Below are 141576 nucleotides of genomic sequence, written 5' to 3'. Positions count from 1 at the left end.
CAAATTCCAGGAACATCCCACAAAACTCCCTAAATCTTCTCAAAACCCAACTGACTTCCAGAAACATCCCACAAAATCTCCACAAATAACCACAAAATACATGAAAAATCCCTCAAAACCCTTCAATCTCCTCTATATCCCACTAAATTCCACAAAAATCACACAAAACCTCCACAAGTTTCCAAAAAATCTAAGAAAAATTCCTCCAAATTTTTCCAGTCTCCTCAGAAACCACACAAAGTCTTTGAAAAGACCCACAAAATTCCTGAAAAATCCCAGAGAATCTCCAGCAATTTCCACAGAATCTAAGAAAAATCCCTCAAAATTCCCTAAATCTTCACAAAACCCTACCAAGTTCCAGAAACATCCCACAAAATCTCCACAAATGTCCACAAAATCTAAGAAAAATTCCTCAAAATTCATCAAGTCACCTCTAAATCCAACAAAATCCTTAAAAGGCCTTCCAAAAATCCAGAAAAATCCCTCAAAATTCCCTGAATCTTCTGAAAACTCTACCACATTCCAGAAATGCCCCATAAAATCCCACAAATTCCCACCAAATTCAAGAAAAACACCACAAAATTCGCTCAATCTTTTCCAAATACCACAAAATTCTTGAAAAGCCCCACAAAAGTCCAGAAACATACCACAAAACTCCCTAAATCTTCTGAAAACCCAACTGAATTTCAGAAACATCCCACAAAATCTCCACAAATTCCCACAAAATTCAAGAAAAATCCCTCAAAATCCCTAAATCTCCTCAATATCCCACAAAATTCCACAAAAATCACACAAAACCTCCACAAATTTCAACAATATCTAAGAAAAATTCCTCAAAATTCTTCAGGTTTCCTCAGCATCCCACAGAATCCCAGAAAAATTCACAAAATTCCTGAAAAATCCCACAAAATTCCCCAAATCTTCTCAAAACCTTACTAAATTGCAGAAACATCCCACAAAATCCCCACAAATTTCCATAAAATTCATAGAAAATCCCTCAAAATTCCCTCAAAATTCCCCAAATCATCTCAAAATCCTACGAAATTCCACAAACCTCCAGCAAAATCTCCACAAATTCCCACAAAATTGAAGAAAAATCCCACCAAAATCTCTGAATCTCCTCAATATCCCACATAATACCACAAAAATCCCACCAAATTCCAGAAAAATCCACACAAATTTCTCCAAAATTCAAGAAAAATCCTTCTAAATTCCCTCAATCTTCTCAAAACCCAACTGAATTCCAGAAACATCCCACAAAATCTCCACCAATTTCCACAAAATTCAAGAGAAATCCCTCAAAAATCCCTCAATCTCCTCAAAACCCTACTAAATTCCAGAAACACCCTAAGAAATCTCCACAAAATCTAAGACAAATCCTTCAGAATTCTTCAGTTCTCCTCAAAATTATACAAAACAGAAGATATACCGCAACATTCAAAAAAAATTCCACAAAATTCCATAAAAATCAAAGTAAATTCTTGACATTTTCACAACATCCCAACAAATGGCAGAAAAGCCCCCCAAATTTCCAAAAAAATCCCACAAAATCTCCACAAATAACCACAAAATACATGAAAAATCCCTCAAAACCCTTCAATCTCCTCAATATCCCACAAAATTACAGGAAAATCCCACAAAATCCCCACAAGTGTTCCCACAAAATTTAAGAAAAACATCACAAAATTCTTCAAGCCTCCTCAGAATCCCACACAATTCACAGGAAAAACACACAAAGTTCCTGAAAAATCCCACAAAATTCACAAAATCTTCTCAAAACCCTACCAAATTCCAGAAACATCCCACAAGATCTCCACAAATTCCCACAAAATACATGAAAAATCCCTCAAAATGCCAAAGTCTCCTCAATATCCCACAAAATTCCACAAAAATCACACAAAACCTCCACAAGTTTCCACAAAATCTAAGAAAAATTCCTCAAAATTCTTCAACTCTCCTCAAAACCACACAATGTCTTTGAAAAGGCCCACAAAATTCCAGAAAAATCCCTCAAAATTCCCTAAATCTTCACAAAACCCTACCAAGTTCCAGAAACATCCCACAAAATCTCCACAAATGTCCACAAAATCTTAGAAAAATATTGCAAAATTCATCAAGTCACCTCTAAATCCAACAAAATCCTTGAAAAGCCTTCCAAAAATCCAGAAAAGTCTCTCAAAATTCCTGGAATCTTCTGAAAACTCTACCAAATTCCAGAAATGCCCCATAATATCTCCACAAATTACCACAAAATTTAAAAAAAAATCACAAAATTGGCTAAATCTTTTCCGAGTACCACAAAATTGTTGAAAAGCCCCACAAAATTCCAGAAACATCCCTCAAAATTCACAAAATCTTCTGAAAACCCAAATGAATTCCAGAAACATCTCACAAAATCCCCACAAATTTCCATAAAATTCAAGAAAAATCCCTCAAAATTCCCTAAATCACCTTAAAACCTTACCAAATTCCAGGAATATGCCACAAAATTTCCTAAATCTTCCCAGAACTCAACTGAATTCCAGAAACATCCCACAAAATCTTCAGAAATTCCCACATAATATTTGAAAAAATCCCTCAAAATTCTTAAATCTCCTCAATATCCCACAGAATTCCACAAAAATCACACAAAACCTCCACAAGTTTCAACAAAATCTAAGTAAAATGCCTCAAAGATCTTAAACTCTACTCAGAATCCCACACAATTCACAGGAAAAAATACACAAAATTCCTGAAAAATCCCACAAAATTCACAAAATCTTCTCAAAACCCTACCAAATTGCAGAAACATCCCACAAAATCTCCACAAATTCCCACAAAATACATGAAAAATCCCTCAAAATGCCAAAATCTCCTCAATATCCCACAAAATTCCAGGAATATCCCACAAAGTCCCCACTAATTTCCATAAAATTCAAGGAAAATCCCTTAAAATTCCCTAAATCACCTTAAAACCTTACCAAATTCCAGGAACATGCCGCAAAATTCCCTCAATCTTCTCAAAACCCAACTGAATTCCAGAAACATCCCACAAAATCTCCACAAATAACCACAAAATACATGAAAAATCCCTCAAAACCCTTCAATCTCCTCAATATCCCACAAAATTCCAGAAACATCCCTCAGAATCTCCACACATTTCCACAAATCTAAGAAAAATTCCTCAAAGTTCTTCGTCTCCTCAGAATCCCACAAAATTCCTGAAAAACCCCACAAAATTCCAGAGAAGTCCCACAAAATTCACCAAATCTTCTCAAAACCCAACTGAATTTCAGAAACATCCCACAAAATCTCCACAAATTCCCACAAAATACATGAAAAATCCCTCAAAATTCTTCAAGCTGCATCACAATCTCACAAATTTCAAGGAAAATCCCACAAAATCCCCACAAATGTTCCCACAAAATCGAAGAAAAATATCACAAAATTCTTCAAGCCTCCTCAAAACCACACGAAGTCCTTGAAAAGGCCTACAAAATTCTAGAAAAATCCCTCAAAATTCCCTAAATCTCCACAAAACCCTACCAAGTTCCAGAAACTTCCCACAAAATCTCCACAAATGTCCACAAAATCTAAGAAAAATCCCGCAAAATTCATCAAGTCTCCTGTAAATCCCAAAAAATCCTTGAAAAGCCTTCCAAAATTCCAGAAAAATCCCTCAAAATTCCCTGAATCTTCTGAAAACTCTGCCAAATTCCAGAAACGCCCCATAAAATCTCCACAAATTCGCACAAAATTCAAGAAAAACACCACAAAATTCGCTAAATCTTTTCCAAATACCACGAAATTCTTGAAAAGCCCCACAAGAATCCAGAAACATCTCACAAAATCTCCTCAATATCCAGCAAAATTCCAGAAACATCCCACAAAACTCCCTAAATCTTCTGAAAACCCAACTGACTTCCAGAAACATCCCACAAAATCTCCACAAATAACCACAAAATTCAAGAAACATCCCTCAAAATCCCTAAATCTCCTCAATATCCCACAAAATTCCACAAAAATCCCACAAAACCTCCACAAATTTCCACAAAATCTAAGAAAAATTCCTCAAAATTCTTCTGGTTTCTTCAGAATCCCACAGAATCCCAGAGAAATTCTCAAAATTCCTGAAAAATCCCACAAAATTCCTTAAATCTTCTCAAAACCCTACCAAATTGCAGAAACGTCCCACAAAATCCCCACTAATTTCCATAAAATTCAAGGAAAATCCCTCAAAATTCCCTCAAAATTCCCTAAATCTTCTGAAAACCCTACGGAATTCTACAATCATCCTGCAAAATCTCCACAGATGTCCACAAAATTCCAGAAAAATCCCACAAAAATCTCTGAATCTCATCAATATCCCACAAAATTCCCACCAAATTCCAGAAAAATCCCACAAAATCCCCACAAATTTCTCCAAAATTCAAGAAAAATCCCTCTAAATTCCCTCAATCTTCTCAAAACCCAACTGAATTCCAGAAACATCCCACAAAATCTCCACCAATTTCCACAAAATCTAAGAAAAATTCATGATAATTCGTCAATTCTCTGCAGAATCCCACAAAATCCCAGAAAAGTCCCTCAAAGTTCCAGAAACATCCCACAAAATCCCCACAAATTACCACAAAATTCAAGAGAAATCCCTCAAAAATCCCTCAATCTCCTCAAAACCCTACTAAATTCCAGGAACACCCTAAGAAATCTCCACAAAATCTAAGACAAATCCCTCGGAATTCTTCAGTTCTCCTCAAAATTATACAAAATAGAAGATATTCCACAATATTCAAAAAAAATTCCACAAAATTCCATAAAAATCCCAGTAAATTCTTGACATTTTCACAACATTTCAAAAAACTGCAGTAAAGCCCCCCAAATTTACAAAAAAATCCCACAAAATCTCCACAAATATCCACAAAATACATGAAAAATCCCTCAAAACCCTTCAATCTCCTCAATATCCCACAAAATTCCAGGAAAATCCCACAAAATCCCCACAAATGTTCCCACAAAATTTAAGAAAAATATCACAAAATTCTTCAAGGCTCCTCAGAATCCCACACAATTCACAGGAAAAACACACAAAATTCCTGAAAAATCCCACAAAATTCGCAAAATCTTCTCAAAACCCTACCAAATTGCAGAAACATCCCACAAAATCTCCACAAATTCCCACAAAATACATGAAAAATCCCTCAAAATGCCAAAATCTCCTCAATATCCCACAAAATTCCAGGAATATCCCACAAAGTCCCCACTAATTTCCATAAAATTCAAGGAAAAATCCCTCAAAATTCCCTAAATCACCTTAAAACCATACCAAATTCCAGGAACATGCCACAAAATTCCCTAAATCTTCTCAAAACCCAATTGAATTCCAGAAACATCCGACAAAATCTCAACAAATAACCACAAAATTCATGAAAAATCCCTCAAAATGCCAAAATCTCTTCAATATCCCACAAAATTCTACAAAAATCACACAAAACCTCCACAAGTTCCAACAAAATCTAAGAAAAATTCCTCAAAATTCTTCAACTCCCCTCAAAACCACACAAAGTCTTTGAAAAGGCCCACAAAATTCCTGAAAAATCCCTCAAAATTCCCTAAATCTTCACAAAACCCTACCAAGTTCCAGAAGCATCCCACAAAATCCCCACAAATTTCCATAAAATTCAAGGAAAATCCCTCAAAATTCCCTCAAAATTCCCTAAATCTTCTGAAAACTCTACCAAATTCCACAAACATCCTGCAAAATCTCCACAAATGTCCACAAAATTCCAGAAAAATCCCACAGAATCTCCACACATTTCCACAAATCTAAGAAAAATTCCTCAAAATTCTTCAAGTCTCCTCAGAATCCCACAAAATTCCTGAAAAACCCCACAAAATTCCAGAGAAGTCCCACAAAATTCACCAAATCTTCTCAAAACCCAACTGAATTTCAGAAACATCCCACAAAATCTCCACAAATTCCCACAAAATACATGAAAAATCCCTCAAAATTCTTCAAGCTGCATCACAATCTCCCAAATTTCAAGGAAAATCCCACAAAATGCCCATAAATCTTCCCACAAAATCTAAGAAAAATATCACAAAATTCTTCAAGCCTCCTCAAAACCACACAAAGTTATTGAAAAGGCCTACAAAATTCTAGAAAAATCCCTCAAAATTCCCTAAATCTTCACAAAACCTTTCCAAGATCCAGAAACATCCCACAAAATCTCCACAAATGTCCACAAAATCTAAGAAAAATCCTGCAAAATTAATCAAGTCTCCTCTAAATCCCACAAAATGCTCGAAAAGCCTTCCAAAATTCCAGAAAAATCCCTCAAAATTCCCTGAATCTTATGAAAACTCTACCAAATTCCAGAAATGCCCCATAAATCTCCACAAATTCCCACAAAATTCAAGAAACATCCCTCAAAATCCCTAAATCTCAATATCCCACAAAATTCCACAAAAATCACACAAAATATCCACAAATTTCCACAAAATCTAAGAAAAATTCCTCAAAATTCTTTAGGTTTCCTCAAAACCACACAAAGCCTTTGAAAAGGCCCACAAAATTCCAGAAAAATCCCACAGAATCTCCACAAATTCCCACAAAATTCAAGAAAAATCCCTTAAAATGCCAAAATCTACTCAATATCCCACAAAATTCCACAAAATTCACACAAAACCTCCACAAGTTTCCACAAAATAAAAAAAAAATTCCTCAAAATTCTTCAAGCCTCCTCAGAATCCCACACAATTCAAAGAAAAAATACACAAAATTCCTGAAAACTCCCACAAAATTCCCTAAATCTCCTCAATACCCTACCAAATTCCAGGAATATCCCACAAAATCCCCACTTATTTCCATAAAATTCAAGAAAAATCCCTCAAAATTCCCTAAATCACCTTAAAACCATACCAAATTCCAGGAACATGCCACAAAATTCCCTAAATCTTCTCAAAACCCAACTGAATTCCAGAAACATCCCACAAAATCTCCACAAATAACCACAAAATACATGAAAAATCCCTCAAAACCCTTCAGTCTCCTCAATATCCCAAAAAATTCCACAAAAATCACACAAAACCTCCACAAGTCTCCGCAAAATCCAAGAAAAATTCCACAAAATTCTTCAAGTCTCCTCAGAAACCACACAAAGTACTTGAAAAGGCCCACAATATTCCAGAAAATTCCCACAGAATCTCCACAAATTCCCACAAAATCTAAAAAAAATTCCTCAAAATTCTTCAGGTCTCCTCAGAATCCCACAGAGTTCCAGAAAAATCCCAGAAAATTCCTGAAAAATCATACAAAATTCACAAAATCTCCTCAATACCCTACCAAGTTCCAGAAACATCCCACAAAATCCCCACAGATTTCCATAAAGTTCAAGGAAAATCCCTCAAAATTCCCTAAATCACCTTAAAACCATACTAAATTCCAGGAACATGCCACAAAATTCCCTAAATCTTCTGAAAACCCAACTGAATTCCAGAAAAATCCCACAAAATCTCCACAAATAACCACAAAATTAATGAAAAATCCCTCAAAATGCCGAATCTCCTCAATATACCACAAAATTCCACAGAAATCACACAAAATCTCCACAAATGTTCACAAAATCTATGAAAAATTTCTCAAAATTCTTCAGGTTTTTTCAGAATCCCACAGAATTCCAGAAAAATTCACAAAACTCCTGAAAAATCCCACAAATTCCCAAAATCTTTGCAAAACCCTACCAAATTCCAGAAACATCCCACAAAATCTCCGCAAATTGCCACAAAATACATGAAAAAATCCCTCAAAATCCGTACATCTCTTCAATATTCTATAAAATTCCACAGAAATAACACAAAATCTCCACAAATGTTCACACAGTCTGAGAAAAATTCCTCAAAATTCTTCAAGTCTCCTCAGAATCCCACACAATTCACAGGAAAAATATACAGAATTCCTGAAAAATCCCACAAAATTCTTGAAAATTTCTCAGGATGCCACGAAATTGCAGTAAAGCCCCACAAAATTCCTCAAAACTCCCACAAAATCCTTCACAAGACACACATAATATCAGAAAAATCACACAAATTTCCCCAAATCTTCAGAAAACTCTGCCAAATTCCAGAAACACTCCACAAAATCTCCAGAAATTTCCACAAAATCTAAGAGAAACTCATGAAAATTCTTCAAGTCTTCTCAAAATCCCACAAAATCCTTGAAAAGAGTTACAGACTTCCCTAGGTCTTCTGAAAATTCTACCAAATTTCACAACAATCCCATAGAATTCCAGAAAAATCCAGAAAATTAAATTAAAATCTCTCTAAATTCACTAAATCTTCTCAAAACCCAACTGAATTCCAGAAACATCCCACAAAATCTCCACAAATTCCCACAGAATACATGAAAAATCTCTCAAAATCCCTAAATCTCCTCAATATCCCACAAAATTCCACAAAAATCCCAGAAAACCTCCACAAATTTCCACAAAATCTAAGAAAAATTCCTCAAAATTCTTCTAGTCTCCTCTGAAACCCTTAGGATTCTTGAAAAACACCCACAAATTCCAGAGAAATCCCATAGAATTCCCTAAATTTTTACAAAAGCCCACCAAATTCAAGAAACATCCCACAAAATCCCCACAAATCTCAAAATCTAAGAAAAATCTTTCAAAATTCTTCCATCTCCTCAAAATACCACAGAATACCAGAAAAATACTCAAAATTCCAGAAAAATACCACAAAATTCTTTAAATAATCTCAAATCCTTACCAAATTCCAGAAACATCCCACAAAATCCCCACAAATTTCCAAAAATTACAGAAAAATCCCTCAAAATTCCAGAAAAATCCCACAAATTCCACAAAAATCCCACAAAATTATTTAAATCTTCTCTATATCATACAAAATTCCAGAAATATTTTACAGATTCCACAAAAATCCCACAGAAGTCCACAAAAATCCCACAAAATTATTTCAATCTGCTCAAGATCCTATAAACTTCAACAAAAATCCCTCAAAATTCCCCACATCTCCTGAAAATGCCACAAAGTTTTTCTCCTGGCCAACAAATGGCCGATGCTGAGAACTGCCAGCAGTTGGGACCATTGAAAAGTGACATCAATCTGGGAACAGCACTTGAAGACCTAAGGCCGGCAATTCCTTGCTCTCTTTGCTTTCCGCCTTTTCAAGAGGTACCAGGGCTCCCCTTCAGCCTCCTTCCCCCCAGGCCAGCCAAGGCCACGGGAGGGGAGCGGGGCTGGCCGCAGCTCTGCGCTTCCCGGGGAGGATGGAGACTGGCAAGTGACAGGAGCCCCTTCTCAGAGGCTTGGCTGGGCCTTGCACAGCGGGGCTGCCGGGCCAGGCCGCTCCCTGCCTGGGCTGCACTTTGTGCCGCTGCTCAGTTTCACCACAGGCTGCCCACTAAAGATATGCAGGGAAAGAGATGAGCTTGCAGCTTTGTGCTCAGATAATGGCCACACTCCCCACAGCAGCCATGGAAAAAAATCTTCTAGCGCAGACAGCTCCAGCCGCTGCTCCGGCAGAGATCCCGGGACCATCCACAAGGCCTGGGCAAGAGTTGAACCTGCTCACTGCTCAGGTGAGTCTTGCAAATTCATCCTTTTTTCCAGAGATAGGGGAAGAGAGAGAGAGTGATCCACATGGAAAGAGACAGCATAAACTGTTGTGAGGTGCTTCAGGGAGGCAAAGAGTTAGTTTCAGATAAGCATTGTTACAGGAGAGGCATGGCTGTAAGCCAAGCTAGTGAATTTTGACCTCCTGCTTTGGGAGATGGGCGTGGGAGCCCTGGATGAAGTTGTCCCACCCCAAACCCCTTGTGAAGGGTGGCCCAGGGGTTCTGATTGGGTTTGAGTCCCTGGGGGGTTTCTCCCTTGTTGTGTTTCTAGTGGTCCCTGACCCTGAACTCCACCCTCAAGGGTGGAGACCCTTAAGAGTTCTGTCCCTCAAAAAACCCTGCCCTGCCTTTGTTGGGGGCTCTCTGTTCTGGATCTGAGTTGTTCCCATGCTGAAGAAATGGTTTCATGAACAGAGGCGCTTCTCGTTGTAGTACATGCCGGTTTCCAGAAAATATCATCCCTGGTCCTGATCCTGCAGTTGCGGACTACAACAAATGGTGGAGAATGCACGGCATCCAGCGAGGCAGCAGGAGAACAGCAGGAGCGGCTCCATGGACACTCCGTAAATCCCCGGCTGATGGCTCGAGAGCCGGAGAGACTCCCGCCTTAGAAAGGAGGAGTCGAGAGTACCTGGCAGGAGGGCCAAGTTGGGAGTGCCTCAGGGTCATGGGGGAAAAGGGCTTATGGAGGTGGGGGAGCCGAGAGACCAGACACTGGGGCAAACATCTAACATCACCCAATGAGACGTATTATGGAGGGTTTTGGTTTTTCTAATATAGATGGGAAGGACCTTTATGGACGAGATTAACATTATGGACGATTATGGACGATTATGGATGGTATGGCCCTTCCTGTGGACTGTTTTTTGGCTTCTGTGAAGTCCCTCATTTTTTTTGGTGTATACCTCCCTGTATCTTCCCCCCTCCTCTGTTCCTAAGGGCAGGACAAAGGGTGAAAAATGCCAAGATGGCTCGGGGTTGCTGCCGACTCCCCGTCACCCCGGTGTCTTTCTGCCATCCCATCCCCTGTTTTCCTGAAGGCAGGCAGGGGACAGGGAACATCCAGAGTGCTGCGGGTCTGCTGCCGTCTGCCCGCCGTTCCGTGTCCTCCTTCACCCCCTGTCTTTCCATATTCCCGTTGCCTGGCCGGGAAAGTCCATCCCGGACCCTGCCCTCTTCCCAAGATGGCACTGCCCACGCGGTCTGGGATTCCTTTTTTCCCACCTTGCTCCTTCTTTTCTGGCCCCCAACCTTCCCTTCCCCCAGTAACTCCTGCTTCGCTCCCAGCCCTTTCTTCAGCTGCTCCACCCCTGGGGGCTGTGCCTTTTCCATGGTGGGCAACACCCCCTCTGGGGAAATCAAAACTGGAACCAAGCTCTGAAAGCCAGCGTTTCACCAAGAACATCTCAAGTGGCAACGCCCACACCTACGAGACCAGAGCCGAAGCTGGAGATCTAAGAACTCTGCCCCTCGTGAGAGGAGATCTAAGAGCTGCGCCCTTCCTGAAAGAAACTCCAGAACTGGAAGAGACTGAACTAAAAAACCGTTACGTTTGTATTAAGTACCATCACTGTTTAATTTAAGTGATTGTTTTTAATTTTGTTTTTTCTGTTTGTTTGTTGGCTTAACGTGTTTTGTTATTGAGTTTTTAGTGTCCCACAGAGCAAAGCGGGCGCTCTGTGGAGGAGGTGAGATTTTATGCTGTAAGTTTTGGAAACATTTTTAAGCTCCAAATTAAAATTTGAAGGGGAAAAAAAAAAAAAGGAGCAGATGTTGTGAAGTACCACGGGGGAGGCAACGAATTCCATTGTCCCACTCCAAACCCTTTGTGAAGGACGGCCCAGGGGTTCAGATTGGCTTTGAATTCCTGGGGGGTTTCTCCCTTGCTGTGTTTCTAGTGGTCCCTGACCCTGAACTCCAGCCTCAAGGGTGGAGACCCTCAAGAGTTCTGTCCCTCAAAACCCCTGCCCTGCCTCTGTTTGGGGCTCTCTGTTCTGGATCTGAGTTTGTTCCCGTGCTGAAGAAATGGTTTCATGAACAAAGGCCCGTCTCACTGGTGTTCCATGCTGCTCCCCAGAACCCTGTGGCTTCCCTGGCCGAGATCCTGAGGTTGCGGACTGCAACAGGTGCCAAGGTTGGAGAAGTTGGTGCAAAAACTCGACTTTGTGCTGTCAATGTTCTGAGTGTTGAGCCAGCACCAAATCTGTGCAACTCTATGGGAAGGAAATAATAAGGCAAAATGACATCATTGAAATGTGGGTAAGGAGGAGCCCGCTGGGCCTGAGATTCTGGCTCTACCCTGGAGACAAGATACTTCTCTGTAAGAGAGAGACAATGTGTCGCTCCCTGGGGTCTTTGAGTTAGATATGTTAAACTGTTGTGTCCCACTGGTGTTCCCGCCTGCTGTCCCATCCCGATACAGGTATCTCGGGCTTCCCCCCGCCCCTCTCCTTCCCCATAAATACCCCGGCTTTTCCCCTGTTCGACGGATGCGCTGTTGCCGGCACCCTTCGCTGAAGCTCTGCCTGAATAAAAGGGTTTGCCTTGGTGGAACGCTGGACCAGCATTCCCGTCCCTGCTTCCTCTGTTGCCTGCCTGCCGCTGCTGCCGAGCCGAGCTAAGCTGAGCTGAAATCACTCAACTACTGCTGAGCCTGAGCTGAATCACTCGCCTGCTCGAAGCTGCTCACGCGCCTCGGCCCAGCCCTTATCAGGGCTGAATATCTAGAGAAGTCGCGGTGCTCCGGGCTTTCCGTCGCTGCAGCATTGAAACAAGGAAATGCTCTTGGCACTTGATGTGCACAAATGCACAGCAGGAGAGGAAGAGCAGAGCAGCTACAAGCTGCCAGTACTTGCAGAAGAATGAATGGAAGTAACTTCCTGTTTAGGCTGGAAATTCGGAGAAAATTTGGCCCCATCCAGAAGGGTGTTGAAGTGAAGCAGCTGTCTAGTGACAAGAGACAGATGGAGAAGTGAAACCCCAAAGGAAAGGCTTTGAATGTGGAGTTTTTTGGATGGTGGGGTCTTTAGAAACAGATCTTGCAAATCCCATGGGTGATGCAGGCGGCTTGCCAAGGGAGCATCCCTGTCCCCATGCCAGGGAGCTGCTGCTCTGGTCCCACAGGGTGCTTTGGGTTGTACCTGATGGCTCAGCAGAGCTTGGGGAAATGCCTCAATGTTTTTTGGATTTGAATGGCATTTGGGTCAAATCCAATTTCTCCTCTGCGGGATGAAGTCTTGAGCTCTGATGGGTTTCACTTGAAGATTTCTTTAATCTATGCCCCAGCCCAAAACCCCCCAGCAGATCCCTGCTCCTCCCACTCTGTGTCTGCCCCAGCTATGATCCTTGGAGCTTTTCCCTTCAACTGAAAGAACTGGAAATTGGCTGGGTTTTGTCACCTCTTGGCAACAAAATTGTCTCCTGTTGTGCAGCTCAGGGGGAAAGGAGCTTCTTCCTCCCTTCATTTTGCTGCAACCAAGTGTTTTGTTCCTCTTGGTGAAGAGCTGGGAAGAAAGACTTCTTTTTAAGCTGGGGGAGCCAAATTCAATTCCCTTCTCATTTGGAGCAAAATCACCAAGTTATTTATGTTGAAAGTAACTCCAAAATTTTTAAGAGATCTTTTGAGAAAATTTTTCTCTTGGTGACTGATTACAAGTGGGTGTAGGAAGAAACTCTTTGCCTTGAACCATTCAAAGCAGTAATTTCTTCCCAAAGAGGAGAAGCAATTACATTTTCTGGGTGGAAAAAATGAAATGAAATGAAATGAAATGAAATGAAATGAAATGAAATGAAATAAAATAAAATAAAATAAAATAAAATAAAATAAAATAAAATAAAATAAAATAAAATAAAATAAAATAAAATAAAATAAAATAAAATAGCAGTGGACCAAAGGAGCTTAAAGCCAATTTCCATGTGCTGCCAATGACTGAATTAAATGCACTGGGCTCCTATCAGCTGGGCCAGACCAAACGCTGTTTTTGGTTTCTTGGGGGTTTTGTCAGAAATCTTTGTAGCACCAATAGTTCATGGACTTCTCTCTGCTGCCTTCAGCCATTCCTGCTGCCCATCATATCTTGCTATTATAAGGCAGCTCTTTTCATGATGTTGTCTTTGAAGTCAGATCTCTGAGCCTTTTTCTACTTCTAGCCCCAGTTTTCAGTAGGACCAACATTTTCTTGTCTGGGAGTGTATTCAGTGGTGGCCACACAAGTGAAGGCAAGGAGGTGGCAGGTGATAATTGATGGAACTTCCTGGAATGGGAAAAAACTCAGCATTCAATTTCCATCTCCTTAGAAATCTCTATTTTTCTTTCTTTTCCTGCCTCTTGTGCTCTTTGTGGCTGCTCTGAGTTTAGTCCTTGGAAATGCAATTCTATGGCTCCAAATGATTTGGAGACAGAATAATCTTGTACATAAAACCAACTCAATTTAACTTTCCAATATAAAGGCAGTTTGACATCCAGGCCTGGGGGGAGCTGGCAGTAGTTAGTGCCTGGCCAATGACAGAACACAGAGTTCGTCTGATTGAGGTGAAATTTCATTCACTGGAGACAAAGTCAAATTGCCTCGTATTTGCTCAGTACTACAAATCCGTTTGAAGCTGGTTGCCAAGACTTGCTGCAAGTGCTGAGTGATGGGATAAAGCCCTGCAATGGCACCATGAAATGGGAGAGCTGGAGAGAAATCTCAAGAAATGGCATTTCCAAGCATTTTCAGGCGCTGATGTTGTGCTGCTGGCTTGGTGCTGTCCAAGGGGCTGATTGGAATGGTTTTAGAGGAACTAAGCTGGGCAGTGGAATGCACCTCAGGCAGAAAATGCATCTCTGGTCTCTGCAAGTGCCTTTATCTCCCTCCATGCTCCTCAGCACTGAAATCCTGCAAGGACTGAGGGAATCTGAGGCTTTGGGAATGGCCAATAGTGAGAGATATTGGGGAGATTTGACTCAGGAGATGGAAGCAGCAGCAGAAGGTGCTGTCATCTTCATCCTAGTGCTCTCCTTCGATGCTGATGCATCGTGAAGGAGGCAGGATTCCATCAAGTACCTTCTGTGTCTCCCGTGGCAAATTCTTTCATGTCTTAGAGTTTCAGGCATGTGTTGTGTGGCTGTGCTGCACCCCAGGGCCAGGCTCTGCCTCTCTTTGCTCTGGCTGCTGCTTCCAAGCTGTCCGCTGTGATTTTGATTTGCAAGCCACCTCTCTGACCAGCTTCCACTTTGCTTGAAAAATTCAGCACCATGTTGGTGGCTGAACAAGTCCCAGAGCTGGGGAGAAGGATTTGAGCATCAATTTGCATCACAGAGTTGTTAGAGTGGAGGAAATGTTGCATCCCTCCTGGACCTGGAGCTTCTAATCTTGTTGCAAACACTGAAAACCTCTTCAGCTTCTCTCATTCTACCTAAATTTGATTTCTGCTTTGATTTCACACCTCTTTCATGCAGGTTTTTCCTCTGTCCTTGGCTAGATTTGTCAGGCCTGAGAAATTTGGTCGAGCCTTGGGACAGCTCCCATCATCTCTCCCTGCTCCTAATGCTGCTTTGAATTCTCTTGGGAATCTGAGCATGAGGGAAACTGGGGGGACTTTAGTGAGAGGAAAAGTGAGGCACAGAGGCTGAAGTGCAAATGCAGAGTGTGGGTCACCAGAGTCTGCAGTGTTGTGGGGATTTGGGCCATGCAAACAGATGTTTCTTCTCTGGGAATGGCTGATTCCTTCGGTGTGTCTCCACCTGAAATTCCTGTGCACCAGGCCTGGTGCTGGAGCTGCAGCAGCACAAAGTTGCCAGGGAGCCGTGTGGGACCCAGTGGGAATCATTTCTTTGCTGCTTTTGATGAAAAGTTGTGACATGAATCTCAGTGTCAGGGAGGTGCCCCGTTAATGCTGCTGCAGTGCCCACACACTGTGTCTGGAGACAGCTCAGGAGAAAATGAAGAAAAGCCAGGATGAAATCCCATGTGCTACTGAACTCTATCAGAACCTGCTTGGAGTGAAGTGTGTGAAGTGACTGGGGAGAGCTGGATAGAAGGGACAGCTCTGAGAAGTGTGTGGTACATCACTGACATCCTTCCAGTGATCTTTGCACACAGACGAAAAAGTATCAGTTTGCATGGCCTGAATCTCTGGGTCTGGAAATCCTGCGTGTTTCACAAGCTGTGCTGAGCTCATCTGGCTCTGAAATATCATCTCTGCATGTTAGGCAGGAAAAGCATCAGAGTTGTGAAGAGATGAACAAAAATCAGTCGTAACCCAGAAGCAAACCTTGGCAATAGACATGTGTGGCAGGTGAGGAGACTGAAAGCTTTCATTCTTGTTGTGGGGGAATGAATTCAGCAATAAAAAATCCTGTCTCTTGGCATTAAAATACTTTAGTTTCAGCTCTGCCCCAGCCCATCAATGTCCCTGTGTGGTTGGGGGTAGGTTCCCCCCTGTAGCTCTCTGCAGGTTGGTGCTAATTCAAGATGTTCTGGCAGGTTCCAGTGTTTTGGTGCCTGAGCAGGGAGTGCAGAACAGGGATTCCAAGCGCTGACATTTTCTGTGCTAGAAAGTCCATGTGACAAATTTGTGCCAATTAAGGTCTCCCCTTGAAGTAGGAGGAACAACTGATGTTGTGCTTGTAGCAGAGTGTGGTGACAGAGGTGGTTTCCAAAGGAAATGTTGGTGCATGTAGGCCAGAGGCCCCTGTGCTGAGGCTCCCTCCAGGCTGGCTCCAGCCCCTCAGGGTGCCCAAAAAGCAGGCTGCCCGCAGCCCAGTGCAGCCTCCTTAGCCCTGGGGCTAGCCAGGGAAGAGCCATGGATGAGGCTGAGCCCTGCTCCCATGTGGGATGCCATGGGACAGGGCCCACTGGGATTTGCCCCTCCAGCTCCCAAGTGTGTCCAGAGAAACTGCAAGGAGAGGGTGAGCTCTGTCAGTGGGACCCCCTGTGCACAGGGAGCCACTGCTGGGGTGGCTGTGCCAGCTCCCTCAGGGACATCCAGCCCTGGGAACCTGGAGCGAGTGGAGAGCACAACTTTGCAAATGTGCCCGAAGAAAATGCAAAGAGAACTGGGGTGTGAAAAACAAAGAATGTTTATTTGTAGAAGAAAAGGAACAAGAATGAACTACACAACATATTTCCATTGTACGAATATTGGTAACAACAACATCAATGGAACAGGGCTTGTGTGGCCCAAAGCAAGGCCAGGCCAGGCCAGGGATGGCCACCAGAATCCAGTGCATGGGCTAGCGTGTCCCTGAGCAGGGAGTGCCCAGCCCAGCCCCAGCCTGGCAGCAGGGGACCCACTCTGCCCGTGGGGAGCACCTGCCTGTTCTGCTGCTGGCACTGGTCTTCATCCCAACACCATGTCCTCCTCCTCGTCTTCCATATCAATATCCATCTCCTGAACATGCTCTTCGATTTCCACTTCCATCTCTTCCTCTCCGGTCTCCTCTCCATCAACTTCCATGTCCTCTTCTGTATCAATTGGTGTATCTACTTCCATCTCCTCCTCCATCTCTTTCACATCCACATCCATCTTTTCCTCTTGAGTCTCCTCTCTGTCCACTTCCATTTTCTCTTCTGAGTTGATCTGGGCATCCACCTCCATCTCCACCTCTTGGTCTGGGACAGCCTGCAGAGGCAGCAAAATCTCCGAGTGGGGTCCCTTTCCCACACTGTCCCACACAGCTCCAGCCCACCCAGGCAGCTACAGGGTGTCCACCTCCGTGGAATAGTACCATACCTTCTTTGGAACAAATGCAGACATCCTCCAGGGATGGATAGAGAACTCCAGGCAATGTGGAGCTTTCAGGACTGCTGGGGGTATCACAGGGAGCAGATGATAAGCAAGGTGACAGGGGTAGGCTTGGAGCAGGGTGAAGAGCGTGCTGACACAAGGAGCCAAGGGTTGTGTTGTGGCCGTTGCTGGATGCTGGAAGTTCTAGCTGGAGCGTGCACTGTGACATCACTGCCAGGAGTCCAGGCCCAGGCTGAAGTGGACAACGGAGACCATAGAATGATGGAATCCCTGGGTGGCTGGGCTTGGAAGGGACCCTAAAGACCATCTTGTTCCAAGCTGAGCAATCTTCCCCCAGAACAGGTTGCTCAGAGCCCTGCTCCCAGCTGGCCTTGGATGTTGCCAAGGATGGAGCATCCCCAGCCTCTGTGCACAGCCTGGGCCAGTGCCCCAGCAGCCTGAGTGGAAAAGAGCAGCTTCATTAGATGCAACTTCAATCTCACTCCTGCAGTTGAAAGGCTTCTCCTCTCTGTGCCCATCTTTCCTAGAGCTGCAGGGAGGCCTTGCCAGCACCTTCTCTTTCCAGGCTGAGCATCCCCAGCCCCACATGGACAGCACTCAGATCCGTGGGGGTCAAGGCTAAAGGGTAGCAAAGAGCATCAGGAAGTGAGAGATGGAAGCTTTTGGAGATGGAAGGTTTGCCTCTAAATATAGAAAATAAATAAAAGTGGAGGGGAAAATGGTGGGACTCTGGCTCTGTTCTAACTGGCGAAGATTTTCTTTTTCTTCTTTTCTGTCGTGCTGCCCCAAGTTTGGTTGTTTGAAAGGAGGTTTGGCAAAATATCCATTGTCTTCTCCATTGGTGAAACACTGAGCAAAGTCTGGGCAAGCTGAAGATGCAGAGCAAAACCTGCAAATATCTCCTGGGGATCCTGATCCTGGGGAATGCAGCTAAAGCCAGCCAAAAGTCATTTCTGGAAAGTCAAGCCTGGTTTACGTTTTCTGGAGTTTGGCTGTGCCAACTTCACCAGTCATTTATAAAAAAGGAAAAAATCTCAAACCAAAACAGACAAAAACACAAACAAACAAACCCAAAGGAACCAATCAAACAAACGGATAAAAAACCCCAAATAAAACCAAAGGCAATGAGAAGTTAGGATTAGTTGTAAGGATATCACAGCAGGCGAATGGCTGCTTCCTACAGGATCACCATCCAAAGCCACCTAGAACAACTTCTCCCAAATATATCCAACAGAAGAAATCTAAACAGTGATCCATGGCAGCTTTGGGGCCAGCTCTGCATTACGGTGAAGGATGAGCATGCAGTGGTACAGATGCAGCATTGCCCACCCTCCAGGCTGCTGTTTGCTCTGCTGAAAGACTCTTGCAGGACTGTGGCCCCTCTCCATGCAATGGAAATCATTGCCACAGCTCTCAGTTGAGGCACTGGCATTTCCAGAGCCAGATTCAGGCACAATCCTGCTGCCTGCTGAGCATCTGGGAAAGATCCTGAGCATCTTCAGGCCTAGAAGCACAAACCAGCTCAGGCTCTTCCTGAACTGGCTTTCCAGGGGAGCTTTCCATAGCTCTGCAAGATTTCTTTGTCCCTCAACACGTCTGACTTTATGTCCAATTATGCATTTGGGTTTCTTCCTTCCTCCTGTGTGCCCCTGAGTAACCTTCCACGTGAATGGAGGAGATTGTGTACAGGACAATTGATTCCTGGATTGCCATTTGGCTTCACTGTCTCTCAATTGAACATGGTCCTTATCTAAGAAGGACTTCCAAGAAATGGGTAGGAGTTTTGGCTGTGAGAGGAGCAGAAAGCACATTTTCTACACCAAATTGCCAGCTGATGCAGTTTCCCTGCCAAAATAGTGATTGCCATTCATCTTCCTGGGAAGAATGTGAAGACCTATTCAGAGATGCCAGGTTCAGCTGGCCTTTGGCTTTGTGTACCTCATTTCACATGTCCAATTTCAAGGGCCACTAAAAGAGGCTCATGTTTGCCTTGCTAGCCAGAAGTGCTGTAGGTATTTCCAGGAGAAAAGGAAAAACATCGCTGTCCTGTGGTGTGCTAGAAATGCCACCACAATTGTGACTCTGTGAGCAAAGACAGCCAGTGCTTTTTGGGGCTGCAGCAGCTGAGAGTGTGGCAGAGCGGTTTTGATATTCTTATTAGAGTCCTGAAAACATTGTTGCCACAACAATATTTCTCTCCTTTCTTCTGTCCTAAGCTGTGGAACAAAGAAAAGGGAAAGGAGCAGTGGTTTGTTTAAATTGGCTTTTTTATTTTGAAGTCTTCAAATAGTGCCAGCTTGATGCGCGATACTTTAGAAATTGGATGAGTAGCACCTATTTCATCCCACCAGAGAGGTGGGATTGAAGACTTCCAACAAGAGAAGTACTGGATGTGTAAGAGCTCAGTTTTCCACCCCTCACCCCCTGGTATCTCGCTGGACTATTTGAAGCAGCCTCAGCCAGATACATTAAAATACTGCTCCAAACAACAACAGAATGCAAATGTTCCACCAAATGGGCAAAGATAAGAAAAGTGGGTGGGCGGCATCCCTTTCTGAAGAGCTCGTGTTGATTTTGCAAAGTCAGATGCAAACAAGTTTTGCCATATTTCTTTCCTAGATAAATGTAGCTATTGAATACAATTCGATCTCTGAGGCTGCTAAGTTTGGTATGATTTTACATCTGGGAGGAATAGACCAGATTGCAGAGAAGCTGTGATTGTCTGACCCTTGGAAGGGTTCAAGGCCAGGTTGGATGGGGCTTGGAGCAAGCTGGTCTAGGGGAAGGTGTCCTGAGGGTGCTGAGAGTTGGAACGAGAGGAGCTTTAAGGTCCCTTCCAAGCCAACACATCCTGGGAGTCCATGAAGAGAAACTTGGACTTTTCCTGAGATGCTGCCTTTGCAAGGGCAAGTCCCAAACACCCCAGGTAGTTTGAAATGCCCTGAGCAGAACCCAGCTGTGCTTTCTCATAGGTTGCCGCGGCGGTGGAGGTGGCAGGGGTGCCGCGACTCCCGGAAAAGCGGTCCGCGGTTGGGCTGCCCGGGGCACAGACACGTCCTCTGCCCGGCGAGTGATTTCAGCTCAGCTCAGCTCAGCGGCAGCGTGCAGGCGACACGGAGGGAGAGAGCAGAGCGCTGTGTGGCGTTCCGCAGAGAACTGGCCTTTATTACAGCCAGGCCCTCGGCCAAGGGAGCCAGTGACAGCAGCTCTGTGGAACAGGGGATAAACTGGGGTATTTATTGGGGAGGAGAGGGGCTGGGGGAAACTGGGATACAGGGTGGGGTGGCAGGGGAGAACAGCAATGGAGTGTAACAGTTTAACATAACTAACTCAAAGATTGCTGGGACTGATACTTTTCTCTCTCTTAGAGAAAGTGCCTTGCCTCCAAGGGAGGGCCAGGATCTCTGAATTAGCCGGTTTCCTGGCCCCCACAGCTCCCCCTTCTTTACTTCTTAAAAAGGCATCTCCCAGAGATTTGGCTAATAAGTTCTTAAAACATGAAAACATATGTAGGAAAATAATAATAATTAGGAAAACCTAAAAAATGTTTTTGAGGAGGGAGGCAACCCATCCTTTGAGTCCCCAGCTCCCAAAAAGGTCTTCAAACCACTGGGGCTCCTTTTCAGTCTGGAGTTCCTGGACCGCGTGTTGGGGTCTCTGGATGCGGGCGTGGATGCCTTCACTGGGGCAGGCAGGATGACAGAGGGTTGGTGGCGCTGCCCATGGACAAGCACACGTGGTCTTGTTTGAGAGTCTTTGCCAGGGTGATCCACACGTTCTCCTGGGGCTGTGCTACTGGCCAGGCATCCACAGCTGATGCTTTCAGGAGCATCCAGATGGTCAGGAACGTCAGGAACTCAAGGATGGTTTTGCTCTCCATTTTCTATAACAAAGTATAAAAGATTAGCTCTGACATTTTTTGGAGGGCACTATTTTCTTTTTCCCCTTCCTCTCCTGTCTCCCCCCTCTTTCTAAAATAAATAACTATAAGCAAGGTACGGGTATTGGGGATGAGGTGGTTGGTTGCTGGTGGGGTTATTTTGTGCATAGGGGACACATGAGCAGACACCAGCAGCAGCACTGAGGTGCATTTTGGTGTAAACTGGCAATTTGGGTTAGGTAATGAGGGTAAGAAGGGGAGTTTAATAATTAATATTTAAATTATACAACAAGAGAGTATAAAACATGTTCAGCTGAAAACCAAGATGGGTCAGATTTGGGTCTGTGAACCCCTGACACCCAGATCCCTTAATAAAGCACCTGCAAATAATCATTCCGTGATATCCTCATTATTATGAGTGTTCCTGAACACCAACAATTTCATCAGATTTTACTGGAATTTTGTGGGATTTTTCTGGAATTTTGTAGATTTTTGTGGGATTTTGTGGGATTTTGCGGGATTTGGAGGAGACTTGAAGAATTTTGTGGGATATTTCTGGAATTTGGTGGAAATTGGAGGAGATTTTGTGAGATGTTTCTGGAATTTGGTAGGGTTTTGAGAAGATTTATGGAATTCTGTGGATTTTTCTGGAATTTTGTGGGATTTTTCTGCAATTTCGTATGATGTTTCTATAATTTTGTAGGATTTTTTTGGAATGTTGTGGAATTTTCTGCACTTTTGTGAGATTTTGAAAAGACAAAGAATTTTGAGGGATTTTTGTTATATTTTGTGGAATTTTGTGGAGATTTTGTGGGATGTTTCTGGAATTTGGTTGGGTTTTGAGAAAATTTAGGGAATTTTGTGAGATTTTTCTGGAGTTTTGTGGGATCTTGAGAAAATTTAAAGAATTTTGTGAATGTTTCTGTAAGTTTGTGGGATATTTTTGAGGATGTTGTGGAGTTTTCTGGCACTTTGAAGAGACTTGAATTTTGAGGAATTTTTCCTAGATTTTGTGGAAAATTGTGGAAATTTTGTGGGATTTTTCTTGAATTTTGTGGGGCATTTGAATAATAGTGTGGGGTTTTTCTGGAATTTTGGGGGCTTTTCAAGAATTTTGAAGGATTTTCCTGGAATTTTGTGGAAATTGGAGGAGAATTTGTAAGATGTTTCCTGAAATTTAGTAAGGTTTTGAGAAGATTTCAAAAATCTTGTGGGATTTTTTAGATTTTTGTGGATTTTTCTATTATTTTGTAGAAATTTAAGGAAATTTGAGGAATGATGAGCGATTTTTGTGGGATTTTTCTGGAATTTTGCGTGATTTTGTGAGATTTATGGAATTTTGTAGAAATTTAGTGGAATTTCATAATTTCATAGACATTTCATAATTTCAAATTTTCTAATTTCATAGAAATTTGTGGAATTGTGTGAGATTCATCTGGAATTTTGTAGGAATTTGAGGAGATTTAAATAATTTTGTGGGCTTTTTATTGGAATTCGTGAAATTTTGTGGGATTTCTGTGAAAATTAAATAATTTTGTGAAATTTTTGTGGAATTTTCTTAGAATTTTGTGGATTTTTTTTATTTTTAATGGATTTTTTTTTAAATTTTGTTGGATTATTAGAAAATTTAAATAGTTTTATAAGATTTTTGTGGAATTTTGTTGGGTTTTTCAAGAGATTTAGGGTATTTTGTGGAATTTTTGTAAAATTTTGTGTAATTTTGAAGAAAATTCTGGGAATTTTGAGGGATTTATGTGAAATTTTGTCAGATTTTGAGGAAATTTAGGGAAATTTTGAGGAATTTTTGTGAGATTTTTTTTAAATTTTGTGCGATTTGTGGGGAATTTGTTGGAATTTTGAGGAGATTTTAAAATTTATTTAAAGAATTTTGTGAAATTTAGTAGAATTTTGAGGTGGTTTATGGAATTCTGTGGAATTTTGTGGGATGTATCTGAAAATTTGTGAGACTTTGAGGAGATTTAAGTAATTTTCTGGTATTTCTGTAAAATTTTGTGAGATTTTGATGAGATTTAAATAATTTTGTGGGATTTTTGAGAGATTTTTTGTGGAATTTTGTGGGAAGTCTGTGGGATTTTTGTGGAATTTTGTGTGATTTTGAGAAGATTTAGGGAATTTTGTGGGATTTTTCTGGAATTTTGTGGGATGTTTCTTGAATTTTGTGGGATTTTGAGGAGATTTAAATAGTTTTCTGAGCTTTTGTGAAGATTTTGTCGGATTTTTGTCGAATTCTCCGGGATGTTTCTGGAATTTTGTGGATTTTTACTGGAATTTTTAAGGAGATTTAAATAAATTTGTGGGATTTTGTGGTGATTTATGTTGCTATATTGTCGTGGTTTTAAAGTAGTAACTAAAAAAATTACTAGAAAACTTACTTATTTCTTGCTGTGAGATATGGATTAGAGCAAGAGCAAAACAGGCTGGAAACTTAAAAGAAATAAAGAAAGTTTGTTAACAAAACTACAAGAATAAGAACACCAGAATAAACCCCCAAAAAACCCCTTTATCCCCCACTACCCAACCATTTCCTTGTTCACATGACAACATAGAGACAAAAAACCTTGGAACTTTGGTGTATAAAACAGTCCCAATTCCTGCTAGAGTCTTTTCATCAGTCTTTGTAGAGAAACAAAAGCCTTCTTCTGTTAATCTATGGAGTTTTTCACAAGAAAACTATTTCTATTATAGCTTTCTATTTCTCTGATGCCAGCTGCACAGAAATCTGTCATCAGTTCACTCCTCCCATTTCACATCACTCTGAGGTGTGTATGGGTCAATGAGTCTAGGGATGTCATTTTTAAGGATGAGTTATTCAAAGGCAAAAGTTCTCTTCATCTGTCTCTGTGAGCTTTCCTGAAAACAGAAGTTTTCTTTTTGCCACTACAACGGCCCCAAATCTTCAACCATTACTTCTCCCCTCTCTGTTCCAGCACCTCACTGTAGCACAATTACTCCACCTTTTGCTCAAAATCCACACTTTGAACACTCTATTCCTCCCACAATATTCTGTCATGAATTAAAGGAGTTTTTTCAGAACACTATTGTCCATCTCCATAACTTTAACAGAAAAATATTTCAGCTTAATTAAATTAATTAATTAAATTAATTATTCTCTACCTCTTCTGAAGCTTAATTCTTTTCTTTACTGTCTCTAATAGTTTATAAAGTCTCTTTACATGTTGATTACTCTCTTTTTCTCTCTCTGGGTAAAAGGATTGATCTGCAAGTCTCATCTGGGTAATGAAAAGGTTAAAATCTTGCCCAGGCTTTGTAGATGGTTCTGTGATCTCTGCCGGAGCAGCGGCTGGAGTTGTCTGCGATGGAAGATTCTTCATGGCTGCTCTGGAGAGTGTGGTCACTGTCTCAGCCCGCCGCAGGTCAAGAGCTTTTTCTTTCTTTCCTCGGCAGTCTCTGGGGTGAATTCAGTCCCAGCAAAAACTGCAGCCGAGGCAGGGACCGGCCTGGCCCGGCCAGAGCCCGGGGCAAGCCCCGCAGGCCCCATCTCCCGGCCGGGAGCCGCGGCAGGCCCAGCCCAGCCCCTGCTCGGGCCGCATGGGCTGGGCAGGGGACGGGAAGCCAGCTAAAGCTCAGTTACCTTTCACAGCCAGGACACCAAGAGACAAAGAAATTCCCAGCCTTAGGGCTTAAGGTGCTGTTCACAGGTTGATCTCACTTTTCACTGGTTAAAACTGCTGTCAATTCTTAGAAATGGCCAGCTGTTGGCTAGGAGAAAAACTCCCATCAGCCTCCAGCAGTTTCAACTTCCTTAGGGGTTTCTCTTTGTTTTCTACAATGCCAATCTGTCACAACACCGTAGGACAGCCTGGGCTGGAGAGGGCACAGGGATGGGCAGCAGCTGAAAGGCCCTGCCAGAGGCAACTTGTGCAGCCCTTTGGCCATGGCTGCTGGCCCTGGGCCTGAGGCCAGCAGGGGACAAGTGACCCTGGCAGCCCTGGGGCCTCATTGCCTCCTTGTCCCTGCTCAGCAGCCTGGCAGGGGCCGCCCCATGGTGCTGCCCTTGGCATTGCACATCCCCACATGCCAGTGGCCCGGGAAGAGCCCTGAGCAATGAGGGAGGGACAGCATCTGCCTTGCCAGGGGCTGGGGCTCAGCCCTTGGCCCTTGGCATTCCTGAAACACATCCAGCTTTGCTCAGCACCACAGACACCTTTCCCTTGCTTGTCCCCAGCTGCCATCAGGGCCTCCAGTGTTCTGCTCTGCCTGCAACCTGGGGACACTTTCTCACTCGTGTCTCTCATTTCAACTACAAGAAACTTCAGTGTTTCCATCTGACTTGGAGCTCTTGAGAAGTTTCTGGAGCACACTCGGAGGGACTGAGTGTGATGCAAAGAGCCCCAAAGGCCCGAGAGGGTGATGAAAGTGCTGGTGCTGTGTCTGTGCTGCTGAGCTGGGCCGGGCTCCTGGCCCAGAGGCAGCTCCTGGCAAGGGCAGCGCTGCAGAGAGACAGCTCTGGCCAGGAGCAGCTCCTGAGCACAGCCCAGCAGGGCTGGGGCCCTGCCAGGGCAGCTCAGGGACACGAGCAGGCCCAGACAGAGCTCCCAGGGGCTCAGCACTGGCAGGGGCTGTGGGATGTCCCAGAGGGGGCTGTGTCACAGTGGCACCTCTGGGGCTGTGTCCTGGAGCCCCAGAGCAGCTGGGATGTCAGAAAGGGGCTGTGTGACAGCTCAGAGTGGGTTGTGTGAGGTCACAGATGGGGCTGGGACATCACAGAGTTTGTTGTGTGAGGTCACTGAGCAGCTACAGCATCATAGAGGGGATTCTGTGACATCACAGAGCAGGCTGTGACATCACAGAGAGGACTGTGACATTAGACATTAGATATATGACATCACAGAGCAGGCTGTGACATCATGGCATGGCTGTATGACATCACAGACCTGGCTGTGAGATCAAAGTGTGTTCTGTGACATCACAGGGTGTCTGTATGACATCACCAAGAGGGCTGAGTGACATCACTGATGGAGTTGTGACATCACAGAGCAGGCTGTGACATCTCAGAGGAGGGTGTCAGGCCATAGAGCACACTCTGCCATCATAGAGGGTGGCTCTGTGACATCAGAGAGTGGTTTGTGACATCAGAATGTGGCTGTGTAACATCATAGAGCAGGCTGTGACATCACAGTAGACTGTGACAATATCTGCTGTCTTTGTGACATCACAGTCTTCTGTGACATCACAGCACAGCTGTATGACATCACAGGATGACATACCAGAGTTGGCTGTGTGACATCACAAGGGCTGCCCAGAGTGGGCTGTGACATCCCAGGTGTCTGTGTGACATCACAGGAACAGTGTGACATCCCAGGTGTCTGTGTGACATCACTGGGGGCAGTGTGACATCCCAGGTGCCTGTGTGACATCACAGGAACAGTGTGACATCCCAGGTGTCTGTGTGACATCACAGGAACAGTGTGACATCCCAGGTGTCTGTGTGACATCACAGGTGTCTGTGTGACATCACAGGGGGCTGTGTGACATCCCAGGTGTCTGTGAGACATCACAGGTGTCTGTGTGACATCCCAGGTGTCTGTGTGACATCACGGGGGACAATGTGAGGTCACTGGGGAGGTCACTCCACCCCAGCCCCCCTCACAGTTCTCCCAGAGAAGTCCAACGCTGCTCCTGCACAGCGGGGTCCCCTGTCCCCCCGGGTTCCCCCACCCCCGGTGCCGCAGCCTCCCCCAGAGGATGTTCCATCAGATCCACCCCAGAGCCTGACACAGGGACGGGGCTGGGGCCGTGGGGGTGGGACAGGGGGACAGGGACCCCCCGGCAGCATCCCTGTGTCCCCCAGGGCCAGAGCCTGGGCCAGGGCTCCTTCACCCTCTCACCAACGAGGGCTTGAGAGCGCTTGAAAAATTTCCGGCAAGGGAGCAGCAAAAACCAGATTTAATATTAAGTGACAGCAGCACAAAGTTCCTTGGCAAGAGTCACTCTGGTCCTGACTGGACACTTCAGGCACAGCAAGGAAACAAAGCAACAACAAAAGCAAACAAAATTCAGGCAATCCAACCAGAAATGAACCCAGAACTGTCGCTCTGTGTGTGTGTGTGTGTGTGTGTGTGTGTCACAAGAGGACAGTGAGGGCAAGGATAAAAGGAATACGGCCTAAAAGCTTAACAGAGCTCAAACTTAACAGGACTTAACCTATACCTTAACTGATACCTTCAACTTCACAGTTTAACAAAAGATCAGCACTTTACAGTATTTATACTAACTTATAACCTATGACTTCATGATTTACCAGCGGAAAAACACTTAACGTTATTAAACATAACTTACAACTTCTATTAAATGTGACAACATAACAAGAGAACCATTCTTAGCAGCATTTAATTTAGTTTATACCTCGTGACTTACCCTCACTCACAGGCCTGACTGACTCAGATCTCCAGGGCACTCCAGCCCCTCTGAGAGCACCATTTCTGCCACATTTGCCAGGGCACAGCGCTGGTGTGTGCACACAGACACAAAGAGGCAGTGCAAGGCAGCTGTGAGAAATTCCCCTGCAGGGCAGGGAAATGCTCCCTGTGGATGCTTTGGCATCTCCCCAGCGGGCGAGGGGCTGAGCCTGGAGGAGTGCAGGGATCGGCCCAGGCTCCGTCATTGTTCAGGGATGCCCCGAGTGCAGCAAACGGGAGAGTTCCCGGCTCGAAGAGGCCCCGCTCAGAGGGAGGTGGCTGGGCCAGGAGAGCTGCAAGGGGCTCCTTTTGGAGCGCTGTTTGTAGGGCCCCAAGAGAGGGGCTTCAGGCACAGCAATGTTTCATCCTGGCCGCACTTGGCATCAACAGCTTTCTTTGCAAGGCTGAGAACAGGGATGTTGTGCCACGGAGGGAACAGAAACAGTTCCCAGGGCTGCTCCTGAAGCAAGCAGGAGCTGGTTGGCAGCAGCAGTGCCTGGGAGCAGACAGTGTTTCTGATGAGCTGCACAGGAGCTGAGCCCAGGGGCTGTTGGCCAAGGCCCAGGCCCAAGGAGCATTTCTCAGCTGGCAGGGCGGCCTGAGAAGGGGAGGGGGGAAAGCACCAGCACAGGGCCCATGGAACCAAGGGACCATTGTGACACTGTGGGGCACCATGGAATCATGGAGACCACTGTGACACTGCTGGGACTCATGGAATCATGGAGAGACCATTAATTCACTTCACAGCCTCAAGGAACCAAGGGGCCATTGTGACACTGTGAGGCCACATGGAACCAGTGAGTCCTGCACGCTCACCCAGGCTGAGATGGACACTGCTGGCTTCTCTGGCAGGCTCTCTGAGCCCAGCCCAGCTCCCTCCAAGCTGTCCCAGCTGCCCTGAGCTCTCGGCAGCAGCCAGGGCCTCTCCCCAGCACAGCCCAGCCGGCTCTGGCCCCACAGCTCTGCTCAGGGCAGGCTGCTCTGGGCACTGCCCCACGGCCTCAGCCCCTCTGCAGGGCACAGCAGCAGCTGCAGCTCAGAGAGGCCTCAGCCCCAGCCATGGGGAAGGTGCTTGGCCAAGGGAAAAGGAGGCTCCCTGGGTGCCCTGCTCTCCTCTCCCTGAGGTGCTGAGAGCTCTGCAGCCCCTCTTGCCATCCCATCTGCCCAGGCCAGCACCACAGCCCCGGCCTTGGGGCCCTCAAGAGCTGCTCCTGCTCCAAGCCCAGGGCCCATCCCAAAGCTGGAGCAGCCAGAAATCTGTGCCTATTTCTATTCATTCCTGTTCTGATGAGGAGGGATCCTCAGCCACTGGAGGTTGTTGATCATTTTTACTATTCCAGAGGCCACCTCTTTCTTGGGCTCATGGAATCAAGAGGCCCCTGTGACACTGCAGGGCCTTGTGGAACCATGCAGAGCATTGCAACAGAGCAGGACCTCGTGTCATGATGGGGCCTTTGGGACACTGCAGGGCTCCATGGAACCAAGGGGCCAGTGTTACACCTCAGGGACTCATGGAATGAAGGAAACATGTTTGACACCGTGGTGCCCTTGGGACCATGAGGCCCAGTGGTGACAGTGTGGAACCAAGGAGAGCATTGCTGCACTGTGAGACCTCATGGAACCAAGGATCCACTGGGACACTGCGGGGCCTTGGGGGACCAAGGTGCCATTGTGACACTGCAGGGCACAAGGATCCAAGGGATTTTGTGACACCAGAGGGTCCCATGGAACCAAAGGAACATTGTGACTCTGGGAGGCCTCATGGAGTCATGGAGACCATTGTGACACTCCAGGGCCCCATGGAACCGTGGTGACACCAAGTTGGCTGGGGGTGTTGATGTGCTGCAGGGTAGGAGGGCTCTGCACAGGGACCTGGACAGGCTGGATCCAGGGCCCAAACCCAACAAGGTGAGGTTTAACAAGACCAAGTGCCAGGTCCTGCACTTTGGCCACAACAACCCCCGCAGTGCTCCAGGCTGGGGACAGAGTGGCTGGACAGCAGCCAGGCAGAAAGGGACCTGGGGTACTGATGGACAGCAGGCTGGACATGAGCCAGCAGTGTGCCCAGGTGGCCAAGGAGGTCAATGGCCCCTGGCCTGGATCAGGAATGGTGTGGCCAGCAGGAGCAGAGCTTCAGTGCCACCCCTGACGTGTCCCCAGCTCTGCACACAGACATTGCTGCTGCAGCTCCAGAGAAGGGAACAAAAGGGAGATCTCTGGAGAAAACTTTGCTGGGAGACCCTTTAGTTCCTTTAAAGCCACCAAGAGCGCAGCCCCTCATTGACACAGTGTGTGGGCACAGGGAAGGTGGAATGAGAAAATGGCACAAACAATGATATTTCTTTTGGGACAAGATTAAAAAAGGAAAAGAAAGAAAACCTCCAGAATGAAATTAACAAGAAGTACCAAAGATGACTTTTATTACAAGTGATTTGCAGAAACTGGCCAGCAGTTTAATGTTTAGGAAACCCTCCAGTCATCAGTGTCCACACTGCAGCCTTGAGCTCCAGGTTCCTCAGGCTGTAGATGAGGGGGTTCAGGGCTGGAGCCACCACTGAGTACAGAACTGACACTGCCAGATCCAGGGATGGGGAGGAGATGGAGGGGGGCTTCAGGTGTGCAAATGTGCCAGTGCTGACAAACAGGGAGACCACGGCCAGGTGAGGGAGGCAGGTGGAAAAGGCTTTGTGCCGTCCCTGCTCAGAGGGGATCCTCAGCACAGCCCTGAAGATCTGCACATAGGAGAAAACAATGAACACAAAACAGCCAAGTCCTAAACAGACACTAACTGCAAGAAGCGCCAGTTCCCTGAGGTTTGAATTTGAGCAGGAGAGCTTGAGGATGTGTGGGATTTCACAGAAGAACTGGTCCAGGGCATTGCCCTGGCACAGGGGCAGAGAAAATGTATTGGCTGTGTGCAGCAGTGAATAGAGAAACGCACTGGCCCAGGCAGCTGCTGCCATGTGGGCACAAGCTCTGCTGCCCAGGAGGGTCTCGTAGTGCAGGGGTTTGCAGATGGACACGTAGCGATCATAGCACATGATGGTCAGGAGGAAATATTCTGCTGAGATGAAGAACACAAAACAAAAAACCTGTGCAGCACATCCTGTGTAGGAGATGTCTCTGGTGTCCCAGAGGGAATTGTGCATGGCTTTGGGCACAGTGGTGCAGATGCAGCCCAGGTCACTGAGGGCCAGGTTGAGCAGGAAGAAGAACATGGGGCTGTGCAGGTGGTGGCTGCAGGCTATGGCACTGATGATGAGGATGTTGCCCAGGAGGGCAGCCAGGGAGATGCCCAGGAAGAGGCAGAAGTGCAGGAGCTGCAGCTGCCGCGTGTCTGCCAATGCCAGCAGCAGGAAGTGGCTGATGGAGCTGCTGTTGGACATTTGCTGTGGCTGCACATGGGGACCTGTTCATGAAGAAAAAGAACAGTGACAAGTCAGGAGAGGCTGGGACTCACCTTTGTTCCTGCTCTGGGAAAACCTTCACCCACGTCCCTGCCTGAGCTCCAGCTGTGCTGGGTGTGCCAGGAGCAGCCAGGCCTGTGCCTGGGGGCTCTCCAGGAGCCATCCCTGCCCTGCTGCCCTGGGTTTGTGGCCATGCAGGAGAGGGACAAGGCTGGAAATTCAGGATATGTCAGGGGAATCACTCCTAATGCAGAAGGGCTTGGTAGCATCTGCACACACAATTCTAAAGTAAGGCAGGAGATGGTTTTAGGAATTGTTCTCCTGCCCACACATCATTCTTGGTTCTCTGGAGTCAGAAATCCCCAGCATTTCTGCTGCACTCAGTTTGCCATTGAGAGATGTGAGAGGCAAAGGATTCCCTGTGGCTTAGGGAAGGTGAGGGGCTGGATGGGCTTGTTCCCAACTGCCCTGGGTTTGCATCTTTGGCTGGAATCAGAGCACAATCACACTCCTGTGTCACCCTGGCATAAACCAGACCCTGCCTGGAGCAGAGGGATCCCTGAATGTCTCACCCTCTCTAAAGGTCTCTGGGAAAGGTCTCAGCACCCTCCTCTGCCAAGGACACTCACGGCTCCCTTGGCAAAGCCAACAGCATTTCCTCAGCTGTGACATCTCTGCCCTTCCCTGTGGGACATTCAGGGAACTCCAAGAGGCTCTGGCACAGATTTGCAGCCAGGAGGGCAGCTCAGAGCTTGGAAGGACACAGCAAGGAGATCCCCAGTGTGCCTATGATGGGATCTCAGGGAGGGGGCTCAGCTCAGTCCCCTGTCCCATGGACTGCTTTGCCCACAGCCCCACAGGTCACAGGGAAGCTGGGACACCCCATTCCCATGGACACACCTGCCTGGCAGCAATCCCAAGGGCAGGGCCTGACTCAGCTGCTGCAGATGCCAGAGGCTCCCTGAGAGCCCCAGGTAACAATGATAATAGCAGAGCAGTGCATTCAGGCCATTTAGGAGGCTCCCAGCAGAGAGACTGAGCACCCAAAGTTACAATTCTGGCATCTCTGTAAATGTTCCAACATTACTTTGATAATCCTGGTGTGTCCCTTTCAACTCAGAATGTTTCGTGATTCTGGGATTGCAATTCCTCTTCTGCTTCTCTCATCAACCTGTTGTCTATAATCAAAAGAGAAAAAAAAAAATCCAAAAACCTTTGCAACAGTGTTAGAACAGTAGAGTAAAGTAAAAACCAGCTTTACTGGAAGCTTCCAGGTGTCCCAGTGGGGATGTGGCACACCCGGCCCCTTATTTCAACAATTTATGAAGGTTGATTAATTAGGATATTTAACAGAAACATTCAATAGGAGATTCATTGCCCCAGTTACACACCCCTGAGTCAACCCACTGGAGTAGGTCCAAGGGTTTCTTTGCCCCACTTTTTGTTATGACCGCTCACATTCTGGTTAAAAACCAAAATGTTCTTCTTGTAGCTCCTCTTTCTGATGATAAGACTATACAGCATTTCAGAAATCTATTTAGAAAGTCAGTTTATTGTTCTAAAATCTAAGAGAAAGGTTAGGAAATGTACTAGAGCTAAATCAGGATAATAATTATAGAAGTATATAATAGTAGTTTAATAGAGTTACTTAAGGATCATGGTTTTATAACTATATAATAATAGTTGACAGATCTAAAAATATATTAAAAATATATAAAAAGTAAAAATCCTTTTGTCATCATTGCAACTTTCCCACCCTGCTTAAAGAAAGAAATTGAAAACAGTCTCAGGAGATCTCCTGATCTTTACAGCAATCCCAGTCTCACCTTCCTTTGGGAAGTGTCCTCCGGAGCTGTGTCCAGGCAGGTCTGGAGCTGGGAGCAGCCCTGCCCCACACAGCCCCTCTCAGCAGCAGCCCCTGCCCTGCTCAGGGTGGCTCCTTCCCCCCACAGCTTCTCCCCAGCGCTGGGAGCAGCTCCCCGGGCCGGCTGAGAGCTGTCCCTGGCAGGCAGCAGAGTCCCTGCCCCAGCACAGCGCCCTGGGCTGCAGGACCCTGCTCTGCAGGACAGCCCTGGGCACCTCTGGCTGCTCTACACAAGGGACAGGCAGAGAATGTACTCACAGAGTCTGGAGGCACTGGCATGTTCCAGCTTTAGGAGATGCCTGCAGGAGCTGCAGCTGCATTGTCCTGCAGCCAGAGGCTTCCTGTGTCAAGGGCTGGCAGTGATTCTGCCCCAGGCACTTCTCAGCACCTTCCCAGCCCTGACTGATTGAAGCTCTCTGTGCCTCTGGGCTGTGCCCGGGGTGGCTGCAGGCAGTGCCCCAGCCCTGCTGGGCTGGCAGAAGAGCTGCTCAGCAAGAGAAATGTGCTTTTGAAGCTCTTCTTGGTTTCCAGGATTGCCCTCTGTGCCAGGAGCCCAGCCCAGCTGAGCAGCACAGACACAGCAGCAGGACTTTAATGAGCCTCTTGGGGCTTTGTGCTGAGGACCTGAACATCAGTCCCTGAGAGGGAGGGGAAGAAACCTCTCAAGAACTCCAAGTCAGAATCCAACTCCAAAGTTTCTTTTACTTTTAATGGGTCCCTCTGAGGGACATGACTGAGAAAGTGTCCCCAGGCCCCAGGCAGAGCAGAGAACTGCAGGCACTGATGAGAGGTGGGGACAAAGAGAAGCCAAGTCTTGGTGCCCTGGGCCACAGCAGCCTCTGTGCCACCAAGGGCTGTGAGGAGACACCTTGTCCTGAGGCCCTGGGGCCTCCTGGCACAGCCCCAGCAAGGCTGGCCACTGTCACCCCCTTGGCCTGCCCTCAGCATCCCCCCTAGCCCACATGCCAGTGGCCTCAGGGATCTGCTGGAAGGAGTCCCTGGGGAGCCTTGCTCAGGAATGGCCCTGGGGGGCTCCTTCATGCTCCCAGCAACTGCAGCTTTTTCAAAGGACTTTGGCTTTTGTCTTGGAGTTTTGAGAGTTTGTGCAATCCTGGCCTCCAATTATCTGCTGTAATTAGTCCCTTGAGAGGCTTTGTCAGTAACAACACTCAGTGGGGCTCATTAATGCTTCAAGGTACTTCAGGTTCTTAAGGTACTTTACTTTTTCCTTCCCACACTGAGTCTCTGAGAAGTTTGTGCCATCATGGCCCCAATTATCTGCTTTAATGAGTCCCTGGGGAGCTTTGCATTGACACTCAGTGGGGCTCATCAATACTTTGAGATACTCAGGGCTTTTTCAGCTGCTTTGGATTGTCCTTTCCACAGTGAGTCTCTGAGAGGTTTCTGTGCAATCCTGGCCTCCAGTTCTCTCCTCCAAGGAGTCCATGAGGAGCCTGTGTTGGGGATGGACCTCAGTGGCACCCATTAATGCTTGGAGAAACTTTGGGTGTTTCCTCTGACTTGGACTCCTGGAAAGGTTTGTGCAATAATCTCCTCTCAGGCCCTGAGGTTCCAGGGCTCATCTCCAAATGCACCACGGGGCTCATTAGGATCAAGCAAGTCCCAACAAACCATGGCTGTGCCTTGATTTCCCTCTGGTCTGGTGCAGTTCATTAGGAAATTTTCCTACAATAGTTATGGAGAAATAGTTCAAAGAGCTTCTAGGAAATATGTGTTCCTATTTTAAAGGGTGTCTTTTATTCCTGTTCTCTTTAGAGCAGAGGTGATTGCAGCATTCAGTGATCAATATTGATCCAGGGTCTCTCCTAAGGAGGTCTGGCCAGGTCAGAGAAGCTGTGCCTTGAGGTCTGACCCAGTGTGGACAACCTTGCTCCACCTTCCCCAGCCCCATCCTGTCTCTCCTCACTCACCTGGGACCTGCTTTGCTCAGAGAACTGGCTGCACTCAGGCAAAGAGGGGTTTTCTTCTTTTATTTTAGCAACCTAAAACTGCTGAGTTTCCCCATGGAAAACAGACACCCTCCTCAAGTGTGTGCCAAGCCCAAGGTGCCACCAAGGAGGTTCCCCTTCCCCAAGGCAGAGCCAGGCAAGGAATGTTTCAGACACACAGGGAGTTCTGCAATAAACACAAATCCAGAGTTGGCTGAAGGCAGGATTCGAGCAGCTGCTGAAGGACAGACAAGCTTTGAACTCCTTGCAGCTGAAAGCACCAAGTGGGTGGTTGGGAGGTGTGTGAGTGAGCCAAGAGTGAGGGAAGGGAAATGCAGAGAGCCCTGGAAGTGTTTCTGTGCAGCCAGGCTGTGGGGAAGGGCACTGCAGAGCTGCCCTGGGCCAGCTGTGAGGGTGGATTATCATCCCAACCTGCACTGGGCCATTGCAAGGGGCTGTTGCCATGGACACTGCACTGACCCCATTGTGCCAGCCCTTTGCTCAGGGCTGCTGTCACTGCCCAGAGCCAGAGGGGATCCCTTGCTGGGGGCTTGTGCCACGGCCACCTGCCCTGTGCCGCGCTGGCTGCTCAGGCATCGTGGAACCAGCAGCAAACGCCACTGCCAGGGCCAAAGGTCAGCTCAGCCAGACAGAAAGGGTCAGTGCTGCCACCTGTTTCCATGGCAACCCTCCCTGGGACACCACACCTGGGTCACCTGTCCTGGCAATTGCCATGGAAACCTGGCTCATTGGAAATGCAACGGTGGACAAAGGTTTTAGTGGGGCCTGCCACAACAGGACAAAGGGTGGTTGTTGCAGTGTGTTTCTTGTTCATGGTCTGTTCTGTTATTGCCCCAGTTGAAGGTTTGGTCCAAATGAGACCCTCCCACAGCACATTGTCAATCTACCCTGAGTCACCTGTAAATTCTACCTTAGACCCACCGCATGCTTGGAATTCCACTTCAGAAATCCCCTAAACTTCGATGTTTAGGGGATTAGTTAGTCCATGTGACTTTGATGTTAGTCCATGTGACCCAATTTTCCCCCCCTACCTCCCTCATTGGATGATGATTTTGTGAACCCTGCCTTTTACCCTCCCCAGGATATCTCTGATTAGCTGATGCTTTGTACCCTCCTGACACCGCCCGCTGTCAGGCCACTGGTGTTCTGGCTAGCTGTTGGCCGATGGCAGTGCCAGGAGTGGGGAACCACGTGGGGACTATGTTTCCCAGCGTGGAACCTCCAGAGCTGTACATACACCGGGCTCTGTAGCTCTCAGGGTGTCAGTGGTCGTGGCGAAAGGATCTGAGAGGACTCAGTTTCTTCCAAATTCCCAGGAACAAGTTTATTATAAGGGCAAGGGAGCGATGACAAGGGACAGGGCTGGGACTGCAGGGAAGAGGTCTGAGCCGAGACTCCTCGAGCACCTCTGTGCGTCAGGTTATAAGGACAGTGGGCGGTCAGAACATCAACCAATGGGAAGATCGCGAGGGAGAAGTTGGGGGAGTGGGATACAATATTAAGGACCAATGGTAAGGACGCAGGGGAGGGGCGGCAATTGTACAAGCAATGGGGCATCAAGGAAAGGGTGATGAGCAGGGAAAGGACTAGAACAAAAGGTGGGGTTTACATTGACTGATAGGGCTTGGGGGTAGGATAAAGGTGATGGATGGGGAACACTCTGGAAAAAGGGGAGGGGCTTACAATGATTGAGAACCGGGGACAAACCATTCAGGGAAAACAGGGGAGCAACTGGGGCGAACCAACTTGAACTTAACAACATCAAACAAACATCAAACGAACAGGCGGCAACATCTCCCCCTTTCTTTTTCAAGAAGAGGGGGATGCAAGGTCTGGGGGAGTAGAGGGTACAGTGAACCATTTTGCGGAGGGAGAGGGTGGAGGAGGAGGATGTGAAGTAACATAATTGACTTGAGGTGGGGGGGATACAAGATGTAAGATGGACTGAACTAAACATCTTTTTAACACTGCGAAAGCAGCCAAAACTATAAAAATGACAAAAACAACCCATAACACAGTTCAAATAATGGAGGAGAGCCATCCGGACACACCCAATCCTGAGAACAAGTTGGTGACCCAGTCGCCGGTTTCCTGATGAATCTGGTGGATCATGCCCTTCATCTCGGAGATGGTCTTTCGAATGTCGGGGCTCCGGCTGGTAAGGTTCAAGCAGCAGAGCCCCTCGAAGTCTCTGCAATCATGGTTATGGAGGAGCAGTAGGAAATCGATGGCTGCTCAGTTTTGTAGAGTGGCCCGCCTGGTTATTTCCTCGTCTTCGAGGAGGTCGCCTAGCGCAGTTGACGTTAAATTGGCCTGTTTAACTACCCAACACTCGAACTGGCCTAATTCACCCAGGGCTTGAGCAGCGGCCAACCATGGTAAAAACACGGACACTGCCACCCGTTTTGGCTTGCTCCAATGAAAGATTTCGGAATCACAGTCCGGGTCTAGGTTTTCCAGACTGCGCTTCTTGATAGCCGAATTATTTTTTGGTGTCCAATTTTCAATTTGGGTTGCGTTGGGGGAAAACAGGGACAACTGGCCTAAGGTACATGGCCCTCCGAGAAGGCGAGAGGGGATGCCAGCCCATGCCCGGTCTCCACATATCAGGAACATTCCTTTCGGCAGCTTAAGAGGGCGAGAATCTAGTGTGGAAGGCATTTTCACGTGTGCGATGTTCTTGCACCACGCAGCTGCCTGGAATTTTTTGTTATCCTGGATAATTTTTGGATATAGGGAAGGATTATCTGGGTAGTAACGGAACTGAACGCAAAAGGGTGCCAGGGAAGAGTTTAATAAATCAAATTCTTGAGGCTCAGCGACGGCCCGCTCTAGGTAAGCCTGCCAGTCCCTCCAAAGGAGGAGGGGATTCTGGACGGGTTTCTTTACCTTATAAGATGGAAGGGAGCGGACCACTCGCTGAGCTGGCCTACCTTTGTTGGCCTCTTTCACTAATTCCATCAGGGATTCTGGGTACTCCTCTGGCTTTAATGGGATCCCCACCAGGCAGGTGGTCATTGGATTTCCCGCTGCTCCGGTGGACAAACATAACTCATCCCTCTGCAGAGACTTCACCAACATTACCCAAACATTTTGTTTGGGTTGGGGCACAATCCACGCGGCTGCCTGGGCCACCAGTAGAACCAGGAGTGCGATGTTCAGGGTAAGACTCGCTGCCGTCATTTTCGGATGGCTCTCTGAAACGAAAAATGAACGCTTTTATTTAACATAATAGGGGAGCAGTTCATTAAAAGGAAAAGGGAATTCGAGATCTTCCTCCTCCTCATCGCTTTCAGGGGTCATCGGGGTGGCTTGCATGGACACGACGCTCTTTTTCTTTTTCGTCTGGTGGCCTGGTAGGATGTTTTGGGACATAAGGCTTCACTCACTTTTGTGGGATCCACCTTAGTCCCTGGGGCGAGGAAACGCAAGCGTAGCCTCGCCCCCAGGTCACCAGATCGAACGGACCCAGGACCTTTTGGGTCTCTGGGTCTCGGACCAGCACTGGAGGGCGATGTTGTAGCCTGTAGTTGCTGGTGGACTGGAAGTGCCGGGCCACTGGAGGGTTGGGATCCTGGTCACTGCAATTCAAAAAGTTGATGGTAAACAACGCTTTACATAATCTCTCATGAGGCGTGCAGCCTCTCATCGTCCCTTTCTGATGAGCTAAGATACGTTTGAGCGATTGGTGGGCTCGCTCAACAATCGCTTGGCCGGTGGGGGAGTGTGGGATGCCTCTTTTGTGTTCTACTCCCCACTCTTGCAGGAATTCCTCCAGTTTCCTGGAGGCATATGCTGGGCCGTTGTCTGTTTTGAGTTCTTTGGGGACCCCCAGCACAGAGAAGGCCTACATGAGATGTTTGCAGACATGCTCAGCTTTCTCCCCTGTGTGGGCAGAAGCAAAGACCGCGCCTGAGAAAGTATCGATGGAGACATGTACAAACCGAAGCCTACCAAACTCGGGGATGTGCGTCACATCCATTTGCCACACTTCACAGCTCCCCAGGCCTCGAGGGTTGACTCCCGATCCCAGGGAGGGCATGGCGGTGGTCTGGCAGTGTGGGCATGTGGCCACAATGGCTCTGGCCTGATCCCGCCGCAGGTGGAATTGGCGGACCAGACCAGGCACATTTTGATGGAATATTTGGTGACTCAGCTTGGCTTGTTGGAACAGATCGGGGAGTTGAGCCATTGAAACAGGGGTGGCGAGGGAATCGGCTATCCGATTCCCTTCGGCCACCGGGCCAGGGAGGTCCGTGTGTGACCTCACATGCATTACAAAAAAAGGTTGCTTTCTGTGGGAAACAGTGTAAATCAATGCAGAAAGCAACTCAAACAGCTTTGGGTTTGAGACCTCCTTCAGGGCTGCATGCTTAGCCCTTGCGACCACCCCTGCTACATAAGCCGAATCTGTTATTAGATTGAAAGGTTCAGAAAACCTCTCAAAGGCCCTGACAACTGCATCTAACTCAGCAACCTGTGGAGATCCCTCCACATACTTAACATCTGTTTCCCATTGCTGAGTCTCGGGATCTCACCAAGGCACTACAGACCTGTGAGATGCCCCGGATGCGTCAGTGAACACAGTCAAGGCTTTGAGGGGCTTCCTGCTCCGCACTGCTTTTGGAATTGCATTGAATTTGGAATTGAAAAATTTGTGGGCAGGGGCATGGACGGAGACTTGTCCTTCATAGCTGTCAAATGCAATTTGGAGGATCTCATTTTCCCGAAGCAATTGATTGAACATTTCTTTGGTCAGCTTATCTGGGGACACTTTGTCTCGAGACAAGCTGACTGGTAATCGAATGCATGCAAAATCACACCCGGCCATCTCCCTAAGCCTAGCCCGAGCTCTCCCGATGAGCTGAGCCATCAGTTCCTGTGGCCGGGTGACACTTTTGGACCTCTGATGACTCAGGAACACCCACTCTATTATCAAGAGGGGATCCTTAGAGCCTTGGTCCCATTGGAAAATCATCCCATGTAGATGTGGCATCTTTCCTAACACTATAAACTCGAATGGTAGGGTCGGTTCATACCGATGCGCCTGTCTCTCCGCCAGGGCATCTTCTACCTTCTCCAGGGCTTTCTTCGCTTCTGGGGTCAGGGTCCTGGGAGAACTAAGCTCCTTCTCCCCCTTCAAAAGCACGAAGAGGGGGGCTAGGTCTTCAGTAGTGAGGCCCAGCCAAGGCCTGACCCAGTTCAAGGTCCCACACAGTGAATGGAGGTCCGCCAAAGTCTTCGGATTGCTGTTAATAGCCAATTTCTGCGGCACAATGGTCCGCTCAGCAATCCGCAGACCCAGATACTTCCAGGGCGGCATCCTCTGAACCTTGTCCTCCTGGAGCTGAAAACCTGCAGATGTTAGAATGTTAACCACTCGGTCAAGCGATTGCGTAAATAGATAAGTCATGGGGGGCGCATACCAGGACATCATCCATGTAATGATGGATGATGACCTCCCCCATTTCGGCGCGCAAAGGGGACAGCAATGAGGCGACATACCACTGGCAGATAGTGGGTGAGTTCTTCATGCCCTGGGGCAATACCCGCCAGTGGAATCTCCTCATTGGGGCTTCTCGGTTAAGGGTTGGAACCGAGAATGCAAACCGCGGGGCATCTTCAGGGTGTAGGGGAATCTGGAAAAAGCAATCTTTAATATCAATAACGGCCAAATTCCAATTTCGGGGGAGCATAGTTGGGGTAGGCATCCCTGGTTGGAGGGGCCCCATGTCAACAATGACTTTATTAATAGCCCGAAGGTCATGGAGGAGTCGCCACTTGTCTTTCCCCAGCTTTCGGATGACAAAGACTGGGGAATTCCAAGGGCTCGTGGTCTCAACTATATTTCCTTTCGCTAGTTGCTCCTCCACGAGTTCGTTGAGCGCCTTTAATTTGTCTTTTCGAAGCGGCCACTGATCAATCCAAATAGCTTCATCAGTGGTCCAATCTAACTTTTGGAAAGGGCGCTCTACAGTGGCCGCTATCAAAAATCCCGAGGGGTTTTTGGGATTTCTATTTTTACCCCCCATTGTGACATAAGGTCCCTCCCCCACAAGGGAACCTGGAAATCCACAACGAATGGGCGTAAATTTGCCAATTGCCCATCCGGCCCCATAATTTGCACTACGCTCTTTGAGATTTGTGCCAATTGGGTACCCCCTATACCCTGTATTTTGCCAGCCACGGGTTGCAACTCCCAATGTGACGGCCATCTCCTTTCGGGGATGATCGTCACATCTGCCCCCGTGTCAAGCAGACCTTTCATGTTGATTAACTCGGCACCTTGCTTGACACTGCAGTCAACTATAGGTTTGTTTTCTCCCACCACCTCTGCCCAGTAGATGCCTGGTGCATGGTCATCTACTGGGATTCCTTCAGGGATAGGGATGTACTGGGCGATGATGTGGCCTTTGGGAAGGAAGTATGGTGGGTGATTGCAACGCACCAAAAGAATGAGATCCTCTGGACCACCCGGGAAGGTGATCGGGGAGATCTCGATTTCTGGGGGTGTATGCTTTGTGTCCCCGATGGCGATGTACTTACACACGTGTCTGTTGTCCATCCGGTTTCCCTCCAGTGGGTCCACAGCAACTACTGTCCAGTGCTGGGACCAAAAAAGGATGTCTCTCACGGTTATCAAATGTCGTGTCCGGTAGATTGTCCAAGCCTGGGAATGTGAGCCCCCCTCCTCCGCGAGACCTGCCCCATTTGTAGCATCGCGCGGGGCAGGTTCGCGCCGCTCCCCTAGTTTTTTTTTATTGAACCTTCTTTTGCCCTCGCCCCCAAGTTGCTCCCTTGGCTAGGGTGTGCTGCTGGGCAATCCCTAGCCATGTGCCCTGGTTGTCCGCAGCGATAACAATGCAGTGGTGGACGCGCTGGTGTTACTGGCATTGACTGCGTCACGGCTGCGGTTGGTATCCTCCTCGATGTCGGCGGTGGTATGGCCCTGGACATCCCTGTCATTGGAGCTTTCTTGGTGCATGCTTCAATCAGGGTGTCCAGCGTCAGGGTAGGATAGAGCAGCAGGCTGAAGATGATTTGACGGCAAAGCTCGTTGGCGTTCGCCTTTGCCACTTCTAACACCAGCTGTTCCTGGAGCTCCGCCTTTTCAACTTGTCTTTCTACCTGCTTCTGTAATCTATCAACAAATTTATTGAAGGGCTCATCTGGGAGCTGGTAAATACTCATCAAATTAACTTGGGGTCCCTCCTCAGGCAAGGTATAAAATACCTTCTCAGCAGTTTCCATGATTTTTTTTATCACAGTCCGGGGCAACACCTTGGCCTGCTCTTCCGGTTTATCCCAATCCCCTTCACCGCACAAGTGTTCCAAAGTTAGAGGGACTCCATCTGCGTCATCTGCAGTTTCATTACTGTGCAAAAGCTCTGGAAGGATGGTTTCCAATGATCTCTTCCATCCCTGTTTCCACAGCCTGAAATCGGCTGAGGAAAGGAGACAGGAAAACAACTCCTTTAGATCATGGGGAACCATTTCGTTTGCTGAGAAGGTAGCCTTTAATAACCCTTTAAAATACTCGCTACTCCTCCCAAACTCCTTCTGTGCCTTGCACAGCTCCCTCTTTGTTTGGAATGAGAAGGCTTCCCATTCTCGGGATCGCCCTCCCCTCCCACGAAAAGTCACTGGTGCAGCAAGGGGGATATTTACCAGTTCCGGGTTCTGGTTCTCAGGCCCAGCTCCCCCGATTCCCAAAGCGTGGGAACCGGATGTTAGGGGGAGCGTGGGAACCGGAAGGGGGAGCGTGGGAACCAGGAGCCGGAAGGGGCGGGACTGGAGGACCAACTGAGTAGGGGGGTAAAGGGGTGGAGCGGTAACCGGAAAGGGAGTGGCTTGGGGGAGTGGTGTTGTCAGGACCCACCCCTGAGGAGGAGGAACTTCTCGAGGGGTAGTGGGAGGAACTATGGTAGGGGGAAGGGGAGGAGTTAGGGAGGAAGGGGTTGAACTTGGAAGGACGGAAGGGATTATGGGAAGAAGGAGCACATAAGAAGGTCCCAGCCATGTGGTCCCCGCCATCTTGTGCCCTTCGGGAGCCATTTTGTGGATCACAGGTAGGATAGGGGAACATAGGGGAGTAATGGGAAGAAGGGGAAACTGAGGCACAGGGGTCCGGGGGTAAAAGCTGGGGATTTACAACATCATACAATGGGGAATTTTGAACCTGGGAAGTATTTAACAGGGGTTTCACAACTGGGGAAGCAGGGGAATGGGTAGGTGCTCTGACAGCTTGGCCAGGGCTGTCAGGGCAAGGGTTCTGCAGGAGACGTGGGGAGCCAGGGATCCTAGTACCCTTAGGGGAGCCCTGTGCAGGGCAGTTTGCTCTGCACGTCGCTCTGCAGGTCTCTCGCAACTCAGGATTGTTAAGAATAATTCGAATATTGTTACCATATTACTGTTTGTAAACCCCTTACTTACCTTGTACCCCTGTCCCAGGTTTACTTACCTTGTACCCCTGTCCCAAGTTGCTGTACCCTGTGTTTCTTGTTCCGTGTTCAGCCAGGCCCTGCCCCCTGTCCCAAGTTGCTGTACCCTGTGTTTCTTGTTCCGTGTTCAGCCAGGCCCTGCCCCCACTGCTCCTAGACTCCCACATGGCAACACTGTACCCCTGCCCCAAGTTGCTGTACATTGTTCAGTTGGGCCCTGAGGAGGAGGATGACATAAGGACTTTTATGAAAATGAAAGAGACCAGAGACTCATGGGACGCACTCAGACTGGAAAAAAACCCCGAGACAACGAGCCACACAAAAGGGAAGGAATAAAAACAGTACCATCGAACAAGGAAGACCCAGAGGAGTCCCCTGACTTCCCTCCAGAGGCCGACATAACCAGGAGGGGACTCGACTGGGATGACACCCTAGGCTACTGAGGCCAAGAGAAGGAGTCTTCCCGGGGACTCCCGTGAGGAAGGAAGGCCCAGCTCTGCCCTAGTGACAAAGCTGCAGGGATCCTCCTCTTCTGCGGTGTCCAAGTGGGAGCAGAGGTGGTGTGCGCGACCCCTCGGGCCCCCACCCCAGAGCTGTCCTGTTTAATAAAGGCCTTTTTAAAAGGAGCTGGTCTCCTAGCCCGTTCATCACAGCTTGGGGGCTCGTCTGGGATAGCCACGCCCCGAAGAGGACCAGGGACGGGACGGCCGCCCGTCCTATCGGGCCTCCGGGGGACAGCTGGCTATACTGGACCAGGAAGGACAGCCTGGGATCAGCAGCGCAGAAGAGCGCCGGATTGGGTAAGCCACCGGTGGCGGGAGTAGGAGGCGAACGAGTGTGGTGTGAGTGAGACGGGGGCTGGCAGCTCGGACCCCCGGGATGAGTGTGGACTGCCCAGTACCGCGGTTCCGGACTCCCGCGAGGGGGCCGGCCGGGAACGGCAGGAAGCGAAAGAGGCCCAATTGGGCCCAGAGAAACGAGTGAGGCGTCTCCTGGGGATAAAAGCCCCCCCTCTGAGTGTGCAGAGGGTACCTAAGTGGATGAGTGGCACACATAGGGGTAGGCCCCTCTACTGAAAAGGGCTAAGCGGCCTAGGCTGCTCTGGGCGTGTGGAAGGCCTAGGCAAGTGAGAGTCACACGCAGGCAATCTAGGTAACTCCCGGGGTGGTGTGTGGGGGTGCCTAGGTTAGGTGTGAGTGAACACACCCCCCCCGCTTGGGGAATTGGAAATCTAGGTAACTCCCGGGGTGGTGTGTGGGGGTGCCTAGGTTAGGTGTGAGTGAACACACCCCCCCCGCTTGGGTACTCAAGACGACCTGACCGGGGAATTGGAATTGGGGGTCCCCAGGCCCTACCGGCACCAGGGGGTCAGCGAAGGGCCCTCGCTTCCCAGGGTCTGTGACACAGGACGTGCTGAAAGGCTCTAGTTGTCGCGGCTCAGTCTCGGCTCAGGGGGTTCCTGGGAAGGGAGGTCGTCAACCTGCTGCCGGAGAGCACAGGGGCAGGTAGTCTGCGTGGGTGGGCAAGGCAGCTAGAGTAATACACTCACGCATCTCTTAGCCGAAGCCATTCCCTGGTGGGCGGAGTGGCTAGGAGGCAAGGGGGAATTTTCCCACCACTCACTTACACTCAGCCCTCGCGCAGAAGCTATTCTCACTGGGGAAGGGGGATAGTCAGGGAGCGGAGGGGCAGGGGGTTCCGGGGTGAGCCCTGCTGACCAAACCTTGTGGACGGCACTGAGACAGGGACGGGGGAAGGTCCCAGGAGTGTCTAGTGCTAGGGTCCCCTCGACGTCGACCCAGGAGTGCTCATAGTCTTCGCTGGCAAGGGGGTCAGGGAGGCGAGGCGCGAGGGGAACGTGATTGGGGTGTAGGGAGGGGCAAGCGGAGCCTGCAAGCCCCGTTGGGACCTAACCCCAGGGGCAAGCGGAGACTGCAAGCCCCAGAAAGGTTCGAAGTGTGAGTGGAAGGCCGGCCGAGTGTAAGAAAGGGTGCAGATTCCTGTGTGAGATTGAGTGTATTCCCTAGTGTGAAAGGAGAGAGTGAGTTCCTGGAGTGTAAGTGGTTTTTTTTGTTGAAGTTTGAAAGGTCAGTTGCCCGTCATTACAGATTTTCAGTTTGAGTAGGGGCACCTTTATAAAGTATAGTTTAAGTAAGGGCCAGTTTTAAGTTGTTTAGAGGTTGTGTTGCCTGTCAGTTCTAGTTTCGTTCGGGTAGAGGCACCGTAAGTTTTAAGTTAAGGCCCATAGACAAAAGAGCAATGGGACAGTGTCTAAGTAAGAGTGTAGGTCCCAAGGAAGATGAAGAGGCCACCAGAACCATTCCCCCTGATAGCCCACAAATGTTAAATTGCTGGGATGCACAAGAGGCCGCCAAGGGCCTAGACCGGATCAAGATGATCCATTACTGTATAGAGGTCTGGCCCAAACTAGAGATGCAAGGACAATGGCCTTGGTACGGTACTAAAGATCCTTGGATGTGCTCCCAACTGTACCAGCATCTGAAAACCAGAAAAGGCTCGAGTCCAGAGGAGATCAGTTATGCAACCATGTGGCTGAAAGAAAGAGTGGACACAGAGATGGTGAAGGTATGCAAGTTAAAGGAACAGAAGGGAGAAGGGAAAGAAAGTAGGAAGCAAGAAAAGGAGGCTAGCGAAACAGGTAGTAGATGGGACCCCCTAGATCATCTAACCCCTCCTCCTGCATACCCAAGAGCACCCCAGACTTCTCCTCCTAATTCGCTGACTTTTTCCTCTTCTGCATCATCCCCACGAGACCCCTGTATTTCCAATTCAAACCCTTTCCACCCAAACCAATCCCCCTCTACATCTTCAGCCTCCTCTACCATCCCGATACCCTTTTCCTTAAACCCACCACCATTGGTGGCCCCAGTCCCTTCTAATCTACTTGTCACCTCTCCCTTACCTCCAGAAACCCCTATATCAGACCAAGTTTCTTCTCCCTCGCCTAGTACTGTCCCTTTGCCCCCTCCCAACTGGGAGCTGAGTACCCCCAAGGTTAATCCTCCTCCTAACAACCAGCAGGTCCCTATGACTCCCACCTCTAGTCAGGAACAGGATCTTGGAGATGGACCCTACTGTCACACACGATCTAAGACAACTAAGCTCCTTCCCCTAAGAGAAGTCCCTATGGGAGGAGTAGCTGGAGGGGTAGGGTTTGTCAATGCCCCATTGACAGCTTCAGAAGTCCGGGGATTTAAGAAAGAGCTAGGGAACCTAGTTGAAGACCCAGTAGGGATAGCCAACCAGGTAGACCAGTTCCTGGGTCCAAACACTTACACCTGGGGGGAGTTAAACTCTATTTTAAACATCTTATTTAACCCTGAAGAGGTCGCCATGATCCGTACTGCAGGGATACGGATCTGGGAAAGGGAGAATAGATTGGGACTCCCAGGAGAGTATAAGCTCCCGCAGGTAGATCCAGGGTGGGATCCTAACAGGGAGGAGGGAAGGCGGAACATGAGGGACTACAGGTCCCTAATAGTGAAGGGTATTAAGGAATCAGTTCCCCGTGGTAATAACACAAAACTAGCCTTTGATGGGACCCAAGAGAAGGACGAGACTCCAGCCACCTGGTTGAATAGGTTGAGGAGAAATTTTCAACTATATTCAAACATAGACCCTGACAGTCCTGAAGGCCAGGTACTCTTAAAAGTCCAGTTTGTCACTAAGTCCTGGCCTGATATCAGGAGGAAGCTAGAAAAATTAGACGACTGGCAAGAAAAGGGGATCAATGAGCTATTGAAGGAGGCTCTGAGAGTCTACTTGAGGAGAGAGGAGGAGAAGACAAAGACGAAGGCAAGGCTCATGGTGGCAGTAGCCAGGGAGATTGTCAGGAATCAGGCAGATAGGGATCAGCCAGGTAATGGAAAGCCAAAGTCCCAGTTGGAGGGAGATAGGAAGAAATCCGTTATGCCTCCATGGACCAACCCTGGGAACCCTCGAGGGAGTGGGAGGTGTTATTACTGTGGAGAGACTGGGCATCTCAAAAGGGACTGCAAAAAATTATCTCTGGATGAGGCAATAGCTAGAGAGCAGGATGTCATGGAGAAAATCTTGAGGGGAGAGGAAGCTTGTGATTAGGGGTGTCAGGGGCTGTATATATTAGGGGACCCGATGAAACACCGAGAAGAGCCCCTGGTAAACCTTGAAGTAGGTCCCCAGAGTGAGGAGGTTGAATTTTTAGCAGACACGGGAGCAGACCGTTCAAGTTTGAACAAGCTCCCAGCTGGAATGTTTTTAAGTAACAAAGTTTGTGAAGTGTTAGGAGCTGAGGGAAAACCCTTCATGGCTCCTGTGATAAGAAATGTTGAAGTAAAGGGAAATTCTCGGCAGTGCTATGCAGACTTTGTGTATCTACCAGACTTGGAGACTAACCTGCTGGGAAGAGACTTGCAGGTGCAGCTGGGGGTGGGAATAATACCAGTGAACGGAAAGATGGTGGTCCATATGATGAAGCTAACAACAGGAGATATAGAAGAGATTAACCCTGAGGTTTGGGCAGAAGAGGGAAAGTTTGGGTATTTAGACATTTCCCCAATAAAGATAGAAATCCAGAAAGGAACCTCTCCTATCAGAATCAGGCAGTACCCAATGTCCCTAGAGGGCAGAAAAGGACTGGCCCCGGTCATTGATCACCTGTTGACAGAAGGCATTTTAGAGCCATGCATGTCCCCCCATAACACCCCGATTCTGGCTGTCAAAAAGGCAGAAGGGAAATACAGGTTAGTCCAGGACCTGAGGGAGGTAAATAAGAGGACTGTTACCAGGCACCCAGTGGTGTCAAACCCATACACCCTCCTGAGTCAAGTGCCTAATGAGCATGCTTGGTTCACAGTTATCGATTTGAAGGATGCATTCTGGGCATGTCCCCTAGCAGAAAAATGCCATGATTGGTTTGCCTTTGAATGGGAATATCCTGAAAAGAAAAGAAAACAACAACTAAGGTGGACTCGCTTGCCTCTAGGCTTTACAGAGTCACCGAACCTTTTTGGGCAAGCGTTGGAAGAATTACTGAGCCAATTTGATCCCGAAGGTGACATCCAAATTTTACAATATGTTGATGATCTCTTGATATCAGGGGAAGATCAAGATAGGGTAAGAAAAACCAGTGTGCGGCTGTTAAATTTCTTGGGGACCAAGGGATTGAGGGTGTCCCGGAATAAATTACAGTTTGTAGAGCCCAAACTTGTCCTATTATGTGTCATCTATTTGGGACACATAATAGGACAAGGCCGTAAAGAACTGAGCCCAGAGAGAGTATCAGGCATTCTAGCCATACCTGCACCAAAAACAAAGAGGGACATAAGAAAACTACTAGGTCTCTTTGGATATTGCAAGCTATGGATAGAACAATATACCCAAAGTGTCAAATTTCTTTATGAAAAATTGGTTGACTGTGAACCCATAAGGTGGACAGCTAAAGATGAAGAGCAATTGAACCAGCTGAAGCATAAGCTCTCCTCGGCACCAGTTTTAAGCTTGCCTGATTTAAAGAAGGAATTTGATTTGTTTGTCAATTCTGAGGAAGGGACTGCATATGGGGTTCTGACCCAGGAATGGGGAGGATGTCGTAAGCCCATAGCCTATCTATCTAAACTGCTGGATCCTGTAGCTCGTGGGTGGCCCACCTGCGTGCAATCAATAGCTGCTGCTGCCATTCTAATAGAAGAGGCTCAAAAGCTAACCCTACAGGGTAAGATCAGAGTCCACACACCACATGATTTAAAAACAATCTTGAGCCGAAAGGCTCAGCAGTGGCTGACAGATGCCAGGATATTAAAATATGAGGTCATCCTAATGGATACTAGCAATTTGGAGCTAGTAACCTCCAAGGGCTTGAACCCGGCACAGTTTTTATCGGGGGAGCCTCTGCCCGAATTAGAGTATGACTGCTTAGAATTGGTAAATCTCCAAACCAAAGTGAGGGAGGATCTGGAAGATGTACCCCTGCCCTATGGGAAGGTACTATTCACTGATGGCTCCTCCAGGGTGGTGGAGGGGAAAAGATATTCAGGATATGCAGTGGTCATAGAGGCAGGGGAAGGAAAACTAGAGGTCCTAGAAAAAGGGAAACTACCCCCCAGTTGGTCAGCTCAGTGCTGTGAGGTTCATGCTCTAAAGAGGGGTCTGGACTTGCTAGAGAAAGAAAAAGGAACCATCTATACAGATTCAAAGTATGCTTTTGGGATAGTCCACACCTTTGGTAAGATCTGGGAAGAGAGAGGCTACCTGAACTCCAAAGGGAAGAACCTGGCACATGAAGGGCTGATTAAATCTGTATTAGAGTCCTTGACCAAACCCACAGAGATTGCAGTGGTCCACACAAAGGGGCATCAGAAGGGAGACTCCTTAGAAAACAGAGGGAACAGGCTTGCTGACCAAGCAGCTAAAGAAGTGGCCTTAGATCCAAAGGAATCAGTAAAAGTTTTTAAACTGGATGAGGTAATAACTGAAGAGAACGGAAGGAAGGAACCAATATTTACCAAAAAACAGTGGGAAGTAATAAAGAAATTAGAACTGTCTCAAGGGAAACAAGGGGAATGGTTAACCTCAGATGGGCGAAAGTTTCTAAACAAGGCTTTAGCCCAGAAAATATTAAATGAGATGCATGAACTGACTCATTGGGGAACCCAAGGGTTGTGTGATCATTTTCTGAGGGAAAACCTATGCTTGGGAGTTTACGATCTAGCAAGGGCCATAACAAAGGGGTGTGTAATATGCCAGAAGGTAAACCAGAAAGTAATGAGAAAAGCTGAACCTGGGGGAAGAGAGTTAGCCATGAGACCATTTCAGAGTGTGCAAGTAGATTTCACAGAAATGCCCCCCATACAAGGATATAAACACCTATTGGTGATAGTTGACCATCTAACCCATTGGGTAGAGGCATTCCCCACAAAAAAGGAAACAGCAGAAGAGGTCGCCCAGGTAATACTGGAAAATATTATCCCAAGATATGGGCTAGTGAATACCATTGATTCGGATAGGGGATCCCATTTCACCTCCCAAGCCTTACAGGCCATTGTAAAGGCTCTAGGAATAAAATGGAGACTGCACACTCCATGGCACCCCCAGAGTTCGGGTCAGGTGGAACGTATGAACAAGACATTGAAAAATGTGTTAACAAAACTAATAGCTGAGACCCAGATGAACTGGTTAAGGTGTTTGCCTCTCGCCCTCCTGAGAATCAGAACCAGGCCACGATCTGACCTTGGAGCCTCCCCATACGAAATGATGTTTGGGCTCCCCTTTCTAATGACCCCTTATAGCACTGGAGATCATATAGAAGGGGAAGAAATGGCTAAAAAGTACCTAGAGACAATTGGAAGGACCCTAAACAACTTAAGAAAGAGAGGATATCTCCCCCAAACCTTCCCACTTGACACAAACATCCACCAGATCAATCCGGGGGATTGGGTATTGATTAAATCCTGGAAAGACACCCCCTTAACCCCAAAATTTGAGGGTCCCTTCCAGGTCCTGCTGGTGACCCACGCTGCTATTCGGACCCAAGAAAAGGGGTGGACTCACGTCTCCCGTGTAAAAGGACCAGTATCACCCCCTCCTGACTGTGGACAAGGCACAGAAAAATACTCCACGAATTCCCCCAAGTGGACTGCCATTACAGATCCTACCAGTCTAAAAGTGACTCTTAAGAGGCAGCCAGAAATAGACTGAGAGAAAAAGAATTGGAACAAAGACTGCAGAACTCTGCCGAGTGTGTTGGTTTAAGCCGGGAGTGTTCTTTAAGTTGTTGTTGTGGTTATTGCTGTTAAGTATTTTGATGTTAGTAAAGTTGGTTTAATAGGAAACTCCCCCCATTAACTTCTCCCACAGAACATTCTCCAAAAAGGCAACTAAATTAAAGAAAAGGTGGGAAGGGAAGGACCATACCATCTCTCCTGATCCCATCTCTCCCGATCCCCATCTCTCCCGATCCCCAAACCTAAGAGGCAAGACCGGGTGAGGCTAAAAAGGAGGTGAGCCATGAAGCTCCCTAAAATGAAACCAGCTCATACCGGACTCTTAGGTGGACTGATATTGGTCCAGCTGGTGAGCCTTGGGATAGGGGGCGGTGGAGAAGCATGTACAAAGTGCTACTATCCCCTATATGATGGAGAGGATCTAGGATCACTGATGAGAGTCCACACCAACATCAATCCCACCTGTTTTGATCATACCCAACTGGAAACCTGCCAGGAGGAGGGAAAGACATATTGGATTACTAGACATACTGCCTCATTTAGGCAACGCCTGCTCGGAGAATGCCCTGTAGGAGAATCCTGGCTCTGCTTTGAGGAAGAATTAAGAGAGAAATATTTCCAAGAGCCAGAAGTTAAAGGTTGATGCGGGCTAGAGCCCGATCAAAATATAAGAGGGGGGATATTGTTAAGAATAATTCGAATATTGTTACCATATTACTGTTTGTAAACCCCTTACTTACCTTGTACCCCTGTCCCAGGTTTACTTACCTTGTACCCCTGTCCCAGGTTTACTTACCTTGTACCCCTGTCCCAAGTTGCCTTGTACCCCTGTCCCAGGTTTACTTACCTTGTACCCCTGTCCCAAGTTGCTGTACCCTGTGTTTCTTGTTCCGTGTTCAGCCAGGCCCTGCCCCCTGTCCCAAGTTGCTGTACCCTGTGTTTCTTGTTCCGTGTTCAGCCAGGCCCTGCCCCCTCTGCTCCTAGACTCCCACATGGCAACACTGTACCCCTGCCCCAAGTTGCTGTACATTGTTCAGTTGGGCCCTGAGGAGGAGGATGACATAAGGACTTTCATGTAAACGAGAGAGAGACCAGAGACTCATGGGACGCACCCAGACTGGAAAAAACCCCGAGACAACGAGCGACACAAAAGGGAAGGAATAAAAACAGTACCATCTAACTAGGAAGACCCAAAGGAGTCCCCTGACTTCCCTCCAGAGGCCGACATAACCACGAGGGGACTCGACTGGGATGACACCCTAGGCTATGAGGCCAAGAGAACGAGTCTTCCCGGGGACTCCCGTGAGGAAGGAAGGCCCAGCTCTGCCCTAGTGACAAAGCTGCACGGATCCTCCTCTTCTGCGGTGTCCAAGTGGGAGCAGAGGCGGTGTGCGCGACCCCTCGGGCCCCCACCCCAGAGCTGTCCTGTTTAATAAAGGCCTTGTTAAAAGGAGCTGGTCTCCGGGCCCGTTTATCACAGTGTCTCACGCTTCTGCCGTAAGAGCTTCAAGGGGAAATTCACAAAAGTTTAAAAGCAGAAACCTGGACTAGTTCTGAGTGTAGTTTCAGAGCAGTTGGTGTGTGACAGGACTGGGCCTCAGCAGCATTGGACCAGCAGTGGTGTTCCCAGTGCCAGGAAGGGCTTGTCCCCTGCTCTTTTTATGGCAGATACTCTGTGTGTCACAGCTTATTCAACTCTCTCTGGCTCCGTGCTGGAGCTGATAAAGGTTTCTCTAAAAACGTACACACTGTCAAAATAAAAATGTTTCATTTTTTTATTGCTTTTTTATTTAATTTTAAACCAGAAAGAACTATTTTTAGCAAGTTATCAGTTATATGAATACATATGCAAATGAGATCACAATAAAAATTTATCTAACTACCTAATAAATTAGGAGGAACAGATTGGATAGACCAGGATTAAAGTACTAATTTTATTATGCTAATTATAAACCTTGAGATTTTGATATTTCTGCATCTCAGACCTCAGAGAAATGTAGCTTATCTACTCCAGGAGCTGGTAATGGAAGAAAAGAAATACAGGAGTCATTATTTCAATGTTTTAGGCCACAATTAAATGAGCTTGGACCTCCATCCTGTAATTTGTCTCAGTCATCCTTTTGTTTTCTTACAGAAATCTGAGTTCTGGTCAAATCATCCTGTGTGATGTAAAGCTCTCCTGCTGTCAATGCAGCAGGCTCGAGTCTCTAATGAAAATCTCTTTTTCTACAGAAACTTAGAGAAAGTTGCCAGTATTGGCTCCTAAAATGAATGTAAGGTTAAGGTGTGTGGGGTTAAAACCAACCTATTCTCCTTTACCATGTCTTGTTCTAGAAGAAAACCAGTGTGAGCTGCTTCAGAACAATGGTCTGCCACTTATGATTCAGGTATTGACAGAATCTCAGGACGAGGAACTCATCAAAGCTGCTACTTTTGTGCTGCAGAACTGCAGACACATGAGTAAGCTTGCAGATATTTCTTTCCAAATGGTTCTGTCCATCTCTGTGTTCTGCTGCTTCCCCAAGTGATTTTAACTGTGGCAGCTTTGTAATTCTGTGTACTCCAAGAGATGTTTGTTTTCTGCATAGAAAGTTGCTTATTTGTCATCAAGAACTGACTTAGGCAGCAAAAAGAGAAGTAAAAATTCCAAGAGTGTTGCAGTAATGCATCTTTCCCAGTTCTGATTCTCCAAAATACCTGGTTTGTTTGCAAGGCCATGGTTTGAAACTTGTTTCCAGTTCAGTCTCTCTCAAGAACACCTTCTCTATTCCATGGCATAGCTCAGTCAGCAGACCTTATCTCTGAGTTTGCAAACAGATGTTTGAGACTATGTGAGCTTTCAGTCAGACTTTGAGAATCCTCTGTAATTCCATTTCTCACAGACAGGCCACTGGTTTCCTGGAGCCTCCCCAGTCCTGTGCTAACACTCCCTGTTTTCTACAGCCACAAGCAGATAGAAAGGTTTGTCTAAGGCAGGAAGGCTCAATGCCAGTGCACTGACTAATTTCTGTTTTAAATCTTCAAACTTCTGCTCATCTTTTCTCCTCCCAATCTCACCTTCTACTAGCTTTTCATACGAGAGCTTGAGGGCCTGAGTGTACCCTTTGACCCACAGCCTACAATATCCCAACAAGTCTAAAAGTCTGCTAATCTCTCTCTTGGTTTTCGCTTGCAGGAGTGAGACTATCCCCTTAATTCTTTCAGGATTCAGTCTCTGGTTCCCTTGAGAAATTATATGTCCTAAGTATTTTACCTCACATCCTACAAATTGAAGTTTCCCCTTTGATACCCTCAGTCCTTGGTTTCCCAGAAAATTTAATAATGCTATAGTGGATTCCTGAGCCTTCTTTTCATCTTCTCCTGAGAGAAGTAAATTATCCACATACTGGAGAAGTTTTATTTCAGGTGTGGTTGAGAAAAGTTGTAGTACTTCCCCTAGTGCTTGACCGAATAAATCTGGGGATTCAGAAAATCCTTGGGGCAGCCTTGTACACATACACCACTGATTCACCACCTGCTACAGCCTCTGTAGGTTTGATTGATCTGATGTGTGTTTGCAGTTAAAAACCCCACTATTCTGCCTAGTCCTTCCCTTTAATTTGACTCACAAGCTTCCCTTTTGCATCTCCCTCATTCCCCACATCTTTACTCTCATTGGTTACACCAGGGCTCCAACCCATTTTATTTCTAGTTAATCTGATTAGGTAAGAACCTGGGATTGTGATGTCATTGCATTAGCAGAAGGAAGTAATACTTCCTGCAGGAAAGATGACAATTTTTACCTTTGAGAAGCAAGTCATGATCTGACTGGAAGATTAAAACAGAGCAAGCCAAACTGTGGTAGTAACACCAACTCATTCTGCAGGAGCACAGCTCAAAGAGGGAATTATGGCTCATGGACTGCAGGTAAGAAAGCAAAATGTCCTTGTGTTTGGTTATTTGCCTGGAGGGGGCTTTGGCTGAAGGGGGGGAAAGGTCAGCTTTAGCAAAAATAGCAGAACATTAGAAATACTGACTGTGTTTCTTCTATTTACTTGGCAGAAAAGATGGCTTTCAGAGCAGAGGCATCTTGATAGACTCACTTTTCTACAAATGCATGACATTATTTGACTTTAACATAGCTATATTCATATTCTTTCATTCTGTGCTGATGAAACAATACTTATGAATTCCTCTACTGTACAAAATTGCTGTAGTTCATTTTGTTGTTTTTTCTGAAACTCAGAAATCGACATCAGTAATTGAACAACAGATGATACTGAAACTAAATGAAACAATTAATTCCTCAAGTTGTAAACTCATGAGTTAAAAATTTAATGATTTTGTATGATAGTTTAGTAGATTTCTTTAGTATTATGGGCTGTCACTGTAGTATTCAGCAATATGCCACAAAGCAAAGGCTTTAATGAGCCTGTAAGGGTGGTTGCTGTGGTGCTCAAACTGATGCAGTCCTTCAAGTTCTGGTTTTGAACCTTCCATTAGGCTTTAAGAAATGCTTCAGACAGAGGATATTGCAGCAGATATTGTTTGTACCCAAGATTCTCAGTGAGCAGAGTTGTTAAACCAAGTAACAGCTACAAAGCTGCACTGCTAGACTAGCTCTAAGCAGTAATGACTGTTTACATCTGTGTGCCTCAAGATTACCTTTATTCCACGGTTACATGCGCACAGACAAAGCTCATCCCTCACCTGAGCTGAAGCAGTTGCAGTGTCACTCATCAAGTGCAGCAGGAAGCTCAGTTTTGGTAAGAAAGCTGACCTTCCCCTTGCTGTGCAGAAGAAATGCTGTGCATTTAGAAATGCAACAGCAGATTGTAAAGCTGAAGTCCATTAAATACCACAGTCAGGATCATGATTAGGCAAAAGAAGCTGCTCAAATTGCAGAGAGAATTATCACTGCATTTAAGCTGCAGTTAAGTAGAATGCAATAGACATGGGAATCTTGGAGACAAAACAAACCCAAACAGAACAACACAAACAGCACTTTTATACTGGTGTCAGTGACTATCCTTAAAGGTGCTTTTTTTTGATACTTCAAATGATACAGAGATGGTGTTTATGTGTTCCAGTAGTCTCAAATAATCATTGTCTTTGACCAATGCTTCTAATTCAGTCAGAATCTCATTCCCAGCACGAGCAGCCTCCCAGAGGCAGAAATGGGCCAGTTTTGAGCTGCCCAGCTGGGCTGACCAAACACCAAAGCATGAGCAGCTCTGCACTCACTGAAGCTGCTCTCAGTGCTGTGGCACAGCCCAAGGCACAGCCCATGCCAGTGTCACTGCCAGCGTCTCTCCACGATCAACGAGGCACGAACAAACCTGAGCTATGGGCACCCTCTGCAGCTTCCCCTCTTCTCACTGCCATCCCAAAGCTTCTCCTTTTGGGTGAGCCATCTCCCCTGTCCTCTGAGAGAGTTAATGGCTGGAATGTCAAAGGCTCAGCTGTGAAATCATGCTTGGCAGGCAAAGCTTTCTCTTTTACACAGTGGAGAACGATGGTCAAAGTAGAGCAGCACCCCAAAGTGACATGCTGACCTGGAATCCCAATCTCCTTGCCTTACATTTTAATTTTTGCTTGTCTACCACACGAGCAAGCTACTGAGCTCTGCAGAAGGGCAAATGGAACAAGAGGGAAGGTTGTTATTATTTTGGGTGGCTTTTTTAATGAGTTGATGATAGCCAAGAATTGATTTCATAATGAGTGGGGCAAAGTACTTGTTATGCATTCACAACTCCATTCACAACTCAGCCACCAGCTCCAGTTATCAGATTGTGAATTGTTCTAGCAGAAAGATCAAAAACTCTCAGAAATATTTTTATTTTGACACATTATTGGAGGGGAGGAATTTTTTCCTCACACTGTCACAGACTGGAAGCTTTTTCTTGAATGACTTTGTTGCTAGTTTTAGATGTATTTCCCTTTTCCTTGCAGATAAGAGATGAGGAAAGTGGCTACAACAAAAATCTGTTTTGCATTCCTAAGCATTATGAAGAGGATTTAGAAAGAGTCTTCATTCCTCATGGACTCATCCTGGACAGGTATGAGGGTAAACAGAAAAGAATAGGGACAGTGATGCCAATTTTTGTCCCTCCAAATGAAAAAAGCCTGAGGTCCTGCCCTGTGCAGCCCATGAGAAACAGGGAAACCCTGCAGCCCAAACACTTCTGTCCTAAAGTCTGGTATAAGAGGGGGTTCATGGAGAGGATTCCTCTGCAAGCCCAGTCAAGCTTCCATGTTCCATCAACTATCTTCAAGCCCAGCTATCCTGCAATATTTGTGTTTATGGGTTAAATCTGCTTATGCTGTGCAAATACGTAATTTATTTTCCTACGACTTGCTGTGCTCACAATTTGCTAGTTATAAAAACCTAACAGCAAGATCAGAGTTTTTACTTGAACATTGCTTAATAGATGCACAAACAGCTCTGATACACAGAACACTTTCCAGAATTGCCTTTTTTTTCCTTCTTTCTCCCAGGACAGAGCGTTTGGCTCGAGATATCATGCAAGACATGGGAAGTCATCCCATTGTTGCACTCTGTGTCCTTAAAGGAGGCTATAAATTCTTTGCTGATTTGCTGGACCAGATAAAAGCACTGAATCAAAATGGTGATAAATCTGTGCCCGTTACCGTGGATTTTGTCAGAATAAAAAGCTACTGTGTGAGTAACTTTCTTTTCTTTGGAAAATTGACTCTCTCCATAGACTGGCATTCTAAATACTGATGGTTTGTGTGAGAACCCCACAAAAATTGAGTTTATGTGTACATTCTCTTCAAATTACATACTAAAAAGGAACTGATTTACTGGTCTGCCCCAAAGGGTGGATATTATATATTCACTGGAAGAAACATAGCAGAACACTCAACATGACAGAGCCAGGGGCAGATCTCAAACTCCTTCCTCTTGCAAGAAGCAAGAGCAGCTCACCTTTCAAACAAATACAGGACAACACTTTGGGGCATGCTTTATGTGACTTCCATCTCTTCTTTCTCCTTCTAGAATGAGTCACCTGCAGAAAAAATCAGTTTTATTGGAGAGGAGCTGTCTACACTAAGTGGGAAGGTATGAATTGGCATCTTCAGCTTTTAAAGGAAAACAACTGTTCCTGTGTATTTTCCAGGAAATCCATCTTTATTAAAGATTTTGATACTGCATACTTCCAGCCTCTTAACACTGATTTAAAATGCTGGGCTTTGAAACAGTGAATAATTCCCACTGATCTCAGTGGAAACTTGAAGTGATCAGCAATGAGTGCTCCCAAAGGTCCCATTCCCCATTTTATTCCAGAACCCCCAGAAATGAACCACACTCAACTGATTCATTCAGTGCCTCTAGAATACAGTGCTGTACACAGAGCAAGATACAGACCTGACACAGGTGCCTTTATCACCATATTTTAAGCTTTCATAAATACTTACAAAAAGACTCTTCAGTAAGCATCAAAGTCAGTCAGTAGTTCAAGTGACAATCTCCTTTGAAAATCAAGGCAATTTCCTTGTAACTGAGGGTTTTAGTGTGCTTTTCTTGGCTGTATGGTTTGCTGAAAATTGCCATTTAAGTATTTTTTTTTCTTTCCCTTCTTTCCCTATGTAATCTCTTCCAGAATGTGTTAGTAGTAGAGGTAAGTAATGACTGAAGGAGGGGTGGAATGACACAGATTCTTTTCTCCCTTCTTTTCAAATGAATACATATTACATATAAAATAATAATTAATGAAGTTACTGGGCTGCCAGGTTGGTATGCTCTAATTTAATCCACTGACAGTCTGATTTTCCTTTCAAACTTGAAGGATAATTTATTTTTTTTATCACTTTCAGGACATTATTGAGACTGGTAGAACAATGAAAGCACTGCTTTCAAAAATAAAAGACAAGAAACCAAGGATGGTGAAAGTTGTAAGGTACAAGGATACAGCTGCTAACTAACACATTCAAATCATTTGGGTGAATAGTCATTGTATGCTGACAAGTGCTTGTTTGGCTTGAAGTTTGGGGGGAAGAAAGCAAATGCAGGAAGCAATCCTTACCCAGCTGCTGGAAAATGAAGTGTTTCTTGAACTGGGAAATTTACCTGTGCACTACCATCCTCACTGCTCAAATTAATAAAGAAAGGTTTTATGGCTCTTTCTGTGCAGTCCATGAAGTCTGATGGATTCCCTGTTTCTTACTTTATGTCTGAAGGAAATTGATGTCTTTCCATAAGTTTTCTAACGTTGCCTCAGTTGCCTCAATGCTGGAATGACAACACTCAGAATATCCCTTACTATCCTCAACTCTAGAAGTTTCCAGAATCTGAGAGTCTGTCAGCACTTGGAAGATGACTTCAAGCAGCATTCTAGATCTGCTTTTAGTAGGTCTCTAAAATGAAATTTTGTGGACTATCCCTATGTCTGTCAAGTAATCACAATGCTTTATAAGAACAGTTGCTTTATGCACCAGTTATTCAGACAGGCCTTCTAGGGACTGTCCAGGAGGTTCTCAGTTTCTTCTCAAGTGCACAGGCAAACCAAGAATAGATAAGATTTTGCAGAAGAAATGTCCTTTTCTCCCTCCCTCCCCACTAAAATCATTCCCAGCCACTTGGACATGCTTCCCCCTTCTGTGCTATTCCAGTGTCCTGAGGCATTGCTACGTGGAAGGGCAATGACCTGAGACACAGGATTGGAGGGAACTGAATACAAACCAGAGCCACTTGGACATAAAGAATGAACCTAGATCAGAGCCTTTGCTTCTCCCTCCACGACAAGGCTGAACACCACTTCTTTCTGTGAAATAATCTCACTGTCTTGATTTAATTGCATGATTTTAGAAGCTTATGGGGAGGTGTGGCAGAAGGGAAGTCTACAGCTTAGACATATTTTAAAAACCAATCTTCTCTGCTCTGCCTTACAGCCTGCTCGTCAAAAGGACATGTCAGAGTCCAGGTTACAGACCAGACTGTAAGTATCATGTTTTTCTAGTATTTTCCAAAACACAGTCTTACAATTTCCCTTCAGGCAGCACATCTGACAACTGCACAGAAGTTTCAAGAAGGCCAAGAGAAATGGGGAGAAACTACATAAAAACTTGTGAACTAATGTCCAGCTATGGCATCCTGAGGCCTCATGACCACCTTCTGTTTTTCCCCTGGCTGGCCTCAGTGCAGGTTTAGCTATTTGATATATAAATTTAACTATTTAGATAGCAGAAATGAATCAAACCTTAACTGTGTGTTGCTTTGCTTTGGCCCTGGAGGGCATTTGTTTTGACTCTGCATTATTAAACTTGCCTTGTTTCCAAACTGAAAAGTCCTGCTGAATCACAGTTCATCTACTTTCACTCAAGTAAAATCTCATTCCTTGTCTCTTCTCCCAGGACTAACTCATAACCAGGTTTTAAACAATTATTTTGTTAATAAACATAACTCTCTTAACACCTTAATTATATTACTGACTGATGGGAATGGTTTAGATTCTAACCTCTCTCATCAATTTATAGCTCAGATTCTTAAGGGAGCACCCTGAAAGAGATGATGCCTATTACCCTTAGCTCAAGTGTGTGTTGAATACAAGCTCTGCATTTAAAAGCTATTTCCACCACTGAAGTATAAAAAGAACTGTATTTTCTTACAGATAGAGGCTTTGAAATCCCAGATAAATCTGTGGTTGGATATGCTCTTGACTACAATGAATACTTCAGAGATCTAAATGTAAGTACATGCACATTCCTCCACTGCCAAGTATCAGGTACCCAGCAAGAAGATTTGCTTCTACTCAGAGCTTCTCAGCAATTAAAAAACCTTCAACTCCAGCTAGAAACTTCCAATAAAGGAGCAAAACCATTTTTAAGGTGCCAAGTTGGTAATGCAGTGTAGGTGCATGAGAAATGTTTGTGCTTCACCTTTTTATAATTCTTCTCCACAAGTCTCATGGCTCAGCCGTGCTGCAGAACATTCTGAACCCCCAGGATGGTGAGCAGCACACAATCTGTGACCCCATCTGAAAATAACTTGTAATTTGACTTTAATTGGATATTTGTCTGACTTAGTTCAACCCTGTGTTGCTCTTCAGCCACCAGGTCCTTAAAGCAGCCCTGCAGGGACTCTGGGTGAAGGTTTTCCATACACTTAGGGATAACATGTCTTATATCTTACATGTCTGTAAGAAATCTTCCCTTATTCCATTACAGCTTCTTCAGGCTGCACAGAGTAGTAGCCATGGAAACATCATAAACTGATAGGGTTGATCATTTTTACCTCCTTTGTTTTCCAAAGTACTTCCTTTATTCTGTTTAACTCAGAAAGTTTTTTACTTCAAAGCCTTTTTCCTAAGACAAAGCAGTCCTGCTGAAGACACAAACAGTCTGTGCTACTGCTCAGCAGCATTGAGGAGCATGCAGTAATTTAATAAACCTAAGTTCTTTAGAATATATAAACCTATATATTACAAATAAACTTGCAAAGAATACTAAGAGCTGGAGTTTACTGCAAGTAGGAAACTTCCAACTATTACGGTTGTAGTGTGTTTTTAGTACAGTGCTGGGAATACAGCTGAAAATCAGTCTTACACTTCATTCCAAGATAGAGATTGATAAATATTGTACTTTTTATTTTTTCTTTTTTTTTTTCTTTTAGCACATCTGTATTTTGAAAGAAAACGCCAAAGAGAAATACAGGATGTGATAATCTCAGTCTCCTGGAGCACTGATTTCTGGCTGCTGATTAGGTGATATAAAGCATCCCATCGGGAAATTCTTTTTGCTACTTGCGTGTCCCGGAGCAGCAGGAGAAGCTCCCCGTTAGTGGCAGGAGCTGCAGCTCGCTCATTGCCCGTGTGCTGCGCGCTGAACACGAGCTCTGGAGACGCTGGGATTTTTCCTGCTGGAAGCAGCAGCAGCAGCAGCAGCAGGAGCTGGGTGCGGGGCTGTGGCCATAGCGAGAAACGTGCCCGGCTCGTTCCGGGCCCCGCAGCGGATTCCTTCGGCTCCCGGCGGGGCCCGAGGGAGCTCGGAGGGCGGAACAGGCCCCGAGCGGAGGCCGAGATGGAAGCCAGGGGCACGGGCAGGGCTCGGGGTTACCTGGGAACCGCGGCCGCAGCGCCCGCGGCGCTGCTGTTCCAGCTTCAGTTGCGTGGAGACCGCGATCCTCGGTGGGTGTGCGCAGCCTGGCCACGGGCACACGGCTCCACTGGGCCATTCGCCAGGGGAATTGTTCACAGGGAATGGGGCTGTGCGGGGCAATTCCTGCTGCTTTGCTCTCACAGCGAGTCCCGAGTTCGCGGTGCTTTGCTTTCTGCCAGGGAGTCCCCAATTCGCGGTGCTTTGGTCTCACAGGGAGTCCCGAATTTTGTTTAAAATTTAAAAAAGTTAAAGATTGACTAAAGTTGTACTTTTGGGTTTTGTCACAGCTCTGCCATGAATTGGGTTGTGGGTTTTCAGATCTGTTGTGTCACTTTGCATCCCCTGCACTCATCTGGTCCAAGGCCTCAGGCACGGCTCTGGGGGCTCGCTGCAGGTCTTGGCTGGGTTGTGACACCCCCTCAGCTGCTCCTCATGGCAATGTCCCCTGGATGTGGCCTTCTTGTGGGGGGAGGTTTTAGAGCTGAGCCAGTTTGTGGGAGGGAGGATGGGTGTCCACTGCCTCTTACATTGGGGATGTGGCACAGCCACAAAATTTCCTCCTTGCCCCTCTGTTGATGGGAGGTTTGTGCGCAAACCTGGCCTCAGCAGATGAGTCTGTGCCTGTGACTTCCCCACCCTGAAGCCAGACAGAGCTGATTCTCAGGACAGCTGCTGCCTTTGGCTTTGGTGTGGATGCATTTTTCTCCCTCAGTGTTGATTACTTCTGCCCAGACCTGAGATGATAGGACAATAGTGCCACCTTTATTTTCTCTCAAGTTCCCTTAGGTGGCTTAACTCACAGTCCAAAGTTCCAGTCAGCAGGCATTTTCAGGGAAGGGTGGGCTTTGGTGGGCACAGGGCAAAAAATCCTTTAGAACAAGATTTAAGCCATGAGCCATAACATTCCAGTCTCTCACACATCCTGTGAGGAGCAGCTGAGAGAGCAAGGGGTGTTTAGCCTAAAGAAAAAGAGGTCCATTCTAGCTATTTTTAAATAATATCAATATTTAAAATAATAATAATAATAATAATAGTAGTAGTAGTAATAATAGTATATTGAATCTAATAATATTAAAGCTACAGCTTTTACAGTCTGTTCTAACTATTATTAATGGTATTCAGTATTTTAGCTCCAGGTTTCAGTGTGATTCATTTTTGAATTGCACAACATAGCCATGTAGTTCAACTAGAGGCCTAACAATCCTGGCTACTCACACCAAACAAGCACTTGGCTACTTTTAAATACTATAAATTTTTTAGCACCAGTATATCTCTTGAGTCTGCTGTGAATTGGATTCTGGATTTTCAGAGTTCCATTCTTGCTCCTTGCAGTTTTCTTGAGGCATTGTTGATCTTCTGCGACTTCCTCCTTTCAAGATGCCTTCTGGATTTCCAGAAAAGACAACGACACCTCCTGAGCTTTTGCTCAGGGCAAGACTGAAGTCTTTCAGTGTAAGTAGCCTCTGGGGCTGTGTTAAGGCTGGAAATGGCCCTGGTGTCCCTCCTCTCCCTGCCCCTGCTGTTGTCCAGCAGCACTGTGAGGCTGCAGAGTCCTCCCCAGCTCTCTGTGCCGTGCTCCTGTTGCTGGGGGCTGTCCTGGTGCACTTGGGAACACCGTGTGTTGCTCCAGGGACACTCCAGTGTCTTCCCTGGCTGTGCCACCGGGGCCAGGTGAAACCAATGTCCAGCTGGAGCCCTGAGCAGGCGCTTCTCTCCCTGCCCTTTGTCACAGCAATTCCTTCTGTCAGGCTGGGCACTCCCCTGTGCTGCTCTCACAAACCTGCCCTTGAGCACCTGGGCAGCTCCAGCTCTGCCCAAAGCCTGGAGAGACAGGGCTGGTGCCAGCAGCAGAGGTTCCAGAGCAGCTGTTCTCTCTCATCTCCTGCGTGGGGCACAGATCCAGCCCTGCACACAGCACTGGAGTCAGGGCCACAAAGGTCCCTTGGCTGTCTGGAGCTCACTTGACTGAAGATGCCCTGCTGCTGAGGCTCTGTCAAGGAGATCCCTCTGTTTTCTTCTGTGGAGGGCTGTGGGAGCCCAGACAGGGGAAGCAAATGCTAATTAACAGAGAGAACTAAAACCTGGACACTTTCCTGTGCACCTCACTCTTGGTACCACTTTGCTTTCTTGCATCTCCTGGACTCACCCAGCAGCGCTATCTCCTCGCTGTGAGCTTTGAGTGTTGTGCAGGGATGGAATTAGGAAGTTCTGACAGCTCCTCCCCACTCTCTGAAAAGATCACTGCCTCAATCCAGTGAAACTAAAGAGGAAACAAATGCCCAGAGAGCAGAAATCCCTAAACGTGTCCCATCAAATCATGGGGAAGCTGAGGGACACAGCCATGTGGTTGAAGTATGTGTATTCTGCTCTATTATTAATTTATTGATGCTAAGTATTTCAACAAGTAACTTGGAGAGCTTCCAGGACTGTCCTAGATGATGTGATCACCAATTAGTCACCAGTGCCACTTGTTCAAGAAAAGCCTTTCTGAACAAGCACATCTCTGATGCTTTTGCTGGGTTTTTTTTGCCTTTCAGCTGCTTCCCTCTAGATTCCCGAGAGAGAAGCTCAACAGGAATGAGGCCAGTGCTGGGGAGAGTAGTCTGCCCAGAATTGGTCCATTTCTACCCACGAGTGAGACTGGTCAGAAGGTAGCCTTTTCCTGCTCTTTTCCTTTCTGTCTGATGCAAAGTTTGAAGAGGGTGTGTGCTTGTGACAGGCTCACCTCCAGCAAAATACCTCAGTGTCCAGGTGCTGTTGTCATTGCAAACTGCTGGTAGTGGTGGACTTGGAGTCCTGATCTGCACCAAGCCAACACAAATAACTTCTGCTGAAACTGCTGGGGTTTGCTGGAGTGGAGCTGCCATTGCTGAAACAATGGGGGGAAGGCTGGGGACACAAAGGCACAAATTTGCCATTTTCCATTTTCCTGCTGAAAGAGCCACCTCTTGCTTTGCTGTGGTCACCATCAAATGCTTGGGGTCATAGGATTCCCTCCACAGTGGCAGTGCTGGCCTTTGAAGGCCAAGGACCTGCAGGAATTACTGCAGATTTAACAAAAGTAATTGCATTAATGCTTTGGGTTGGAACAATGTGTTGGGAGCCTGAGAGATTCTGCAGGCTGCCAGGTGCACAGGGGACTCGCCCTGGTCAGGGGGGAATGGATGTGCTTTCTCTGGATCAGTGCCTACTTAGAGGTGTGTTTAAAGCTGCTTTTCCTGCAGGACTGGCTGGGTATATTGCACAATCCAGATGTGGTAGGTGGCCGAGGTGGGTGTTGAGCAGGAAATGGGCAGCAAGAGACAGTAACAAAGTGGTGAAGGATTGCCCTGGAGAGGGAGGTCAGGAACAGCTCAAAGAAGGGCACAACTAAGGGACAGTGAGCTGCAGCCACTCCCTTCAGCAGTGCAGTCCCACAGGAGAGCTGCTGGTGTGTCTGGAGTGACAGCAGTGTGGCTGGAGAAGGCAGACAACAGGGGAGAGTTTTCTCAAAGCAGTGTCTCTGCTCCAGAAGCATTTGCTGCTGTTGTGTCATTTCAGACATGCCTCTAGAATGGTATCAAATAAGATAGCAATAATAGACTACAAGAAAGCACCCATTTAAAGCTCATGGAAAAAGGAGATACTAACTCTACTCTTACCCAAGTTACTGAGAAAAGAACTGACCCTTATCCTCATTCAGTATTCACCTCATTTGTCTTTTTCCTATTTTCTGTGTTATTTTATTTTTGCCTTTACCTCTGTTAGGAACACACTAACTTTTAAATACAATTAAAGGGGACAAAGTTGTTGAAGCAAAAGAAAACTGTTCATTAGTGACAATTCAGCTGAGCTGGGTATCTCCCTGCCTGAGAGCTGAGCACACACACACCCTCCACCAAAACGGCTTTTTTTATACCCTTTATGCCCTTTTATATGGCTTCTTTTATACCCTCTATATCCTTTTATATGGCTTCTTTTATACCCTGCTCTGTGTGGCCCAGCAGCTCTTGAGCAGCTCAGAGCAGAGGTGGCTGAGCTACTGTTTCCCCAGTGTGGCCTGGGCAGACGTGCTCACCCAGAGTCTGTACTTCACTGGGGATCAGAGTAAGAGTCTCCTTCATGAACATTCCTCCCAGCAGCTGAACCTCTCCCTGCTCTCTCTTGTCTCTCCAGTTGTTGCCAGTTCTCCCGAAACAGAGCTTGTTTCGTGTTTCCCCACCAGAGCTGGTGTTTCAGAACTTCGTGGCTCATGAAGTCTCTGAAATGGAACTGTCTCTCACAAATGAGAGCAAGGTAAGTGCTGGGGCCTGGAGCTTTAACGCCGTGCTGGAAGAGGGGAGTGGTGTAATTCCCATGGTGTACAGCAAAGCAAGTTACCTGCTGCAGCACATCCAGAAGAAAATGTCTCAGCACCTTTGTTCTGCAGGATGGTGGAAATCTTGCTGTGCTGGGAATTCTCCCCTGAGTTTGGCTATGCATTGATGGTATCTATCCCAAAGGATTTGCTTTCTCTTGAAAGCTCTGGATTGATAGGAATGTTGAGGGCTGTACAGTTCTAGCCTGCTTTCATGCTTTGCCTTGGGTCTATACCACATCCTGTGTCTCCTTGGTTAATCTTGGTTCCTGGTAGGAATTTCTGCCTCTCTCAGCCTGTTTGACTCCCTTTGTGCAGCTCACAGTCAAAGCTCATGGGCTGAGTCTTCTCCACTTTCTGCTGGAATCACTTATCACTAATGGCATTGGTACTGCAGGAAATGTGTTGTGAAACAGCCCTGGAGTCAGACTGATGCAGCAGAAGCAGTGGGAGGCCTTTAGGTGCCACTTCAGGCTCCTGCTAAGCTTCATCCAGCTCTGCTCACGTTTTCCAAAATCAACGTGGTGCTCTGCTTTCCCTTTGGAGAACCACAGCACATCCAAAGCCATGTGCTCCTGGAGGATTTCACCTTCACTTGAGGCAATTGTGATTATTTTGCAGTTTTCCAAGAGAGTTGAGAGGGGAAAAAGTTGAAAAATGTCAGCAGTTGTGTTCCACTATAAAGAGGAAAATTGAAGCCATTTGAATTTCAGTCAGGGAAACATTTCCTCAAATGAGGCTTGTGCCAAGCGTGGACTGGTGGGAAGAGCCAGGAGGGTCAAAATCATCTGGTTTAGACTTTTTGAGAGCATTTTGGTGCTCGGGGGTTGATATCTATGTGCTAGAAAATGCATGTTTGCTGTGTCTGTGTATCCCAGAGGGCAGAACCTGTCGTGCTGGCTGAGGGCAGGAATGCCCAGCAGCCCAGCTCACCTGCACAGGCAGCAAGAGCCCCTGGGGAGCCAAGATTGCTTTAATGCTGGAATGTGAGTCAACACTGGTCATGTTTGTCCAGGCAGAAAATGCCTTTGCAGCCCACAGTCAATAGGCACAGCCTGTCTGTATTTCCATCACTTTTGGCAAAGCGATTGCTGTCATGGCTTTATGATTCTTCCTTGCTGCTTTAGTTGCTCATTTAAATTCTCTTTTGCCATCTCCATGTTTTAGGGATTGTCTTGCTGTGTTCCTTCTTTGCCTTTTCAGGTTTGCTTTTATTCCCAGTGAGGCCACAGTGTTTGGTCTCCTCTCTTGCTGGTCTGTTTGCCTGACTGTACCCCCAGACCTGCCCTAGCCAAACCTGATCTGCTAGAAGGGAATTTTTTCCTTCTCCCAAAATAATGTGCTGCTTTGCTTTCAGGTAGCACATCCCCTGTCTGGAACACCACTGCATGGCTGTGTGCAGGCAGAAGCCAGCAGGTTTTTTGGCCTTGTTGAATATGCAGATGACTTGGTGCAGGTGCTCTGTCTCCATCCTGCTGGTGCTGACCTGCTGGGCCCTTCCTTCCCACCGGGCACTGCCCTACTGCCCCTGGCCAAAATGAGCCAGACAGAAGGGATTCAAGTTCTCCCTTGTGAATGATGTGCCTGTACCTCCACAGCTGAAAGTGCTCTGGAAAAGGGATCAAGGAAGGATGTCACCAGGGCACGGACAGGTCTCCTCTCCACCTGTTTCCACAAGTGGCAAAATCATTGTTTCATGTCTTCCCTGCAGTGTGTTCAGCTGGTGCAGGTCTCCATGCAGAGCTCACCTTGTTTCAGGCTGGTGTGCCCCAACGAGGCGTACCGTGCTGTGCCGCGAGGTGCGACTGCCCGTGTGCGCATTCAGTTCACCCCCAACGAGAGCAAGGTGAGACTGGAGGAGCCAAAACACACAATTATCTCCAAAGCCACTGTTTTCCCTGCACTCTGGGACAGCCCATTCCATGCTGTGAGCTTGGCTCCAGGCTGTGGGCAGGCAGCCTGCAGCCAGGCTCAGCTTGGCACGTGCTGCCAGGCGCTGCAGCCAGGCCTGACAGGCCCTGCTTCCCTCCCTGCACATTCCTGAGCATTCCCAAGGGAAGATGCACAGGGAACAGGATGAAAATGACAGAGGGCTGTTGAGAGATGTTTGGCCATCTCTAGGTACAATGGAAGGGTTTCATTATTATGGAAAACACTGGAGGAATGAAGAGCTCAGAGAGCTTTCCTCCTTCCTGACTGGCAACAGCTTCCCTGCCTCACCCTGGGCTGGAGCAAAGTGGTGATTTCTGCCCCCTCTGTTGTCCAGCCTTGCAGCTGGGCTGTCCCACAGCACAAGTGACCAAGGTACAGCTGCAAGGCCAGGGCAGAGGCTGTGCTGTGCCTGTGAGCCCAGCCTGGCACAGGCACACTGAGCTCTAGGTGCCCTTAGCAGGAGCTTGGTGAGCTGCAGGGGACTTGGACACCTGCTGAAAGAGCTGGTGTAGGGCAGGTACAACCTGCAGGCAGAGCTGTGAGCCCAGAGCCTGTGGCAGTGACACTGCTGTGGCTCTGTCTTCATGCCTGTCACTGTGGCTGCTCTGTCAACTGGCACCCGTTCCGTGCCAAACGTGCTTTGGTGGGGAGATTTGAGCAGCAGTGCTGAGGCCCTGGAGCTCTGATCTCAGTGCTGGGATCTGGAGGTTTGTTCATACAGAAGGGTTTAGCACATGGCATGGAAGGGAGGAAGGGAAACAAACAACATCCAACAGCATCCTGCTACCTCTTAACACTGTTCTTCTGACTTGCTTGGGGAGGCAAAGTTAGAGGGGAGTTGTGAGCCAACTGATGTTTCTACACTAGACCAGAGGTGCAGGATCTTTTTGGGTGCAGCTGTTTTCTCACCTTCCTTTCCTTTTGCTGCTTCGAGTCAGTTTAACACTTTGTCCTATTCTCAAACAGCAGGAATACAGGAACCTAAAGAGGAATGGCCTGTGTTGTTCCCTAGCTCCATGTTCCTTAGAAGGGACTTGGAAATTATTTAACATCATTAAAATTTAGAGTAAAAGTTGTGGCCTAGGGCAGTTCTCTGTATGACCCTAATGGCATGGGAGCTTAATGCCACTGAGATATGTTTTGCAAAGTGCACTGGTGCCTTTAATAATAATAATATTGGTAGAACTTAGTGTTCATTTAGGGGTAGAATAGAATAGAATAGAATAGAATAGAATAGAATAGAATAGAATAGAATAGAATAGAATAGATGCCCTTGAAGGGTTCTAGGACATTGTTTTCTTCTGCCATGGGAATGGCACTAAATGCCCTATGCTGAGCTAGTTTCTTTTCCTGCAGGATTATTCCCATGAGCTTGTCTGCATCACCAAAACAGAAAGGATAGTTGTGCCAATCCGGGCCATTGCTGCCCGAGCTATCCTGAACATCCCAGACCAGCTGAACTTCTCGGAGTGTCCAGTCAAGAGCAGCACCAAGAGGACTCTGCTGCTTCGCAACACTGGCAGCCTGGAGGCTCATTACTACATCAGCACCCAGAGGTGAGGCAGCTCCCCTGTCCTTGTGCAAAACACCTTTGGGTGATAATAGGCTTGGGAAAGAGCAACAAAAGGAAGCTGAGCATCAGGGGTGCCCTGCAGCTCTGGCTGGAAGTGAGCAGGATGGATGGCATCTGCTCTCGCTTTCAGTGCTCTTAGCAGGATGCAGCCTTTGAGCTTTCTCTGTCCCACATTTCCTGGAGGGTGCTGGAACATGTGAGGAGCTGGCTTGCACCCTCCTGAGCACAAGCAGCTTCTGAAATGGTTACCACTGTCAGCCAAATAGCCCCATTCTCTGGGAGGCCACAGGCACGTGGCTGCCCAGTGCTCCTCTCATGAGATGCCCTGCTAATGGTGCTTCATTTAGCTGGGGTTGGATCCTTCAGATTGTAAATGGCATCCTCCCTTTGGGTCTTGTTTCCATGTCTCTGTATTGCTCTAATCTGCATTTACACTCTTGCAGAGTTTTGATTGCTGCTTTTCTTAGAGCAGCTTTCATTGAAATGCTGATAAAATGTGCCCTTTATAGGCTAAATCGGGATATTTTCAAGGAAAAATAAACCAAAGAGCCACGCTGCAAATTCAACAGTAATTATTTCTTGGTCTTCAAGGAAAAGTTCCTTCTCCCTGTCTGATTCCTAGGCTGTAATCTCACAGGACAGGTAGTGCCCTAACATTTGCATCTCTTGAGATGAGGTTGATAGGCAGCAGGACAAGAGAAATTGCTGAGGCAGTGTCAAGTTGTGCATGCAGACAGCTCTTAATCCTCTCAGTGGTTTCCCAAACCATTCTCTGATGGGATTGCTGGCAGTGGGATCCTTGGGTCTCATTGCAGAGAGCTGGATGCAGGGTTTGGGGGAGATGAGGTCATTTTATCCCACAGGATCTCCTGAGGTCTGTATCTCCTCAGAAGTGGGTCAGCAGCTGTTTCTGATCCTGTTTTGTCTCTTTTCTGTTGCCTGTGGTTTCTTTGCTCCCTGCTTGCCCAAGGGACCTGCACTGCAGAAGGAATATCATCCCCAGATGTCCCCTGAGTCCTGATCTCTCTCTTTGTGTTGCAGTCCTTTCTCCGTGGTTCCGGCCATGGGAACTCTGGGTGCTGGTGACAGCGTGCAGGTGACAGTGGGATTTCACCCACTGACCACTGGTGCCCATTTTGGGTCCATGGTAGTGTGCTACAACACAGGTGAGTGCTGGGCACTGCACGGGGCACAGGACACTTCTCCACCACCACTCCCTGTTGTCCCAGCCTCCTCAATTCCCTCTAGATGTGCCTCCCCTGTTCCAGCTTTACCCCAAGGAAAACTGAGAACCAGTTGGTGTTTAGGGGGCTGATAAAGTGGATCCCCTCTAACAGGACTAAGAGTTTTGCTGAGAGTTGCTGAGTGGAGGAAGGAGGAGCCCTGATTCTCCACTGCCTTGTGGCTATGCCTGGCTGAAGTTTTGTTTTATTCTGGCCAGTGCTGTGTGTGAGGTGTGAGGTCTCCATCAGACTCTCTCCAATGCAGTGTATTTCTTGCACACCTCTGTCCCATAGGCTGCTGCTCCACTGGCTTGTCACAGACCCTTTTACTGTGTTGCCCTCTACACATATATATAGTTTCTGTCTAATAACGTTTTCAAATCCTCAAGTACTTTTTGGTGACAAATCAAGACAATTTTTTCCTTGTCCCCATTTCCCAGGCCATTCATGCTGTTGCAAACCTCTCACATCTATCTCCCATTTGATTTCTAGACTGAGGAATCCCATTCAGTCTTCATGTAGAAGCTGCTCTGTACTTACTGATCTTTCCTTGGTCCCTTTTTTATTCAATTTGAAATGCTCCAGTTTGGTTTTTGAGATCAGAACAATATCAAATATTTCAAGACTGATGTGGCTGTGTGTTTGGACAGGGAGATGATGATGATGATGATTTTCATGGTGTTCATTTTGTAGTGGTTTGTCATATTGCAGAGCCAGGCTGGTTGTGTTTCCTCACCTGGGTCCCCTCCTGCTCTGGGCTTCACCTCACTTGTTCCTCTGGGCCTCCTTTTTCTGCTCACATGCCCCCAGGTGTATTTGCTTGTCAGCAACAAGGCATCCAAGGGATCAGGAGAGACAGGAATCTCATGGGATGCCCAGGGGAAACCCCAGACAAGCCAGGACTGAACAGGGCTCCTCAGCATCACCTGAAGGACTTGGATGCAGAAATCCTGGTGATCTGAGTGGGTCACCTGAGCACACCTGACAAACCTCACTGTACCTTGGGGCCCAATCTCCACAAACACACTCCAAAATCAGCTGTTTTAGGAGGTGCCCAGGACACCCTCACGCTGCACACACAGAGCTGTCAGGATGTTATAAATGTGCTGACCCATAGAACTGCAAATACAGCTAAAAGCTGTGACCCTTTCTTCTGTGACCTGTGGTTTGCTCTGTTCCTTGGGCTTTCATCAGCAACTGAGCTGAGCAAAGGCTCCCCTTTGCTTTGTTCCAGGTGAAGAAATGATCCACACAAACCTTCAGGGAGAAGCTGTAGATGTCAGCATCGGGTTGAGGACGTATTCCGTGGAGCTGAAGAAGACTTTCATCACCATGTCAAGCCACACAACCATGTTCATCGAGAACAGGAGTAACATCAGAGCCCAGTTCCAGTGGAAGACTTTTCCTAGTGAGGAAGATGAGAATGAAGAGAAGAGGAGGTTGGTTTGAAAGATGCATTTCAGTGAGATACATGGCCCAAGACTAAAACTAACGTAGGGCCTCAGGAGGGTGTTGGTGCTTTTGAATGGCTCAGGCCAAGTAAACCATCCCTGGCATCAGGGTGTGTGTCCCTGGGCTTCAGGAGCTCAGCACTTGACATTCCAGTTCCATTTATACCCCAACCAGGGATGGCATTTTGGGAAGGAAAGGTTGATGGCAATGACTAGCTTTCCTCAACTTCTAATTGGGCCTTTGCTTCTCTAATCTTCTTCCTACATGACCTGGCAACATCCTTAAACATTTCCTGAGTTGCCAGCCCCTCTTTCCAAAGGTGAGACACCCTCTTTTTTCCCCTTAGTTTGTTCAAAAGCTCCTTTCCCATCCAGGCTGGCTGTCTTCCCTGCCAGCTCATCTTTCAGCACACAGAGACAGTCTGTTCCTGTGCCTTCAAGAATTCTTTCTTGCAATATGTCCATCCTTCCTGGACACGTTTGTTTTTAAGGGCTCTATCCCAAGGTACTCTCCATATCAGTCTCTTGAACAGGCCCAAGTCTGCCCTCCAGAAGTCCAGAGTGGAAGTTTTGTTGATGCCCCTCCTTGTTTCACTGAATATTGAGAACTCTGGTATTTCACAGTCACTGGACCCCAGACAGTGGTGGACAGATGAAGTTAATTCAGTTATTAAGGAATCTCCTGGTGATATCCTGGGCCCCAGGGAGGCAGCAGACTTCCCTGTGGAATGGATCCAGTCGATCTACAGGCCCTCAGTTCCCCTTAGAAGGGAGTTGCCCACTACCACTACTCTTCTTTTCTTCATCTGTCTGACAAAGTGCAACTGGGGAGACTCTCCAGACAGAATTTTTTCTTTAGTGTCATCTGCCTGACCCTCTGGATCCAGGGCCTCATAACTGTTCTGTCAGGGCACCTGGGCAGGTGCTGGGGGTCAGGATGGATCCTACTACAGGATTCTACTACCATGCACTGGGATGGGACCTAAAAAGCTCTGGATCATGAAAAGGTCTCTCCAGGAGTTTACTGTCTCCCTCCTGCACAACAAAGTTCCTTCCCTTCTCAGGGCCTCTGTTTTCATGCATATAAAACCTTGAATACCATTGAAGGGATGCAGTGCCTGAATTCATCCATTTCCTTTGGAAGTGCTCTGGGATGCTCTTGAGGAGGGCAGAGCAGGGAACAGGGCAGGTCCCAAACAGAAGAAACAAAGAGTGATGCTGGTACCACAGAGCTGTGACCCAGCTTCATCTCCCCTTCCCAGGGAAGTCCTGCTCCATGATCTTTATCTGCCTCCCCTGAGCATCTCAGTGGTAGGAAAAGCCAGCTGAGGTGGCTGCTGGATTCTCCCTCAGTTTTGGGAGAGGCTTTGAGGCCGGAGGTTCTCTTAAGGGATGCTGGCTTTCTAAACCTCTCCTGTGTTTGCAAGTGTGCAGTAAAACTACCTGTTGTACCAGTGAACAAGTTATGCTCTGATCCACCTGGGACTCCATGGCTTGGGGTCAGCCCTTGCTGGGGAGCTGCTGCTGCTCCTCCCCAAGTGCTTTGCTCTCCTGCACTTCCACTTCTCTCTGCAAATATCGGGCTTATTGAGCCATCTGCTGGCTCTGTCTGTCCCTGTGGCTGCAGGCAGTGTTACCTGCTGCGATCACCGAGAGAGGCCTGCGTGGACAACACGACGGAAGAGAGAAGAAGAGCGAAGAAGAAGGGTTCCTGTGAAGATCGCCGCGCCATCCTGAAGAGCAGCGTCCGGGAGAAGATGATGAAGCTGAAAGAAGACCCCATGCTATTCTCCAGTGATGCTTTTTCCCTTGAGCCAATGGTAAGTGATAGCTGAGAGCCTCACTTTCTTCCTCTAACTAACACTCTAACACTCTAACACTCTAACTCTCGAACTCTTCCTTTTCCCCTTCCCCTTCCTCCTTCTCCTCTTCTGTTTATGCAAGCAAACCCCCACGTTCTCCCATCAACCAGAGCCCTGATTCTGAGGATTGGCATTGTGAGAGGTGATGAATGCCTGGTGTCTGCACAGTGCAAAATCCCTTCTCATCTTGGAGTAAACCCTAGAATAATCCCAACCCCTGCTTTCTTTCCAAACAGGTTAAACTAAGATTTTTATTTCCAAGGAAGGGGATCATGTTCTCTTCTTGTCAAGTGCACCAGTGCACAGAGGCAGTTACATTCTGCAGCTGACAGCAGCATGATGTGACCAACAGCTTGTGTCAGAGCAGTGGGAATGTTGTGGAGAGTGGGAGCTGATCAGCTGAACATGAAGAGCTTCCAGTGGTGTATTGAGCTGGGTTTGGAGCGTTTCCTTGGGCTCCTTGTGTTGTTCACTCATCATTGATGCTCTGAATAAAGGCTTACAGGACTGTGGTTGTAAAGGAGAAATGGGAAGTTTGAAGAGAAATGTTTTGCTGTCTCTTTCTGTTTCAGGAGGGAGAGATCGAGCCAAACAGTTCAGTCCAAATCAAGGTGACCTTTAAACCCCTAAAGGCCCGAGAGTATCGAAGTGTGGCCTACTGCAACATCTCAGGTACAGCTCCTTTCCCCTGCTTCTCTCACCCCCACTGAAGCCATGGTGCAAGCCTGAGCCCTCTGGGCTCCCCTGGAACTGCTGGGAAGAGTCCCTGGGCAGCAGGGCAGTGCTGGCACATCCCACTGCCCCTGCAGCTTCCAGGGAGTCTCCTGTGCAAGGCCAGGGTCAGAATCCTGGGTCTGGGTTACTGATCCCAGAACAACCCAGGCAGTGCAGGGAGAAGTTTTCATGGCACGGCTTTGCCAGCATTTCTTCAAAGGAAAATCAGAGTCAAAGAGCTGCAGAGCAGAACAGCTCTAGAGAACAAGCACCAAGCCCCGCTAGAGCACTGACCTCCAGGATGGGTCCATTTGGCATGGCTCCATCATCAGGCAGCAGGAGCTGAGTTAGAAATGTGCTCCCTGAGCCTGGATCACCTCCCACTGCCCACACACCACCAGACCAGAGGTGGCTGAGCCCCACTGAGCCCAGGGTCTTTGTAGAGGGACCACCCTTGGCCAGCACCTGCTTCTCTCCCTGTGTGGGAATTGGCACCTTGCAGCTCTCAGTCTGTGCAGATAGAACACAATGCTGAGTGTCAGAAGTTGAGGATTTTGGCAACAAAGTCTTGTGCTACTGGGCCAGGTAGTTTGGCAATTGCTGCCCAGCAATTTGCCAGGTACAATTGCCAAACTCTTGATGAGCTTTGTGCCTTCACTGAATGGATTTGAAAGCTCCTCTAGGTGCATGGGAAGGAAACCATAGAATCATGGTATGTTAGGGATGGAATGGACCTTAAAGATCGTCCAGTCCCAAGACCCCTGCCCTGGGCAGGGACACCTCCCACTAGAGCAGGTAGCTCCAAGCCCCAAGCAGCCTGGCTTTGAACACTTTCAGGGCTGGAACCTCCACAACTCCCCTGGGGAGCCTGCTCCAGTGTCTCACCACCCTCACAGTAAAAAATTTCTTCCTAATAGCTCACCTAAATTTCCCTTCTTTGCATTGATACCCATTACTCCTTGGGCTGTCACTACAGGACACCAGAGATGTTTTAAACTCGGCAAACTGGTGGCTAAAATTGGAAACCAGCCCAAGGAATGGGTTAGAAATTGGAAGTCAGCCCCAAGGGATATCTCCTGAGTGAAGAGAAGGGTCCATATCTTCTCTTGCAGTATCAGGAGCTGGTTTTATCCAGCTCAGAGTCAGGGGCTAGCATTCAGGCAGGCTGGAAAATAGAGTGTAACAGTGGGAATTATTGTACTGAAATGAGCATCTCTCCCCAGGCCGTGGGAGCAGGCTGCCCCTGCACCTCAGAGGGGAAGGCCAAGGACCCGTGGTTGAATTCAGCCGTCAAATGCTGAAACTTGGGAACATTTCTGTCAACACCTCCCACGTCTATGAGGTGAGCAGCAGGGGTTGGGATGGATCCTGATGGCTCCTGAGGCAGCAGCAAGCCTGGTGGATCTGTGGAATTCCTGACAACATGGGCAGTTGTGGGCAGGGAATACTGGACGTAGTGGTCAGATCTGGTGGGGTCAGAAAGGTGTGTCTGCTGTTCATGAAGCCCCAGTCCCTTGGCAATGCCAATTTTTGGCAGCTTTCCTTGGGGATCAGCTGAGAAGCTTCCTGAAAAACAACCCCTTGGCATATGAAACCCAGACTGGGTGAAAAAGCTGCACATTCAGAGGCTTTTGTGGCAGCACCAGACACAAAGGCACCTTTGCATTGGACTGTTCAGAAGCAGCTGGAACAAACTGGCTGTGTTGAGCTTCAGTACCTTGCAAACAATTCTCAGTTGAGTGTCTCCTGCTTATTCCTGGGAGTCACAGGAAAGCCATCCAGCCTCCTGGCTCACTGCTGGCCCTTGCAAAGGGCTTGGGATTCTTTCCTTTGCTGACCACTCCCTCACCACACTCCAGCTTTGGTGCATCTCTGACTCTAGAAAGACAAAAGTGTTCCTGGGAATAAAGCTAAGGATCTTTCTAGCTATTTGCCTCCCTCTCAAAATAGTGTCAAGTTTGCAAAAAAAAATAGAGAGCAACTGAAAGAGGGAGAAAATAAGGCACTGCATCATGCCAGACTCTTTCAAAAGCTTGCCTGTGGAAAGGAAAAACACATTGGGTTTTTTTACCAAAAGATGGTGCTGTCTCTATATTTGATGGTGATGCCTCGTTATCAATGTGTTGTTCTCATGATTTGGGAAAAGGTGAATGAGTAGATGGTCCTGTTGGAGCTGTGCTAAGTGGGGCAGTGGCAGCTCTCTGCTGATTGACTATGCAGCTGCCCCACATTGCTCTCAGGGCCAGCTCTGAATGAGCTTGGTGATGCTGGCCAGAGCTGGACTGCTCTGTGTCCATGGGATAAGCCCAGGGTGACTCTGGTTATGTGCAGTTACTGCTGCTTTGCATGAAAACCCAAAGGCAGAACTTGTCCTGTTGTATTTTTTCACTTCTGCCTTTCAGCAGCACAAAGCATCTTCTGACTTTTCTGGCTGGGAATTGCATCATTAGAAAATAACTGACAAGAAGGGAAGATTCCACATGAATTTCCATTTCGCTTTCTTGCTGCTGCAGGTGAAACTGATGAACCGAGGAGCTATAGATGCTCCTTTCACCTATATCCCTTCAGCCACAAACGTGGGCTGCTGCTTCAAGTTTGCACCCGAGGAGGGCGTCATTGCAGCAGGTGGGATCCGGACGATTCACATCTCCTTCAATGCCACCGTACTGGGGAGCTTTGAGGAACAATTCCAGTTCCGTGTGGCTGCATCTCCTACGCCTGTGACCCTGACAGTCTGGTAAGGACTCTGGGAGCTTGCTGGGCACATCTGTAGCTGTCTCTGGCACATCCCCCACCTCCCTCATTTTGGGGTCGAGCAGAGGAAAGAGGAGTTTCCCGAGGTCTTCATCTCTGCTCTGATCCTGGCACTGCCCCAGTGTAGGGTGCCCGGGGGCTGGAATGACTCCTCCCTGCAGGGATCTCCCTCTGCCTTGGGCCATGGCAGGCAGTGGGATGGAGCAGCTTTGGGCAGTAGCTGCTCTGGGCTGTCCCAGCTGAACACCCAGCAAAGCTCCCAGGGCTTTGGAGATGGGGCAGCCTGGGTGATTCTGCACCAGCAGCAGTGTTTTTAAAAACTTCTGCTCATAATCCATCCCAAATGGGCAACAGCAGCCTCACCTCACCTGTCATGGCCATGCTGTGGGGGACAAGCTGTGCTCCCAACTCCTGTGCAGAGAGTGCTCCAGTCCCTCCTTTCCACAGCCAGGAAAGGGCTGGGAGACAGGGAACTGTGCAGCAGGAATGTGCCAAGGACATGGGCATCATCCCATGGGCTGGTGCCATTGCAAGAGATAATCCTGGCCCAGCAAAGGGAGAAGGGGTGATAATGGGGGAGGCAGAGCTCAGTCCTCAGTTCCACAGCAGCATGAGGGCTTGTCCCTGCTAGCCTGAGCCATGTGCTGGTAGGATAATGTCGTGCAAGCAGGAAAGCTGATGCTGGCTGCTCTGGAGCTTTGGAGCTAGGCTGCTGCTGTTGGGAGGCACTGGATCAAGGCAGTAAAGAAATGAATGCAACCTACACTTGATTATACCAGTGAGATAAGGGAGATGGATAAAAAATGAATAAGAAAATTATGACTTAGCAAGAGGAAAGTGGTGAGTAGGTCTGCCCGTAGTGGAGAAACAATTATGCTGGCTTTGTTTTTGGAGGAAAAGTGCTGCTCTTTTATTTTGGAAATCAAGAGGGAACCTTTCACCATCAATTGATTCTCCTCTGTCTCCCCCCAAACTGGTCCTGGGATATTATTGCATAAGCAGCTTTCTCCTTGGGCAAGGGCAGGTGTCTCTTGTAGAGATGTGTAGAGCAGAGCCAGTGGCAGTCCTGGGAACACAAGAGAAGGCACAGTTCACTGGTCCTTGATTTTTAACCAAAAAGCAGAGTGGGCATTGATTGGTGTCAAGCACAAAATAAACTCGTGAGTGTTGTGCAGCTTCAAGTGCTGATTTCAGTGGATGTTGGTGACTTTTGGAGCCTGTCTGCTGGGTTCAAGGACAGGTGAGGTGGCGTGGTAGATTCAGGACACCCATGTTTGGTTGTTTAAGCCATTGCCCTTGGCTGTGCCGGCTGCTGCACTGGTGACAGGCTGGTCCTTTCCTCTAGGATTCATCTGTCCACTGTGCAGAACTGTTGCTGCTCTTTTCAGAGGATGCTTGGGGCTTCTCTGGCTTCATGTCTCTAAACTCTGTCTGTAATGATTGTGTGGGTCAAAATCTCCTGAGAAAGCTCCTCCATGGGAACACCAGTTGGAGCTAAGAAGCAGCAAAGCAGGGAGCCCGTGGCTGGAAAGGCTGGTTACAGAAGTTTGTGGGGACTTTTATGTCCATCACATTACAGATGGGGAAACTGAGGCAATGGAGCCATGTCTGGGTGTGTGTTCAGGGTCCTTCATGGCACCACCAGCACCTGGGGGCTTTTCCTGCCTGCCCTGTGCACAAATCCCCACCAGTGGCTGTTGGCTGATGGCCACTTGGCTTCAGGTGCCTCCTGCCCACACGGACACTGTGCTGAGCACATGGTGCTGTGTTGATTGGAAACCCACGGTGCCCCTGGCACCAGGCTTTATGTCCCCGAGCCACGGCTGCCACAGGCTTTGTGAGTCCCTTTAACCGAGGCATTTCCTCCTGCTCTGTGCTCGTCATCGCAGGGGCTGTGTCACTGGACCTGCTTTACACTTCGACCTCCATGAGCTCCACTTCGGTGACATCTCCTTTGGTGAGTGTTCCCTGGGCTTGGGCACAGCGTGAGGGACCTGTGCGTTCCAAAATGAACCACTTGAACATAAAAACATCCATCACTCGTGTTCTGCCACAGCAGCCTCTTCAGGCTGTGAACTCCAGGGCTGCTGGTGCCTCAGGTAGCATTTTGCCATTGTAAGATCAAACAGAACCAAGGAATAGAAGCTCTGGGCTGTGCCTAAAGTTGTTTTTTCCCCCCCATCTGTGTTCAAATGACTCTTGGTGAGCAGGCCTGGGAGAAGTCTTCTCCCCACAGAGCTGGCCAGCCAAGCCAGATGTGCACTGCAGAGCAGTGGTGGCTGGTGTCCGGGCTCTGCAGGACATCCCCACCATGTGTGGCTGTATCTCTGCCTTTCCAGCATGGAAAGCAAATCTCAGAGCTAAAGTGGGGTAAACCCTTGCAGGCAGCAATCACAGTGAGCAGCATGGGTGTGATGGCCCCCTTTGTTAGGTGAGGTGGGACATGGTTCCTAATCACTGCTCTCGAAGCAAGGCTCAGGTTTGCCTCCAGCTGAATGTGCTCTGAGCTGTCACCTGCTCAGTCTGTTTGGGCCAAACCAAGAGATGCCTTAAGGATGCTGCAGAGAGAAACTGCATTAGGGTGCTTTGCATCACGTTCTAGCTCCTGATTCCATCCTCACTTTCTTTTGCTGTAGCTTCTTCTCAATGACAACTCACTGTTTATACATCTTGCAAACAGAGGGAGCGTTGGCAGACTTAACAGGGAATTTTACAGCTTGAATTTTCAGAGTAAATGCTCGGTCTGGGTGCACAGTCATCAGGGAGAAATAACTGGTGCTGGTTTGGGGCAGGTGAAGGAGCTCTTCTCCATCAGAAAGAGAGACACTACCAGTGCTCAGCAGGGCTAAGAGTGGGCATTTTCAAGTTTGAAGTTTGGAATCAGTGTCAGAGGGAACTGAGTGATGATTAATTCCTCATGTAGCTTCTCGGTGAGCTGTAGTTCAGATAATAAAGAGCTAAACTCCAATCACCCTTTCGTCCTACCAGGGTATTCACACCAGGAATCATGACACAATTGGTGCCTAAATGGATATTTGTGTCCTTTTCCCAGGCTTTCCCCGCACCATGACCTGTCGCCTCACTAACACCTCCCCGGTGGCCGTGACATTCAAGCTCCGCATGTCGGACGATGGCACGCAGCCTGCTGTCAGTAGCTTGGATCAGATATGCAAGGACAGTGACCCATCCTGGAGGAAGGGAATTCATTTCTATGTGGAGCCAAGGGAGTTTACAATGAATCCCAGCCAAGGGACCATCCTCCCCCAGGGACACCAGGATATCGAGGTATGGGAAGAGTCCAGCCACACACGCTTCAGCACCAGGGCTAAAGCTTCACTGGAGTGTGGGAGGGCTTTAGCTCTGCTGCCAGCTTTGAGGATCATGTGAGTGAGAGATCTGCACTGGCCTGAGGCCTCTGTTAGCTGGGTTACTCAGGATGTTCCTGAAGCAGCACTGTTTTGTTCCCAAAATCATACGCTGAGATCACATACTATATGGTAAAGTACTGGAGCCATTCTTGTGTTTTTGAGAGCAGTTTCTTTGACTGCAAGTGGGCAGAGGAAGGATGAGGACAGAATAAGAGATGTCATTGTAGAAAGCAGTTTGCTTTTCTTCTTGGTCTCATGTCTCCTCTCCTGGGGAGCAGAATGATTTGTGTTCATTGCAGGGATCTCCAGTAGAGACAAAAAGCTCTGCAGCCATGAACTGCCCAGCACCTGCTGGGCCACATTTGCCCTCAGCTTCCTACTGTAAAGCTGAACTCATTCTGTCCAAGTCAGCAGATTTCATCTGCATTTGTGTCATTGTAGTCAGATGAAAAATTGGCCCCTTAATTTGAGTACAGTGGTGTGTAGAGCTTTAGCCTAATGTTTTCATTTAGCTGACCTATGCCCTAATAGCAAGGTGTGTTTAATAAATCTGGGATTGCCAGAAGGCTTTTGTTACTCTCAGAGACTGTGCTCTACACATGGATCAGCAGAATAATGAAATTAAAAAATCCTCCCTTTCCTTACCATGAAAGAAGAACTGGAGAATAGCACATGTGGGTAATGAGCTTTTATAAGGAAGAATTTAGTGCTCTTCTCTTCCACCAGGTGACCCTGTGCTCCAACACGGTGATGGAATACTACCGGAAAATGCTGGTGGACCTGGTGGGCCTGGAGGGTGTTGGCAAGGAAGTGGCATCACTGATCATCACAGCCAGGTACCTGCACTTCCCTGGCCTCTCCCAGCACACTGCCTTGCACAGGGTTTGCTGGCTGCAGCTCCCAAGGAGAAGTGTTGTTTCATGTTCTCATGTGGTGACCAGCTGGACATGAGAACAGCAGTGCTTGGAAAGCAGCCTGTGGTGAAAAGCAGCCCTGCTCACAGCCCAGCACAGTCCTGGGCCTTTTTCTAGAGGCACCAGGAATGATATCATTTATTGGCCTGGTTTTTGGTGCTTGAGCTGGAACACATTTCCCGAGGACCTGCTCTCCTTCTTCCTGCAAGAGATGGAGCTGTGCTGGGTTGAGACCCCCCTGCTTTGGTTTGGGGCACACCAAGCAGCCTGCTGAGAGTCAGGGTCTGGTTCTGTTCATGAGGGCACGTGACAGTGGGGAAGTGGCTCACAGCCAGAGTGGTGAGGGCAAGATCTTACAAGGGGAAAAGAGCCCTTGATGTGGCAAGTCAGCTCTAGTTTTTCTCCTTTCCTCTGCTTCCCATTTTGAGCTTTAATGTTTTCAGACTTAAACCAAAAGTTGTTCTTGCTGCAGCAGAATTCCATCCTTCCAGTTTCATGACAAGAGGGATGCAGTTCCCTGGTGCTGCTCCCTCTCTCAGGCCATGCAGTCAGTGCCTGGGCTGCAGTTTTGTCAAGCAAGTGCAAATGGGGACAGTCAGTGCATGGAGCTGTGGAGTGAAGGACCGAGGGAGCTGTAGGAACTGGGAGGGGGTGATCACCCACTCTGTAGGGCAGGTGGTGTCCCATGCCCTCCAAAGCTGGGGCAAACAGCTGAGTTTTCAGGCAGGGCAACAGCCCCGTGGGAGAGAAGGGAGTCATTTTCACTGAGACACTGGAGTCGTGTGTTCCTTGAGCCTTAGTGAGCACTGATCCTTGTTGGGAATGCTCCCCCAGAGCTCATGGATCACCGACACTGTTACAGGAGTCCTTGCAAGCCTTCTTGGGTAAAGGAGAGGCTGAGGCAGCTGTGGGACAAAGAAAGTGCTCTGCCTGGGGCACTTGGCAGCCTCTGGGTGCTGCCTCTCAGGGTTTGCCCCTCCTTGACAAGACATGTTTGAGGGGGAAGGCTTTGAAGGCAATTTATCACTGTAGGGCTGTTAAATGTCTGTTTGACAGTGACAAATGGGTTATCTATCTTTGGGGGTAAATGTTCTCTGTTCTCTCAGTATCTCTGATTCCCTTGGGGTCATCTCTTTGCCCAGATGTCTGGTTCCTGAGCTGCAAGTGTACCCCCAAATCATGCGCTGCAATCAGTGCCACCTGAAGGAGCCATACGAGAAGAAGTTCATCATCACCAATAAAACTGACCTTCCTGGCTGCTACGGGCTTATTCCCCAGGTTTGGCATTGCATCCACTTCCTCCTCTCAAATATTATTGAGGAGATTATTAGGGGAAAAAAGGGTTTGGATAAGACCTTGCTGGTTTCTATTCAGTCTTATTCAGATCTGCTGAGAACAGGATCCTACCTGAATGTAAACTTTAGGAGGCAGTTTAACCTCCTGAGGAAACAGTTTATGTTCTAGTCTTCAGGGTTTTTTCTGGTGGGAGATCTTAGAGGGTTGTGAAAAGCTGCTGCACCCCCAGACACCAACAGCTGTGCTGGCAGCCTCCTTGCAGGACCCCCTGAGAATGCTAAGCCTGCAATTCTTGTATCTTACTTGGGCCTTTTACCTTTGTCCTGGGGATTTTGAAAAATGTGTGTAAGTTGCTGTGGCAGTGGATGTTAAGGAGTTTAAAGTTGAATTTGGAGGTCCCTCTGAAGTTGCATTTGATTCTGTCCCTTCTAGAAACGCAAGGAGGACTCTCCTGTGTTGTACTCCAGCCCCAAACCCTGTGGCATTGTCCAGCCTCACAGCACTGCAGAGATTCCGGTTACAATCGAGGTCCAAACATTGGGCGATCATCGCACCAATGTTCTGATCGGCGTGTTTGGGGATGAAAGAAACCCACTGGTGAGTGCAAGGGGAGATGTGTGCCTTTGTGCAACTCCTCCTGGCAGGGTGCAGAGTGTGCAGGGATTCTTCTGGGAAAAACAGGCACAGGCTGCTGTGGAGAAGGACAGAAGGGATTGGTGGCATAAAGTGCTTATGCCTTATAGGTGGTAATCTCAGTGTCCACACAGAATGTAGTTCCTAAGATGGAATTGAGGATAATTTTAGTTAATTAATCTTTAAAATGCTATTAACTTTGGAAATATCTGTTTTCAAATGTCATCTCTTTAAGCACAAAAGATGATGTCAGAAGACTTCTGGGAACATTGAGCTTTGTGTAAAAGAAAGGAAAGCTGGCATTTGAAGAGTAGTTGCAAGGATTTAAACTTATATTAAAACACATTGAAGTGATGATGGCAAATTCCCTGGATGGCACCAAGTATCTGACCCTGGTCCATTGTGACACTGCATGTAAATCAGTCAGCAGGAAGGACAGGCAGTGCAGGCTGTGCCAGGGAGCCTGAAGTTTGACACAACAGTTGCTTTCAACTATCAGGCTGCTTACCTTAAGCAGGAGGGTTTCTCCCTACCAGAATAAGCAATTGTTTAACTGTCAGCCTGGTCTTAACTAGACATTTCTTGCAAAGCTTTTACCTTGGGCCAATAATTTGTATTTTGAAAGTTTCTTTTACCTTAATCCTTTTTAATTTGGAGGTGAATATGTTATTTTCTTATTTTTTTTCCCCAAAAGCCCACCATTTCAGCTGGAGTGTGGTTAAATAATAAATAATAAATAACTTGAGTAGAGTTGAGCTGTTTAAGCTTTTTTAGGTTTCCCTGTTGTGGTTTGTTTTGGCTTTTTTAAAAATCTTTCTTTCCTGCTTCTTCCTGGAACAGAGAGCAGAACTCCTGAGCTCTGGAGAGCTGGCAGAAATCTATGGAGCTCCAAAGAAGATAGACTTTGGCATGATCCCACCGCTACAGCCGAGCTCACAAACTCTTACCCTCTTCAACAAAGGTCTTGTCCCTGTAGACTTCAGGATAAAGATTGTAAGTACCTGTGGGGCTGTTTTCCAGGGAATTGACTGGTAAGTAGCAGCCATGACTTTTTATGACTGGTTTTTATATGCAAGATTTCCATCTGGCCCATGTGGTGTGAGAGGTGGCAGGATACTCCAATATTCCATCTGAGCGAGGCAAGAGGAACCTGGCTCTGGAGTGGTTTTAGCTGGGGCCCTCGGTGAAATCAGGTGCAGAGATGTTGGAGCAGAAACGAGTCTGGATTGTGTTGACAGGTCCTCCCTTAACTTTATGGAAGGTCTTTAGATGTGTGTGTCACATTTTTGGAGCTCTGAGATCAAGAGAAACCTGTGGTCCTTTGCTCCCCAGAAAGCCTGGATTTCCCTATGGTTTCCCTGTTCCAGCTCCATTTGCTTTGTGCCAAACTGCTGTTTGTAGTGGAGAGCAGGGTGTGAGCTCTGTCCTCAGGCTGCAATTGTCACACCTCCTGTGGCTCAAGCCAGTTGGGCTGTGCACACCAAGATGTGTGGGGGTTGTGCACCCCCCCAGCCTGGGATCTTTGTGCTGTTGAAGAGCATCTTTGGGGAGCAGCTGCAGAGAAAGGCTGTTTTAATATGTGGAGCTTGCACAGGGCAGAAGGAGCTGGGGCTGCTCCCCTGGCAGGGAGAGCAGGGCTGGCACAGCCGGGAAGGGCTTGTAGGCTGGGGCTGGGGCTGGCTGGGTTGTCTGCTGGAGGGGGAGATCTGGGAGGGGCTTGAGGTTGGTTTTTCTTCATGCTGGATGTGTTGAACTTGTGGAGCTGCTTCAAACCTGATACTATGGCCTTGTTTTTGTTTGTGGATAAAGCATCAGGCCATGTGGGAGAGTCCAGCCACAGCCTCCTGGGCCAAGGAGGAGGGCTGTGAATTTGAACTTGCTGCTTTTCCAGCTGTCTGGGGGATAAATGCAACCTTCAAGTGAGGGGTTTTTCCAGGACAGCTTTCTCTAACTCCACAATGAAATTCTGCTTTCAGCCTTTGCAGGGAGCAGTGCACCTTGGCTGGGTGGGCCTGGCATGTAAATGATGGGTTTCACATGCTCGTAGCAGGGCTGGGCCTGCAGAGCTGTGTCTGTACAGCTGTGCTGGTGCAAGACCTTTCCTCCCTCCTCTGAGCAGCTTCCAGCTCTCTTGCCCAATCCATGCAGTCCATGAGAAAGCAGATGACAAGAGTTCTTGGGAAGAGTGGGCCATGTGCACAGAGCACACATCATCCAGTTTCCTTTCTGCTTCTTGCTTTTCTGCTCTGCTCTAACCATTTCGAGGTGGCTTTTCCAAAGCAGAGGGCACTGGGGCACCTCTCTACAGCTGATGGTCAGTGGGAAGTGAGGGCTTCAGTCCTTCAGGGGATCTTGAGAAGCACTGATGGCCCCTTGGGCAAGAATAGTTTGGTGTTGGGGTTGCAACTGGTATTGCAGTGATGTTCTTCAGGATCTCAGCAGTGTCCTCCAGCTGTGTGGTTTCTGGAGTGGGATTTGAGCAGTCCTGGCTTCCTCTGGCCTTAAGCCTTTGTGAGAAGGCAGGAGAGAGAGAAAGCAGCTTTCCTTGGCACACACTCCAGAGCAAGAGTGGGGAAGGAACACTCTCCTGAGGATAAACATCCCTTGGGTTGGGCAGAACTGGGTTCATTAGGTGAGTCTGTTAAAGGAGAGGAAAATACAGGTTGGATGAGCTCTGCTGTTGCCTGAGACTGTAGCTCAAATTTAGGGAAATGAAGCCTTTATGATTTTTATCCTCCCCTCTTTAGTCTGTCCTTTTCTTATATCCCACAAGAGATGAAGGTGTATGGTTTCCATCCTAAATGCATCTTCTGCTTGTCTTACAGGCTGATAAACCCCAGTGCTTTGTTCTTGAAACGGAAGAAGGAGTGATCCCCGCTAGGGGTGAGGTTCCTGTGACTGTCACAGCCATCCTGGATGACACTGGGCATTTTGCTGACTCCATCCAGCTCTTCATCGGGAACAGCTTTTGGTTCAGCTTCTTACTGAGGGCTATGGGCACTGGCACCACAATTGTCACAGACAAACCACTGGCCCCAGAGCTCAACTTGGGATACCAATTCAGGTAGGAGATCTCCCCACTCCCACCTCTCCTCCTGTCTCAACAAGGAGCAGTTTTGCTGTAGTCCTTCAGGCAAAATCTTCTTCAGTGTTCCAATCCCTGAGTCCTTCCCTGAAGGCAGAGATTCCTTCAGAAACATGTGGTGGCCAGTTGAGAGTTGTTAGATACCCTCAAAAGCCACTGAAAGGGAAACCAGTTGCTAAATGGCCACTGAATTGTCTTTAGTTGTAATACATTTATGTCCTCACTTGATCAAGCAGTGGTGTCACAGCTGCCCCAGAACAAAAGGTTCCCAAAAGGGCGCCCGGGTGAGGCGGTCCCTCCGTGGGGCTGAGGGACCAAGGGAAGATGGCCTCACACCCTTCCCTTCTGAAATGGCACTTCCCAGGCAAGCAGGGCCTGGGAACAGAGAGACAGGAGGGTACCAACCCCCCCAGGAAGGCAGGAGCCCACGGAGCAGTTCCAGGGCCAGATGGAAACTGCTGGTTTGTGTGGGGCCCGCACTGCCCCTGCCGCTTCCTCCTGCTGTTCCTGGGCCCTGCTGCTGCCCTGCTGTGCCCAGGGCCTCGATGGCTTTTTTGCTGCCAGCAGAGTTTCCAAAGTTCACTTCAAAACAGTTTCTAATTGTTCTACAAACGGTAGAACTTCTAAAAGTTCTACAAATGGCTATCAGTGCAAAACCAACGATGCTGCCAAGGAGAGAGGCCCTGCTGCCCTGGCTTCCTCTCCTGGAGCAGGCAGATGATTTTTACCAGCTTGCTGGGATCATCCAGAAGCTGCCTCTGAGCTGCCTTTTAGAAATGCCTGCAATCATACCCCACACACAAGGTCCTCAAGGGCAGCATCTCAAAGATTCACTGACAGTGTCAGGCATAGAAAAATGCAAAATACAGTAACAGGACGAATCAGCCCAGAACAAACATTTTGGAGGAAAACACCAGGTCCTGTTAGTCTCGCCTTGAAAATGCTACATTAGCATTATAAGCAGATTTCTCTTTGCAATAATGACATCAGAAGGGCAGCTGATCAGACAGTTTCTGGTCCACATTAAGAGCTGGAAATGAAGACAGTCTCCAAGTTATTAACACCTCAGATTGCTGATTGGGAGCAATCTGATGACCAGGGAAACAGCTGCTCCCACACCATCTTCCATCCTGGCTTCTCTTCTAGTCACCTTCCCAGTACTCATCAGTTCCAAGTAACAAACAGGGGCCACCATTTCCATCGGCTCTTCTGGAGCGTGGAATGCTGGAGGCCACCCAAGAAGAAGGGCCAGAGCGTCTCAGCCCTCAGCAGCCCCAAGGCCCAAGATGATTTCGAGCCCCCCGGTCGTACAAGCGCCGTGTTCGGGCTGGAGCCAGGCTCATGGGAGCTGCAGCCAGGCGAGTCTGTGGACATGGTGCTGCGAGGCTTCTCCCACACCCCACAGGTGAGGTCCCCACCAAGGGCTGAGCCTGGGGAGCCCTCAGATCCCCTCCCCTGGCCTTGTTCCACAGTGCCTTGACATTTGCCTGGGGAAATGAGCAAGGGCCTTCAAGAAACTGGTTTAAGACCGCACGTTTCTGTGGCAGCACCAGTTGCTTTCCTTGCTGGCCACCAGCAGACCAGCTAAGGCTCTATTGGGATTCCACAGCTACCAAAACCCAGTGCTGATCCCAAAGCAGGGCTGGAAGGAAATAATGCTCTTTTGGGGCAAACAGTGTTGCATGCTGAGTCAGCAAAGAAGGGCAGAGAAAGAAATTACACTTAGGCTAGGAGCACAAAAAGAAAGTGAATTAAACAAGTGCCAAGTGGTTTCTCTGGGGTAAGCACAGATAAAACAAAAGCCATGTGAAGGGAGGGAAGTTCTCACAAGTGCCTTTTGTGGGCATTGGGGTGCAGTGTTAGAGACAACTGAGTGCAGAATAAATCAGCTGCATCACGGCAAGAAAAGGAGGCAGTGCCCACTGTAACTCTGTGGCAGGAATAGGGCCTGTGGTGGGTGCTGAGCCAATGCAGGGCATTTGCTGGTGCCCTGCCACCATCCACTGCTGACAAGTGACTCTTGCATGCAGGAGGTGCGGGATTACATGAAGTGTGAAGCTCTCGTTGGCACAAGCGTGGTGACAAAGAAGATAATAGAAACAATCATTAGCTGCAAGTTCATAGATCCCTCTATAGAAGTATCAGCCAGAAAACTCTCTTTCCGGGTGGAGAAGGTAAGTCTCTGGATTGTATCCTGGCATTGAACAGCATGGCTGAGGGGGGTGTGTCCTTGTGTTAAAGCCCCTCTTGGCTCTTCCTGAGGCACTTGGTAAAGTGAGTGAAGATGCTTTTAGAGATGAGACTGGTATTTAACTCCCCCAAAGTAAAACTGCAGTTACAGCTGCACTGCAGTGGGGATCATGGCCACTTCCAGGGAAATGCCAGTTTCTCTGCTCACTGTAAAGGGAGGTTTCTAAGGATCCTCCAAGGCACAATGATGTCTGTACACTGATGCTATAGGGAAGCTGGGGGGAAGAATGGAAATATCTGTGAATTCCTCAGGCTAAAGAGGAAAAACCCATCATCTCCTGTGTCTCTTTGCCTTCTCTGCTGTTGGCATGGATGCTTTATGGTATAGCTATAAGGTATAGCTCTGTGCATTTCCCTAGGCCTCACCTGCTTCAAAAGACCCCCAGACATCCTGCAGTGATGATAACACTGAGGCAGAGCAGGTGCCCTTTAGTCTCTGGATCCCAGCTTCAGCATCATCTTTCCCTCTCCTGCAAGTTGTCTGAAAATGAGAAGATGTTTCATGATTTGGTTTCTGTAGTTTCAGGCCTCTCCTTTGGCTCCCAGGCTTCCACTGAAGTACAGAATCCCTGGGACAGGCAGTTCAGATGTAATTAGAAGCCTTTCAGCTCTCCCTGATTCTGCCTGGGTTCTGCTCGATGCCACACACACAAACTGATTCATTGCACACTATGGCACAGCACCTGTTTGATATCAGTACATCCAGAAGCAGTTTCCCAAAGTCTCTGGTTTCTCTAAACCATGCAGGAAGCCCAGCACAATGCCCAGACAGGAAGGAAGAGCCTAGGCTGATCACAGCTTTGAGACCACACACACCTTGTCCCTGTAGCAGGGGCTGCAGGACACGTGTTGCAGACTGACTGCTTTTATGAGGCTGCTAGAGCCAATAAGGTTGTAAGAAATGACAGCATGTGAGTGAAGATCATCCAGTGCTGTTCTGCCCAAGAGAGAGACAAAACTGGAGACAAATGGCCTGGATTCACTTTCTGCTTTAGGTCTTGTTCAAGCAGCCACCTCCTCTCCTATTCCCTCATCTGTACATGGGAGTGGTGCCCTGTCCCCAGAGGATGCTGTGGTTTCTAAACATGACAAGCATCTGCTATAAAGAAACATCTCCTGGAAAAGTAGAAACAAATAGAAAGGATCAATAGAATGTATGCACTTGTGGGGCTGAAAGATGTGAGATGCAAGAGAAGCAGGAGGAGGTCTCTGGCTACTTGAGGCTGTTTTTCCTTGTTTCCATAGAAACCCAGTGATGTCCTAACTCTGCAGTACCAGCCTTTGGCTTTAAAAAACACCTGCTCCCTGCCGCTCCACCTCGTGCTGGACGTGGAGCAGCCGTTTCTGGTCTGTGATGAGGAGCAGCAGCCCCTCCCAGATGGCCAGGTGAGCAGCCCTGGACTCCTCCAGTGGGGTTGGAAGAGGAGGGATGTGCTGGTGCCTTTCTCTTGGGAGGCCCTTGAGTCAACAAGTTTATTGTGTAGTATCAGCAGTGGGCTGGCCTGGGCTGCATCAGCAGAGCTGCTGAAGGAATCAAAATATTACCTGAATTGAGAAGTTCCATCCTGGCTTTAAGGCACAAGGAGGAGGGAGCAGGCAATTTGGCCAGAGCAAGCCATGCAGTAAAGATGTCTCCTGGAAAGCATCCCAGCTCTCCAGCAGCCATCCCCTTGTATTGCTGCTGAGCACAGAAACGTGAGCCTGAGGGAATCCTGGACTGGACTGTGGTGCCTGGAGTCAGACCCTTGCTATAAAGAAGTGAACAATGAACTGAGAAGCCCATGCTGGGGCCACACTTGGAGCATTCACTGTTTCATGCTGTCAGACCTTGGCATGTCATTAATTACTGTTCATCTCCTTGCAGCCTGTGACAGTGGGTGTAGAGGAGACCTGCCATGTCTACATCGCATTTGACCCAGCTTATAAACTGGAGCTTAATAGCTGGCAAGAAAAGAAGATTCTGAAGATAGACATGGTTAGGGACCATCCTAATGTGGAGCATATCGAGCTGTGGGGAGAAGTCCACTTCCCCAATCTCCAAATCCAGCCCAGCAGCCTGGAGTTTGGCTGCATCGTGGCTGGCACGGAAGCAGTGCGCTCTCTGAGGATGAGCAACTGCAGCCCCCTTCCTGTGGAGTACCACTGGTCATTCCAGGCAGACAGCCAGGTGCACAAGTTCAGGTATGTGCACCTTTGCCCTCTCCTCTTCTTCCTGGTGTCCTGTTTGTGCTTTGCAAAGAACAGAGCTGTTTGTCTAGGATCTGACAGACTGCTCTGACTTCTCCTTGTGCAAATAACACTGACCAGCTGTGGTCAGGCTGGATGCTCAGGGAATAGGTTTTCCACCAATTTGGTGCTGTGTACCCCCATAGTGGTTTCCCTTGGGATGGAGAGCTGGGGCCAAAGCTGCTTTCTCAGAGCTCTGTGGCCTGAGGCAATGTCCACCTGGATGAGGGGCTCCTAATCCCAGCTCCCACAGTGCTGCTGGAGGCCCTTTTGGGGGTGCCCTTTTGGCCCCTCTGCTTTGGGATGGGTCCTCTCTGCAGGAGCTGCTCTCTGCTCCTTGCCTTCCTCCCTTGCCTTGTGCTGGAGGATGCCCAGAAAGTCCCAACACCAGAGAAAGAGCTACTCAGCACCTGGGCTGATGCAGAACATCTCGTTACCTTTCCTTCTTTTCTGAGACAACTCCCTTAGTGCCAGGGTGATTTCTTTCCCAAGGGTCAACTCTTGGTGGACACCTTGGATTCTTCACTCCCTTTTTTTGTGACACTTGTTACTCATTTTGACTTTTCCCCACTGCAACATGTCCCTTATGGGTTATGTACTGCTGGACAGCAGGACTTGTTCATCACACCATCTCCTATCCCTGCCTCCCAGAGAGTTTCTATTTTAGAGTGAAAAATGTCATTGTCTGGGCACCATGGTCCTGGGAAGTTGCCTCAAACCAATGATTAAAACTAAAGACAGTGGAATAGATGATATGGGATCTCTTGGGGGTTATGATGAGAGATCCTCTCATCCAGAAATGAAACCCTAACCCAGCCTTAGATAAGAAGTCACAAAGCTAAAGACAGTTATTCTTTGGGGAGCAGGTCATTATTGGCATTGAATGCCTGTCTGGGAATGGAGCATTCAGGTTGTGTTTGACTGTAGGGGAGCTCTTGCAGCTCAGCAGGGTGACAGGCAGGCACAGCCAAACTGTGTCCTCACATGGCATTAGAAACACAAGCAGAGTTACCCTGAGCACCTGCTTCAATCTAAAGTGGGGAATGTGACCTGAGCTACCTGGGAGTGTTGGAAAATGCCAACCACCCCCACCTGCACTGTCAGGGAAACATTCCTGATAAACAGCTGGTAGAGCTGCAGAGTTTCTGGCACTGGGCATTGGCAGGGCTGTGCAGGCTCATCACTGTCTGGGTCTGCCCTTGGTGCGTCAAATCTCACTTTTTGCTCTCCTCCTTCTGTGTCTTTTCCTCTCCCACTGTGCTTTTTGCATCCTCACAAGCTGTTAATCCCTGTCCTCTGTAGTTCCTCAATGCAAGCAGTTGCAGCTGCCTGCACCACTGCTACCTCAGTGTCATCCCTGGGCTGGTTTAGAACAGACCTGCTCCAGCCTGGATTGGGAAGGGCTGGATCAAACCATTCCTGAGTTCAACGCCCCAGCACCCAGCCAGGGGCTGCATCCTGACCAGGAGCTCCTCATGCAGGTGTCCCTCCCTCCCACTGCAGCTCCCTGCTCACAGTTATGTTATTTTCCAGGTATGAACTTTGCCCACCTCAATTCAGACCCCCACCACCAAAGCTGAAGAGTTCCTGTTTGAATTGCTCAGCATCTCAATGGAGCCACTGCAGTATTAAAAATGTGGAGGAGCCAGACACAGCCCTGAAAGAACCACAGGATCTTGGCCAATCTTCAAGAGCAGAGGTAGATTTTCTTGTACACCGAGTGCTGTGTTGTCTCCCCAGCTTGCCACCACCAAGTCATGCTCATGCTGACCTCCCTTTTTGCTGCCCTGCTGTTTTGTGCCTTGAGAGTGGGCTGGGCAGCGGGGCCTGTGGATGGACATGGGCTGTGTGGGAGGGAGGAGCAGGAGAGTTTTCCTTGGAGAAGCCTGCTCAGATCCTACAGATCTAAGCTCAGCACAGATCTGTGTTGAGTGTGGGATTGTTTTGCCTTGTTTTCTTCACAATGTAAGATGAGGCTTTCATCTGCATCATGATGATAAGACCTCCAGCTTCCTTCCCAGAGCAAGCTGTGATGAGTCCTGATCTCCATGTACCCTCTTCCCAACCCTGCCAGAGCACCTGTTTCCAGGTCTCTGCTTTCACCTGAGGGCTGGTATTGCAGAGGTGGGCCTGAAGCTGTCTTATAAAATGAGACTTTGCAAAGTGTCTCTCTCTTCCTCTCAGCATAGAAAATGGCTTGTTTTTCAGCTGCCAACATATATTCGTGGAAGGCATTACATCCCAGTGGGGCTGGCAGGATTCAGTCACTCCGTGGATGTACCATGGACTCCCCTCAAAGTGGAGAAGGTAAGAGGGAATCTGTCTCCCTTCCACATTTTTCAGTGTGGCAAGCAGGGCTGTAGCTCCCAGCCCCACTGGTGGCCCTCAGCATTGCCCACGGAGGGGCCTGGCATCCCTCCAGACCCATCACAAAGTGCTGCTGAAGCAACTGGTTATTGGAGAGGCCGTGCAGGACATGTTGTAGGGAGGCCCAAGGACGCTGTGCAGCACCTGTGGAGGGCATTGCTCCCCCTGGACATCATCAGCTGGTCCGTAGGAAAGTCTTGCAGGAGCTTTTGCTGTAGCACCTTGAAAAAGCAGCATATAAATCAGAGAGAGAGAGGGGAAAAGCCTCAGGAGTCAGATGAGCTGGGCTGGGGTCCTTCCCTGAGCTCCAAGAGCTCTCACTCTGAGTGTCCCGCTTTTCTAAAAGCAGTCATAAATGCTTTTTAAAGGCAAGTTGTGCATCAGAGAGAATTTCTACTGCCAGGAGACATCCCAGTTCACTTTAATGTAGTGTATTAGTGCATTGATCCGTGAGTATGGGAGAAGATTTTCCTCATGGTCCCTCCACTGGTCAGTGGCATGGATACAGGATGAGATCAGGATGATTCTGGCTGTGTTGTTTGAGGAATAGATCCCTCTGGCTACAGCTGCACTTTGCTCCAAGGTGCTCTTCTGCATCCATTTCCATGCTCAGCACCTCAATCTCTCCTGTTCTCCGTGCAGGCTTTCAGTATCCTGCCGCTGTCGGGTGTGCTGCAGCCGGGAGAGAGACAGCAGGTCTCCTTCACCTTCACTGGCCACCTCAACACCATGGCCCATGTCACAGCGCTGTGCCACGTGGAGGGAGGCCCCACCTACGAGGTGAAGCTGAGCGGGGAGGCCTCACGTGTCAGCTACTCCCTGAGCGCCCGGGAGATCAACTGCGGCTCCCAGGTACCACACGGCTCCCCTGGCACAGCTCCTCGCCTTGCTGCCTTCCTGCCCCCCTCGCTCCAGGGCTCCCTTCCCAGCCCCTTTGTTGTCTCTGGGGCTTGGAAGTTCAACCTTTGAGGGACACATCTGGCATCCAAGCTTTCAAATGGCCGTCTCCAACCCTCTCCAAAATGCTGGGAATACCTCTTGTTCAGGGGACTTCACACTGCCTCCTGAGGCACCCCAGGGGGATGCTCTGGACGTCCCTCTGCTGATCCACTCCTAAAGCCTGACCTCCAAGGAGATGCTCTTGTCTAATGCTCTTCTTAATCCATGCAATAATCAAGGGAAGATCTTGGGCTTCCAGTCACTATAGTTGGAGAGACTGTCCCAGAATGATCCCCACTTCACTCTTTTTCAGCTGAAAGCCCACAGCTATTTCCAGCTGCTGGCCCTGTCTGTGTTGCTCTGTTGTGACTCCCTTGTTGCCTGTATGCTGCTTGCCAATACTTGCATGCAGGTGCCTTTTCTTTTGGAGTGCCTCAGTGCTGTCTCTGTTTCTCCTGGCTGTTGGTGACCCCTCAGAGGGCCTGTGTCCCCACAGTGAAATGTGTTCATTTATTACTGGCCCTCCCATGGTTGTTGCCGCACCTCTGGGTGCTGCCAGAGCTCCCTGGTCCTGTGCAGGTGCCCTGTGCCTGGGGGTTCCCCGGGTTCCCAAGTGCCCCTATCTCCTGTCTGGTCCCTGCTCCCATCATGGGTCTGCTTTCAACCCCAGGAGAGAGGAAGGAGATTCCCAGCAGCAGGCCTGGGTCTGTAACTTCCCACTCTCTGCCTTCTCTGCAGATGTTTAACGAAGTTCATCACAGCACGGTCATCCTGGCGAACACCAGCAAGATTAAATTCAACTGGGTGCTAGAACCCAGCACTGCAGACCAAGACCTGCCTGGTGTGTTTCTGGTCAAGCCCACCACTGTAAGTAGCACAAGTGACTGACCCCAGCCCTGTCAGGTGGCCCAGGAGAGTGTTAAAGGGGCAAAAGAGGGGGAGGGGGAAAAGGGAGAAAAATGTCCGAGGGCAAAACCCCAACCTCAGCCACGAGATAGAGAGGGCTGTAAGCAATTTCTTCTGGGGGCAGAGAAAGTCAAACAAGTGCTATTGAAAGTCAATAAAGCAAAAGGAACAGTGGTGGGTGCTTGGCTTGGGTGCTTAGCCACAGCCAGAGGCACACCAGTCAACACAACTACATCTATTATAGACCCTGGGTATTGCAACAGCCTAATACAAATTCACAAATGGTTACACATATTCAAATATTTTAATATAGTTCCTCCTCCATCCTGCCTTTTTGGAGCATGTACAGTTGCCCTAGTCCTGGTCATTTGGTACTTTTTGACAAATTCAACAGGTTTCCATTAACTTCATTGGTTAAATGTTAATATTACAGCAACTCTTCCCCAACACTGGTATCACCACAAAACATTTGCCTTAAAAAAATTCTAAACTTTAACAAAAATTCTTTGACAAAAGGCAGCATTATAAAACACACAGTATTTACTCTAACAATTGCAAAAGCCAACACTATAATGTATTTATCACAAAGGTGATGTGGTCTGATGGTTTCTTCTAGATAGAGAACTTGTCTTCTCAGCCTGTCTGTCCCCTGAGCCATCCCCCAGCAAACACTCTGATGTATTCCCTTCCTCCTCTCCCATTCCTGCAGGGCTCCATTGCATGTGGCAGGAAGCAAGTGCTGAGATTCTCTTACATGCCAGGAGTACCAGGAGCCTTTAGCAGGACATACCAGCTTAAAGTGGGTGACCTGGAGCCGGAAAAGATCTGCCTGAAAGGAGAAGCGTCCTTTCCTATGATCAGTGTGAACCTGCCCTGGAACATCAAAGGTGGGCACTGCCTGTGTGCCCCCAGGAAGGGCCCCTCTGGTTTTGTTCCCTACCAAATGTCCATAGGGCAGCTCATGCCCACCTGCACCAAGCCTGGAGGGCTGCAGGACTCCCAGAGCCACTCAAGCCATCTGACTGCTTTGTGAGTCTTGAGCAGAGGATCCCAGGTGGGCTTTGTCCCAGGAACCATCCTGCAGAGCTTGCCAGCACATCTGGCAGGGTCCTGAAGGATGATGGCTGGACTGAAAGGCTTGGGAAAGCTGTAAGAGAGGCTGGCAGGGCTTCTGGCAGGGTTGGACTTGCGTGACATTGCAGGGGATGAGACGTTCCTCTGTGGGGAGGAAGATGGGTGGGAGCGAACATGAGGATTCCGAGAGGAGCAGCAGCATCCACTTTCCATAGATGGCTTGAGGGATTTCTTTCTGGAAGAAAGCAGTGTTTGGGAGGTAGGGACTTCCCAATTTAAGTGGGATTGGCACTTGGCTCACTCTTCTCTTGGTGGATGTTTTCTTCCTTCAGGAAATGAGAAATGTGGAAAGCCACTATGGCTTGCAGAACACACGCAGCAATACAGTGAGACCCTGAAAATTCAGATCCCAGCAGCTCAGCCCTTAAAAAGTCCAGATGTGAAGACTGGGAAGCTGAAGCCGTGCATGCTGGAAGGCTCTGACATTGTAGTAAGAACAGCTGCAGCCCCGTTTGGCACATGCCACTGTCTCCATGTCGCCTGAGCCCCTTGCAGCCCACAGCAGCTTCCTGGTGCCCTGATGGCACTTGGGACCTCCCTGCCCACTTAGAACCATGTGTCACCTCAGCATTGTCCCTAGGGCTGCCACTCTGGCCATGGTCTCTTCGGGGGTTGGCTTGCACCAGCTTCCTGGCTACCCCAGGGACAGATCCTGAAGGCCATGCTCAAGGGATGGCATTGATGGTGTTTTGAAGGAGATGCAGGTCATTGCTGGGGAGTTTGTTGGTCCCAACCCAAGGCCTGCCAGATTTACAGACCTGAACAGTAGTTGCCTGATTGTGCCCTGGAACTGTGCTGGCTGTGCTCATCTCCAAGAGCCACCAGCTTGGGCTCGGTTCCCTTTCAAACCAGCTTTTGTCCAAGCTGCCTTGGTCCTGGCTGGGCACAGGCAGGTGTCTGGAGCTCTGGAAGATTCCTGGCTTGTCCGTCTGCCTGGCCAGATCAGCTTTGCTAACAATAGCTGGGCAGGCAGAGATGCTGGAGTTACTTCCCTGGAGATGAGGTCCTGGCTAAGAGAGCAGGAGGTGTCAGACACCGAGCAGCCAGACAGGAGAACCCCACACCTCTCTCAACAAGAGCAGGGTGGGATCCTTTCTCAGATGCAAACCTTGGGAAAGACCTTTGCTAACCTGACACTGTCTGTCTTCTGTTTCCTCAGGCAAACACTCGGCTGCAGATAAAGATGATCGAGAAGGCTGCTCTGGAGCTGCAGAAAAAGCTCACATCCCATCCCCCAAAGACCGAGTTCCCTGACAAAAAGCTGTGCCAGAGCCTTGTCAAGTGAGTAGGGACTCCCATCCCCATCTCCAGGTGCCCCGTGGGGAACAGCCAGCAATGTCCCCTTCTCCTGAGAGCTCCTTGTTTCTGCAGAGCTGGGAATAGCCTGGACTTCAGAGAGGCTCTTGTCCCGGTGGCTGTGACACACTGCGTGTGAGCAGCTGAGTGCCCTCCCTTCCCCAGCACCACGCTGAGCTTTGGACTCGGCTCCCCACAGCTGTGGGGTTCTGTCCCTAGAGCTGAGGGGACCCACTGCAGACCTCCAAGCCCTTCCAGACAGCATCAATTCTGTCCCTGCTGACTAGCTCTGAAAGAGACAATTCCCAGCTGATGTCTTGGTTCCAACTAACAGAGCACGCTAAACAAAAGGAGGAGGGAATTGCACATGTCAGCAAACCCTTGAAAGCCCAAAATCAGATGCCTTGAATCCTGGTGGGGTGGCAGGGCTTATCTGATTAACTTGGTCTGTCCCTTTGCACCATCATGATGCAGCACAAGCACGGGAGGCTTCAATTCAGGAAGATGCTCTGCAGAACAGATCAGGTGATCTGGTTGCAGAGCAGTGAAGATTTCCTGTGCAGGCAAATCTTATTCCTAGGCCCCAAAGCAATTTCAGGCTCAGGCTGTACACCAAGGCTAAGTAGTTTCATTTAGTCCAGTGGAGACCCAGTGGACTCACCTCTACTGGCTTTTCATGGCAGAGGAGCTGTGGACAGTTTCCATTTTAAACTAATTTTATTTCCAGGTACCATTAGTAGCTGATAAAAGCTAGGACCTGCACTCCTCCTGACTTCCCAAAGTCATTGCCAGCTGGTCAGGCCATGGGTTTCATGGGCTTGAGCTGAGTTTTTACAGCAGTGAATAAAGAAATAGCCACTTGATTTGTATCCTCCATCCACTTGGACATGTAGGCAGGCTGTGGTTTAAGGACTGCCCTTACTCCTCCTTGCAGAGTTGAGCTGCCAGAGTATGTCCTGGACATGGGCACTGTCCTGAAGGGTTTCACTGAGAGACGCACCCTGGAGATCACCAACCCTGGGCAGATCCCAGTGTCCTTCTGGGTCGATGCATCTGTCCTGCAGGACACAGGTAAGCAGTGCTGGAGACACTTCCTGGGGGCATGGAGGAGGTGTCTCACACAGATTAGCTGAAGCCACTGAACTTGGGGAGGTTTTTCAGTTGTTTCTTCTCACTGCCCCTGCTGGGAGCTTCAGAGGCAGAATTCTCCAGTCCAGCCATGCCCAGGGACCTGGCCTGCCTACAACTGCCCTGACACTCCAGTGTGGGGGGCAGATGGGCTCATCACCCTGGTCACCTCTCAGCATCTTCTGCCCTTGGCTCCCACGAGCATCAAGTTTCTTTGGGCACTCTTGTTTTGTGAACCAGTGAGGTCTGCTGTGTTTTGGAAGTGCTTTGTTTAGAGTTCACACTGTCATAGCACTTGTATTCAGCCTTTATTGAGGAAACAGCCTGTGAGATCCTCTGGTGGATCAAAAGAGGCTCCCAAAAGAGGCCTTGAGGCAAGGCTGCACTTCCATCACACAGTGGCTCGCTGTGTCGAGGCGTGTTCAGGTGCACTCTTAAGTTTTTGTCCTGGTCACAGCACAGCATGGGGTTTTTCCCAGACCTCTCAGCCAGGACAGCTGTAAGGCCTTAACGTGCTTATGACACATTGCTTGTGTTTCTTGTGTATCTCAGCTGCTTTGTTTTCATCTGTTCAAGGTTTCAGCGTGGACCTGGGCCAGATGAAGAGTCTGCCCCACATGCACACCCTGAGGTTTGATGTGAATTTTGAAAGTGCCCAGCAATCACAGGGTGATGTGGATGTGCTGCTGCCCATACAGGTACCACAGCTCTTGGGGCAGGCAGCAGGCTGGGCACAGCAGCAGATGTCACCTGCACCCTCTGCTGAATTCTCTGTCCTTCTACAGGTAACAAAAGGCCCCACGTCTCACATCCACCTCCGTGCCACTGTCTTGGAACTGTCGCTCGACCTCTCCCAGAACACACTGCACTTCCCCAATGTCCTCGTTGGGCAGGGCCAGGTTGAGACAGTCCAGCTCTACAACGGGTTCCAAGTGCCCTGCAAATGGTTCATCACTGCCATCAAGCCTGTTATGAAGGTAAAGCACAGGCAGCACTGAACACGTCACTTCTCGGTTGGGTTTTCTTTGTGTCTCCTGCCCTTTCTGCTCCTGTGGCTGCCCAAGCACTTGGGTCTCTGGCGTGTTTGAAGAAGCTTCTGAGGGTCTAGATCAAGGCTGGTTTTCCCAGACCTGTTCCATTAGCTGCTGCTTTGCTTTGCTGCCATCTTCACCCATTCCTCCTCCTCTGAGGACAGTAGTTCCCTTTGCCTGCCCTGTCTACAGGTTTTCCCTCCAGCTCTAGGCTATGGGGCCACACTTGGTTTGGCTGTGGGTGCTCTCAGCACTGTATCAGTGTCTCAGAGCACTACAGGAGCTGAGGCTCTGTCCTCACAGACTGAGGAGACCTCACACCATTGGTTTCTGTGTCCAGAGCAATCAACTCAGATACCTGACACGAGCCCAAGGTCAGAAGCAGCAGGCGCTGGAGGAAGGGCGCTGTCCCTTTGAAGTGACGCCCTCCAAAGGAACCCTTGATGCAGGAGCGTGGCAGAACTTGCAAATCCAGTTTGCACCCAAGGAGGAGGTGAGATTGGCAGCTGTCAGCCCAGGAGGCCTGTCAGGGCTATCTGGAAATGAGGGCCTGCTGCAGAGAGTGTGGTATGAGCTCTGCCTTCACAGGGGGCTTTCTGCAAGCGCCGTGCTCAGCGTGGCTCAGTTCACCCCACAGAGCACTCCTGGGAGATGTGCTCTGAAATGCCCACAGGGAGCTTGCACAGAGAGCATCAGGGCTCTGTGGCTGCCTCTCGGCACAGGGGAGGGATGTGCCCAGCTCCCCTCAGCCTCCCCCTTGCCTGGCCGTGTTTGCAGCTGCGACACTCAGTGCAGAGCAGCTGCACACTCGCAGAGGATAATCCTGGAATGGCTGCTCTAGGCCCATCCTGCTGCAGAACTGACTGGCAAAACAGCCACCAGACACCTTCCTGAGCATGGCAGGACAGTCACCTGTAGTGGTGTGCTGCCAGCAGTCAGTCCCTGGGGCTCTGGCCTGCCTGCACATTCCCACCCAGCTGGGGATTCAACTTAAAGGATGGAGCATTCCCAAAAGTAGTTTGCCTGAGGCTGCTGGGTCTTGGAAACTGACAGTGTCTACCAATATGGACACAAGTGCTTCTGTGCCCACAGACAGTCCCAGGGACCTTTTAATTGCTCAAGAGATGTAAACATCTTGTGTCTGGCTTTGATCAGAGCCAAATACTAAGCAGACAAGGTGACCCTTATTTCTGGCCAGCGAGAGCTCATTTGCCTCTCTCCTGGATCTGGCGTTTGCCTGATGCAGCAGTGCCAGGACTGGGTGTGGACACTGTAACCCCAGGGCCCTTCTCTTGAGCACTGCACTCCTGCATGACTGGGTGAAAACACCTGGCACTCCATTGTCCATCCATCTGATACCCAATACCCAGTTACAGTGCACACCAGGACTCATCCCAGTTACTCACACCCAGACACAGGCACTGTAGTCCCTCGCATAAGTGAATATCTGGTTTCTGTTTACCTTGGAGGGACTGATAACACCCTGACCTTGGGGCAAGCGTTGGGGTCCTGTCACCTGGTGCTTCATGGACAAGTTTTCTGCACTTTTCTCTTTTCAGAGGTCTTACAGGTATGAGCTGAAGCTTAACATTCATGGGAGCAGCAATCACTTAAGGCTGCACCTCTTGGGGCAAGGTCTGGAGCCACGGCTGGAGTTCAGTCCCCCAGCACTAAAGATGGGATGGGTGCTGGTGGACAGCGATGGGGTGGAGGCCACAGTGGTGGTGAAGAACCCATGCGAATTCCCCATCGAGTTTTACTGCCTGGATTTTGATGAGCAGTACCTTGAGGAGGAGAAGGTGAGAAGGCAGGTCTGGTCCCCGTGTACATGCTGCCCAAGCTTCACAGCACTCCAATATTGCCAGGCTTGTGTCAGGGAGATGGAGGCAATGCCCAGGGCAAAGCCAGCTCTGCTGATGTGCTGTGGGAGGATTTAAAGAGTTTGTGTTGTTGGGAGGAAGGGAGGAGACAGCAAACCTGAGGTAAACATGATCTGCCCTGGTTGATGCCTGGGACCTTTGCATTGTCCTTGAGATGGGCAGGGGCTGCTTACAGTGGAGGCTCTGTCCCAGCCAGGGCCTGGTATGTGGGTCCATGGTGCCAAGCCCAGCTGGCAGGCTGGGCATGACTTGGGCTGGGAATGTGCTCTGGCAGAAAACTCCACTGGTTCTCAGGGCTTTGCTGGCAGAGTGCAGTCCTGGCTAGTGTGGCTAGTGTGGCTGCAGGCAGTGAGCAGCTCATGGTCATTGTTTGCTTCAGATGAGTCGCTTGGGAGGGGTTTCTCTCCCAGTCCTGCTTGTAGCTCTTGCCTCTGCTCTGGAGCCTGCTCACCCCACTGGGCATAACAAAATACTTGTACTTGATGGAAATCAAAAAGCCCATTTCCAAAAGCTCAGTGCCTTCAAAGAAGGAGTTGTGAGGATGAAGGTGACAGAAGTATAAACAGGATTTTCTCTTCTCTTTCAGATGCTGAGGCATCTGGGACTGCATCCCCAAGGGCCTCCCCTTCCCCCTGCTGCTGTCCTCTCCAGAGTTGACTGCCCAGAGGAGCAGCTGGGCTCTGCAGAGCATGTGAAGCCCTTCACCATTGTTACACCTGAAGACAATCTGGTGGGTACTGCAGTGGTGCTGGCACTGAAGGTGCCAGGGCAGGGACCAGGCTAGATGGGGGCATGGGGGACAGGTTGGATGGAAAAGGATCATTGTGGAGAGGTAGTGAAGATGTGATGGGGCCCCACATCTGCAGGTCTCCTTTCTGTCAGGGATGGGGCAAAAGAGACAGCTTTGCTGGAGACAGAGCAGTTCTGTAAGAGGGGAAAAATCACTTAAAAACATTAATTTCCTTTGAGGAGAAGATCCTGAGTTAGAAGGGGTGTCCTAGACAAAACAAACACCAGTAAGGAAAACCAAGTTCCTGGGCAGGTGCACTGATTTATTCTCTCTTCCACTGGTTGATGAAGGCCCATTTTTCTTTCCAGGATGGGAATGTCTCAGGGCTCACCCCTCTCTCCCTTTTCTCTCTCCCTTTAGGCCAGGACCCCAGATGAGAAGGGCAGTTCTGCTGAGGGCCAGCCAAAGACAGGTAAAGCAGTGAGCAGAGACAAGTCTCCAAAGGGGAACCAAATATCTACAGAGAGAACAGAAAGTCCCTCTTTTTTCCCAGGAAAAATTTCCCCCTGGGAATCCTCCAGCACAAGATCCAAAAGTACACTGGAAAGTGCCTCCATCCCCACAGAATTCCTCAGGTGAGCTGCACGGGAGGAGGTGATGCCTCTGCTTCTTGGTCCTCTTGCCAAGCAAGGTCCATCGTCCCCAGCTGCACAGGGACCCTGTGCCAGTGCCTCCATGGGATGGCCAGTGCACCCTCCTTGTTTCATTTGCTCCTCAGCAATGTCTGAAGCCTCCTCTTTAATTGCCAGGCTGAAACGGTACCGGTGGACAGTGCCTGCCCTCGGTGAGGTGGAACTGAAGGTCCACTTCTCCACCAAAAAGCCAGGGAAGTTTGAGCAGACGCTGAGGTTTGAGCTGGTGGGGACAAAGCGGCAGTACGAGCTGCCCTGCAGTGGCAGCGGCCTGTACCCCAGCATCAGCCAGAACCCACGGTAAGGCTGGCCCCTGGCAGCCTCCCACACTGCTGCCCCCGAGCTCACAGCCAGGGCTGCTCCTTGGGCATTCTGGCCTGGCCACATGGTGCTGCCTGACGTCACCCAGCATCTCTTTCTGTGCTGGGAGCTGGGAAGGCAGATGGTCCCTGAGCCACCAGGATGGGTTATGGCTTTCTGACTGCATTTCCTACCTGGAGCATCTCATAGCTCCTCCTTCCCTGCTTTCTCTGCCCAGGCTGGTGTTTCCACAGTGGAGGAAGACCATGAAGGAAGGTGAAATCATCTTCAAGGAATATGTTGAGAGCACCAAGCAATTCCACTTTGGACCGCTGCTGTGTGGGAAATCAAGAGAGTGGTATGTGCTCCCTGCTGGCTGTTGTACTTTTCTGGACACGCTTGGAGACGTGCTGTGCTGGTGGCACAATCCAGGGCAGTCCCTGGCAGAGTCCTGGCACACACCTGGGTTTGAAGGAGCACAGATGTGTGAACCTGAGCATACAAGAGGCAAATGAGCCTTGGGGGAGCCGCTCTGCCTGCCTGCTGGCTGCCTTGGCCAGAGCCCCAGGCTGCTGCCAGTCCAAAGGGCACTTGGGGCAACTTTTGTCTGCCTCCACATCTCAGCTTCACCCCTTAAGAAATGTATGGTGGTTTTTGAAGTGCTTTGAGCTCTGCAGTTAGCCTGATTGAGCAATTATTCTGTAGATGGTTTTGTAAACCTGTCATTGATCTGTAATTATTAATAAGATTTTATGGTTGACCTGCCAGTGGGTGTCAGGGGCTATGTACAGCAGGAACTACATTTGCCTGTAATGACATTGCATCATCCCTGCTGGATAAAGTCTGCCTGAAAACGTTGTCATTGAAGCTATTGTGCATTTCTACTTTTACTGTCACTTTTTAAAAAACAGTATTTAACATTAAGTTCTTGTCTCCATGGGAGCTCTGGAGGGCTAAAGCTATTTTGACAACATAGTTTCAAAAAACAGACAATCTTTAGCCAGGTTTATGGGATGGTCTGGGATTTCTGTTTGCCTCTTTAACCCTTCCACTCCAAAGTCATTTCCACACCTGAGAGAAGGGTCATTTGTTATCTTTTTGCATTCCTCTTGGGAAATTATGCTTTATATGTCTTTCTTAGACTTTGAGCTAACCCATGAAATCCAAAGCAGTTTCATGACTTTTTGGAAAGCGATCAGCTAAACTCTTTTTCCAAAAGCCTTTCTTTACACCCTGCAGGGAAGGCACCCCAAGAAAGAAGGGGAAAGCACCCATGTGCCTGGTATACTGTTATTTTTCTAAGCACCTTTGAATTTACATTGTATTAAAACCACTTGAAGTGGCCTGAGCATCACCAGGCTTCTGGGGTGGAGGCACCAAGTACAGGGGAAGGCATCAAAGTCAGGCAAGGATGAGCACACGCCCACGCCCCTGGCTGGGATCCACTTCCCTCACTTGTTTGTTAGAGCAGGCTCTTCCAGCACCGCTTCCTCGGCTGCACACGGTGCTTTCCTCGATGCGTGGCAAAGGCAACAGTCTCCTCTGCAGCCTTTTCCCCTTTTGTGGACAGGTACAAGGCCCAGAACTGTCCTGGCAACTCGGAGAATATAACCATCCTCAACAACTCCCCCATGGACGTAGAGGTCCAGTTCTCCTTTGAGGATGATGAGAAAGCAGAGACCTTCCTTCTGGACCCTCCCAGCATGACCCTGAAACCAAAGAAGAAGCAGGTAGGAGAAGGGCAGGTAGAGCAGGCACCGTAGAAGTGCCCAGGAGCTGCTGCTCCTGCTCACACACAGTGCTCTTTCTGTTTCTTTCCATGGGGCCGGGTCCAGGAGCTGACCATTTGGGCATACCCCACTTCCCCTGGCTTCCTGGAAGACAAACTCATCTGCTGCATTAACAAGAATCCAGAGCCAGTGGTCTTCAGCCTGTGCTGCCATGGGGTGCACGTGAAGCTGGAGGTCAGCCCCCTGGAGCTGTCTTTTGGCAAGCTGCTTCTGCACAGGTCAGTCATCCCACACGCACTCCAAGACTTGTGACAAAGACAGAACGTTTGGCTCTGCTTTCCTGGGCTGGGATGGAGCTGCTCCAAGTTGCATTCAGTGGCGAGGCTGGTGTGACCAGCCAGCAGCTGATGCCAAGTGCCTCCTGTCTCTGCAGGACTGACAGCAGGACCTTGGTCCTGAAAAACAACACCCTACTGCCCATGGCCTGGCAGCTCAGTGGGCTGGATGACCTTGTTGAGGACTTCTCACTGTCACAAGATAACGGCACCATTGATCCCCGCTCAGAGATTGAAGTGACAGTGAATTTCAAGGCCCAGCAGATTGGCACCATTGAGAAGAGCCTTCGACTCGAGGTGAGAGGGACTGTGCCCTGCCTGGCACAGTGAGCAGCCACGTGCTCTTAGGGACAGAGTCAGGAAGAGCTGCTCCTGACAGACACAAGGGTGCTGTGACCCCAACTTCTGCCTCTACACAGCGTTTGCCAGAATGTGCAGTGCATCCACATCCCCCCAGATAACCAGACACTGCACCCTGAGCCTGTAGCACAACCACCTTGGCCCTGTGAATGGTTGAAGGTTGTTGTTTGGTTATACAGACTGCAGCGTGATCTCTACATTTCTCCTGGAGCTTGTCCAAACCTCTGGCATCGTGCAACAAACTCTGCCCCTGGCATTTTGTTCCCCATGGTTTAGGGGCTGCATTTCAGAGAGGGTGCTAGGTGATTGGAAAGGGTTGTCAATGCCACCTGCTCTGAGACACCTCACACTTCCTGTGGTTGTTCTTACATCCCTGTGCCTCTCAAGGATGCTTTAGCAGCAGCATTCCCTCTTGTAGGAATGCAGAGTTGGGCTGATGGGGTTTATACTGCAGCAGAATCCCACTGGGACAGCCCACGAGATGAACGGGTTAGGAAAGCTTGGGTATCCACCAACACTTGTGAAGCCAGGGAGGCCATAGGGGAAGCAGCCAGCAGAGACAAGGACTTAGAGGCTGTCTAGCAAAAGAATAATCTGAACAGTGTTTGTTTCTTGCTGCCTCAGGTTTCAGATACAGAAAACATCCTGGGGATTGTTCAGGTTGAAAACATCAAACTGTCTGCAGAGGTGTATGATGTTCTCCTGAGCACGGTCCTGCCTGAAGGTCAGTGGATGTCTCCCAAACAAAGCAGTCCAGGTGCACTGCCTTACCTTGGGTGGTGGGTGACCAAAGCACTTGGGATGGGATGGGATGCAAGGATGGCATGGATACATAAAGCACATACCCTGCAAGCTGCATGGAATAAAGCATTGTCAGGCCACTGGCAGCCTTAAGTCTCTCCCCTCTGAACTTTGAAGTGTGCAGCTTCACGTGCAGGTTGGATTTGGGGGCTTTGAAACAACAGTGACGTGAACAGGCAGTTGGCAATTCCCACAGGCTCAGCACAGCATGTAAAGTGATTGGATTTGTGCTTGGAAGTGAGGAAATGGAAGCCGAGCTCCTTAGCTACTGAGCCTGCAGATATCTTGAGTAAGAAGAGAAAGGGCAGACAAGTAGCTGGAAAACCCTTCCAAGAACAGCAACTTGCTGAAAAGGGTTTTGTGCTGGGACCTCCATGTAGCTTGGGACCTGGTGTATTCTGCAGCAGCTCACAAATACCATGTCTAATCTCGCTCTGCACATTGTCTGCAGATGGAACCTTGGATTTTGGAACCGTCAATGTCCAGGATAATGTGAAGAACATCCTGACTCTAACAAACAAAGGGATGTACAACATCGAGTACAGGTGAGTCCAGCTGCCTGGTGGTGAGCATTTCCCTGGGTTCCCAGGCCTGCACTCTCCCTCTGTCAAAGGTTAGAACCTGTTTCCATGCAGGCTACCTCACGATAAACACAAAACCTGGGCTCTCTAATCTCAGCTATTTTACCAGAGAATCCAGCCACAAACCAGCAGTTCTCCCCAGTTCAGCAGGGAACCCAAAGGAGAGCCCCAAGAATTTCAGGCACTGAAATGCTGAGATTCATTGCCTTTCTTTGATGGTCACCTCCTTTCTCCTTCTGAGACTCTGTAAAAGAGTGAATGAAAAATTTCAGTGTCAAGGTTTCTTGCAATAACCTCGTGACCGTCTGTGCTCACTGTCAGGATCCAGGATTCCCTGAGCAGAGCTGCACCCTCCCTTTTCTTCTTTTTCTGGTCCTATGCAAAGTCCTGGCTGTGCTGGCAGCACCTCTACTTGTAACTGCAGAGATCTCCATTCCTTCCCTTTCTGCACAGATTGATGCTGAAGGGTGCAGGTCCCAGGATGCGAGACTTGGCGTCCCACTTCACTGTCAAGCCTCAGTCGGGCAAGCTGATCGCCTCCCAGCCTGGTGTGAATATTGAGATATTCTTCCACCCCACAAGGGAAATCCTCCTCAAGAACAGCCCCATCCTGTACTGCCAGGTGAGCTGCCTGGGCCAGGCTGTGTTACCACACGGTGTTTTGGGAGCATAAACAGGAGAGGTGTCTAATGGAAGGAGGGCTTTAACTGGAGAATCCTCTCTCCTACGTACACAAACAAAGTCTTCAAAACCATTTGGGAGGCTTCCTAAGGGAGCTGAGAATCTGACTCTGGAGGAGGTGCTTTAACAGGGATGGGTGAACTGATGGAGGCCTGGGGTGGAGGCTGGGGACTGGGGTAGAGGACTGGCTGGCCCTCTTTGCTTTGTTTACCACCCCTTCCTGTGGACACAGGTGATAGATGCCATCTCAGGGGAAGGAGGCCAGACTGTCGCCAGCATCCCAGTGAGGGTGTCAGCAAGAGCTGCCTACAGCAAGTTCAGTATTGAGCCTGCCTCACCCATCAGTTTCGGTGCCATGATGAAGGGCAGCAAGAAGAGCCAGACTGTCGTGCTGGAGAACACAGGCATGATCAGCTTCAAATTCCGCATCCACCGAGCAACTGAGGATGAATCTCCTTTGGAAAGCAAAAGGTACAAGAAGCCCTGCACCACCCTTCCTGCCTGAGGAGGCACCACCCCACGGCTGGCATGTGGCAGGCAGCCAGGAGACCTGGGCTAGCGCCCATTTGCATCCCTGCCTTGGGGAGAGGGAGCAAAACACGCCTCAGTGTCCCCATGTGTAGTAGGAAGCTGGTGCTAGAGCTGCTCTGTCCAGCAATGGGTGCTGCAGGCTGCTCTCTGGGAACCATGTGGAGCAGGAAGGCTTTCCTCTGTGAGGAGGAAGGCCAGCTTTGGCCTCAGAGAAAGGCAGGGGAGCTCAGCATGACAGATACCTCTGCTTTCTCCTCTCAGTTCAAAGCAAGGGGAGTCTGTTCCATCAGCTAGAAAGCGCTCAGCGGGAAGGAAATCAAGCTTGACACAGGTAGGTGACTCCTGCTCCCCAACAATGCTGCTGCAGGGGATGTGAGAAGATGCTGCTGTGCCCAGGCTGGGGGCTCATCTCCACTGGGTGGGACGTGGTCTGCAGGATGGAGTCCAGGATCTGCTCAGTCCCACTGACAGTCCTGTACTCTGGCTCTGACCTGCAGTTGTGGGGTCAGCAGAGGGGAGCAGGTCCTGTGTGTGGTAGCTGCTGGCCAGCACAGGTCTGTGAACACCACAGAAGCAAAAACATCCCCCCCCCCCGAACTCCCAGTCCACAGAGCTCAGACAACTTTTTTTTTTCTTCTTTTTCTTCTTCCCAGTCCCCTACCTCTCTCCCATCATTTCTCACAGCTGTTTCTGCTCTCCTGTTACCTCTGGAGGCTGAGGATCACAGCTACCACCTTCATTCTTTACGCTCCATCTCCTTTCTCTCTGCCACTTGAGACAGGCTTGCAGCTCTTCTTGGCTTGTTGGGCTCAACCTGGAGCTGCCTTTGGGCCATGGAGTCATCCTTCCCTGCCCTGGGACTGGCTGCTTGGGCCCAGCTGGAGGCCAAGGCAGGACATCCTCTTTGCTGGGGTGCTCAAGGCACAGCTATTACCCTTCAGCCTCTCCTGGAACTTCTTCTGCAGGGTCAGCTCAATGTGGGCATGTTCACGGTGTCCCCGTGCTCCGGCTCCATCGCTCCGTGGGGCCAGCAGCAGATCACGGTGGAGTGCCTCGCAGGGCAGGAGGAGACTTGTGAGGAGCAGCTCTACATTGACATCGTGGGCAGAGAGCCCAGGGACAATCCCCTCGGCATTCCCTTTACCCTGACTGCCGAGTCCTGCCTGCCAGGTACGTACTGTCCACAGGTTCCCCTGGTCAGACCTGCTGCTGATCAGCACCTAAACTTGCTGCTTGGATAGGGAGGCATGCTAGCCCTGGTGTCCCCCCTTGAAATCCTCAGAGTTTCCAGCCCTCTTAAGTCCACTGGTGGATTCATCCCTCCCGGGCTGAGAGGGATGCATGGAAGGATAGAGGGAAAGCAATGCTCTTTAAGACTGAGGTGGACTGAGCTCCATCTTCATAGCCAGCTCCCCCACCCAAAGCTGGGTTTAGCAGTTACCTGGGCAGAAAGAGCTTACCAAGCCTTCTCAGAGGCCAGCAAGGCCCAGATGAATTCATCAGGGAGGCTTCTGCATGCTCATCCCTCTGGTCTGTCCACAGCATTTGCTGAGGATGCCATGTTAATCTTCGACGAGTACCCGATCTGCAGCAGCACTGACCTCAGCCACAAGCTGCTCTCTGTGCATGGTGTGGGCCTGTTTGTGAGAGATGAGAACAAGTTCATCTTCAACAAGATTCTGGTTGGGCAAGAGGCTGAAGCCCATTTCAACATCTACAACACAACTGGTCTGCCGTGTGACGTGGTCCTCTCCATCAACCCCCTGCCTGGACAGGTAAGAACAGGAGGCCAAGGAGATGGTTGCCCTCTAAGGGCCGTGTGAAAGCTGTTTTGTTCTCCAGATGCATTGCTTCCTGTGGCCCACACTAGCTCAGTGTAGGTCAAACTTCAGGGCAGAGCAGCAGAGCCAGGGAACAGTTGTGTTCAATTCTCATGTCTTGGGCAAGCTTTTGGCTCACACCTCTGGGTCTTTGGTGGGAGAAGTGAATCCTTCTGAACCTCTCTTGGAAGCACACTCAGAGAGGGGCTGTTATGAACTGACATGCCAGGGCTCAAAGCAGAGCATTTCCTCAGGCTCCCTGGCTTTTCCTCTCTTTGAAGGCCAGTTCTAGGTTATTTGCAGGGTTTTCCATGCAGTGACCACCTCCCACATATGGCAGGGCAGCTGCCAGCACTCAGAACACACAATGCTTTAGCACAAGGTCAGCGTTCCCTGCTTGAACAACTCATCCTTAAAACAATACCCCCTGAGTTCACAGCCCATAAACACACCTCTAGGAGGGCTGTGAAAATGGGAAGAGCTGTCACAATGCAAGATTTTTGCCTGGCTGGCTGCTATTCATAGAAAAGAGAAGCCAGGAGAAAACTGCTTCTTGTAGAAAAGTCTCCATAGCATGACAAGAAAAAACTCTTCTCCTTACAAGAACTGATCAAAGACTATTGTATAGTTGATGCTGCTTTACCATCCCAGGTTTTGTCTCCCAGTGGTCAGCTGGGAAAAGAAAAAGTTGGGTAGGGGGAGAAAAAGTGTTCTGGAGGTTTTATTTTGATGTTTCTTATTCCTGTAGTCCTGTTAGTAAAGTTTCTTTATTCCTTTTAAGTTTTAAACCTGTTTTACCCTTCTCCTTATCCGTATTTCACAACAAAAAATGAGTAAGTGCCCTGGTGATTTTAGCCAGTGCTAAACCCCACCACGTTATTTAGTGCATTGACTGAGAAACTCCAATTAGCAAATCTAAACCACTACAGACATGCTGTTTTCAGTAATGTATTTATGAATAAAACTGGGTCGTGTTGGAAGGTGTTTTCTCCTAACACTGCTCTCTGGCTTCCCCCAAGGAAAAAGGCCCTATCACCATTTTCAAGTTGCATCCTGTCCAGATGTCCATTCCTGGCTCATCCCACGCTGTTGCTACAGTGACCTTCACCCCACCAGACGAGCAGAACTACGACTGCACTTTTAAGGCTTCCCTTGTCATCCCCAAACGGTAATTGACCCTGAGAAATATTGGGGGAGGCCTCACTGACAGCTGCCTCTCCACTGGGAAGGCACAGACCTCTTGTTAGCTCTAATGCTCTCAGGAGCCTTAGGCAGAGTACTTGGCATGAGATGATTTGGGAGGCAGTAACTGTTAGATAGAGCAGAAAAATGAGGCTGATTTGTCATACAGGTTTAGCCTGGATGAGGAAATAGGAAGACAGGGAAATATTCGGTAGCCAACTGGAAGTTACTGAGATGTGCTACAGCTGAGCTGGGCATTTCCAAGGACAGAAGCTTAGATGGATCAGTTTCTGTGGCAGCAAGTCAGCAGTCACAATTTCCTCTTTGTTTCTGTGACATTAAGTGATCCTCTGTGATTCCCTGCATTCATGAAGCTATTTCATGTGAGTGATGGGAGCTGGTATGAAAGAGGAGCCCTGTTCCTCTGCACTGGGACCTGTGTACAGGGGCTTGGACCTGCCCTTCCTCAAGCCTTTAGTGGCTGAATTGGAGCAAGAGAAGTCTAATTGCTAATAAGCAATTGCTTTTATATTGTTCTTGGAAGTGATCTTGGTGGATAGTGACAATGATTTCTTTTTGCCTTCTTGCTTTTGTTCTGCTTTCATGCTGTGCTTTTTTTTGCTTGTTGCCTATGTCTCATCTCACTGCAGCCAGGGGATTTGCCATATCTCATCTGGTGCCTCATTATGTATCTGCTGTACTGCATGATTCAATGAAGTGAAATTACTTTTAACTGTTACTGTGGAAGGCTCTGGCTCTTTGGAGCAGATTCCTCTTGTGAATGGCCGTGAGGGGACTGGGAAGAGGCTGCTGGGGGGCTGTGTTGTGGGGTACAGGAGCAGCAGGCAGGGAAAACAGTGTGGATTGCCCTTGCTGCTTGGCTTGCCCAGTGAGAAATGGGTTAGTGCCAGCTGGAATTGTTTCTGTGCCTCTCCTGCAGCTCTGTGAAAATCAATCCCCAAACCCTGAGCTTCACCATCAGTGGGAGGGGGCACGAGCCGCAGGTGACAGTCGTGTGCCCAAGAGCTCGCAGCAAGAGAGGAAATGCCGTGCTGCGCTTCCAGAGGCTCCAGCTGGGGGATTTAGAGATGCTCCCCCTGGTCGTCCGTAACAACGGCATCGTACCTGTCAAGGTGAGCACCTGCTCAAGGAATGGTCTGGTTTGGGAATAAGTGCTTGTGGCACAGGGGAAGGGTCCCAAAAACCATGGCTGACCTGGCAAGAGGTGTCACAAATTCTTTTTAGCAAGGGACTGACATCTGTTCTCCAAGAAGGGAGTTCTTGAAAATTTTCCATCCAGTCTTTCTTCTTTAAGTTGAACACAAGAAAGGTGGTGGAGTATTTTCCCCATCTTTCAGGTTTGTTCTCATGGACATGTGTGATTTTCCAGTTCCATTAGGCTGTATTTTCCAGTTTATATTTTAAGCAAACTTAGTTGTGGTTTAATTATATTCTGCTTATTGCTTTCTGTCCTGTTTGGTTCAGTGTTGGTTCAATCCAAATGCCTCTAAACACCCCTTTTTCCCAGCTGGTTTGACTTAACTTTTGTGCTCAGTGCTGTTTGCAGTGGGAGAGGTGCTGGGTTCCTGTGCAGGACCAGCAGCACTGTGGTGTCAGTCCCTGTGCCATCCTGTACTCACACCAGTATCATTGTGCTCTGTGTTCCCTTTTCTCAGTTTATGTTACACCTGGAGGATGAGCATGGAGCATTCTTCTTGAAAGGCAGGCGCTCCACACTGGAGAGATTCCACACTGAAGATGTGGGAGAGGACTCTGTTGGAAATGGTAAATTTGTTAACCATGAAGTTAGATCGTGCCCAGAGGGAAAACGTGTGCCCTGCTCTTGGCTTCTCTGAGCTGCAGCCAGATGTTAGACACACTTTGTTTCCTTGGGCTCTCTGTCCCCCGAGCTTTTCATGGGGACTTTTTGCAGGGTTTCCTCCTAGCAAGTTGTAGGAAGTTCTTGTGTTCTTCTAGACGTGGTGGGCTGGGTTCTGGGGGACTGTCACTGCCTCAGGGGAGCCTCTGAGGTATTTGCAGCATGTGGCAAGGTCCCAGCCTGAACGGACACAGCCCTTGAGCACACAGGCAGCCAGCAGAAGCCAAAAGTGCTCTTTGGCTCAGCTTTCCATGTGGCTGGAGCTGGCTGGAAGCGATGGAATGAGGGCTGGGCATCAACCTGAGGTTAAGCTGCTGAAGTGGTGATGTGTCTGGAGATGGCAGCCTGGTGAACATAAGAAGAGGGTCTGGAACCACTGCGGGTAGAACCTGTGCTCAGAAGGCAGCTGGTTTCAACCTTCTGCTCCTCAGATATGGAAATATTTCCTCTGTACAACTGTATCACTTAATTCTGATTTCCATTGCTGTGCAGAGAGCAAGCCCCCAAAGAAGCCTCTCCTGCTTCTGCATCGTGGGCAATCGGCAGAGTTTGATGTCATTTTCAATCCCACCCTGGCTCGACGTGTGGAAGGGAAGATCCGTGTTTTAGTGGGGGACACCTACTCTGACAAGACCCTGATAGAGCTGGTGGGTGAAGGCCACAAGGATGAATTCACCCTCAACTGTCTAGAGGAAGACCCACAGTTGAGGAATGATAAGAGCAGCTGGAACAAAGACATCATTGATGGTAAGAGAGGAGAGGCTGCCAAGGGGGAACAAGGAAGAAGAAAATATCTGATCATGTGTGTCCTCTCTCTAGCCAGGCCTGGGCTGTCACCCCTGGACATGGAGGCCCGTGGGTGTGGCAGCCATGCATGCAGAGCAGTGTGTGCTGTGCTGCATGGCGCTGGCTCAGGGGTGTGCCAGGGTGTTTCCCTGACAGTGGTGGGATGGGGAACTGCCTGGGGAGCTCCCTGCCAGAGGGAGGAAGGCTTGGAGCAAGGAAGCATTGAACATACAGGAGTCTGTGCATGTGAGGGGGGCGGGGTGGAACTCCCTGCATGCTGAGATCCCTTGCTTTCCTCCTTAACAGCTGTCAGACTGAACCACATCCAGTTTGGGGACTGTCCTGTTGGGAAGCCCTGCCACAGGACCTTCACCATCACCAACCACACCGGCATGACGTTCATGCGCTTCGAGTGGGAGGCAGACGTCCCATTCCAGTTCTGCCCCAGGGTGAGTGGGGGCTGCTCTGCCTTTCCCCATTGCTCAAGCCCTGCCCTGGTGTTCCTGGGAGCTGGCAGGGAGACCTCCCATGCCAGTGCTAGCCCATTCCAGTGCCACATGGGAGATGCAGTCCCTGGCTTGGCTGGGCCAAGGCTGCCAGCCTTGCAGAAAAGGCTTCACGTTATGGGAGGTGGTACCTTCTCTTCATACTTTTGTCTGTCAAACTTCACATAAATCCACACTGAGGTGCAGGTTCCTGGCACAGCTGCTCACCACATCAGTCCCCTTTGCTATCAGTCCTGCCCTTGGCAGCGCTTCCAGTTTGGTCTTGACTCCCTGATTCTCCCTAGGTGGGACATCTCCACCCTGGCTGCACCAAGGCCATCACAGTGACCTTGAAATCAGATGTCCCAGCCACCTTCAGGAGGCACCTTGTGAAATGTAAGGTGACCAAGATCAAGTTTGAGCTGCCACCATGGAAGGTTCCAGACTGGGACGACGAAATGTGCATTGTCGTGTGGAAGGACATCACTGGGAAGGACCCAGCAGCCCAATGGCCTGAAAAAGAGAAGGTAAAAAGCAAAATGGCAAAAAAAGCCACCACAGCTTTTCCAAAAAGAACCACCATAACACCATCGCTGCTGGCTGAGCAGCTCCTGCTTCCTCTGGACATTGGACAGCCCTGAGCTTCACCAGCAGTGCATTCTAGGGGAGAGGTGGATGCACACGACCCTCACACAAGAGGAGAAGCCTTTAGACAAGAGACCATTAGCCACACACTATCAGTCTGTGCCACAAACACAAGTGCTGCAGCCCATGTTGAATGGGAGACAGTGTTTTATGATTATCTCATTTTATGGTGTTTGAAATCTCTCCATATGATTTGGTGCCCTTTCACCAACAAGGAGTTAAGTCTGCTGCACTCTGTCTCTTCTTTTGAAGTGGAGACAAATACACTTCTGCTGCACCTGCTGGTGAACTCCAAGTTTTGTCTGCATGGATACCAGAGATTTTGGTTGTGGTCTCTGTATTGGGAGGGTTATCTCATCATGGAGTAGCCCAGGCACTGTATGACAGTATGGAGGAGTCTGGAGAAGGATCATGTGTGGAGACTCTTGCTTTTATTGTCATTATTGCCAAACACACTCAGCTTGGGTGAAGGTTCTTTCCAAGTTTCTGGACCATTTGAAGGCCTCTAAACCATCCTCTTTTCTATCAGAACATCTGCAGTTGGAGACTTTCCCAGTGAGATCTTTCATGTCCCAAAATGCCATCCCCAGCTGCCAGCAGTGTGGCTGTTGCTCCACAGGTGACATCTGGAGAGCACTTTCTCCTAAGACAAGAAGATGCTTCCTAGAAGTCTTCAGTCATGGGGTTCTCCACCCACAGAGCTCCAGCAGGGGAACTTAACCCTAATTTTGAGACCTGCTGGATTTCTAGGGGACCAGGGAAAAGGTCAGTCCCTCGCCAAGGTTGAAGTACAGGGATTGGAACACCGCTGTAGTCTCCATGGGTACATTAACAGCTGTGGTAGGACTGCTTTGATTAGTGGGCAGAAACAACTCCTGCAGCACAACAGTCCCAATTCTGTCATCTTTCCAGGGAACTAAAAGTGAATGGTCCTTTCTAGTTCCTCTATGAGGCTGATCTTGGAGGCCAAGAGATTCCCTTCTCAGCCTGACTTTCTGGGCTCTGCTCAGTGATTCTTTTCTCCTCTGTTTGCAGACAGTGGAGACAGTCCCGGAACCGGCTCACACTGTGCTGAAGAAGAGCGGCCAGGAGGCCGAGCTGTACCTCAGCGCCTTGGTTGCCTACGCCCAGTTCAAACTGGACACAGTCGTGGTTCAGCTCAAGGACACCTTGCCCTTCCAGACAAGGACAGCCACGTGAGTGCTGAGGCCAGGCAGGGCCCTGCCAGCGGGAGCTGCCTTTGTGTAACTTTGTGCTGGCCGTGGGTGGGGAGACAAAACTCAGGACTCCAGGTGCTCCAGGTGCTCAGGAGACAAAACAGCCTCGTTTATTATTCAGAGCTCACTGAAATACCCAGTGCAAATCTCCCGGGCTAGACAGCCATTGGCTGAGATCTCTCTCCCTGCCCAACTTCCTGGCCAGGGGTGTGCTCACTTCTCAGCTTGGATGGGGCTGGCCAAGGGTCCCCTGTAACTTATCTGGGAACACGTTCAGGCATGAGCTAGGCCAGCTGAATTGGATTTGTGTTACGGCCAGATTCACTGTGTCTAGTCCAGACCAGCTGTACTGTGGCAATGCTGTGACACCTTTGCCCAGGGCTGACCCAGTGCCTGCTTCCCAGAACTCCACTCCAGCCAAAACCAGCACAGGCTTGTTCACATGCATGCCAAGCCAAGCAGGAGAGGCTGGTCAGGAGAGGCTCAATGCTGCCATTTTCTGCTGAGAACAGCCATGGGTTTGCTTTCGCTGCGTGTCACCTGTCCTCATCTGCTCAAGAATAAGTTTGCAGTCAAAGCAAGACCTAAAGAAAGTCCAAAGTAAGCCCCTTAGCTTCAATGTCCTGGGCACCATGTTGGCCCTTTCCCCTTAAACTTCCAGACTTTGAAATACTTTTCTGGGCCACCCAGGACAGCAGTCAGAGCATGGCAGGGTTGCCTGGGGAAGAAGATGCTCCTCAGCAGAAAGTGGTAGCAGGAGCCCCTCAGACAATGTTACTGTACTATTTGCTTTCTATTTATTGGACATTTTTTTTAAATTCCTCCTTCTTGCTTTTCAGTTTCAGGATGCACAACACAGGGAAGGTGGCCATGGAATACTTCTGGGAGGAAGCTGCACCTGCAGATAGTGAAGCAGTGAGGATGCCATATTCAACCACTCTGATTAGTAAGGGCATTTCATTTGGTAGCTGAGGGCCTGGGGAGAAGACCCTGCCCCTTCACCCCAAGACTTGAATTGCTTTTTCCTTCTTGTCCACATGTCCACTTTCATCAGCATCTTCCCAGCTGCAGCTGGAGAGTTTTATCCTTTCCCCCTCTGCCTTTCCGCCCCTTTTGTTCTTGCTGTGCCACTTCTGCTCTGCAAAGGAGCTGAGCCAGGCTCTGGGGAGAGCCACGTGCTGGGTCAGGACTGGGAAAGGGGACATCAGGTCATTGCTTTGAGAAGTCTGAGACTGGGCAGAGCAATGGTGTAACGAGTGAGCTGCCCTGCAGCCACTGTCTGTGTGCAGTCCCCCACTCCAGGGCAGCTGCAAAGTCACTGTCTAAAACCAACTCCTGCTTTGGCACAGGAGTGTGTGCTGCAGGCAGAGACCCTGCTCCCAGAAGCTCTGTTCCCTGCTTGGAACTTGGCCAGAGATGCTCCGAGTGCATCCCAGCTCTCTTCCACCTATGTGCTGCAGGAGGCAGCGTTGCTGGGAACACAGATTTTGTCTTTGAATGGTGTCCTCTTCCTCTCTGCAGGTCGGCTCAGCTCTGCTCCTGTTGTAAGGCAGCGCAGAAAGCTGGTGCTTCGTTTCCGGAGGGAGCAGGACCATCCTTTTGAGACGCATCCTTCTGAGCTGCGGCGCCTACAGTGGCTTGCCAAGGAGCAGCAAGATTCCGAGCAGGAACAGCTGCAGGATTCCGAGCAGGAACAGCCAGATTCTGACCAGGAGCAGCTTTCTGAGGAAGAGCAGCTGGATGCCAAGCAGAAGCAGCGTTCCAAGAAGCGGTGCCGCTCCAAGGAACGGAGTCTCTCCCCGCAGCGTGCCACTTCCTCCCTGGAAGTCCTCCCAGATGTCACCCATGACCAGTCACTGTTCTCCATCAACCCCAACTTCGGCACCATCACTCCTGGCCAGAAGAAGACCTTTCATGTGCTGTTCTCCCCAAAGGATGTGGGGAACTTTGAGACCACCATGCTGTGCAGGTGGGAAACATTGACACACTTGCCAACTCACACTTTTGATGGCTATCACTGAATCACAGGCTGGGACAGGGTGGAAGGGACCACAGGAGGTCATCTGGTCCCACTTCCCTACTCAAGCGGGGTCATCTCAGAGCACGTGGCACAGAGCTGTGTCCAGAGGGCTCTGCAATAATTCCAGTGAGGGACACTCCACACCCTCTCTGGGCAGCCTGTCACCCGCAAAGGGAAGAAGTTCTTCCTCAGGTTCAGGTGGAATTTCCTGTTCAGGTTCTGCCCGTTGCCTCTTGTGCTATTGCTGGGCATCACCAAGCACAGCCTGGTTCATCCCCTAACACCCTCCCTTCAGTCCCTCTGACTGGGATGGGGAGGTGGGCCTGGAGACAAGCAGCCCCAGAGAGGCAGCAGCTCCCACAGGAGCGCAGAAAGATCATCTGGCCTTGGGAGGGAGACACTGGCAAAAGACACTGCATGAAACATTAAGCTCCTGAAGGGTTGCAAGATGTAGAACGAGAGACCCAGGGACCAGCCAGTCCCCAGCTCTGCTTCTTGCACAGAGCTGCTCACTGCTTGCACAGAGGGAGGATGCAACGCTGGGTGCTCTGCAAGGAGACAGAAAAGCGTCTGGCTGGAAATGTTTGTCTGGCTAATACCAGTCCCTTTCTCCCCAGCATTCCTAACCTGGAGCAGACTCACAGGATGGTGCAGGTGGTTCTAAAAGGCAGAGCCCGGGAGTGGAAGCGTTTTGGAAAACCAAAATGCTCTGCCTTACAGCAGACAGATGAAGGCCAGAGACACAAGAAGCAGCTGCACTGGCAACCAACACCAGAGTGACAGCATCTGTGTCATCTGGAGCATCCAGCAGGAGCTGGCAACATCTTGTTTCCTACTGCTGATGGTCTCCCACCCTTTACGTGACACCTCTGCAGCTCCCCTTCCCAGCTCCAGTAAACATCATCTTTTAATTAACTTTGTTAATTAAATAGTTTGTTAATTTGTTAAATAATTTAAGTTTCAGTTAACTGTTAATAACCAGTTGCTAATAAAATGTTAACTGTTAGCCATGGTGCCAGAGATCTTTCCTTAAACCCCACTACCCCAGTTCAAACCCCCAAGTTAGTACATTTTGAGGTTCCCCCCAGTTCTCCCCAGTCTCCAGTTACTCCGTTCACCCTCTCCTCCCTGGTGTACCCAAAATGGCTCCTGGAGAGCACAAGATGGTGGGGACCACATGGCCAGGCCCCTCCCTTGTACTTCTCCTCCCCAAAATCCTTCTTCCTACCTCCAACCCCTTCTTCCCTGATGCTCCTCCCCCTGTTATCTCTCCTCCTCCAGTTGTCCCTCCCCTTCCTGTCCCCTCAGACCCCTCCTTCTCCACTTGGGCTCCTCCTCCTGAAAAGGTCCCCACCCCTTCCTTTCATAATATCCCCTCCTCTGACCCCTCCTCTCTTCCCTGCAGCACCGCCAACCTTCTTCTGACTTGCAGTTCCCACGCCCCTCCTTCTGCTTCCCACACCCCGTGAGCCACAAGTGACGAGCCCAGGAACCAGAACCCAGAACTGGAGACCCTTCCTCTTGCCACTCCAGTTATGTTCAGTGGTTGTGGGAGTGCGCTTCCAGAATGGGAGCCATTCTCATTTCAAAACAAGAGAGAACTTTGCAAAGCCCAGAAAGAGTTTGGAAAGAGAAGCAAATATTTTAAGGGCCTTTTAAAGGCCACCCTCTCCTCCAATCTCTCGGTCCCGTATGACCTCCATGATTTATTTTCGTGCCTCCTTACCCCATCAGAATATCTTGTATGGGAGGGGGCATGGAAGAGGTCATTACAGGCCGTATGTTCTGAGCTATTGCAAAGTTCTGACAGCGCCCTTGATGCCACTGGGAATAAAATAACAACCGACCACTTGAGCGGCGATGCGGAATGGGCACAGGGGAAGGACCAGGCCCGGGTTTTGCCAAGGCCGGTCCTTGAAAAGATCAAAACAGCTGCAGAGAAAGCGTTCCTCACGTTACCATCCAGAGAACCCCAAGCTAGTTATACAATCATTCTGCAGCAACCTAATGAGGTTTTCCTAGATTTTATTGATAGGTGGTGGGTTCACATGGAGAAACAGGGGGAAGAGCCAGGGCTGCATTCTGCCTTGCTGTTGGAATTAGCAAAGGCAAATGCCAGTGATACATGCAAGTAAATCATTATGGGAATGCCCTTGGATCCTCTACCCACCCTCACCACCATCATCGAGGTGTGATCCAGAAGGCTGCCAGCTTAGGGGCTGACCATCATAGACAGCCAGGAAGGACGGTGGCTCCAGCAGCGGTGGCGGTCCCACCACCACCTGTAACACCATGGGAACCACGGTGCCATCGCTGTGGGCAGCGAGGGCACATCACCCATTTCTGTCCAGTGCCCAGCCCCTGCGGGCCAGGACAAAGGAACTGGAGGGGAGGGGAACTTACAAAAAAAACCAGAAGGGCAGCATGAACCTCCTCTACGTTTGGATAGAAACAGAGCAGGCTTTGCAGGAGGAGGGGGGCTCAGACAAGACATTTCTAACTGGACTGACTTTCACCAAAGGACAGATAATACCTTCAATAAAGTATGGCCGCCTCAATAGCCACTCCATTTAGCAGCAGCAGAAGACCATCTTTTTAGGTCCTGCCATTGGACTGTGATTGCCGTGGACCTACTGGGCAGAAGATTGACTTTCCCTGACCCAGGCTGTAAGTATTTTGTTACTGGGGACACCAAGCACACACCCACAGAGACTGAAGTCTCTCTGGTCACCCTCAGGGTGATCTGGATGGACCCATTCTCTTGGTGCGATGCATCCACCCACTGTTCTACTTGGCCAAGGGGCAGGTCATCACCCAGGCCATCCCTGTCACCCTGAAAACTCAGCTTCTGAGCTTGCTAACATAGTTTTCTATAGACTTTCCCAGGACAGTAACTGTAAACATAGATATGTGTACATTCTTTCTGTTACACGTCTTGTGATGGACATCTCTCATGGCCAGTGCAGTGAGAAAGTGTTATCCTGACCATCCAATCCCTGGCTGTGGTCAGGAGCCTATAAATCCTGGAGGGAAAAATAAACCTCACTCTTTCTTTCACCACACCTCGACCTGTGTCCGTGTGATCTATTCATCTTCAGCGGTGTCGTGGTTTTAAGCTAGTAACAAAAAACTACTTATTTCTTGCTAGAGATATGGATTAAAATAAGAGCAAAACAGGCTTAAAACTTAAAAGGAATAAAGACAGTTTATTAACAAACTACTAGAATAAGAATACCAAAATAAACTTTCAGAGAACCCTTTTACTTTTCACTACTTGATCATTTCTTTGTACACATAACAACATAGAGACAAAAAATTTAGAATCTTGGTGGTCAAAAACAGTCTCAATTTTAGAGTCTTTTCATCAGTCTCTGCAGAGAAACAGAAGTCTCTTTCTGCTAATCTATGGAGTTTTTAGAGTCTACTCCTCCCATTGTACACTCTTCCGAGGTGTGCAGGGGTCATTTTAAGTCCTGGGATGCTATTTTTAAGGATAAGTAATTCAAAGGTAGAAATCTTCTTCATTTCTCTCTGTGAGCCCTCCTGGAAAAACAGCCATCTCTTTGGCTCTTTTAAAGCTTCAAAATCTTCACTTCACTCCTAAGTTCCAGCAACTCACAGTTATCACAACCACTTTTCTCTAAAGTCCACACTTTGAATACTCTATTCCTCCCATACTCTAGTCATGAATTAAAGGAGTCTTTAAACTACTGTCCATCTCCACAGCTGTAACAGAAAGACTGTTCAGCAACAAGCATCTCCTTTTCTCTCTTTCTTATTTAAACTTAACTCTTTTCTTCACTGTTTTTGGTGGTTTTATGATGTCTTACATGTTAATTGTCTCTCTCTGTCTTTTCTAAGAAAAAGGAGTAATCTGTTTGTTTATTCAGGTAGTAAAAGAATTAAAAGTTTTAAGAAAGCTGCAAAAGTTCATAGTGTCAGGTTTCAGTCTAACAGCAGACCTTGAAAACTAAACAAAAGTGTTAAGCTCGGCTTTTCTCTCCTCCTCCCCCCCCATCCCTGCGGCCTTGTCCCGGGCCTGGGAAGGGGGGGGGAAACTAACACAGAGCTTGTTACCTCTTAAACGCCGGAAACCAGAAAGAGAACGAGACAGCTCTGAGTGTACTTCTTAAGGGGGTGTTTACAAGTTGAATTCACTTTTAATGGTCAGATCTGCTGTCAGTTCTTGAAAATGACTGATAATTGGTCAGGAAGAAAAACTCCCATTAGTCATCAGTAGCTTCAACTTCCTCTTTTTTTTACTCGGTCTTAAAGGTGAAGCTAACCCATGACACTGGTGAAGTTGGCACAGCCAAACTCCAGAAAATGTAAACCAGGCTTGACTTTCCAGAAATGACTTTTGGCTGGCTTTAGCTACATTCCCCAGGATCAGAATCCCCAGGAGATATTTGCAGGTTTTGCTCTGCATCTTCAGCTTGCCCAGACATTGCTCAGTGTTTCACCAATGGAGAAGACAATGGATATTTTGCCAAACCTCCTTTCAAACAACAAAACTTGGGGCAGCACGACAGAAAAGAAGAAAAAGAAAATCTTCGCCAGTTAGAACAGAGCCAGAGTCCCACCATTTTCCCCTCCACTTTTCTTGATTTTCTACATTTAGAGGCAAAGCTTTGTTACCGCTGAAGATGAATAGATCACACGGACACAGGTCGAGGTGTGGTGAAAAGAAGAGCCGAGTTTATTTTCCCTCCCAGGATTTATAGGGTTTTGACCACGGCCAGGGATTGGATGGTCAGGATAACACTTTCTCACTGCACTGGCCATGAGAGATGCCCATCACAAGACGTGTAACAGAAAGAATGCACACATATCTATGTTTACAGTTACTGTCCTGGGAAAGTCTTTAGAAAACTATGTTAGCAAGCTCAGAGGCTGAGTTTTCAGAGCGACAAAGCTTCCATCTCTCCCTTCCTGATGCTCTTTGCTACCCTTTAGCCTTGACCCCCACGGATCTGAGTGCTGTCCATGTGGGGCTGGGGATGCTCAGCCTGGAAAGAGAAGGTGCTGGGGAGGCCTCCCTGCAGCTCTAGGAAAGATGGGCACTGAGAGGAGAAGGCTTTCAACTGCAGGAGTGAGATTGAAGTTGGATCTAATGAAGCTGCTCTTTTCCACTCAGGCTGCTGGGGCACTGGCCCAGGCTGTGCACAGAGGCTGGGGATGCTCCATCCTTGGCAACATCCAAGGCCAGCTGGGAGCAGGGCTCTGAGCAACCTGTTCTGGGGGAAGATTACTCAGCTTGGAACAAGATGGTCTTCAGGGTCCCTTCCAAGCCCAGCCACCCAGGGATTCCATCATTCTAGGATCTCCCTTGTCCACTTCAGTCTGGGCCTGGGCTCCTGGCAGTGATGTCACAGTGCACGCTCCAGCTAGAACTTCCAGCATCCAGCAACGGCCACAACACAACCCTTGGCTCCTTGTGTCAGCACGCTCTTCACCCTGCTCCAAGCCTACCCCTGTCACCTTGCTAGTCACCTGCTCCCTGTGATACCCCCATCAGTCCTGAAAGCTCCCCATTGCCTGGAGTTCTCTGTCCATCCCTGGAGGATGTCTGCATTTCTTCCAAGGAAGGTATGGTACTATTCCACAGGGGTGGACACCCCGCAGCTGCCTGGTTGTGCTGGAGCTGTGTGGGACAGTGTGGGAAAGGGACCCCACTCTGAGATTTTGCTACCTCTGCAGGCTGTCACAGACACAGAGGAGGAGATGGAGGTCGATCCACAGATAGATGCAGAAGAAGACATGGAAGTGGATGGAGAGGAGACCCGAGAGGAAGAGATGGAGGTGGACATGAAGGACTCCATTGAAGAGATGGATGTAGATGAAAAAGACGAGGAGGAGGACATGGTGTTGGGATGAAGACCGATGCCAGCAGCAGAACAGGCAGGTGCTCCCCACGGGCAGAGTGGGTCCCCTGCTGCCAGGCTGGGGCTGGGCTGGGCACTCCCTGCTCAGGGACACGCTAGCCCATGCACTGGATTCTGGTGGCCATCCCTGGCCTGGCCTGGCCTTGCTTTGGGCCACACAATCCCTGTTCCAGTGCCTGGGCCACAGCCCCCAGCCCCAGCCAGGCTCACTTCTGGCAGCAGAGTCCCCCTGTGCCAGTGTCCCAGCCTGGCAGCACATGGAACACCCCTCCATGCCTGACTGCACTGACCGTGCTACTTGTTTTTCTTCCAGGACCGAGGCACATCCCGGACAGAGATGCCACCCTGCTGTATATACGTTTTACAGTTGTTGTGTTCAGATCCACGTTTTAGAGTTTGCTTAAGTCTTCTGTAAATACGTTCCATGTAGTTTTGTTAGATATCTTCTTAGGTAAATAGGTTCTATAGTTTGTTGTTGTTCTTACCAGTATTCTTACAATGTAAATATGTTGTGTAGTTCATTCTTGTTCCTTTTCTTCTACAAATAAACATTCTTTGTTTTGCACACCCCAGTTCTCTTTTCCATTTTCTTCGGGCACATTTGCAAAGTTGTGGATTGTTTTGGGAACAATGTTTTCAGGACTCTAATAAGAATATCAAAACTGCTCTGCCACACTCTCAGCTGCTGCAGCCCCAAAAAGCACTGGCTGTCTTTGCTCACAGACTCACAATTGTGCCGGGATTTCTACCACACCACAGGACAGCGAGTTTTTCCTTTTTCTCCTGGAAATACCTACAGCACTTCTGGGTAGCAAGGCAAACATGAGCCTCTTTTAGTGGCCCTTGAAATTGGAGATGTGAAATGAGGTACACAAAGCCACAGGCCAGCTGAACCTGGCATCTCTGAATGGGTCTTCACATTCTTCCCAGGAAGATGAATGGCAATCACTATTTTGGCAGGGACACTGCATCAGCTGGCAATTTGGTGTAGAAAATGTGCTTTCTGCTCCTCTCAGAGCCAAAACTCCTACCCATTTCTTGGAAGTCCTTCTTAGATAAGGACCATGTTCAACTGAGTGACAGTGAAGCCAAATGGCAATCCAGGAATCAATTGTCCTGTACACAATCTCCTCCATCAACGTGGAAGGTTACTCACGGGCACACAGGAGTAAGTGTAGTGGTTTAGATTTGCTAATTTCATTTTCCCGGGCGGCGCACCAAAGTTATGTCATGGTTTTAAAGCAGTGACTAAAAAATTACTAGAAAACTCACTTATCTCTTGCTGTGAGATATGGATTAGAGCAAGAGCAAAACAGGCTTAGAACTTAAAAGGAATAAAGAAAGTTTGTTAACAAAACTACAAGAATAAGAACAGCAGAATAAACTTCCAGAACAACCCTTTTATCCCCCACTACCCACCATTCCCTTGTTCACGTGACTACATAGAGACAAAAACTTTGGAACTTTGGTGTTTAAAAGAGTCCTAATTCTTGCTGGAGTGTTTTCATCACCCTTTGTAGAGAAACAGAAGTCTTCTTCTGTTAATCTATGGAGTTTTTAATGAGAAAACTATTTCTGTTATAGTTTTCTATTTCTGTGATGCCAGCTGTCCGGAAATCTGTCATCAGTTCACTCCTCCCATTTCACATCACTCTGAGGTGTGTATGGGTCAATGAGTCTAGGGATGTCATTTTTTAAGGATGAGTTATTCAGAGGCAAAATTTCTCTTCATCTGTCTCTGTGAGCTTCCCTGGAAACCGAAGTTTTCTCTTTGCCTCTACAACGGCCCCAAATCTTCAACTATTACTTCTCCCCTCTGTTCCAGCACCTCACTGTATCACAATTACTCCACTGTTTTCTCAAAATCCACACTTTGAACCATTCCTCCCAATATACTCTGTCATGAATTAAAGGAGTTTTTCAGGACACTATTGTCCATTTCCATAGCTTTAACAGAAAAATATTTCAGCTTATAAAGCATCTCCTTATTCTCTCTTCCCCATCTAAAACTTAACTCTTTTCTTCACTGTCTTTGATGGTTTTATGATGTCTTCTTCATGTTGATTGTCTCTCTCTCTCTGTCTCTCTGGGAAAAAGGAGTAATCTGTATGTTTGATCCAGGTAGTAAAAGAGTTAAAGTCTGGGAAAGCTGCAGATGTTCATGGTGTCAGGTTTCAGTCCAGCAGCAGAAACTGCAAACCAAGCCAGGCCGGCCGGCTCCGTTTCTCCCCCCCCGCCCTCTGCGGCCTTGTCCGGCCTGGAGGGGGGGAGGAGGCCGAGACAGAGCCTGTTACCTCGTCAGAAGCCAGAAACCAAAGAGAACAAGAGAGCCCTGGCTTTACATCTCAAGGTGGTGTTCACAAGCTGATCTCACTTTTCAATGGTCAAAACTGCTGTCAATTCTTAGAAATGACCGATAATTGGTCAGGAGAAAAGACTCCCATCAGTCACCAGCAGCTTCAATTTCCTCCCAGCTCCCAAAGTTATCTTAAAGGTAAAGTCACCCTATGACACTGACAAAATCTCTAATTCCCACAAACTCTAAAAAAAATCCCACAAAATTCTCCAAGTCTCCTCAATATCCCAAAAAATTCTAGAGAAATTCCACAAAATTCCAGAAAAATCCCACAAAATTCCAGGAAAATCTCACAAAATTATTTAAAATAATAAATCTCAAAACCCAACCAAATTCCTTCCACATCTCACAAAATCTCTACCAATTTCCACAAAATTCCAGAAAAATCACAAAAAATTCTTTAAGTCTTCTCAAATCCCACAAAATCCTACAAATTCCAGAATCATTCCACAAAATCTGCTCAATATCCCACAAAATTCTGGAAAAGCCCCACAAAATTCCTGAAAAATTTTTACAAACTTCCCTAAATCTTCTCAAAATTCTACCAAATTCCTGCAACAACTCACAAAATCTCCACCAATTTCCACAAAATCATGTAGCCTTTCAAGCAAGGCAGACACCCTGGTTCAGGAGCCAGCAAGGTGACCACACCCAGGCCACTCGGACCATTTTACCCACAAGACATCAATGGGATGGATGGCGAAGAAATGGCGTTTATTGCAGGAGAATTTGACATTTTATAACCTGGGGTCACTGTGTTACTCCCATCTGCTTTCATCACAGCCAGGTGCTATTGGCTAATTGCAGGGGTCATTACCATATTACGGAGAGGGCGTTCACTAACTTTCCGTTACATCCCGAGATCTTCAGAACGCCAGACCTTACTACTACAACATCTAAGAAAAATCCCTCAAAATTATTCAAGTCTCCTCAAAATCGCACAAAAATCTGGAAAAGTCCACCAAAATTCCAGGAAAATCGCACAAATTCCTCTAAATTTTCACAAAACCCACCCAAATTCCAGAAACAACCCACAAAATCTCCACAAATGGCCACAAAATTCAAGAAAAATCCCTCAAAATTCTTCAAGTCTCCTCCAAATCCCACAAAATCCCACAAACATCCCACAAAATCCCACAAAAATCCCATAAAATCTCCTCAATATCCCAGAAAATTCTAGAGAAATGCCAAAAAATTCCAGAAAAATGCCACAAAATTCCCTAAATCTTTTCAAAACACAACCAAATTCTGGCAACATCTCACAAAATCTCCACCAATTTTCACAAAATCTAAGAAAATCATCCTCAAAATTCTTCAAGTCTCCTCAAAATCTCATCAAAATCTCAAAAAACTCCAGAAATATCCCACAAAATCTCCTCAATATCCCACAGAATTTTGGAAAAGCCTCACACAATTACAGAAAAATGCCACAAAATTCCCTAAATTGTCTTAAAACATTAAATATTTCCGGAGACATCATACAAAATCTCCACCTATTTCCAAAAAATTCTAGAAAAATCCCTCAAAGTTCTTAAAGTCTCCTTCAAATCCCACAAAATTCTGGAAAAGCTTTACAAAATTCCCTAAATCTTCTCAAAATTATACCAAATTCCAGCAACATCCCACAAAATGTCCACAAATCCCACAAAATTCAAGAAAAATCCCCCAAAATTCTTGAAGTCTCCTCCAAATCCTACAAAATCCCACAAATATCCCACAAAAATCCCACCAAATCTCCTCAATATCCCACAAAATTCTAGAGAAACCCTCACAATTTCAGAAGAATCCCACAAAATTCACAAATTTTTTTCAAAACTGTACCAAATTCCAACATCTCACAAAATGTCCACAAATGCCTACAAAATTCAAGAAAAATCCCACAAAATTCTTGAAAAGCCCCACAAAATCCCACAAAGAGCCCACAAAATTCCCTAAACCTTCTCAAAACCCAACCAAATTCCAGAAACATCCCACAAAATCTCCACCAATTTCCACAAAACCTAAGAAAAATCCCACAAAATTCTTCAAGTCTCCTCAAAATCCCACAAAATCCCACAAAAATCGCACAAAACGCCAAGAACACCCCACAAAATCTCCTCAATATCCCACGAAATTCTAGAGAAATTCCACAAAATTCCAGAAAATTCCCACAAATTTCCACAAAATCTCCTCAATATCCCACAAAATTCCAGAAACATAACAGGAAATCCTCACAAATTTCCACAAAATTCACGAAAAATTTCACAAAATTCTTGAAAAACCTTACAAAATTCCAGAAAAATCCCACAAAATTCTTCAATTTTTTCAATATCCCACAAAATTTCAGAAACATCCCACAAAATTCTCTAAATCTTCTCAAAACCCTACCAAATTCCAAAAACATCCCACAAAATCTATACAAATGTCCACAAAATTAAAAAAAAAATCCCACAAAATTCCTTAAAGCACCTCAATATCCCACAAAATTCCAGAAACATCCCACAAAATTCCCTAAATCTTTGCAAAATCCAACTAAATTCCTGCAACATATCACAAAATCTCCACTCATTTCCACAAAATCAAAGAAAAACCCAAAAAAATTCTTCGTCTAATTCAAATCCCACAAAATTCTAGATAAATCCTCAAAATTCCAGAAAGATCCCACAAAATTCCCTAAATCTTCTCAAAACCCTACCAATTTCCAGCAACATCCTGCAGAATCTCCACAAATGTCCACAAAATTCCAGAAAAATCACACACAACTCCCTAAATTTTCTCAAACCCCAATCAAATTCCTGAAACCCCTGACAAAATCTCCAATTTTCACAAATTCTAAGAAAAATCATCCTCAAAATTCTTCAAGTCTTCTCAAAATCTCACAAAATCCCCCCAAAAATCCCACAAAATTGCAGAAAAATGCTACAAAATTCCCTAAATCTTCTCAAAACCCAGCAAAATTTTAGCAACATTACACAAAATATCCAGAAATGTCCACAAAATTCCAGAAAAATCCCACAAAATTTTTGAAAAGCCCCACAGAATCCCAAAAAGAGCCCACAAAATTCCCTAAATCTTCTCAAAACCCAAATTCAAGAAAAATCCAACAAAATCTCCAACATTTCCCAAAAAATCTAAGAAAAATTCCTCAAAATTCTTCAAGTCACCTCAAAATCACACAAAATTCCAGTAAAATCTGATGAAATTGTCAGCGTTCAGGAACACACATAATCATAGAATGATTTTATGAAGGTGCTTTATTGAAGAGCTCTGGGTGTCAGGGGCACACAGACCCAAATCTGACCCATCTTGGTTTAGAGCTGAACATGTTTTATACTCTATCATTATACAACTTACATATTAATTATTAAACTTACACTGTTCTATTGTATGCATTGTTTTTACCCAAGCATGGATATCTCGTGATCCCCCCTCAACCCCCTAACATTGTTCCTCATGTTCTTTAAACAATAATTATATCCAATCACATCTAACAATTGTATCATTTATCATATATTGATTACACAGGTGCAGTTTGACCTGATCTTTAGCAAGCACAAGGCCTAACATTTCCCAGGGCCTACTTTTCCCAGGGCTTGCCAAGCCTAACTTTCTTTCTGAGTCCTCACATTTTCTAAGATTTTAATACCCTTTCCTATCATTCTCCCCTTTGAAAGCATTTTCACTTCACTATAAGTGCAAATGTTTTCACTTGATACAGTCCTTTGTTTCTGAGTTTACACTCGATGTTCTTCGAATCCTTGATTGATGTAAACGCTGTCCTGGATGCTGTCAGGAACTGGAGAACCAGAAGATGGTGGGGGTGGATCTCGTGTCAGTGCCTTTATTATTTTCTGGTTCCTGGACATTTTCTTCTGTATTTCTCCTTTTAAGATGTTGTAAACTAACCAAATTGCTAAGAATACAATTAGTATGATTATCACACTCTCAATGATAGATTTAATCCATGAACTCACATTCCACCCTAACCCTTTGAAGATTTTGCCAAACCAACTTGTAGTCAAATCCTTTTGCTCTTCCTGTGCTTTGTGCTCTATTTGTTGCAACTGATTGATGTCAAATTCTACATCTGCAGTCACATTTGGGATGTGGACACAGCAATGATCAATCCATCCCTTTAAAAACCCACACACTCCATGCTCTTTCAGGAGTAGTAAATTGTAATTGTATGTTTAGTTCTTTAAATCTTTCCCAGGTCACTCTTGCTAATTTATCTGCCTGACCTGTAGGTTTGTACATTTCTTTATTCTGATAGTTTGCTATAGGACCGAGCAAAGACTCCAGGGCCCACCCAAATTTCTCATCACTAGAGGGTTCTTGCCAAGTGTCATCCTGATTCTGTTCCTATCCTAATCTTCCCTAGCTATGCCTGTGTCTTGCTACTGAGTTGTTTTTAAGCAGATTTCACATTCTGACATTACTGATTTTGCCATTGTTAGCATCCGTACCCAGATTAATTTTTGTTTCAACCATTTTACCAATGCCTCTGCACCCTAATGACATTTGTTGTGATTAATTTATAGAATTTCTCTCATTATCAAGGGGGTTAACACTATTTGTCTTTGTGCAGTTATGTACCACTCTTCTGAATTCTTTTGTGCATTTAGCAAATGTCCCAATTTCTCATCTCCTTTTGAATATTTTGGTTTTGGAGGCGAATTAAATTGAGATACATTAACTTTTAAAGATATCAATGCCATTGTTCTTTGCACTTTTCGAGCAATCTGTCGTGCTGTCCAGTCTGCTTCTCGATTTTCTTCACAAATTTTGGAGTTTCTTGATTGGTGAGCTTTGCAGTGCATAATTGCTACTTGTTCAGGTTTTTGTATTGCTTTTCTCAATTGCAGGACTGCATCTTGATGTTTAATGTGCGTGCCTTGAGAAGACAGTAGTCTTCTTTCTTTCCACAGTACTCTGTGGACATGCACTACTCCAAAGCACACTTTGAGCCAGTCCAGATGTTTACCCTTTTCCCTTTATTCAATTCTAGTGCTCTGCTTAAGGCAACCAGTTCTGCCCTCTGGGCAGATGGATTTGCTGATAATGCTTTTGCCTCCACCATTGTACTGACTGTTGTTACCACATATCCAGCGTATCTGGTCCCGTTCTCCACCAAGCTGCTTCCATCTGTCAATAGCTCTCACTCTGCTTGCTCCAGTGGGATGTCTTTCAGGTCTTCTCTTGCCAAATAGGTGTCCTCTATTCCTTCTACACAGTCATGCTCTAATGGGCCTTCTTCAGTTGTGGCAGCTAGTAACAAAGCAGGATTCAAGAGGTCAGTTGTCTTTAGTGTGACATCACCCTGCTCAGTCAGGATTACCTGGAATTTCATCATCCTGCTTGCAGATAGCCAATGGCCCCTCTTTTGTTCTAAAACAGTGCTCACCATGTGTGGCACATAGACATCTCTGTGTCTCCCCATCGTGAGTTTCCTGGCTTCTTGTGTCAGCATCACGCTGGCTGCAACTGCCCGCAGGCATGAAGGCCATCCAGCACTCACCTTGTCAAGCTGTTTGGAAAAGCAGCCTACCGGCCTTTCCCAGCTTCCCAAACCTTGGGTCAGTACTCCCAGTGCTAGGTGGAGTCTTTCATGCACAAACAGCTGGAAATCTTTGGACAAATCTGGCAATCCTAACGCCGGAGCAGTTGTCAATGCCTCCTTCAGTTTGAGGAAGGCCTCCTTCTGTGCTCTGCCCCAGGTAAACGGCTGCGTCTTCTGGGCCTCATCCAGGGCTTTTGCAATTAGTCCATAGTCCATGATCCACAGGCAGCACCACCCTGTCATCCCAAGGAAGACTCGCAGCTCATGCAGGTTCTGGGGTTCTGCAATAGCACAAAGAGCTTGAATACAATTAGTACCCAGCTTACATTGCCCTTGTGAGATTTCACATCCCAGGCAAATCACAGTCTGCCAGGCAATTTGTGCCTTTTCTTTAGACTCCTCATATCCTCCCATTCCCAGTTGATTTAAAATTTCAATTGTTACCTTTCTGCAGGTTGTTTTCTCTTCTGTAGCTATCAGTATATCATCCACATACTGTAACAGCAGGTATTGTTTTCTCAGTACTTCCCAATCTCAGTCCAAATCTCCAGCTCCTTCCCCAGCTGGCTTCCAAATAGGGTTGGACTGTTCTTGTATCCTTGTGGGAGTCGTGTCCAGGTGAGCTGAGTTTTCCTTCCATTTTCTGGATTTTTCCACTCGAAGGCAAACAGTTTCCTACTTTCTTTGGCAAGGGTGTGCAGGAAAAGGAAACTTTTAAATCAAGTACAGTAAACCATTTCTATTTCTCTTTTCTAGATGCTAACAATGTGCAAGGATTAGCTACCACTGGGCAAATATCTTCAGTTATTCCATTTATTACTCTCAAATCCTGCACTAGTCTTTATTGGTCAACACAGAAATTTGGGCTCCAGTGTCAACTACAAAAGTAAAAAGTGGATGTATAGGACCCACTATTATTGAGAAACCACTCAGACTATTCAGCCTAATCTTCACAGAAGTATGGAGAACGTCATTTATTTCTGTTTTTAGCACACTTTTATAGGGTTTTACAGGGTCCGCGGGCTAAGCAAGTTACTCTTGGTTAATCCACACAGGTTTACATTTTTTCTCTTATACACAAGGATATTGTTTTGCTTCATTCTCTCTGCTTCAGGAAAGGTTCAAGGACATGAGCTATTAATATCACGACTTATACCAAAGGCTGGTTTGTGCAGACAGACCTTTACTAAACTATCATGTCCACCTTCTGTTCAAATATTCTCTACACACTATTGCTGTAATCAGTATGTCTCCAGTTTTGTTATTTCTCGTGAGCATTTGAAATAAAAGCAACCTCTGCCTCTCTGCTCACCCATGAGAGGCAGAGTTCCCAGTTTCCCTGATTCTGAGGCTCTTTGGGCTCCACTCCCAGAAGCTGAGAAGGAGACGGCTTTGGCTCACAGCCCAGAGCCTGTGGAGCTGTGCTGGGTTATCCAATGGGGCATTCCATACAATGAACTTGGGACAGTGCCAATTAGAAACAACTTTACTCAACTTTGAAGTGAGAAGCCATCTATGACCTTTCTGGGGACCCCCTTCTTTATCTCTAGTGAACACCAATACTGGCAGTGAGAGATTTCTTTTCTCTTCTCTGGGTTTTCCTTAAGAGAACCAATGGATCTAACACCTTTGCTTTCTCTGATTTTTCTTCTGCCATTTTAACAGGTCCATCATTTCTACTGGAATGAATTAGCTCTTTTGGAGGGTAAATTTGATTCAGGAGAGGGGTTTCCCTCTCTTCTGTTTCTTTTAGCGATTCAGCATTTTTGAATTTTCATCATGGAGGGCTGCTTGCAACAGATTGATCTTACTCTTTTCTTCATTGAATTGTTTTTGCAAAATTTCAACTGGGTTTTGGAGGGAGTCTATTCTAGTTCTTTCCTCACTTCTTTGCTTAAAGCCAGTTTCTAGAGCTGCTGTAAAACAAGCTCCCAAAACTGAGCAGAATATAGTTTTATTTTTGCCCAGTTTAAATTTTCTTTCATCTTGTAAAGAACATACTCTATCAATCACATTTTCCAAATTAAACCAGTAACTAAGTGCCCACTCTTCCCCTCTTGGAGAAGGTCTGGCATTGTGTTTTACTAACAGAGCATAAAATGTAGCTTTAACTTCTGCACTGCCCTTTTCAGTCATTTTTACAAAGGGAAAATCTCTACAGGGAAGTATAAACTTCAATTATACACACACACACACACACACACACACACACACACAAACACACACACACACACACACACACTGCTGTTTGCTTCCCTGTGTGGGTAAAAAGACCAAATCTGCTTGGGAGGCCCTCTTTCAGTTTAAAATTCTGATTGTCTCTTCGCTACACCAAGCAGTCAAAATTCATACCCACAACAACAACAAAAACATTCCTGTCTGTTTGCACTAAGAGATCTTTTGTGAAATTCTGCAGACAGAGCCCTCAAGTGAGTGTGGGGTGCTTTTCACCTCGGCGTGTGCAGTTTGTGGGGAATTCGAGTCAACCCCATGCTTTCTAGACACCGCTCACTCTTTTGGGAGTGTCGGGCTGGGTGCGGCTGGAGCAAAACGTCTTTCCCCTAATACAGACTGCACAACAAACCTGCAGCCCCTTCTGTCTGTCAGAAATCCTGTCCCTGACTCCAGTTTAAATGGCACATTTCGCTAACATGAGTGGGAGTCACGAGAAGTTTGTTTGATCTCAGAGTGCAAAAAGGACACAAGGGATTTCAGTTTAAATCACAACAACAATAATGTACCTTTATTTTAGTGACAACAAGGCGTATGCAATAGAGGAGAGGGAGAGAGAGAGAGATAAAGAAAACAAAGTAAAGAAAGAGAGAAGAGGAGGTTATAGCGACCAACAGACGAGATGGGGTCGCTGGGGTCTTTTTCTGTGGGGAGATGTTGCCAAAATCAATTTAGCCTTATATAATTCTTCCCCAAAGTGACCTTGTTTCCAATGTGCTAATAAGCACCCCAAAGGAGAAGTACCTGCTATGAGAGCATTGCTGCCCAAAACCCCTTTAAGCTTCTCCATGTCACAACTACAATACACCACAAATGCTGAACCTGCAGCGCTTTCGCAGTCGTCTGACGGACGGCACCTAGGCAATACCAACAGGAATTCCTTTAGCCCAACCAAGCGCAGCTTTTGCTGCCTCTTATTGGCAGGCAACCAAACCAAAGTAAAAGCACCTTACCTCTTCTCCTGGGGACGCTGTGAGCAGCGCAGACGGTCGCGGCCGATGGGCTCCCCGAGAATCCCTCGGTGCCGGCTGGAGCAGGATCGGGTCGCGAGCTCGCTCAGCAGCACTCACAAGGTCCCATCTGGGTCACCAAAATCTTAGAGTTCAGGAACACACATCATCACAGAATGATTATATGAAGGTGCTTTATTGAAGAGCTCTGGGTGTCAGGGGTACACAGACCCAAATCTGACCCATCTTGCTTTTGAGCTGAACATGATTTATACCCTATCATTATACAACTTACACATTAATTATTAAACTTACACTGTTCTATTGTATGTACTGTTTTTACCCAAGCATGGATTTCTCGTGTTCCCCCCTCAACCCCCTAACATTGTTCCTCATGTTCTTTAAACAATAATTATATCTAATCACATCTAACAATTCTATCATTTCTCATACATTGATTACACAGGTGCAGTTTCACATGATCTTTAGCAAGCACAAGGCCTAACATTTCCCACGGTCTACTTTTCCCGGGCTTGCCAAGCCACATTTTCTTTCTGAGTTCCTGAATTTCCTAAGATTTTAAAGCATTTTACGATCACCTCCAGACAAAAACAGTCCTGCCTGAACAGTCAGAGAGCTACACCTATTTTTAATTTTAACTTTTTAAAATTTTTACTGAGCCTGCTGGCTGTGTTCAAGGTTTTCTCCCTATTTTCTCCATAGTGCACATTCTCCAGAAACTGTGGTTTTCCATCCTTTTGGTTTGATTAAAGTTACCTGCAATGACCAGTCAATCCAAACCCTGGGAAAACTTGAACTTCGGGCTGTACCCAGGCAAAATATTTATCTCCCACACCTGAAGCCATGAGCTGCCAAGTACTGTCCCCACTGTCATACCCCGTTCCCTGGAGGTCTGCTGATGCTATTTCAAAGGGGTTGCCAATGAAAACAAGTCTGAATATTTTTGTGGTTTCCACATTGGCATTAAAATCCTTCACTAGAAAAATCACAAGTCAAGATTTCCAGGGTTCTTCCATACCAAAGCTGTCATTCTCACCCTGGATTTTAGAGTGTCTGAACAGTCAGACAAGGTTTTAGTTTTAGACACTACAGACAAAGTCCCTGCTGTTTGACGATACCATTCCATCAGCATATAGTCCTGATGATTCCTTTAGGCAGGAGCAGCAAAGGCAAGAATGAGCCAAACAAGCTGTTCCTGTGTTCTCATGTCCTGCACAGCAGTAACTGGGAATTCAAGAATGGATTCAGGAGACAATGGGTGCAGAGGGAGCCACAAAGACTTTGGGATGCTGAAATGGACCAGCCTGGTGCCTGTGCCCGCGCTGCACCGCGCTGAGCTCCAACTGGACCATCTAACAATGGTTGAATGGACACACCATGGGCCACTGGAGACTCCTACTCCTAGTTCTGGGAGCTACACTATTCACCTGTCATTCACCAGATGATTTTTTCATCTTTGCTTGAAATTCAGGAGAGGAAAAGGTCAACATGGAAAAGTGTTCTCCCAATTCTAGTGACGGCTGTGCCTGCACACCACCTGTGCCCATGGCAGGGTGGTTGGAGACTGGATGATGTTGATGATACTTTGCAACACCAAGTGCTCAGGGATTCTGGGATTGCCCAAGTGAAGAGCAAAACTGATCCGTGTAAGTCCCTGCCTTTTTTCAGCACATGCTGCTTCTTCCTTTGTTCCAAGCAAGTCCAGGATTTTTTTTCATGTGTCTTTAAGGTTCCTGGACAGAAGAGAGGGAGGGCAGCTGCAGCACAGGGCTCCTGCCCCATCAGACTCTCTCTCTCTCTCTCTTTCTCTCACGATGGTGCCAATGCCGCTGCCTTGGGACCCCTGAGTGTGGAAGGCGAGCCCGCCCTCAAGCACGGCCATCCAAGTCAGTCACGGGCACAGGCTGCAGCTGAAGCTGGCAAGCGTTGCTGTGAGGCTGCAAGTGAAGAGAAAGCCATTGTGGCCAACTCTGCTGAAGCCTTTTGCCAAAGCAAAGGCAATTGTGCCCACAGCCTCCCCCTGTTTGGCACCCGGCTGCTGCGGACGCCTCACTGAGCAGGTGTCGACGTTGGGGCTGCTGCTGTTCCTGTGCACACTCTGCTGCTGTTTCTGTGGGCTCCAGAGCCGCTTGGGCAGCAGCCACTGGGCAGCCCTGCTGGAGGAGACATCACCACCCTCCCCATGGTGGCAGCAGCTCTGTGGGCCCCGAGCTCTGTGTCAGGGGGGCCTCGGTCACAGCAGCGTGGCCTGGGCAGCTGCGAGGGCCCGGGCTGGCCGCCAGCCCTGCCTCTGCCCACTGCCCCTTCCTGAAGGCACCCAGTGGCCGTGGCCTGGCAGCACCCCCCTGTCCTCCATGTCCCCAGCCAGCCCAGCCTGGCCACCTCGGGCTGTCCCCACCCTCCCGCTGCGGTGGTGTCCAGCCTCCAGGCCTTCTGCTGCAGGCCTGGGGGACATTTTGGGGAAGCACCGGAGCAGCCGGGTGTCAGGAACCAGGCGGCTGCCCGGGGGCTGCTTATGGCCTCTGACACCCAATTCCCCAGGGCTTCCCACCAGCCCGGCTCCTCCAGGGCCTTCTGTCCCCTTGGAGCCTCCTGCCACCCACTCCCTCACACATGCCCCTCGTGCCTTCCCACTGCCTTGTCCCATCTGGGCCTCCGCAGCCCCTCATCCCTTCACGGCCTCCCAGCACCCCGTGCCCTCAGGGGCTCCCCCAGCCTGGCCCGGCAGCAGCGCCGCAGCCCCACAGCAGCTCCAGCAGCTCCTCAGCCATCACGGCAGCAACACACGGGCAGCAGGACACACATGGCGCTTCCTGCCTGGCACAGGGCTTGTGGCTTCAGCACAGCCACCAAAGGCCAAGGGGCTTCTGCCCATTTCACCTGCACCACTGCACGCCCCGGCAGGTTGCTGAACACAAGCACCCTTGTCCCTCTCTTCCCCTATGTCGCGCACACCCTGGGCAGCAAAAGAAAGGCCTTGGGATTCTTGTGTATTACAACATATCCTATATTATTTACAGACTAAAAAGAAGAGAAAAAAGGAAAAGAACAATTCTTATATAACATAAAAATCCCATGTCGCCCAGGTAGCCCCGGTAGACAGAGCCTCTCAGGTCAGCTCTGACCACATCTCCAGCAGTGCAGCCAGCCCAGGCCCGACAGACGAGGCCGTGTCCTCCATGCCCTGAGGATTTGAGCTTGCATCCTCTGCAGGATGGAATATCGGGCACTCTGGATGGCCCGGAGAACATACAACGTTTCAAGTGCCAGGTCTGACACGGCACTACTTCTGTCCTCCGTCAGGTGTTCGAGGGCTGGAAGAGAGACGAACAGAGCCACGGTCAGACCCCAGAGCTGTGGGGGCCCAGTGAGAGCCCCCTGCCAGGGCCATGCCAGCCGGCTCTTGCCTTGGCCAGGAGGGAGCAGGGACCAAGGGGATCAGCCCGAAGCTGCTGGCCACAAATGCCCCACGTGGCCCTGAAATCTCGCTGTGCTCTGCCCACACCGTCCCTCATCGGCACAGGGAGCAGAGCCCTCCACAGCCAGGCCAGGCCTTGCAGCTGCCCCCGACAGCCACCGCTGTCAGCCCGCTGCCCTGCCTCACCTCTGCACAAATCCTGGAGCTCCGCCTGCTGCCCCCTCAGCTGCTCCCCGGCCATCCCTGAGAACACAGAGCCTGTCAGGGTCCCAGCAGCACAGCTCCCTGCCAGCGGCACTGCCAGCCCTGTGGCCACACGGCCTCCTGCCCCGGCAGGGTTCAGCCCAGGCCCTTGCCGCATCCTGACTCAGCCCAAGGGCACGGCTGCCAGAGGCCGGCAGCAGCAGCCCCGAGGGCAGCCGGGGCTCCAGGGCGCCGGGCCCGGGTGCCGCTGCCGGGACAGCAGCCGGGGCTGGGGCCGAGCTGCGGCGGGGCGGGGAGGGAGCCGGGGCTCGTGACTCACCGATGACCCTGATGGCCACCGCTCGCAGGGTCTCCTGTGGGTCCTGCAGGTACTGCAGGGCCCGGCGCAGGTGCTCGGCCAAGGGGATCCTGTTGTCTGCCAGCTGGAGAGAGCGGCAGGAGGGAAGGGTTGGCGCGGGCTCTGCCCCTCGGCCGGGCGCTGCTGCCCGCGGCCAGCCCCGGCCTCCCGTGCCCGGCCAACCCTGAGGCCCGGCCAGCAGCCGCTCCAGGGCGCCGGGCTCTGGAGGGGGCAGAGGGCCGGCTGCTGCCCGGGGAGCCGCGGTGCCGGCCCGGCCCGCAGCCCCGCTGGGCCGGGGCTCCATCGGCACCCGGCTCGGGGCCACAGGGGGCTGGAGAAGAAGCCGTGCGGCCCCCGGGTGCAGCAGTGGGCAGGGGCACAGCTGCCAGCCCCACACACTGAGCACCGGGGCCAGGGGGCTTCTCTAGCCTGAGGCTGGCACTTCCAGGCCGTCCTTACCAGGAGCTTGGCAAACTTCCACAGTTTCTCCTTCCTCACAGCTTTTTCCAGGTCTGGCCTCTTCAGGAATTCAGCCGCGCAAAGGAGCGTTGTCCGAGAGGCCTGGGGAGCAGCAGAGAGCCGCAAATGGCCCCACAAGCCAGGGCACAGGAGTGTCCCAGTGCCAAGGCCTGGAGGAGGCTGCAGCCTGCAAGCCTGCGTCAGGGCAGGAGGCAGCTGAGCCCCCTGCCAAGGTGCAGCAGCAGCCCAGGAGTCCTCACCTCTGCCACACGCCGATTCTCATCTTGGCAGTGGATAAAGAGTGGGAGCAGGCTCTGGTACACTTTTTTCTTCAGGGGCTTTCTTCCTTCTTCTTCTGCCAAAGACGTTATTCTTTGAAGGAGAGACATGGAGAGCAGCTGCACCTGGCTATCGGGCTGTATGAAAGAAAGGAAGGAAAAATGACCTCATCATTGGCTTCTTCTGGCCCACATTGGCACAGCCCTTCAAATGCAGAGGGCACAAAGTGTCCAGGCAGTGGCCAGTGGCCGTGGCTGGGGCACAGAGCCTTACATTGTCCAGGAGTTTCAGGAGCGGCTCAGCCAGCTGCAGGGCCCTGCGCCAGGATATTGGGGTGTCTATATCCAAGAAAATGTAGCCGAGGAGAACAATGCTCATCCTGACCACGTCATTATCAATGTCCCACAGGAGGTGCACTAGTCTTCCTGTCAGGCTCTGCATTCTTTCGGCCTGTGCAGAACACAAGGGTGTGAAAGCCCGGGCAGCTGGGGCAGGGCCCAGAGGCCAAAGGCCTGTCCCAAAGCACTCGGGCAGCTGAAGCAGGAGGCAGGAGAGCTGGGAGGAGCTGCCTCAGCGCCCAAGGCAAAGGCCAGCCAAGGCCAAGTGACAGCATTGCCCAGCCTCATGCTGCCCACACGGCTTCAGCTGCTGCCCCCTTCTCA

The 141576-nt window shown here is 48.4% G+C and overlaps 3 protein-coding genes across 4 annotated transcripts; 2 read left to right on the top strand and 1 right to left on the bottom strand.

Annotated features, from left to right (window-relative positions):
* Window positions 1–30114: 30114 nt before the first annotated feature.
* Window positions 30115–31047, bottom strand: LOC131590679 (olfactory receptor 14A16-like). Its single transcript, XM_058860942.1, has one exon. The coding sequence runs from the start codon at window positions 31045–31047 to the stop codon at window positions 30115–30117; it is 933 nt and encodes a 310-aa protein (XP_058716925.1).
* Window positions 31048–54952: 23905 nt separating this feature from the next.
* Window positions 54953–61724, top strand: LOC131590707 (hypoxanthine-guanine phosphoribosyltransferase-like). 2 transcript variants are annotated; one of them, XM_058860975.1, is made up of 9 exons: window positions 54953–54970; window positions 56996–57102; window positions 57542–57725; window positions 58065–58127; window positions 58669–58686; window positions 58883–58965; window positions 59957–60003; window positions 60676–60752; window positions 61677–61724. In XM_058860975.1, exons 1-9 carry the CDS (start codon window positions 54953–54955, stop codon window positions 61722–61724), a joined length of 645 nt encoding a protein of 214 aa, XP_058716958.1. The 2 variants fall into 2 exon arrangements, with proteins under 2 accessions (XP_058716958.1, XP_058716957.1); XM_058860974.1 differs by lacking the exon at window positions 54953–54970 and adding an exon at window positions 56591–56617.
* Window positions 61725–62083: 359 nt separating this feature from the next.
* On the top strand, window positions 62084–120014 carry LOC131590678 (hydrocephalus-inducing protein-like). The gene is made up of 56 exons (XM_058860941.1): window positions 62084–62190; window positions 64713–64812; window positions 66317–66436; window positions 68209–68343; window positions 69786–69985; window positions 71044–71168; window positions 72460–72664; window positions 74304–74496; window positions 75111–75210; window positions 76476–76594; window positions 77766–77989; window positions 79896–79963; window positions 81059–81291; window positions 82101–82210; window positions 83431–83566; window positions 84017–84181; window positions 85058–85210; window positions 87043–87281; window positions 88449–88707; window positions 89333–89476; window positions 90798–90938; window positions 91417–91733; window positions 94010–94085; window positions 94788–94997; window positions 95823–95951; window positions 96700–96877; window positions 97397–97554; window positions 98284–98405; window positions 99355–99491; window positions 100125–100246; window positions 100334–100525; window positions 100920–101072; window positions 102139–102378; window positions 103610–103661; window positions 103968–104181; window positions 104420–104539; window positions 105752–105911; window positions 106017–106189; window positions 106345–106543; window positions 107231–107330; window positions 107859–107952; window positions 108442–108610; window positions 108902–109140; window positions 109462–109531; window positions 110166–110370; window positions 110743–110975; window positions 112040–112188; window positions 113143–113335; window positions 113879–113987; window positions 114574–114828; window positions 115174–115316; window positions 115658–115879; window positions 117033–117193; window positions 118054–118160; window positions 118736–119183; window positions 119852–120014. The coding sequence occupies exons 1-56, from the start codon at window positions 62084–62086 to the stop codon at window positions 120012–120014; spliced, it is 9288 nt and encodes a 3095-aa protein (XP_058716924.1).
* Window positions 120015–141576: the final 21562 nt, after the last annotated feature.

Source organism: Poecile atricapillus, chromosome 34 (assembly GCF_030490865.1).
Source record: "Poecile atricapillus isolate bPoeAtr1 chromosome 34, bPoeAtr1.hap1, whole genome shotgun sequence".
Classification (NCBI taxonomy): Eukaryota; Metazoa; Chordata; class Aves; order Passeriformes; family Paridae; genus Poecile; species Poecile atricapillus.
The sequence above is the reverse complement of the archived record's forward strand: the minus strand, read 5'-3'. Positions and strand labels throughout refer to the sequence as shown.

What these genes read in the sequence shown, in the direction of transcription:
- LOC131590679 (XM_058860942.1), bottom strand. Translation starts at nt 31,047, where the DNA reads ATGTCCAACAGCAGCTCCATCAGCCACTTCCTGCTGCTGGCATTGGCA.
- LOC131590707 (XM_058860974.1), top strand. Translation starts at nt 56,591, where the DNA reads ATGCTGACCTGGAATCCCAATCTCCTT. An exon ending in TCAGAATAAAAAGCTACTGT is followed by an intron (nt 57,726 to 58,064) that starts GTGAGTAACTTT and finishes TTCTCCTTCTAG; the next exon opens with AATGAGTCACCTGCAGAAAA. An exon ending in TCCAGGTTACAGACCAGACT is followed by an intron (nt 60,004 to 60,675) that starts GTAAGTATCATG and finishes ATTTTCTTACAG; the next exon opens with ATAGAGGCTTTGAAATCCCA.
- LOC131590678 (XM_058860941.1), top strand. Translation starts at nt 62,084, where the DNA reads ATGGAAGCCAGGGGCACGGGCAGGGCTCGGGGTTACCTGGGAACCGCG. An exon ending in TCACTGATCATCACAGCCAG is followed by an intron (nt 82,211 to 83,430) that starts GTACCTGCACTT and finishes CTCTTTGCCCAG; the next exon opens with ATGTCTGGTTCCTGAGCTGC. An exon ending in CTGTGCCAGAGCCTTGTCAA is followed by an intron (nt 98,406 to 99,354) that starts GTGAGTAGGGAC and finishes TCCTCCTTGCAG; the next exon opens with AGTTGAGCTGCCAGAGTATG.